This window comes from Antechinus flavipes, chromosome 3 (assembly GCF_016432865.1).
Source record: "Antechinus flavipes isolate AdamAnt ecotype Samford, QLD, Australia chromosome 3, AdamAnt_v2, whole genome shotgun sequence".
In the NCBI taxonomy this organism is placed as follows: Eukaryota; Metazoa; Chordata; class Mammalia; order Dasyuromorphia; family Dasyuridae; genus Antechinus; species Antechinus flavipes.
In genome coordinates this window covers 123,807,043-123,951,221 of record NC_067400.1, presented here as the reverse complement: position 1 = coordinate 123,951,221, position 144,179 = coordinate 123,807,043, and the positions used below count along the sequence as shown (strand labels likewise).

The following is a 144,179-nucleotide window of genomic DNA, read 5'->3' as shown; positions in this document are numbered from 1 at the left end:
TTTATCCTGCAGTATTTGGGGTATATCAAGTGTTCAAGGGGGAGGAATAGCCCTGGTATGATCTTACCAAGTCCTTTTCAGGGATAGTCATCCATCTTTGGTATCTACCTTCATTCACCTCACCTGTGGCTCCAAGAAGCTGTAGCTTATGCAGCTACCACAGAAAACAGCTTCAGCAGATGGGTTGCACCAAGTTGAGGGGAACCCACAGGCCTCAAACACATTGGTGAGTTAGTTGTATTAACCCCTATCTACCCCAAGCATGTGAAGGCTTTTCCCCAGGGAATGAGCAGATGAGAACAATTTGTTCCAACAGCCATAAAGACTGTGGAATGCTTAGAGCTCGGAAAGCATTGGACGATACAAAGGTCATCCACTGCCATCTCCAATCATCCTGATTTTATTTTTTGCCAGTGAACTTTAATATCTCTGAAAGAAAGAATGCGATTTATGGCTTTGTGAAACTCTGCCTCACTTAAAATCAATCAAGAATTCATCTGTGATTTCATTGGTTCTTTTCAGAAATGAAGAATGAACAACAACAATTATGTGTCAGGTATTATGGGATACAAATAAAATGAATGAAACAATCCCTAAAGAGTGGATACAAACTACAAAGGCAAATCCACAACACACATATGCATAGATACACACACATACATGTATATAATGACAAAACACACACGTGTTTATAGTCATACACATATATACATTGTACACATATTTATATGGAACATATGGGCCAACTCAATATATATATGGAACATACAGGCCAAGTTAATTCACAATTCCAGAACTAAAGGGCCTTAATTAATTTCTCTCCTCATTGAGTCCTCTGTGGCCAAACAATCTCTCTTGAGTCTATGTACTGAGTCCTCTTCTCTGCTGCCAGAATTCATATTTCTTAAAGATGTTTACTTATTGAGGTAGAGGTCTCTCTTTATCTATGAAGTATGTGCCTTTATTTTATCCACAGGGACTCAAACTCTTGAAATGACTTTTCAACTGCTTGATAGATGTGCCTTTTTGGGCAAACAAATCTAGCTATTGGAGGGAAATACTTTCCATCTTCCTTTCTTCTGCCTACAAGGACTCTGATCCTTGACTGTTGTTCACTCTTGAGGGGCTAGATGCCTTGAATTTATATGATTGTATATCCAAATGGTTAGATTGTTGATATATCCATTTATCTATACCTAGATACATGAATATATGGACACATGGACATATGGAGATATAGATAGATATAGATGTCTATCTAACTATTTATACATAGATATCTATATACATATCTATAAACCTCCAAAAAGGTATTATTGATTCAGGTATTCACTAGATGTGTCTTTTGTTTAAGATCCAAAGCCTAGGATTATAAGCAAAACTTGATTAACAGACTATTTCATACATTGTTCTGAAATAGTAAAACTCCTTTATATCAGAAAGACAACATAAAACAAAAAGAGACTAAACACAGAATAATAATCATTCTATTTGTGTTATGTTGTAATTACAAATGCTTTCAGATACATTTTAGACAAATTTCATTGTTAAGGGACAGGTCAATTCCCCAAGAGCCTCCACAGCTGTGGATCATAATATCTGAAGGGTTTGTAAGGTAGCCTTTGCTGGCACAGGTTTTGCGGACTGGGAATGAGATAAATTGGAGGCAGAGGGAAGAGGAGAGAGGTCAGACAATGCAATGGTCTCTCCATCAGAGAGATCAGAGACCAGTAACTGCCTCTCAGTCTCCTTGTATCATCCTCTCACAAGAGGAGATTCATTCTGGGTTGGGTCTCCAGCAGCCACTGTCAGGTGGCTCCCGTGTATTCCAACACTTCACAATTACTTTAAGAGGAAAGTAATGACAACATTATCATAGTATTGCTATATTCCAAACGAAGACCTTGGAACTTGGATAGGTCACCCAGGTAATAGCTAAAAATCCTAGGACTGAAACTCAGGCTTTCTGATTCCACCAAGTTAGTTTGTTCATTTGCTCATTTGTTCTTCTTTCTCTCTCTGTCCCTCTCCTTCTGTCTTTCTGTCTCTCTCTGTGTCTTTCTCTGTCTGTCTCTCTTTTTCTTCTCCCTTTCCCCATTCCTCTCTCTTTATTCCTTCTTCCTCTCTTTCTCCCTTCCCTCTCTTTTTTTCTCTTTCTCTCCCTCCCTCCTTCCCTCTGTCCCCTCTCTCTTCCCCTCTCTTCCTGTCCTTCTGTCTTCTGCTCTTTCTCCCTTTCTCTGAGAACACAGAGTGAACAAGTAAATGTCCTGTCAACACAAACTGTAGCCTACAATAGTGGTGCCAATATTTACCACTGTGCTAATGTTTAATACCAATTATCTTTGGAAAGGCTTTGTGTCAGAAGGGCTGGATGGCCAGTCTTGAAACAAAGAAAATGAGTTCAAGTCCTACCCCTCTCTAACACATATGGTCTATGTGACCATCGTAACTCTAAGTGCTCTGTGTAACCCTTTAAATCTATAAACTATAAAGAAAATGAATACCTGCATTGGTAGAAAGAGTTTTTTCACCCCGAAGTTGTTCTTATGCTAATGAAATTACAGAGCCAGTCTCGATCTTTATCTGAATTTCTAGGATACTGAGAAGAAAAAATGATTTGACCTTTGACTATCAAAGCAATTATAGCAAGTAGTCCCCTGATGAATTTAAAGAGCTAATGTAATTAGAGGCTGCATGGTGTAGCAGGGGCCCTCAAACTTTTAAAATAGGGGCCCAGTTCTCTGTCCCTCAGACTGTTGGAGGGCCGGACTATAGTAAAAACAAAAACTTTGTTTTGTGGGCCTTTAAATAAAGAAACTTCATAGCCCTGGGTGAGGGGGATAAACGTCCTCAGCTGCTGCATCTGGCCTGCCTTAGTTTGAGGACCCCTGCAATAGATAGAGAGCTATCCCCAGTGTCTGGAAGGCCAGGGTTCTAGTCTCATCTTGATATATACTGTCTCCATGATTGTGGATAAGTCACTTAATTTCTCAGTGCTCCAGGCAACCTCCTAAAATAAGCCTTTATGTGGCAGATGCTGATTGTTATTCATATGAACTCTATCACAATAAGGGCTTCTTATTTTAAAGAGATCATATTGTACTTTTCTAACTCTTAAGTTACAACTAGGAAGGGCCTTAGCCATTTCAGGGAGAGGCTATCTCATTAGGGACTTGACTATTTAGGCTCTCTAGCTCCTTTTAAGGCAGTCTGTCTTTCATGAAACTGAATTCACTTTATTTGGAAGGTGCTTAATAAATATTTGTGGAACTGACATTTTATTCTTTGAAGTTGCTTGAGTTATCATCATAGCTGTTGAAGATCCAGCAATAAAAATTCTAGCCACCACAGTCCTTGATGCTATCCAGTGATTCAATATCAGAAACTGATATGATTTTATCAATGGGAATATTAAAGAAAGCATTATCATCTGCTTTGCTGCCATACCCTAAGGACAGTGGAACCTTTTCATAAGAAGGGAAGGCAATACCTTTTATATGTGGCACCCCCTTCCCCTCAGAATATGGACTCTTTGAGAGTAGGGGAATTGCCTTGCTTTTCCATCCGTATCCCCAACTCTTAGCACACCCCAGTTCTATGTGTTTTGAGAATAGTTAGCCTTTAATAATTGCTTCATTCATTGATTCATTCATTTAACTATTCATTCACAGAGTGACTATTTTATCCATTGACATCATTAGTTCATTCAATAAATATTTCAAAGTGTGATGAGTATGAGGTCTGGGGGAGGGGGACAGTTGGAGAGATTTCCTTAAAGCAAAAAAAAGAAATATTCTGTAATATCTTTTTTCCTAAAAGTAAAGGATTTAGTTCAATTCAGAGCTTCTTTTCTCCGGTACTGAATTGTTTTATGGTTCTGACAGCCAAAGGCAAGAGCCAGTAGACAATCTTTCAGTAACGGCTGCCAAGACTTCATTTATTCACTCTCATTTGTGGTATCAAGAGCCAACAATCTTTATTCCTTTCCAGAGATTGGGCGGATAGGGAACTTCCACATCAGCCTGGAGCCAGGTCATTTGGAAAGCAATTCCATTATGGATATGCTAATGTTTATCTTGAGAGGACAAAAATATCCTGTAAAATAGAATGTGACTTCTTGGCCATGAAATAGACTAATGGTGTCAGATCTGGCTAAAATCATGAAGTAGGCACAACTTGTATGTCTGTCTCCTTGCCTTACTCTTTCTAACTCTAACTCTAACTGAGGGCTATTTTCTTGTTCCCTGCTTAGGTCTCATATGTCTTCAAGTTCCCTGGACCCCTACTGGAATTTCTCAAAGAGAAGCTTATACTATGCTAAGGGCTGATTATTTAAAGAGTCATTACCCTAAAAGAGTTGAAGTTTCTGGCATCAGTGAACAGACAAAAGAGGAGTCTCTCCCAGAATTAATTTTGGCCTCCATAAAGAGTTTGCAAGAGAAAACATGGAAAAGTGCAAAAAAAAAATGCTGCACCTGGCGTAAGGAATAAATGGAGTCATATTTCTGTCTCTGATGCTTGGTAGGTACGTGTCCAAAGATAATCCATTCCTTGCCTCCACAGTCCTTGTTGCTGTCTAGTGATTCAATATCAGAAATTGACATGATTTTATCAATGGGAATGATTTTTTTAAATTAAAGCTTCTTATTTTCAAAACACATACATAGATAATTTTCAGCATTCACCCTTGCATAACCTTGTATTCCAAATTTTTTCTCCCTCTCTTCCTCTCCCTTCCCTAGATGGCAAGTAATCCAATATATGTTAGTTATATATATATAAACAAATCTTATTCATATTTCCACAATTATCTTGCTGCACAAGAAAAATCAGATCAAAAAGGGAAAAAATGAGAAAGAAAACAAAATGCAAGTAAACAACAACAAAAAGAGTGAAAATATTATATTGGAATCCATACTAAGTCCCCACAGTTCTCTCTCTGGGTGCAGCTAGTTCTCCATCACAAGACCATTGGAACTGGCCTGAATCAGCTTACTTGAAAAGAGCCACATCCATCAGAATTGATCATCACATAATCTTGTTGCTGTATACAATGTTCTCTTAGTTTTACTCATTTCACTTAGCATCAATGCATGTAAATCGCTCCAGGCCTCTCTAAAATCATCCTGCTGATCATTTCTTATAGAACAATAATATTCCATTACATTCATATACCATAACTTATTCAGCCATTCTCCAACTGATGGGTAGCCATTCAGTTCCCAGTTCCTTGCTACTACAAAAGGGCAGCTTTTATAAGCATTTTTGTACATGTGGGTCCTTTTCCCTTTTTTTATGATCTCTTTGGGGCACAGACCCAACAGAGACTGGATCAAAGAGTTTGTTCAGTTTGATAGCTCTTTGGGCATAGTAATGGGAATGATATTAAAGAAGATGCATCACCATCCTTTGCTGTCACAAACTTGGCTTGAATCAGTTTGCTTATCTATAGAATGGTGATAATAACTGCAATTTTACTAGGTTATTTTAAGTCTCAAATGAGATAAAGTAAATAAAGTATTACCTAAATATCTGCCACATAAAGCTCATTTCTGGTTTTGAAGAACTTGTGGATTCAGGATTGAAAGAAGGAATGTAGAATTTGTGAAATATAAGAACAATTAGGGAATCTAGCCCCCTCAGAGCAGATGCTCAAGAAAAGAGCAAAAAAAACAACTTGGTTTCTCTTTACCCTTTTTTTCATTAACCTTCAAGGCAAAGCTGCTAATGTCTCCTTTTAGGAAATTTAAACAGAATAGAAGTCTTGGATATCTTGTGTTTCTACTGTTCTCTGTGCCATTTATCGCACACTCAGAATCAGTTTGTTTGCATTCTTGTCTTTGACAAGTTTCTTCCAGGGAGTAAATAGGAGTAACCCATAGAGTCAATTTTAAGGGATCCACGAAAAAAAGGAAGAGAGATGCTTAAATAAATGGCCCAGGAGAGGATTCAACTTTTTACTAAAAATGGGGAAATGATAGCACCCTATTTCACAGACCTGTTGTGAGGGTGAAAAGAGATTTGTGAAATCAGGCCATAGTGACTGGAACATAGTAGTTGCTTAATAAATGCTTGTTTCTTCTCCTATCCTTTTAAAAATATGAAATTAAATAATTCATCAGCATTTATTAAACATCTACTATGATGTTATATTAGTTGTTGTAGATGGTTTTTTCCAAAGGTTTTTAATCCAATTCATTTCACAAGAAGGCCACATAGTTATATTAATACAGTACTCCTTACTGAGGGGATTATTTGATTAGTAGTTACAAATTCTTTGGTTTATTTTTAATGTTGGAGACATGATGCTAAAGTATTTTATTCTCCCTTCTCCAATGCAAAAACAAAAATTAAGTACAACAATGAATTGACTTTATATAGGGGGAAACTGTGTATTTATACATATAAGTATATAAAAAGTAAATCCAAGGTAATTTATAGGTGTTGAAAGGATTAGGGGCAGGGTGCCAGCACCTAAGGGTAGAAGGAAAGGTTTCTTGCTGCAGGAAACATTTGAATTGAACTTTGAAGGAAATTAGGAATTCTCAGAAGTGAAGATGAAGAGAAAATATATTCCAGGTATGGCAAACAGCTTATCCAAAGAAATTGAGAAGGGAGATAGAATATATTGTGTGAAGAGCACTGAAAAGGCCAGTTTGTCTGGACTATAAGAAGTGAAGCAGCTAGGTCACTTAGTTCATAGTCTTGGATCCAGAGTTAGAAGACCTGATTTTTAAATCCTGCCTCAGACCCACTAGCTGTAAGATTTTGGGAGAATCATTTAAGCCCTTTGTGTGTCAATTTCTTCACATTTAAAAAGGGTATAATAAAAGCATCTAATTCTCAGGGTTGTTGTAGAGATCAAATAACATAAACTTCATAAACCTTAAAGTCCTACATAAATGCTAGTTATTATTATTAATGTTATTGTCATTGCTATTGCTGGAATAAAGATTGGAGCCAAGTTATAAAATACATTTAAAGCCAAATAGAAGGAATCTTTTGTCAGTCAGAACTAAGTTTTAATGCTATCATTTTGGCAACCTAGGAAAAGAACATTTTGTAGTATTTTCTTAAATTGTTTTACTTGCATTGGAGAAAGGACAATAAAGTGCATTGGCATAGTGCCGCTGACATTAAAAGCAAACCAAAGAATTTTCAACTACTAGTCAAATAATCCCTTCACTAAGGAGTGCAATATTAATATAAGTATGTGGCCTCCTAGTGAAATGAATAGATTAAAGATTGTTATTAGTTTTTAAAATTCTTATAAAAAGAAGCCCCTTATAAAGGAAACTCGCTTGTGGTTTTGAAGTATATTTTAACTGATAAGATCACAGTAAATAAATTAGCTGAAGTGTAATAATTGGGTTCCATGTGTTATGATTGATACATTTCATTGAAAACAGCACCCTGAGGTTTTTGCAAATTAAAGATGAAATCTAAATAAATCCTTAAATAACCTATGTGGAAATACTTTATTGTAGTTAATAATCTAATAAAACTATGCCTATCTCTAGAATCTTTACAACAGAATCTACCTATTGTTGCTGCCATGCAAAAGCCATCATACTTATCTTATGTAAAAATAATAGCATTCCTAACTATTAATAGCAAATAGAGAGACATTTATGGTCATTCATAAATCATTTATAAATGACCCTTATGAATAAAGTGTTACTATGATTTCTATTAGCATAAGTTTGACAATCATATCCTGCATAAAAAGGGCTTATTCTTCTCTTTTGAATGTAGATATAAAAATTTATCATTTACCTTGGTAAATTAGGCTCATAAAGTTTCAGTAGGTCTTTATGTAGCTATTCAACCCTACATTGAGAATAAACCTACTATAAACTTAAATGCTATATATATATAAAATAGAATATGGATAGTCATGAGAAACCTAACTTACTCCAACTTGTAGAAGAAAGATGACTTATGGACAATTCATGGGCCCTTATATTTGGTTTAGAAATGATCAGTTTTGTAGGAAAAAAAGCATAGGGAGCTTATAGAATCCTGTGGCATCCTGTGTTTCTTTGTATTGTACCTTTCTGAATGAGTATGTACTCATGGGATTTCCTGAGCATTATTTCTGTGACTTTTCCTTCTGACAAATAACACTGCTTAAATTAAAACTAGTTTCTGAGAATCTTGTGATTTGAGACTAGAGGAACAAAATCCTGAGGGGAAAGAAGGAAGGGATATTCCTTCAGTGATGGGTATTAAAAGAGGCCTTTTCTTTGGGTTGTCAGATAAATATTAGAAAGAGTAAGCATTCTTTTGACTCTTACAATAAAGGTCAAATTGGGTTGCTAAGGGCATTATGGGAATTTCTTTCCAGGGATAATTAGTGACCCAGATGAATTGCCTTGAGAAAGAGTATATACCTGGATTCAAGTCCCATCCTGACACTGGTTGCATGACTTGGAGCAAGTCATTTTATATCTCAGTAGAGTTTAGACCAGTGGTATCAAATTCAGGTAGAAACAGGGGTCATTAACCTATCTGTAAGCATCCCCAAAGGCTGCATATTGACTTAGTTTTAAAACATAATATTATTTATGCTTTGTTGTACTTTTATTTATTTTGCTAAATGTTTATAAATAGTATTTTAACATGGGTTGAGCTGTCCTTGGGAATATTTCTTTTCCAACATGTTTGATACCTCTATTCTAGGTATCTCTCTAAGACTAACAACTGGAGTCAGGTTTCACCATAAAATAGAAGAGAGAATTTCATCCCTTGGGAGTTATCTTTACCATTGAAATTACAGGCCTAATGTTTATCATAGAATGCTTTTAAGTATGTACAAGACAAAATGACCTCTAGACATTTCATCAACTTCCACAATTATATGATAATTCCAAACTACTTTGACAAATTGAATTCAACAAACATTTATTAAGTATCATTTATATGCTTGAACTCACTATGGTAGGGGTTAGGAATATGGACAAAACAAAATCCTTTCAGGGCAAGGATAGATAGTAATTCAATTGATCAAAATTCCTCAGGGAATGTCAATCCAAGAGGACTCTGGAAGCTCATAGAAGTAAAATTGTCAAGATGGAAAGGAAAATGAGTTTTCTAAAAAGAAAGATGTAGATGAACTGGAAAAGCATCAGTCAGTTTGGATTTTGAAAAGTTATATGGAAAATGGAAGCAATAACTGGTAATAGAAGATGTCTGAAAAACAAAAGATGAATTTTCTAACTCCAAGCCATATGGTTGTCTAGAGAATGGACTTAGAATTCACTCATTTTCAAATGAACTTTGAAAGGCAGTCAAAAGAAAAAAACAATTTTAATTAGGGCATTCAGATGATTTTTGTTACCTTGTTGGATTTATGTGGTGGTTAATAGTTTTAGTTATGCATTAACATAGTTTTAATCTGTCCCATCCAGCCACTGTATTTTAGCAAATTGGAGGAGAAAAGAACTGGAGAATTAAGATCCAGAAAGTGGCTGGGAAATAATCTTTATTTTGTCTGTTGATAAAATAATGATGGAGGAGACTAATAGAGTACTATCAAATGATATCACCATGGGATATTGGGACTTCTACAGCATTAGTTGCTCTGGCCACACAAGTACCTGATTACTTGGGTCTAATCAATGTGTGTGTTCTCTATGACTGTTTCTAGTTATCTATGTTTTCTGACTCTGTGCCCATCTCCTCCTAGTTGTATAGTAACCAGTGGGAGAGTATATCCCCTATGTACATGAGAGAGATATTTTCTTATACTTTTCTTTTTTCTGAGATTTGATAAAAACATCTTCTGTTTTGAATTAATGTGTCCTTTGCCTGGTAAAAATAAACATGCTGGTGGAAATCCATGACCTATTAAGTGCCTTGAAATGGGAATCAATTTTCTAAGGACTGAATATCTCAGAGGATGCTCCAGCTCTAAAACTTATTTCCATTATTTGGTAAAAGGGATGAGGATATTGTATGTAGAGTTTACTTAGATTTTAGCAATCCACTGATATAACCTTACATATATTCCTTTGGAAAAGATGAAGAAATGTAGGCTAAATGATAGCCCATTAAGATAAATTCAGAATGACTTAGCTTACTGAGTAATCGTTAATGGTTTGATATTAACTTGGAAGAAGGTCTTTAAAAGAGATACCTAAGGAATCTGTGTTAGGTCCAATTTTATTTAACATTTTTAGCAGTGATAGATAAAAGTATAAATATAATGCTTAATAATTTGCAAATGATTTGGAACTATGCCCAAAGGGCTATCAAACTGTGCATATCCTTTGATCCTGCAGTGTCTCTACTGGATCTGTATTCCAAAGAGATTATAAAAAAAGGGAAGAGGCCCCACATGTGCAAAAATTTCTGTAGTAACCCTTTTTGTAGTATCAAGGACCTAGAAACTGGGTGGATGCCTATCCAATGGGAAATGGCTGAATAAGTTATGGTATATAAATGTTATGGAATATTATTGTCCTATAAGAAAAAATCAGCAGGATGATTTCAGAGAGACCTGGAAAGACTTACATGAATGATATGATTTTAATATGGCAGTCAAGAAAATGTGGTCTTAGACTGCTTTATGAGAAACAGAGCTTCCATGAATAAAAATAAAATAGTCCTTCTGTGTTCTGCTCTGGACAGACTTTATGTAAAGAATTACCTTCAGTTTGGGGAGGTAACTGGATTGGTAAAAGTCTTTGGGCTTGGGTCATATGGGGATTGGCTAAAGAAAGTGGGAAAGAGAAGACTTAATGAGAACTAGAACAGCTGTGTTCAAGTATTTAGGCATTTGATAATTGGAGGAGAGATTACCTTCTGTTTGGTTCCAGAAGGAAGTAAAGGAAATGGGTAGAAGATGCAAAGAGAAAAAAAAAAAGCTTGATATAAAACAAAAATTCTAAGTATTAGAGCAATAAAAATTCCAAACAGAGTTCTTCTAGAGGCAATACTTCCCAATTAATCAGAGATCATTAAGCAAAGACTGGATGAACTCTTTATAAAGGAAATTCTCCTTTTTTTTTTTTTTTTTTTTGCTGCTAACTCTTCCAGATTCTGAAAATAATAGTCTTTGATTTCAAGAAGCTTATAGTGGAGGGTAATTGGAGATAATAACAATAACAGGTACCCTAGAGGTTCAACCCACATCAGAATTGTGATCTGATAGAAATTAATATTGCTCAAAAGCAACTTGTATATCCTTGCAAATCTCCACACAAGTGATCTCTCCTTTTCTTTCTCTTCATTCTCCACTTTCTTCTCAAGTGAGTTGTCTTATGTAAAGTCTTACCCTTCTACACATTCCAGTATATTTTAGGTGAAACAATTGAAAATATTAGCATTACTTTCACTAATACACCCTTCTAAATAAAAGACCAGGGATCACCAAACTGGATCTTTAAGTTCAATGCTGCTGTCATTTGGCATTGCCCCTTCATCATCATTTTGTTAAACAAATCCTTAAGTAACTCACATGGGAATGCAAAATAGGTATTGACAACATAATATACCTATTAAGGCTGCCATGTGACAGCCATAAAACTTTCCTTATGTAATATATTCTGGAGGATATCAAGAAAAGGCTAAGCCATTTAAGGATATGTTGGAGGGAAAATTCTTTTTCTGATGTCAACTGAAGATATCTTTGTGGCCAAATCTCTCTTCTCTTCCCTAAATATTTGAAATGCTTCTCTCCATAAAAAAATTTGAGGAACATTGCAGTAGAGTAAAACCTCAAAAAACTGGAAGGGACTTTAAACATTATTTAACTTTTTCCTTTATTTTATAAACTAGAATATTGAAATGAAAGGAGATGAGGTCAATTGCCCAAATTCACACAACTAGTTGAGGGCAAAATCAAAATTAAAAATCAAATTTTTTGTTCTACAACCCATTTTTTCAATTATACCTCAAGACAAAGTATGTGTTGTTTTATGATAGTTATCACTATGACCTTAATCTCCACAAGAAATATGGTGGACCTGGGAAAAGAGGCATCCCTTTCATGTGTCATTCATTTTTCTTTTTTTCTTTTTACAGGAGAAAATTAGCAAATTAATAAATATCATTGCTTTAGATTAATTTATATTATGCCAATTTGCTATTAAACAAATGTTTTAGCATCAATTCAGAATTTAATTAATGAAAGAAAAGATCTTGTGCTCTATGAATCACTACAAAAACCCCAAAGTTTTGTCTGTCACTACTTGCCTCTTTGGTGCCACATGTCAACATGATTCACTCCTTAGTTTTCCAAGACTGTGCCACCCAAAATCATTGTAATGTATTTTGTGAACAGGAATAAATCACATGGTGACCTACTTCTATGAAAGTAATTGGAGCATATCAGTACTGTAGCTATTTGCATTAAGAAAGCTATGTGCTCAAATTTATAAAAATAAACTCTTACTTTACAAATACTTTATCATTGAATTTTCTTTAATTCTTTGAAAGACCATCCTTAATCCTAAAATTAATTCTAAGTTGATTTTAGTTATTTAATGAGAGTAATTTTTTTCTATGGAATTTATTGATGAATAAAATGAAATCATGAACAAAGAATCACTAAATTCTCTTTCATAAAATATGATAGTAATATGCTTTTTTAATGTCTTCAAAAAAACTTTAAAAAGTGATGAATTGTGCAGCCAAAATACTCTTTTGTAAAGAAACATGGATCTGAATATAATTTTTTAAGGTTAACTGTGTTTATATGCATGAGTGATTATTGCATAAGGAGATTAATAATAAATCACAGGGATTTATAAATAAGTTATCTATGGGAAACTAAGCTAGGGCTTCTAATTTCCTCTTTTACTTTGCACACATTGGTTTATAATCAAACTAGTTATAAGCTATTTAGCAATTAAATCCAGATATTGCCCTGATTTTAGGTATCTCCTTTGGAAGTAAATATAACTAGAGTCCCAGGGTAGACATTTATAGCTCTGTGTAGTTTTTCTGATGAAAACTGTAGTAGCTTGAATAAACTCTATAGAACTTTTTGTTTGCTCAAAATTAACTTAATAGCTTCTGTTTGTTGTTGAAGATAAAAGACATTAAGACCCCTTGAATCATTATTCTGAAGGTGATCATTTTTCAAGATAATATAATCAAATGACTCCAAGATTTTACTGATCTGTCATTCAACAATCATTTATTAATGTACCATGTGTCACAACTATGCTAGACAGAAGGAGCACAAGTACAAAAGGGAGTGAGTCCTTGCCTTCAAAGAGCTTACATTCTGCTGTCTGTTAGTCTTCTTCTGAATAGTGAGACTGTCTTTGCTCTTACAGATGAGACTCTCTCCATATTTTAAAAATACTGTGCAATTTTTATTTTCTTCAAATCCAGCCTCAGACATTTGCTAGCTATGTAGCCCTAAGTCATGTCACCCTGTTTGCCTCAATTTTCTTATCTATAAAATGAACTTTACCACTTTGGTATCTTTGCCAAGAAAACTCCAAATGGAGTCACAAAGAGTCAGACAAGATTGAAAGGACTGAACAACAATAACAACAAAATCTTGTCTATGTTCTTCCATAAATGTGCCATCCTTAAACAAGTTTTCAAAAATCATCAGGATTGAAAATATGTTCATTTACTTTATGTAATTTCATTGGAGCTGCCTATGCAACAATTCTTTTCTACAACTTCCAGAATCTTTAAGATAATCCACACTGCCTATGATGAACTCTCTTGAAGCAAATTCACTTGAAAATATGTTTAAAAATGAAGAGAAAACATTTTAATTTTAAGGATAATTCTTTAATTCGTATCATCTGACTTTTTTATATCAAAAACATAGAATAAATATTTTTATATGCATTATATGAATGATATAAAATTAGTGATTTCTGTGATATGCTATATTATTCAAGTGGATATAATCCAGAATAGTGTAGTTACACTTGATATTTTCTTGCCTGGGATGGGTGACAGGATGGGAAGAAAGAAAAAATGGACTAGATAGATTCTCATGGTTTCTGCCAGCTCTATGATAATTGACTTCACCTCTAACCTATAAATTAAAAAGTGACAGTGATTTATTCCCCAAACTGACTTCCAGGAATTTCCTACCCCCTTTTTTCTATTGTACTTTGGGAAATCTTAGATAAAATATGGAATAATAATGAGGAATTAAACTATATTGATTATTGTAAAATAAAATTCTATCTTTAAAAAATGCATAGGGTTAGACTTAGTATAAAAAGAAGTTACAATATTGTGTAGAAGAAATAAGCCTGTTTTTGAATGTAGCTATCCACAGCACAGCTGGTATGCTGTAAGATGAAAAGTCAGAAGTGTGAACTATTAGCAGGCATTATGGACCCAAAGTATGGATCTAGATTCTTAACATAAAACCAGTGTTGATACATCTGCTGATAGTAGTGATGGACTGTGGTGTCATATTATTCCCCTACTGTTCTTCCTCCTACACTTCTGGGGATATCAACAGCAGTAATCATCAAGCAGGGCTCAATTGATTATCCTCAAAATTTGCTCCTGCTATTGACTGTAATGGAAAAAAAAATTGTGCTTCTGAATTATTCAGAATGAAAATATACACAGAAGAAATCGATAAGGCACATCTGATATTAAAGACAAATTAAAGCAGGCAGTAGAAGGGGGCTTGAGGCAGCTGCTTCATACAAAGAAAAAAGCATTTTGGAGATAAAGGAAGAATGTTTTCTTTTTTTCAAGTGGATGTTCTATTATAGCTGTCAAAGCTTTTCAAAATTAACATCTTTATTAATGGAGACAATAGGGCTTCCTGTCTAAATGATTCCTTATAAATGGTGGAATTTTTGCTTTAGATTCCCACACAGCAATTTCTCTCTTGTCTCTCCACAGTCTTTTAAAATTAACTGCAACATATTATACCAGAAGAATTAAATTATAGAAAAATGCTCAAGTCAGAAATATAACATTCACAAATATGAAGAATTAGGTGCTAAAGTCCCTGAAGATTTTGATTGGAATAAGGAGTTAAATTAGTTAAATTAGTGAACAGAGGGAAAATGTTTCTTACGACTAAAACAGTGAAAAGAAATTCTTCCTAATTTGAATAATTGATATAAAAAAAATCAGAGACTATGGAAATGTGTGTGTGTGTGTGTGTGTGTATGTGTGTGTGTGTGTGTTCATGTATACCCATTTGCAGGGCTGGGAGGAAGAATTACTTTTACTATAGTTTAGATTTGGAATGGTTTAATCCGAAATTCTGGAGAAAGACAAATCCACACAGCCTCATAATTCTGCCTCATCATCTACACAAAATGAAGTGTCATGTTGCACAGTTCATTCGGTGGGTTGACTCTGTAGGCAGTCAATTGGAGTCCTCAAACTTTCCTTTTCTCAGTAGCAGGCCGAATTATCTGGATAATTGCCTCAGTACTTCATTTCCCCTCTCTGGTGAGATTTTAGCTTTTCACTTTTCTCTGTGCTCTGCAGGATGAGATTTCGGCCACTAACCCAGAAAACTATAGAGAAGCAGATTCTCCCTCCTTTGGGGTCAGGAGCCAGTGTGAAGAACAAGAGATTTTATTAGGTGGGAGGGAGCAATCTCCCACTCTTGGTTGAAGTGTCACTCAATTAGGAGTCTTTCCCTATACTGCTGAGTAGAGAGAGAAAAATCTCCAGGGACGTTATTCTATTCCAACTCTCTACTTCAGAGGTGAAAAGTCAGCTCAGTAGTTGGAGAGGCATGCTCTTCCATGGAAATTAGGAGGCACACTGAACATCAGAGGGAAGCACTTGCCCTTCTGGAGAGAGGACTTTTTTCCCCCCTTTCCTTTGTAGACATTCATTTTGGGTTTCCCACCTATGAATGAAATTACTGCTTTAAAAAAAAATCAAGAGAAATAAATGACCTCCTGTACTCTTCTCCATTCCTCATTCTCCCTTTCCTGCTTCCCCTAAAAAACAAGGGTAGATAATATCATTTATTGGTTATGTGCTCATTCAAAGTGTAGACATCCACTGTTTTAGAAATCCTTGTTTACTTCAAGACTTAATTCAATTGACACATTTTAGCAGAAATTTTTCCCAATTCCCCTGTTGTTAGTGTCTCCTGAAACAATTGGTATTTCTTTTGAAATATAGTTTGTAATTACTTATTGTGTACACATGGTCTCTGGAGTCAGAAGACCTGGGTTCAACTATCGCTTCTGATGTTTCCTCAGTTTCCTCATCTGTAAAGTGAAGGAATTGGACTAGATAGCCTCTGAACTCCCATGTAACTATAAATCTATGTCCTGAATCCCAGAATATTCAGTATGGTCTTTGAGGCAGGGACTGTTTTTGATTTTATGTCCTCAGCACCTGGTCAGTTCCTGACACATGGTGGGACAAAAGCTTGTTAAAGTGAATTAGACATAAAATAGAATTGATGAGGCAAAAATATAATTTTGAATTTTTGGCTTTGTAATCCCTGAAAGACATTCCAAAATTGAAAACATTTGTCCTAAACTATATGGTAGTATATATTATAAGCAATAGTGTTTTATATTAAGGCCAGAGGCACATTTCCCAATAATGCCTTAAGAATTCCCTGCTCTGTGGATTTTCCTGGGTTTCTCCCTATCTCCTAGTTTCTACTCTGGCTGTGGGAAAGGAGAAGCAGATCCATTAGCAAGCTCACAAATCCACTTTCCCTCTTTATTCCTCTATTTTTTTTGGCAAACTTTAAATGTAGGAAGGCTCTGAGTTCCCCAGAGTCTTGCAATGGTCTGCCTGTCTGGCAGTTGGCTAGGACAAGTCTCCAGAGCAAAGGAGGAACTTTAAGCTTTGGTGGCCAGCCAGGTAAATTCTTTGGGCTTTGACTACTTCTTATAAGATATAAACCACCAAATAAGCTTTCACTGAGAACGACAGCAGGGTGACAAGAGAGAATATTAATCTGCCACAGCAGCTGTTTGCTCTTATAAAACAGATCAGTCTTTATAATAATGGGAAATCCAAGAGGCAGGTTTGTTGATTGAGTTGAAAGTCAATGGGAATCAAGGAATCATCCATGTTGAATTATTAAGTATTTCTAAATTAAGCCTTTTGGAGGAAGAGAAAACTTCATAGAATCTTGCAGTATTTTTTGATTCCTTTGCTGTCATGTTATAAGAAGTTAGTATTAGACATCTGCAAATACATCAATCAGAAAATAAATAACAGGTGTGGTAAATAGACATAAATCAAAATACATCGTTGGCTACTATATTTGTAGGGAGTTCTGGAATACTTTCAATGGATAATGGGGTGAGGCAGAAGAAGGAGAGGTAAGAGTATGTACATAGAACTATCAGAATTTGAAAGAGAATGGAAAATAAAAATTGATGTTGGGAAGACAAGCAAAAGAATATGCTCAGCACTTTGGTCATCCTGATTTGGGTTGTCAGTTTGAGAAATAGAAAAAAAAAATTGGGTGAGGGTGAGCTGCATTTATTTTAAAAATCATTTTCTATCATCAAAACAATACAATCCTCTCTGCTCTGAATTGAATGGGCCTTTTTTCCCCCTTATTACTTTAATGTTACCAGTTAGCTTTTGCTTCCAGTCTCTGGGAGAATAATCGAAAAAACATGGTGCAATCAGAGAACTTAAGATGAAATCCTCTTTCTGTGGCTTACTTTCTATGTGATCTTGGAAAAGTCACTTATCATGCCTAGGTTTTAGCTTCCTCATCTTTGTGATGAGGGATTTGAATTAAGAAGAAGTACATCCCAACTCTAATTTTATCAGCTGGTGTGCTAGTAAAAGTAAAAATGTAAATACAAATTCCTTTTCCTAGTACTTTCATGTGCCTAGAATGTTTGTGGTATTATTTCAAAATTAGTACTCAGAGAATGACTCAGTACATTTCAATCTTGAGCCTTGCTTGTGACCATTCAAATACAAAGAGAGTAAATTTGTGTACAAAAAAAGATTATTTTCAAGGTTAAAGTAATGTTGTGACTTTCCAATAACTTTATGAAAGCTTTGTGGGAAAGTTTGTATTATCCTTTTCTCCTGTTTGTCCTCTGCTTGAAGGGCATAGGACAACCTCAAGAAGCACCTTTGTGACTTCTAATGCTTGTGGCTTTAATATTCCAGGCTGGAGTCACAGAGCTCTTCTACAGATGCTAAGCATTCAATCCTGAAGGCTCCACTTCATCATCAGGTAATTAGTATTTTCATTAACTTGCTTATTGTCAAGGAAAATGAGCCTTGATCATCTAATTTTTCCTCAATGAGTTGAATATTGTAATATATCTATAATTAATGTGCTTTATGCCACAAACGTGTAATGGAGTGGAAATCTGAGGCTGCTCCCAGCAGTCACTGTCAGTAAATGTTTGATGAATAAACAGAGACTTTCTAATGGGAAATGGTGGCGACTTTTATAAGCAGACACAATAAAGACTTTATTAACATACTTAAGAAGCATTCTGGGAAATAGAATTGAATGCATTATTACTGTAGGCTCCTTTTGTGAAAAGTAAATTTTACTGTCCCCATAACAAATGTTTGCTTGTTTGATGTAAGTTGTAGTATCAGTCCTTTATGGAGCATTCTACAATTTAATATAATGAAGTTTGAATTAGCTATATATCCTCTATGGAGTTGGAATGTTAAAAAATCACATCAAAAACTCAATGAGTTAATTATTTGCACACCTGACTCACAAGGAAAAAAAGTGGTGAAGCCATCTGAGGATTTGAGGAAGTTGAAGTTCAACTTGAGAGTATTTACTTTGAATGATGGACATCAGAAATATCTTTTGTGTCTGTGGTTTCTATTTAACAGTTAAAAAAATGAATATAGAAAAGAGGTAGGTTAAATCTGACAGGATATTTCTAAAAGCTATACTAGTTCCTGAATCTATGGCAATGGGAGATTTTATCACAAATAAATAAAAACAACAAATAAAAAAAATAAAAAAAATTAGGTACAAATATCTCTGTACTCATGGCACCTTGTAATTTTAGTTGATCTTATTGTATTATTACTTAGAAGGTGCATAAAATTGTATACCTAATCTGTGACCCCACTTATGTGGGTATTTCTTTTAATGGTGAAATCCATGCGTGTTCATCCTGGCTATTCTTGATTATATCTGCATATCAGTTTGCCAAATGGGCTTATGGGAAGTTGTTTTTCACTTTTTTGACCTCATTAGGACACCGATGAAGCATGCCTTCTGGTTTTCTCTTTTCTCTTGTTCTTGTCTCTTTTTCACTCAAACAATCTTTGACTTTGACTTTTTTTTTGTCTTTTAGTTTGTATCTCTCCTTGATCATTCTCTGTAATATATTGTATCCTACTCTCTCATTCCTCCTGTCAGTTGCCCTCTAAGGGGTGATTCTTCTCAATTCTTCAACAACTGGAGGGTTTCATATCTTTTGGTCACACAGTTACAAAGAATCACATAGATGTTTAATAAGTGTCTATTGACTTGAATAGATGTAATAGGTAGATGAAGAAATCAGCTATCTCATCTTCAAACAGGAAATCAGGAATAGGAATATTATTTTATTTTATTTAAATACTTTGAATTACTACCTAAAGTTGAAGCAATTGAGACTTCGAGTTTAAATGGATAAATATTTGCATATACCTAGCTATTGGTATACAATTCTTAGGGAATTAAAACACAGATCTTTCTCATGATGTTCTTTCTATTATATAAAGTGTATATAAAATTCTAAAGCTATAAATTTTTATATAAAATTATCAGAAATCATGTACATAATATCAAGGAAATGGTAACCTACATAAGGTTTTGTCATATATATTGAGGCATAAATGTCATATCCATCAATTGAACTTGTGTATGACTATGAAAACTTCAGGAAAGACGATGTACCAAAGGTTAAAAAAAATGGGCTAAGAGGAATATTATGATAGAGGGGTTGGGAAGACATAAGAAGGAAACAAGGTTTAGTCTGGTTGAAAGGAGGGGTAGGTTTGAAGAATGAAAGAAAGCTGTGCCCTGAAGAATATTAACAAAATTTAAAAGAGAGAAATTTGATGTTGTTATTTAGTTACAAGGAAATATTCATTGTTCCTAATTGTGGGGGGAAATAAAGATTCTGTTTGGCTGAATTGCATGATAAAGAACTGCATGAAAAGGAAATTTGAATAATATTCAGAGGCTGGAAAGAAGTTGGGAGTTTTGAAGAGCTTTAAAAGTTAAACAGGTAAGTTTGTATTTTATCCTGAGGGAATATGAAGTCACTGAAATTAATTTAGTAGGGAAGTCACAAGGTCAGATCTATCCTTAAGGAAAATTACTATGATAGGAGTGTGTAGGATGGATTGGAAGCATGTGAAATTTGATTCAGAGAGACCTATCAGGAGAATGTGGCAATAATCTAAGTGAGAGTTCTGAGAGCTTAAAGCAAGTTATCTCCAGGTAAATACAGAGAAAGGGGTCAGATGTGAAAGAAGTTGTGAAAGCAGTAGAGACAAAATTTAGAAATCTTTCTGTCATTCATTCATACCCTTTGTAACTTTGAGCAACTTAGTTATCTCTGAAATCCTCAAATTCCTTATCTAAGAAATGAGAGATTTAGACTAGATGGCCTGTAAACTCTAAAGCTGTGATCCTATGGTATATAAATTGCTGAGTCAGACACATATTTATCTTCATAAAATATAAGGTTTAAGAATAAGAGATTCAGGTTTTTCACACTTTTCCACTAAAGCCATTTAAATTTGAGTATTACTTTTCATGAATGACATAATGTAGTATAGAAAGATAAGGATGAATCAACTATAAATGGGAAATCATAGATATATTAATCTCACTTTCAATGATTTTATAAAATACCCAGTCCTCTATGGTTCTAATTGCAAATTTACTTCATAAGATTCCTGTATTTTCTCTCTCCAACACACACATACATACACACACACACACACACACACACACACACACACACACCCCCTCACACACATACTCCTTTCCACAGAAATTGATTTCTGTTATAGTTTCAGGATAGAGTAAGGTTTTGACTTTTTCCAGGGGAAAGGTGCTATAAATTCTAAGTGAGATATGGTAGATGGTTATCACTGCATTTAGGAGTATAGCTAATAGAAATTTCAGACATATAAAAAATGCAAGGAAAGATCTTCCATTGATAACTATAGATGCAAGGTTTTTTTTTTTTTTTTTTTTTTTTTTTTTTTTGTTTGTTTGTTTGTTTGTTTGTTTTGTTTTGTTTTTAGTTTTTAGTTTGTATTGCGAATCCAAATTCGAGAAAATCACTTCTCTGGAGAGGGAGTATTTGAAAATGAGTCATCAGGTACATAGGTAACGCTGATTTTGGGACCAGCAAAGATGTTTTAACATTAATTGGTACTGCATCTGTTACTGTTTTTGATAACTCCAAGGGCAAGCTGGAGAATAGGATAGCATTTCAGCAAGATTCATAGCCACCACTGGGCAAAGGAGGTTCCTGTTACATAGAATGGTATGAAACAAGGGAACATTTTGAGAATTACAGAATTGAGTTAAATAAGAAATACATTCCCTAAGTCAAGGGGATTCCATATTTTTATATTGGAGAACAGATCAAAAAGAGAATGGGAATATTGACAACCTTATTTCCACTAAAACAAAACAGAAGGAATGAAACAAATTAGGTCAGGATCTTTAACTCAGGGGTCAGAATCCCCTAAGAAATGTAGTTGATCATTGCATTGATCAGAGTTTGGTAGTTTTTCCAAGTTTATTTTTCTTTACAATATTCTTCTTACTAGATAAATTATTTTCCTACTTCTTATTTCACTCTAAATTCATTTATATCTCTTCCCAGGTTTTACAAAATCAACCTTTTTATATCTTTTTGTCATTTTTTCCTGGACAATAATATTTCATTATATTCCTATAACATAAATTGTTCAGTCATTGCCCGTGTAATGAACTCCACTTAGTTTCCAGTTATTTATCATAACAAAAAAGAAGTTATAAATATTATTATACATATAAGTCTTCACTCTTTTTTTCTTGCTCTCTGGAATATCACAGTTGACCTTCTTTTATAGATTCAACAGTTTAACCAATTCATTACCAGTCACTGACTTAAAATCATAAACTCAATGAAGTTTAAAAGACTGAACAAGCATAAAGCATCAGGAGATGGCTGTCCCTATCAAATAGATTTTAATCTGTGGAAGATTGTCAATAGTCATATCCACACCTTTTATAGGGGGTGTGTGTAAAAGTTCAATAAAAAGGTTAATATCCTTTAAATTCATTAATTGCTAAAGGAGCCATGGCAAACACATAATGATTGATAATGATAATGATGATGATATGATTGTTATTTCATTCTTATTTTCTAAAACTGATGAAACTAAGATAAAAAAATCTTGGGACAGACACCATCCTGCTATTAACCTTTTATGTTTAATTGTTTAATGTCCTGTGGCCTTTAGTACAGTTGGATAAAAAGATAGATTTTTTTTTGGTGGTGGTAGGGAACAATTGAATGAAAATTTTAGTTACAGGTTTACCTTCCCAGGACTAACTAAAAGCATTTCCTGGATAACTTCAGTAATAGACAGGATAATGGGAGTGTGACATATTTCTTATTATTTCCTTAAGGTTTTAATTTCTTCTGCTAGACCAACTGAATCATAAATTTAAAACTGGGAAGAACTGTATAAGGTCATAGAATTCACTCCCTTATTTTACAGTTGAGGAAATTGACTTCCTCAGAATCACATAGCTATTAAATATTATGGGCAAGATTCAAACTCAAGTATTTCTGGCTCAATCATCTGTACCACTTAATTGCCTACTATGTCTCTCAATTTTGAAGGTTTTTTTTATTTCACATAGTTTGGAGGTTGAGTATTTCATAAGATAACTTCTACAAAAATTCTATTCTTAATTTTTTGGGAGGAGAGGGAGTCATTGTTATATCAGACTATGGACATCATCTGAGATAATGTTCTGATAATGATTAAATAAATTCTTCTTAAGCTTGTGATGACAAACTTGATAGAATTTAGATTTTACAAAAAGTGAAACTGGAGGGGCAGGTAGGTGGTGCAGTTAATGGAGTACCAGCCCTGAAGTCAGGAGGACCTGCATTCAAATCTGATCTCAGACACTTAACACTTCCTAGCTATGTGACCCTGGGCAAAACCCTCATAGTCTCAGCAAAACAAAAACAAAAACAAAAAACTGAAATTCTGAAAATTAGGAATGCTGTTAAAAAGTCAAAATACTTTCTAAAATATTGGAGAGAGAAAAATCCATAAGTTTGTAGATCATTCATTAGTATATCAATCTTAAAATTCTGACTTTGAACAAGATTCATTTTTATGTCCTTGACTATAAAATACAAATACTCTAGTCAGGAATTTTAAATCCTCTATAATCTGACACTTAGTAATCCTTCCAGTTCCTCATAGATTAGAAACCTCTTGAAGGCTCAGATTGGTTTAATACTGTCTTTGTAACCTTTTCACTCAGCATAATGCCCACCTCATAATAGTCTCTGCTTTATTGAACTGAGCTCAATGACATCTCAAACAGCAGCATTATCAAAAGCACTAATTGCTAAGGAACTTAGCCATAGCTTTTGCTTGTTGTAATAAGAAAAAGGCTCAAAATGTGCTATATAGGAATTGGATCATTGGTTCATTCTAAGAAAATACAATTTCTGATTAATTAAGTACATTCTCCACTAAAATTTTACTCTCAAATTTCATTTCAGTGTAAGAGAATGTCAGGGTTTTGAAAGCCATGACTATGGAGTGCAAAACTTGGCTGGTCTTACCACCAAACTAGAAACATTGAGCAATAGGCAGCCATATACATCTATGGACCAAGAACTGGACTGGCTAAGTTTGGAGAGTCTCAACATCCAGTTCACCAGAGTAAAGAGATTTTTGGCCTTTTAGAATGGTTGGATGAGTTCACAACTCCACCAATAATGCATTAATATTCCAATTTTCCTACAACCTCTCCCACATTTATCATTTTTCTTTCCTGTCATGTTAGCCAATCATAATCTGACAAATGGGAGATCATATCTCAGAACTGTTTTAATTTGCATCTCTCTAATCAATAGTGATTGAGCATTTTTTCCATATGAGTATAAATAGTTTTAATTTCTTCATCTGGAAACTGCCTGTTCATATCCTTTATAATTTGTCATTTGGAAAATGACTTGTACTATTATGAATTTATCTCACTTCTCCATATATTTGATAAATGAATTCAGAAATGCTTGCTGTAAAAATTTCCCCCATATTTCTGCATTCCTTCTAATATTGATGCATTGCTTTTATTTGTGCAAAACTTTTTAATTTAATGTAATCAAAACTATTTTTTTTGTATCTTATAATGTTCTATATCTCTTGTTTGGTCATAAATTCTCCCCTTCTCCATGCTTCTGACAAACGAATGGTTCCTAGCTTTCCTAATTTGCTTTATATCTGAATAATGTACCCATTTTGACCCTATCTGAGTATACTGTGTGAGATGCTGGTCTATGTCTAGTAAAGGGGTGATATTTAGGGCCATCTACTGATTGCCTCATGTCCTCCCCCACTTAATCCATATGAATACGCCTAGCAACAATAATAAGATATAAGCGGAGACCCAGAGTCTGGGGCTCTTTATCAGGGTATGTATCATACAATATATAAGAACTGATACCACTTATCCTTGCCCATAGAACTGAAGAACTGGGGAGTCAAATGCTCTAGATCTATGGAGGTCTTCTTGTAGATCTTAATTGTGTGATTTGTAATTCATGAATGCTTATATTCCTTCTAAGGACCTCACTTAAAATCTTCTCATAATAGCTTTGTATCATTGTATCATCAGTAGTCTCCCATTCTACCATTTCCAAACAAACATTGCTTTTGGAAAAAAAAAAAAAAGAAAGGAAAAAAACCCAACATCAGATGCAAACCTTGTCTTAGACTGTTAGTAGTACTGTTTAGTCTTAATAGTCCCCCACATCTGCTCTTTGAAGGAAAGAAGTATGTTTTAACACTTTATCGGTTTTTCCATTATTCAGAGTCCGAAGTTCCTTTTGGTAATTTTTTCATTGACATTATAGTTGTATATATTATTGTCTTGTCACTCCCAAATTTTACTCAGCAACATATATTGAATATAAAGTCTGGAAATGAAAAACACATTTCTAAGAATGTAGTCTGCTTAACAATATAAATGACTCAAAAATCTGTTAATAAATATAGTATAAACAAAAAAAGGATTAGATTAAAATTAGGGGAAATGATTTTCTGACATTCCTCCCCCCAATTATCATTCCTGGTAAATAGCAATAGAATTTGATTTTTACTGACTGAATTTTTGCATGTTAACGTTTCAAGTTTCAAGAAGTGACATAACACTAACATTGGATTGATTTCCTTAAGGAGTCAGTGCTGAATAGACTCAGGTTCAGACAAAAAATGCTCCCAACTTCTTTTTTTCCTCCCAAACAATAGTCCCAGAATGTGATTCTTTATTTTGCTGGATGAAGACAGAGAGGATGGCAAAGTGGGCAAAATAATGCATGTAAAGGCATCTGTGTCCTGAGGCACACTGACACTTCCCTAATGGACTACAGTACACATAAAAATAATTAATCATGTGGAGAAGGCATTGCCAAGGTTAGAACTGAGGTCTCTGGTTTTTAATGGAAATGTTCTGTACTTGAACTAAAAGAACAAGTTCCCTAGCTTAAGCAGTGGGGCATCTGTCATACTTAACTCAGAATAGTTCAGGAGTTCAGTAAAATATCAGATAGAGTTCAGCACTTTTATTTCTCAGGGTATTAAAACTATATATAATAAGGAAGAAGTGCATGTGATGAACTACTCTGCATCATGGATAGAACATCAAAGAGCCTGAAACTTAGAATTTCCGGAAATGTAAAAAAAAAATTATTCTATTAGATATGTTTCTTTTTGTATTATATAGATATGTATATATCAATCTATCAATCTACCTATACATACATATATATGTGAATATATATATATGAGTTAAACTAGAACATAAAAATATAGGGGATGGCAAATTTTAATAAATTTCATTTCCTATTTTAAGAAAAACTGCATTCATAAACTCCTCATTTGTTTCAGCTTCTGGGAGTGGATATACAAATAGTCAAAGTTAAAATCTTCACTGAAGACTGGGAATGAGACATACCAGGACCCCATTCTCTAAGGCTGTATAGGAAGAGAAATATTTTCTTGAGTTAGAGTGGGGAAGCTGGTACTCAGGTGGGCCTAAAGTCTCACAATTGAAGCTAGCAGGTGATATTTATTGGAAGAGAGATATCATATACTTCAGGGTCCTAATTGGATATCACTAAAATGAATGCTTTTTGTTGGTCCATTGAAAATGATGAATGATTCTTCCATCTTGCTAATAAATTATTCCTGGGGAGTAGTTTGTATATTTGTAAAAATCTGTGTACTTAAAGTATACAATTTGATGACTGAAATTGCTAAAATCAGGGAAACTCAGAGGAGAAGAGCTTGAGGCTTAGAGAGAGAGAGCTGGTAAATGATTATTATAAAATATATAATACCCACCTCTCCTTGGCAAGGAAGATGGAAATTGTTCTCCAAAAAGAGAGGGGAAAGCTCTTCCTGTGGATGCTCTATCATTTGTACTGCCTTGCTTGAAAATACCAAAAAGGTTGGAGTGAGCTGAAATGCAAGTGGGATGCACGAGGTCAAGCTTGCTACTTCATCTGATTGATCAGCCGAACTACTTTTTCAAAGCAGTTGCCCTGAACTTCATGGAGGGAGATTGGTTGATAATTTTATAGATAACCTATTGGTGATTACCTCTCTGTCTCTCTGTCTCTGTCTCTTTGTCTCTCTCTGTCTCTGTCTCTGTTGTCTGTCTCCTATCTCTGTCTCTGTCTTTCTTTCTCTGTCTGCCTGTCTCTCCCTCCCTCTCTCTCCATTCTTATGAGCATACTTCGTTAAACAGTGGGGATACAAAGCAAAAGCAGAAAGGATATCTGACTCCAAGATCCTTATATTCTAACAGGAAGATATAACATGTACACAAATGGGTATATATGAGACAAATACATAGAAGACATAAGATAATATTGGAGGGGAAGATGCTACTAAGTGTTGAGACTGGGAAAGACTCCCTCCAGGAGGTAATATTTGAGCTGAATATTGAAGTAGTCCAGAGACTCCAAAAACTACAAGCAGGAAGAAAAAACATGCTAGAACCAATGAAGAAATAGGTGATTTTAAATAGATATAGAGACATATTAACTGATGTATTAATTGAATAAGCCTCTCAGAGATGAGAGATTAAAAGGAAGGACTAAATTTCTTCTTGAATTTTTTAAGATATGAAAGTCATATGGAGATTTTTTGCACTTCTAAATTTAGAATATAAGTAAGTAAATACTGAAGAAAAAATGATAATTTCCAAGAAGTTTATGAAAAGAATTTAGGCATTTAAAAAAATCTTTCTGTGGGTTTTTGTAATAGGAAATCTCTATCTCATCTATATTTATAGCTATGTATCTTTATCTATCAATAAATACCTATGTCTATATCTATATATTCTTTCATAATTCTAGTTTGAGGAAGATAACTGTAAAACTTGTGCCATTAAAACTTAACAAAGCAAAAGTTTGTTAGGGTCAAAACTAGTTGCAAAGGAAAATTTTCATAACTTATTAAGGGCATAAAGCTTCAATAGTTCAGTTGTATATGATGAGGTCTGTCAGACAATAAAATTACTTCATAGCATTATGCCTTTGTCCCCTAAACATTCCCTTGTATAAGACTCGATAAAAGTCTAGGAAAAGCCTAGGAAAAGTCTATAATTGGGTTGAGCAACAATGAAATCTTTTAATGAGGAAAATGAGGAAAACCACTTCTGAACCAGGATTGTCTAAGAGGAAAAATTAAATCACTCCTAATCTTCTACTTAAAGGTGAACTCAAAGGTGAGACTGAAGAAATCTAAAAGAAGAGCCTTCTGCCATGTCTCAACTGAGGGTCATTTGTATTTGGAGGGATATTTTTATTTTATTTTATCTTTTTTTATAGTTGCAAAAGATTTTATTTCAAATATCAAAGTTTCACTAAACACCATAAGAATTAGGTTATCATAATTTTTCTTGTGTGTTCAATTAACAATGAGTGAATTTAAGTACATTTTGTTATTCCTTCATTTATAAATTAAGAATAATCACATTCTGGAATTCTGTATCAATGAATCAGTGGCAGTTAACTTAAAACCGCAGAAAAATACTGGCTATAGTTAGCCTCCAATTTGTATTACCTATTCTTCCTTAAAGTAAGATTGAAATCTTCAGCTCTAAGATCTATTGTTACTGTTTGCTCAAAGATGTAATTTCAAAACATTTTTATTAACATGCAATTTCATTAAATAATCTCAAATGAAATTCACTCTTTATTATAAGCAAACTTGTAAGTCTTAGAGAAATACTTTTAACATTACAATTGAAAATTGTGTTGACAGTTGACTAGATCAAAAGCCAGAAGTGTAAAACCTGCAGCTACCCATTAAATAAAACAAACCAAGCAAAACAAAAGCAAGAAAATTAGAGGGAAACAATCCCTAGAAAGTCAGCAGATCTACTATCCAGCAGAGATACTTCCTGTGAAAAGCCTGATAGGCTTAGTGATGTGTTTGACCCAGTGCAGTAGCAGTTGAACCTGATTAAGATCTCAGCTCTGTAGCTTCATATTAACTTGATATAGTTTAATAGTAAATTGACTTTTTCACAGGAAGTGGTGTGACCTATGCCTAGCTGAGCAGAGGAGTGACTCATTTCTCACTAAAGCCTTCCCCCTCCAAAGAACTTCACGAAGACCCACCAAAAGAAAAAGCATCAAACTTTTGTAGTTCTGGTGTTGTGAACTGCATTAGCCACATCTATTAAGTATACCTATGTCTTAATACCATTGCACTTTAAGCTTATACTTACCTTTCTTTCCACTGATTTTATATGTATTTGTGGGAGAGCATATTTCATTTTTTTTTTGGAAAATGCTTTATAACTCTTTTTCTTGTTATTCCCTTTGAATAAATGTCTTTGCTAAGAACAGAATCTATTGGCTGATTGTTAATGTGAAGCATACTAGTGGGGGCATGTGAGCTATAGATGAGGGAAATAGTCACCACTGGAATGCTGAGAATAGTTGTTGCTGATCCTCTAGAGATCCAATCTGTGAGTGCCAGAGCAGACTGGGGGAATGACTTTAGAAGGGGTTCATGTATAAAATGGGGATAATAAAAAGAACATCCACTTCATAATACTTTTGTAGAGATTAAATGAGCTAACACATATAAAACTCTTTGTAAACCTTAAAATATTTTATAAATACTATTATTAATATTTGCTACATTTTTTGTACATATATAGATAGATATAGATAGATGAATATACATACATACAGTGTAGAATAGTGAAAAAAACACTGACTCTGGATTAGTTTCCAATTCTATCTCTGAAACGTGCTACTTTTGTGACTCTGGACAAATCATTAACTTTCCAGATTCCAATTTCCTCATTTGTAAAATAAAGCCTTTGAATTAGATGACATCAGGTCCTTTCTAATTTCTAATATGATCTGTGATATCTCTCTCTCTCTCTCTCTCTCTCTCTCTCTCTCTCTCTCTCTCACATTTCCTCCCTCCTTCCCTCTCATATACATATGTTATAAATACTAGCATATATGTATTTGTTTATGTATATATTTACATGTAAAATTCCCACCCAACTTGAAGATGAGGATATGATACCATCATTGATACCCATTATCTGCAAAAAAAGGTGGAAGCAAAGGCCCCTCTGCAAAAACCCATCCATAATCAACAGCATGACATAGACAATATTTGTAAATTTAAAACTATAACTGACCAAAAAGGGAGACTTTGGAAAGATGGAAAGAGATGAACTGGAAATTAATTAAAGGGATGCCCATAAATTGAAGAAAGATTCCATAAATGGAATATTATTATGCTGGAACCAATGAAGAAATAGGTGATTTTAAAGAGATATAGAGATATATTAACTGATGTAAAATGATATAAGCAGAGTCAGAAGAATAATTTATTCAAAAATAAATATTTATACAAAAATAAATAAATTATACAAAAAAATACCAAACTCAACAATTTTCAAGACTTTTTAAAATGACGAATGAATTGAGAACCAAGAAAATCAGTTATGTATAGAATAACAACCTTGTAAAGATAAATAGCTTTAAAAGCTAGAATAAGGGTACCACCAAAAATGTTGGGATTCCAGCACTCTCCCCATATGGGACACCAAATGTTGAAGGTGTGGAGTTGAGCCCTTAAAATATATTGAGATTTTGGGGCAGTGTTGTGAGGAGTCTCAGGAGAACTTGTAGACAGATCATCTCCAAATCCAGAGGCAAGAATTTTGTTATGCTGTTGGCAGTGGGCTAAATTCCAAGAGAGAATTTAACCATTAATAAGGGAGAAGATGCCATGAAGCATGCAAGATTCCTAATGAACTAGCCATTGTGACACTTAGTAAGTGGACTAGATCCTAAAACGAATTAGGAGGGGATTATACCATTGATTGACTGGTTTGCTAAATTCCCAAAAAGAAATTAGTCATTGTGATGCTTAGTAAATCTGCTAACTCTTAAAGGAAGTTCTTTTTTATAAGAGAAAATAATCTAGTGGATTGACATCTATAATTTGGCTTTTTGATTTGATGCTATAAATATGGGGTCATGATAATTTTGTCAATTCAATGATTTCAACAAGGGTCTACTGTAATAAAGGCCCATGTAAACATAACAAAAGGCCCACTTAAAAACAAAACAATCCTATCAATGCCCCTCCTTGCTTGCAGTTGGGAGAAGCTTGACTTCCAGACTTCCAGATTGTTTACAGTAATTCAGGTCATCTCCTGTTATTCAGATGACCAAAGATGAAACATATATATCAACCTCTTTATAGAGACATGATAAAATAAGGTGCAGAATGAGACATATATATTTTTGTATATAACCACTGAAGGAATTTATTTTTCTTACTTATGCATATTTGTTACAAGGAATTTATTATTCTTCTCTCTCTCTCTCTCTCTCTCTTTTTTTTTTTTCCAATAGGGTGGGAAATAGGAAGGAGAGGAAAATAGATTTGTACTTGTTTTTTAAATTAAAAAAAAAAAAAACAGAAATAGGAGATGCTACAGATATTGAATGTTGCATACACTTTCAGATCAGGTCACAACATTTATTTTAATCTAATTGTTTAATTTTAAATATTTTACATTTTAAATGATATTTACATAGTACCTACTATGTGCCAGGTTATAAGCCAAATGCTTTACAATCATTTTCTTATCTATTCCTCACACCACAGTAGGTAGGTATAGATTAAGAAACTGAGGCAAACAGAAGTTAAATTATTTAACTAGGGTTATAGATCTAGTAAGTAAGTATCTAAGGTCCAGTTTGAATTCAGGTCTTCCTGACACCAGATCAAGAGTGCAATGCCACCTTACTGTCCCTTTATTTTATTATGAGACCTCATACTGGGTAGACATGATCTGTAAGTGTTTATAATGTAAAAACAAAACACATCAATATAACAAAGAAAAAGAAAGATATAAACTCTAAGGTTCAATAAGTACCCTTATTGATTTGGTTCTCTAGTTACATATGAGAATTGATTCCTTCTTTTGAGGAGATGATGTACTCTTGCCACAAAGCTAAAGAAATTAGAAGGGGAGATTTTGGGAAAACCCTAGGAAGATTTTATAGATCAATTTTATGAGAGGGGGGAGAGAGAATTAAATTCATCAGCCTCTTTACTCTCCAAACCAGAGACCATGCATGAGAGGAGATAAGCCAGTCAGGAAGGCAGATAGTTATACCTGAAGAGTTTATGTTTTCTTCCCTACATCACTTTCTACCTTCCTCTGATAAGTGGAATAAAATTAAATTTCCTTTGTCACTGGAGAGGGAATGTCATTTGATTGTTTCTTTGTTCCTCTCATCAATTTAGTGACTTTGTAGACCATAATTCCTTTCCTGGACTCTATTTAATATCTATATGTTTCCACATTAGACTATAAACTTCTTAAAATTTTAAAATTAAGATTAAGATTTTTGTGTTCATATTCTCAGAATTTGGTTAATTGGCACATTCATTTATTTTGAAAACCTGTAAGTTCCCATATTAGCAGTGTGACTCTGGGTAGATCACTTAATCTCTCCTTGCCTTTATCCACTGAAGAAAGAAATGACAAATCATTTCAGAATCTTTGCCAGGAAAACATCACAGACAATATTGATGTGCTATGGCCCACAGGGTCACAAGAATTGGATACAATCAAATAACTGAATAACACAATTTCATTTATTACTATACTACAAATTAAGAATATAGTGAAAAGTATAGCACCAAATATTTATTAAAAAAAAAAGAAACCTCTATGAATTTATCCTATCTTTGTTTCAGATTCAGCTCTGGTAAGCATGGTGGTTGATTTCTATTTAAGTTTCCTTATTTGTAAGACAGAAATTTTATTTAAACACAATTAAAAATATGCCTTTGCCTAGAGGCTTTATAGAGCATATTTGAAGAGATACAAGAAGAATCTGCATGATAATTACAGTATTGTTATGATTGTTATTTCTAATAGAATACCATCTTAGTTCTTGACCCATGCTTTCTTCTGATAGTTCATAAAGGAGTAAATAAAGAATCAAAGCAGAAATATATGACAGAAAGACCAATTTCATCAGTTTCTGTCTCCCAAGACAGCTATGATGTATGCTAACTTTGAATTCACTAGTGTCTAGTTTGCTCTATGCAAGATAGGTACAGATAGAGATCTAACATTATGGAGTATTTGACTGTGCAGCAAATTTTTAATATAAGCAACTTGCTGTCTATTTTCTTTGTTCTTCTAAATTCTTAAATCTTTCCATATCTTGTCCCTGCAATGCATATTTTGATTAGGTTTTAAGTTTGTTTTCTTTCACATTTTTATGGGATCTGTAATGAATTTTTAATTACTATACCCTTCTTTCATCTGTATTCTATTAATTAAACTTATATAGGATTCTCTTTTCCCTTGTGTTTCCTAAACATTATTTTAGCCTGTACACATTTTCCTTTACAGCAATTCATTGGTCTTCAGCTGATCCCTCCCCTTGACTCTCTTGCCAGTCTTTCCTTTCCTGGGCCCCCACAGTAAAACACTTGGAAGCCCATTTGCTCATTTCTGTGACCTGGAGAGCCATAGCAGGGCACTGAACCACAGTGACAGGACAAATTCCCAGGGACTTGTTCTAACACAGCTTTATTTCTTGTAATCCCTTAGCATACTGTCAATTTACCGAGAGTATTCTTTGCCTTCCTTGGACACATAATTACTTCCCCTCGTGTGGCCAAGCTTCCTGTAGGACAATATGAGTTTTGCGTGCTCTGAGGCTTGGTGATTAAGAATGCCTGCCAGCAGACTCCTTCCATGATGCTATTATGTTGGACTAAAGGTTTAGCAGTCCAATCTTCCGTGTTGAAATACTAGGTTCAAATTCCAACTTGTTTATTTATTCCAGTGTATGCTGGAAAAAATGTTTGCATGGCTGTGGATTTTAGCAAGAAAGGGCCAAGGAATGAGAGATGCTACAGTTCTGTTAAATAAAAAGAAAAGAAAAGAAAAGAAAAGAAAAGAAAAGAAAAGAAAAGAAAAGAAAAGAAAAGAAAAGAAAAGAAAAGAAAAGAAAAGAAAAGAAAAGAAAAGAAAAGAAACATTCTAGCGCTTATACCTCAGAGGAAAATTTGTGTTATTACTTGATCATAGAAATGGGAGCTAGGGAATATTGTACTGCTCTGTTTCCGAAAGGAAATTCTAGTCCCCCTGTGATCTGGGAGAAATCTTTTAAATTCTTCCTTTATTTTCTTCACTTGGAAATGGTGATGATGTGGTTTTATCTAATTCCCCAGGGTTCTGAGAGAATATCCTTTGCATTTCTAAAGATTAAAGGACTTTGAATTGGGGACAGTGATAAGATAATGACTCAGCGACACCTTTTATTTTTTGGACTGGTTCTGTGATTTCCTTGAGGAGACTCCCTTTGCTAAGTCAAATCTTGCAGCTCTTCTGCAACTTATGTACTAGAAAGTTGACTTCTACTAAAGCACACTGTTTCTCTGAACACAATTAACATATATATAGTATTTCTGGACTTTCCCTCCCTTCCTCCCTCTGGGTCCAGTATCTTTGTCTTGGAAATCTCATGGATTAATTACATGGATGTTCTAGTTCATCAAATCATGAAGAATCCAATACAGCTCAACAACAACAACATACAATTATTCCTTCCACATTTTTGATTGTGTTAATATAATGGGAAACTTTGAAGACAAGTTCAAAGAGTCATAAATATAGATCTAAGAAGGGACGTCAAAGGCTTTTCAGGCTAACTATGCTAAATTTAAAGAGAATAAACTGACATCTAAATGCCTTTCCAAAGTCATGAGGTAGTGTTAAGAAATAGAAGTTTATATGATATATGTGTTTAAAAGGAACAGCAAGTTGTAGTGCAGTCATCTCTTTTTACTATACTATGTGATAGAAATGCTTGTTTTACCTATTAAAAAAAAACAAACAAACCCAAATAGGATTAGAATTCAGATTTGTTCTAGTCTTGCCTCCCTAGGAAGGCAAAAGAAGGAAGGAGGGTACTTGGATTTGTTGGCCAAAGTGTTCTCTGTGAAGTAGGAGACTAAATACTAGGTGAGGGTGGGGCTAAGCAAGGATGCAGTTAGGGACATAAGAAGGGGGAAAAGTACTTGGAGAGTGTGAGGACTAGTATAAAAGAGTTGTTGAGTTAGCAATTAAGTCCTAGACAAGGTAATGAACCATGATTTTGTAATGGGTGAAATTTTTTAAAAATTATTTTAATTTTAATTTTTTTTAGTTTTATGATCTTTTTCAAGCTAACTGCAGGAACAGGTAAATTAGACAGGGATGAAGGATTCACTGATTGGAAGTGGTGGAATATCAGAAATATAAATGATTTTAGGCATTAGTATGTTGGCAAATATTTAACAATCAGATCCTTAAAACAAAAGTAAACACAATACACTATTAAGTTTAATATTCTTTATTTGCTTTTTCTGCAACTCTTTTATTTAGACAATCGGCAAAACAAAAACCCTAGTTTGTAGGATTTATCCATTAAGGAGGTATAAATGTCATTGAAAATTAACAATTATCATCTAAATATATCTATACACAAAAAAGGCTCATTGAATCTTTTATGGATGCTTCAACATACTCCTGATCTAGGTTAGAAGTTCATGAAATATTAAAGTGTCTTGTGATCTAGTTTCTCAGACGTCCTGAAAAAAAAATGCAAAAGACCAGAGAGGTCATGAGGGTAAAGAAAAATTTTAGTGTTGTACTTATACAAAAGCTCAGTGGATCATTAGCTATATTCCAATTATAAGTTGGTAGAAATGATCATAATGAGGCATGTTTGTGGTCACAGATAGGAAGTATTTTTGAAGGCCACATTAGACCAAGGAAAAATCATCATCCCAGCAGTCCAGTCCTGCTAGCCCAGAAGAGGCAGTCCCAATCAAGAAGAAAAGAACAGTGGAAAGAACATCAAGAATCTCATTTCCATTCCCAGTTCTGCTATTTACTATTTGTGTAATTATATAAAGTCAATTAATCTCTTTGAGTCTCAAATTGGCCAACAAACTGACATCTAGGAAGGTAAATGCCTTTCAAAGTCATGAGGTAGTGTTAAGAAATAGAAGTTTATAGATAAATGTATTACATGTTTAAAAGGAACAGCAAATTGTATATAATTGCTGTTTCATGTGCAATCATCTCTTTTTGGACTCAGTGTCTCCAATGTTTTTTTTGGTTCCAAAATGATGATCCTATAAAATTAGGTGTTCCCAGAATTGAGCTTTCTGCTCATACTTTAGTATGTTAAGAGATTTACCTAAAACAAATATGGTGACATGTAGGACATTTACACACTGAGTCAATTTTTTTTTTCTTTTGTCACCGATTCTTCTTTTTCACTCAGCTTCACTAGGATAAAAAGTGTCCAAGAGGCAACTCCAGCTATTCTAAATCACTTGTTGCAATGATGATTGGCTAGTCACCAAGAAGTCCTTATCTTGAAGTGAATATCCCTTTGCTGTTTTCATATGAGATAGAGGGGGTGTCTTCAAATACAAGACCCTCAGGCTGATCAAGATACCTTTCCTTGATTGTTTTGGATAGCTGGATGGATACATAAACAAATATACCTACAAAAGTCTTTACTAATGGACAGGATTTGATCTGAGAAAGAGAAACAATGTATATATGAGGCATCTATCATTATAAATAAGGTTTCTATATCTGGTTATGGGTACAGGTCCAGGGAGACTGTTTAATTTATTCTTCTAAGACAACTTTTTAAAAGTATCTTTTAGTATAAGTTTCAGAAAAAAAGATGAGGAGAAGTGACATGTGTCTGATTTATTGTGGAAGAGATTTGGGATAAGAGCTAAGGACAACTTATTTCTAGGAAATACAAGCCTAAGCATAAAAAATGATACTTGGAATATGTAATTTGTAACTGTCAATAGGAATATAAGATTTGATTCTTTTTGAGCCTATCTTTGATAGGCTGAAATGAATGAGAAAGTGGGGGAAGCAAGATAATGTATTATGCCCAGAAGTATGTCCAAGTTCATTATGTCTAACTCTATGGATTTTTGGAAGTAGTGAGATGATAAGATCTAAGATATCATTGTGGGGTTGAACTAAGTGCCTAAGAAAAGAAAGTTGTGGGAGTTGAAAACTTGTATAGTCAACATATTAGTGGAGCCACCTACATAAATAGTAAAATCCATATGACTAGTTAATTAAAAGGGAGACTATGAACCAGATGTTGTTATTACTTCAAAAAATCTGTGGATTCAGCTATGTGGCTGTTCTCTCTATGTGGCTACTCTCTTCTTAAGTCTTTGTAAACCATCTTTATGATTTGTCATGGCCAAAAAGGAATATCATTTGGTGAACCTACTTTCTAGTGATGTTTCCCTAAATTTATGTAGGGAGAATGTTCAGACAACATTCATAAATTCTGTTATCAGATGGTCCTTTAAGACATTTCAGCATGACAGAACTCATGCTTTGTGAAGAAGGTTAAAGTTCATGCATGAAGTACCATCCTTGGAGTGATCCTTTAGCAGAGAAGACTTTTCACATGCTTTGGTCAAATTAAATAAACTTCTCAGTATCAGAAAAAATTCATATGAATAGAAGTTCATTAGGAGGAGAGAGAAGAAGGGAGAAAGGAAAATCTGTAAAGAATGATAAAATATAGTGTAAATAGGAACTACCCCTTGAATAATGTCAGCAATCATAAAATATAACTTTGTTAAAATAATTTCATATCACAATACAAAATATGCTTATTATAAAAAGGCATTACATTTATATTAATTCAAATACAAATATTATGTAGATTTAATCACCACTGATTTTTTTTTGTCTTCATAAGTTTTGTGGATATTCTTTTACTAAAAGCATTACTATGGATTACTCTCAGGTTTTAGACAGGAGAAATTTGGAGGAACAAAGTATATCCTACATTCAAATCAATATCATAATGTTTATCTTATTTTCATAAGGAAAAAATCTTCTGCTTGATCATCTACATTTATACAATCATCACTATATTGTCTTCTACCAGAGAGAACTATTTGATTTTAGAATATGACAGAAAAATCTATTTCTGGCAGGAATAGAATTCTACTTACATTTATATTTGTTCATAGATTTTATGATGGATAGCTCTGTAACTAGGATAACAGTAATAGAGATAATATAAGGAGAAGTCAGCCCCCTTTCCAACCTCAGTTTCTGTAAAAAATAAATTCATAGAGAAATCATAATACAAATATAATCATTTAATATATATACTTTTAAACTGTTCTTATATTTAGTTGTACATCAGTTGGCTTTGGCACCTGACTTGGGATCTTAGTATCTAAAATTTGGATAGGGCCTCAGGGACCAACTAGTCATACAAGTATCTCCTATACCATCCCTGACAAAAGGGCCCCGTTGGATTTTTTCTGGAGAGGCTTACTCATTCCCTCATGAGACAATCTGTTCTGTTGGACAGCTTTAATCTTTTCTTATGTTGTCAATATCAAGAATAAGCTTCTTTGTAGCTTCCATTCATTGATACCCATGATGTTAAAACAACACAGAAAAAGCCTATTGTCTCTTCCATGTGACAGAGAAACCTCCAAGTATTTAAAGACAACTACCATGTTATCTGAAGCAACTACCATATTCTATTCTTCACTATGTTGAACACCCTCAATTTCTTAGAGATTTCTTCATATTTTTTCTTAACGTGTCTGGCAATCTTTATGAGAGTTTATGCAATTAAAAAATTAGCATCTCAAATTGAATACAATTCTCTGGATTTGTTATTATTTGCAAAGATTAAATGGGGCCATCATTTTCCATTATTGGAATACATAGTTATACTTCAGTAAATATGTGATATTATTGATTTGGATACTCCCTTCAAAGGTCCAGATAGTAGTCTGGTGTTCATTATGCTTTGCATCCTGCATAAATCTTGTAGAATCCTTGTGTAGCATTTAGGCCATCTCATATACTATTCCTTGTTCCCAATTCAACGGGCTCTTTCCCTAGTGGTACAAATCCTAAATAACGTCTTTCAGGTTATCACACGTTAATCATAGATTAAAATATGCCGTAGTTTGCTTAAACTTCCATTTCCTTACAGGTCACTTTCAAAATTGATTCTTTTGATGTTCTGGTTTTTATCCTATTCGTAGTCATGAACATCATGGAAAGAATATTGGTGTTCAAAAGTCAGGCTTTTGCATCAGGGAGCAGTTTGGAATCATTAAAAGGACTACAATTTCCCAGATGGTGATTCAACCCATTTTTCTCCTCCTCACTTCTGGGCATAAGTCATTTTACATTTGAAGCAACTACCCAAAACACATATATTAATAATCTGCTTGTTGATTTGATACTCATGCTTGATGATCACTGATATGATGTCATTTGATAATTTTTTTTCTTTTTTCTTCTTTCTCTGATGATTACTAGATTCCTTTCTTTTGAATCCCTTTGATTCTCACTGAGGAAGGCTTAAATTATGGTAGAGCTATGTGATACATAAATAAGATCATCTGAATAAGACAAGGACATCTAGGGAACCTCAACAATTTAGGAAAGTATGTTTGAACTTGGCATAAGAAATCCTCTATGACAATGGTGAACATCTTTAGTGAATATTTTTGTTTTATGTCTAGCTGTTAATATTCAAAGATTCTCTGTGACTATTTTTATCAAGGAATTTTATTTATCTCAATATATTCATTAAAGTCACTGTTGAAAAACCTACATGACTTTAGGTGATAAAATAGATAAGAGTTTGAACTTGGAGTCAGGAAGACCTGAGTTTGAATCTAATTTCAAATCTCTACTAGCAGTGGGATCCTCTTCAAGTTATTTAACCTCTCTCAACTTCAGTTATCTATAAAATTGGAATAATAATATCTCTCAGGGTTTTGGTGAGGATAAACTGAAACAATAGAAAGTGCTATATAAATGCTAAATATCATGAAAAATATTAGCATTATTTTTCATTTGTATGTGCATCTGGACATTTCTTTTAGAATATGGTTATTTATTTTATTAAATGTTCACTATAAATTTCTAAACATTAATTTAAAAAAATTGAGTTCGAAATCCTCTTCTACTTTATTCCATCCTTGAGAAAGCAAGCAATTTCATATTGTTTATACATGTGAAGTCATGTAAAACATATATTCATATTAGCCATCTTGTCAAAGAAAAAGCAAACAAAAAATAAAACAAAAACTATAGAGTTAAAAAAAACCATACTTTCACCTGCATTTAGAGTTCATCAGTTCTTTTTGGAAGTGGGTAGCATTTTTTTTTAAATCTTTGGTCCTTTGAAATTCTCTTGGATCATTGTATTGATCAGAGTGGGTTAAACTTTTACAGTTGGTCATCTATATAATATTGCTATTACTGCAGTTTTTGAGTTCTACTTACTTCATTTTTGCATGAGTCCATATAAGTATTTCCAGCTTTTTTCTGAGAGCATTCTGGTCATCATTTTCTTATAGCAAAATGGTATTCCATTACAACCATATACTACAATTTGTTTTATTGTTTCTCAATTGATGGGCATCCCCTAGATTTTCAATTCTTTGTCACCGCAGAAAGAGCTGCTACAATTTATTTATTTATACAAATAAATCCCTTTCCCCCATCCCCATCTTTTTTTGATCTCTTTGGGATATAGAACTAGTAGTGGTATTGCTGGGTCAAAGGGTATATACATAGTTTTATAATCTGTTGGGCATACCCCAGTATGGCTGAACTAATTTGCAATTCTAGCATTTATCATCTTACTTTTCTGTCATGAAAGTCAATCTGATAAGTGTGAAGTAATACCTCAGCACTGTTTTAATTTTCATTTTTCTAGTCAGTTGAGTTAGGACATTTTTATGTGACCATTGATAGTTTTGATGTGATCCTTCTGAAAAATGCCTATTCATATTCTTTATTTACCAAATGGAGAATAACTCTTATTTAAAAAAAATAAATTTGGTACAGTTTCTTATATATTTGAGAGATGAGGCCTTTATCAGAGAAATTTGCTATATGCCTCTCCCCTCATCATTTCTTCTTCTCTCTAATTTGTTGCATTAATTTTGCTTATGCAAAAGTTTTTTAATTTCTTTTAATCACTATCATCCAACTTCCTAGTATTCTCTCTATCTCTTTTTTGGTGTACCTTTCAATAAATAATTTCAAAAAAACAAACTTTATTGCCTTTATAAAACCAAGCAAAATGTATCACTGTAAAGCTGACTTTACTTAAAAGAAATCTACCAAACCTTTTATAAACCCAAGACTTCTTCTATCATGATCATTCTTTAAGTTATTCCTCTTGAAATTTGTTGATGAAAATCATCAACCTAAATGAACTTTAAAATTTTATCCTTTTTTTTTTTTTCAGATGTAGAATATCCTATAATTTCTTGATGGAAAGACTTCTTGGGAGGTAACCAGAGAAAATCTGTGCACTTCATCATCTATTAAAACTTTTATACAGATATTCAAAGAGTAATAAAACCTCAGAGTTGAAAGGAATCTCAGAGTATCCAATCAAACCCATTTCTTTTTTTACTTAATATTATTTTATTTTTCCAATTACATGTAAAGATAGTTTGCAATATTTATTTTTATAATATTTTCATTTCCAAATTTTTTCTCCCTCCCTTCATCCCTTAGCTCCTCTTTTCTCAAGATAACAAGTAATCTGATATAGATTATATATGTACAATCATTTTAAACATATTCCTATATTAATCATCGTGACAGAAAAATCAGGACAAAAAGGGAAAATCATGAGAAAGAAAAGTCAAAGGAACCAAAAAAAAAAAGGTGAAAATAATATGCTTCAATACACATTCAGCCCCCATAGTTCTCTCTGGTAAATGAATGGCATTTTCCAGTTCAAGTCTTTTTGATCACTTCATTTCTAAGAAGAGCTAAGACTATTATAGTTTATCATCACATAATCTTGTTGTTACTTGGTATTACATTAATAGAATGTTCTGCTGATTCTTTTCACTTCTTAGCAGTAGTTTATGTAAGTTTTTTCAGGCTTTTCTGAAATCAGCCTGCTTATCATTTCTTATAGAATAATAATATTCTATTACATTCAAAAACCATAACTTATTCAGCCATTCCTAAATTGATGAGCCTACACTCAATTTCCAATTCCTTGCTGCTACAAAAAAAGAACTGCTACAAATATTTTTGCATGTTTATTCTTTTCTCTCTTTTATGCTCTTTCCAAACCATTTCTGAAGAAGAAATGTTCTTACAATGCATACAACAAATGGTCACCCACTATCTGACAATCTATAGTGAAGGAGTGCCTTTTGAGGCATCTCATTCTGTTTTTGGATAGTTCTAATTTTAGGTTGTAAAATAAAGTTTATTAGCTGTTCTCTCCTTTCTAACAAATGGAATGGATGGGAATCATTCTTTATAAATCAGCTCTCATATGATTGAGAAAAAAATAAGGACAGTTTTAATTATTAGTAAATTTTTTATCATACCAAATTGAATTTAAATTTTGCTTTATTGACTCACAGCTTTTTTTTTTTTTTGGCAGAAATGATCAACAAACCATAAACACAATGCTTCTTGTATTCTTTATATTTCTCAATTATTTGAACGAATATTTAAAATGCTGTCTGGATAAAAAAAAATTGCTTTTTTCTAATGCATTTAGTAATAATATCCTCAATACTTGCATAATTTACTTTTAATTGATTTTTAAAATGGAAATGAGTTCTTCCAATCTTTTAAAAACATTTATTGTTTTCCTTCTGATTTTTCATTTTTAGTATTCTGATAAATTATTCAACCAATAAGCATTTATTAAGCACCTACAATGTATCAGACACAGTTCCAACTACTAAATATATGAAGAAAAAAAAAACGAAAGCATCTTTCTTTGACTTGAAAGAGGTTATATTCACAAGGGAGAGAAAACATGTATGCAAAAAGATACATAAAATAAATGTGTAAAAATAAATATCAGGTAGTTTTGGGGAGGAGCAGTGGTAGTTGGGGAAATCAGAAAAAAGAAAATTGATATAGATGGTAGTTTTTAATTGATTTTTGAAGGAAAATGAGTTTTTAAAAAATCTTATCTAATATTTTTCCCAGCTACATTTAAAACAATTTTCTTACATTTTTAAAACTTTTGAAAACAAATAAAATTTTGAGTTCCAGAATCTCTTCTTTATCCCCATTTTCAGCCCCTTTTAAGAAACCACATGTTAAGTTATGCAAAATGTTTCCATGAAAGTCATGTTGTAAAAGAAAACATAGATTTCCCACCCTTATTTTTTAAAAAATCCTCAAGAAAAAGAAGAGAGACAAAGAAAGAGACAGAGAGACAGAGAAGCTGAGAGAGACAGAGACAAACAGAGACAGAGACAGAGAGACTGAGAGAAAGAGAATGATTCAACCTGTTTTCAGATCAATCTGTTTCTTCTTTGGGTCTGGATGGAATTTTTCATCATAAATCCTTCAGATTAATTATAGATCATTGTACTGCTGAGGATAGCAAAGTCATTTACAGCTGGTCATCCCAGAACATTGGAATTACTTTGTATACAGTACATTTCACTTTGCTTGAATTCATAGAGGAACATTCAGGTATTTTTTTCCCCAAAAGTATTCTATTCATCATTTTCATAGAACAACACTATTCCATGACAAGTACATACACAGTGTACTCAGCTATTCCCAAACTGATGGACATCTCCTCAATTTTCTATTCTTTGAAGAGAGCTGTTACAAACATTTTTGTACAAATAAGTCCTCTTCCTTTTTTTAAAAAAAAATTTCTTTTGGAGATTCATGCCTAATAGTGATATTATTATATCAAAGGATATGCATGAATTTATAGCCCTTTGGGCTAGATTATATCTTTTGAGTGTTTATCAGTTGGGGCATGGCTCTTATTTATTACTTATTTTTAATAAAATTGATTCAAAAACTGAGAGTTTTAAGAATGAGAAGTAAATAGGAATTTGGGGCATATTCAAAAGCAAGAAGACAGGAAATTCAGTGCTGTGTATGAGGAGTAACATGGCTGCTTTGGCTGGATAGAAGAGGGAATGAAATAGGGTAATGTGTATTAAGACTGGAAAGGTAATTTAATGACAAACAGAAGAATTTACAATTGATCAAATGTAAAGATCATAAGGAGTCATTGTTATTTATTGAATGATATAGTTAGCCAATACTTTTAGATAATTCTTTTGATGCTTTTGTGAAAAATGTATTGATGTGAGAAGAGAACCTTGAAACAAGGAGAATGATTATGAAATTATTATCAAAGTCCATATACTTGATGAGGAAGCTAGGAGACTTAACCTTTTTTCTATCAAATCAGATGAATCCTTTAAATTTCTCATTATAATGTATTTAAATGCATAAAATAGGATACTTGAGATTTTAATGGACACCAATTATGTTGACACATAGTTATCAAACTATAAAACATCATGATATGATTTTTTTGTTTCTTAACACATTAAATAATAAGATAATATATTTAAAATATTGGCCAGTTAAAATTAAATTTGACTTTTAAAAATAGGCTTATCAATATAAGGGCTGTTGTTAAGCTTTGGGATTGTCTTTGAGAAGACAATACACATATCTTGTTGGACATCCAAACTTAATTTTTTCTTTTGATGGTTACAAGTGCTGAAAATTCCTATTCACAAAAATATGTTGTTGTAAATGGTTTTTAAAGTTTCTATAGCTCACCACTTTACAAAGCATGAATTAGTTTTATGGGCAGAAAGATAGAGCTTATATACAATTTAGTAGTGAGTCTAATAACTATTGTATTTGGATATAGTCATAAGTGTAAATGAAATTTAGAGATATGTACAACCACTTTAGAGTTATTTGGAAAGGTTGCTATTAGTGACAAAGTTAAAAGTCTTGCCAATACTACCATGGTGTATTATCTCCATTCATAATGGAAAAATATCCTTAATTTCAGTTAAGAGATTAGTATTTTTCCCCATCCAAATTCACATAGCCCACTAAAATCTATCCATTAATTGACTTCAGGTTAAGAATCTATTAATCTTTCGGTTAATCCCTGGATGTTTGTAGGGGAGGGGGGGGATTGATAAGGGGTACCCCAGGCTATTGCTTTGAGAAACTTTTACAATTGGATCTTTTTTTTTTCTTTCCCTTCTATCTTTTATTCCCTCTTCTGGTTGCCTGTTTTCCTTTTGATGTTTTGAACAATTGTAACCAGTGCTCCATCTCTGGTCTCCCTTCTCCAAAACTTTGTCATCTAAATCCATACACCTTCTTAGCTGACCTCATTCTTCTCAAGATTCAGGGTTGATTCAAGAGCTTTAAGTTGTCTGGGGGAAGAAACTTAACAGAATAGAATTGATGAGTAGGTTTTCATATTTTTTTCCTGTAAGTAATTGTGATGGGTTCTTTCAGCATACTTCCTGTTCTTGTTGAGTTTTCTGTATTGTGAGAGTTTTTCACTTATTTATTTCACTTACTCATTTCCCCAGATATCTTATTGGGATGATAAAATAGGTATATGAGTCAGTAAGTGTGATCTTGATGCATCTTCTTTGGGCAAAACTATTTGTGATCCTTTCTATTCTTTGTAATCTTTCTCTCTTTAAATATTTTGAAAGTTGATTATTGAGGGTCTTTTCAATTGTATTGCCTCCAGGAAAGATTATTTCTATCTGCATTTGGCAAAGCTCAACTGTTTTTTCCTGATTTCCATCTTCTTAAGTGCCATCTGTATTTCTTGATATTGAGGTGATAGAGTTCAAATATAGTGATTGTTGTTTGGAATAGGTCACTGTAGAAATGCTCATAGATTGTTAAAATTTACTTCTATTTGTTGTCCTCTTTTTAGTTCCATCTATAAATGGTTTTGGTATTCATCAGCTTAATTTGGTTTTACAGACTCAATTTCCTTTTCCCTGTTTTTTGCTGTTTTGTGAGATGCTACTTGTGATCTTCCACTTTTTTCCCTTAATGAATCATTTATTTCCTAGAGGAATAAACAAAATAGAGTATATACAAGTAGATATGATGTTTTGATGGATTCTTCATTATGGAGTTTCAAATGTTTCCTTGAAGAAAGTCACAAAGCTCCAAATTAGCTAATTCACCATTTCTTTATCTCTTGATAAGGAGTCATCAATCACCATCATCACAATCCATTTTTTCCTCTGGAATGCTCTTCTTTTGGTAATGCTCCTTAGAATCAGATATGGTTTGTTGCTGTTTATGAAGGATTGGATTCCATTTTCATGGGCATATCCTTAGAAGCTTGTTGGATAGCTGCAGTGTTAGAGTTTTTCCTCTTTTCTCTGTTACATACTACTCCCTAACCCTTTGACATTGACTTTGATCCCTTTCTGCACTGTTAGAATATTTTTCTTGTTAAAGTATTCCTTGGACTATTTCTTCTTTGCTGGCTAAGAATCTTTCATCCTCTCAGGTATGCTGGAGGATAGAGGAATACCAAAGGCCTTTCATCTAATCCTCTAGTAAGAAGGTAGACTTACATTTACAACATACATATTTGGTAAATTCCTCTTACCTGAAAATATACATTAAACAAGTCCTCTGGGTCAGTGGAATAAATCCCTCAATGTCCATATTTCTTGGGTCTCCTGGTAATTGCAGTTCATAGTGAGTCACCTTAGACACTGTTTTTATAAACTAGTAGGCAAACTGCTTGTTTCGTCTGATCTCCCACAATTCTCTTGGGTCAGTGCTGTCCCTGAGAAGTGCTGCTATCAATCTTATTTGGTTTTTTCCTTCAAAACATGGAAATGCCTCATGAATTTTGAGTCATTTTTACATAGAAACTATAAAAAATGTTTTCTAGATAGTTCCAGTTTTAGACTATGTAATGCTGGAATACAAATTAGATATCTGATATCTTTCTATCGGCTATATTGACCTAAGTCTCTGAAAATATGACTCAGAATTAGACAGAGCATTGGCAAAATTGAAGATAATGAGAGTTTTAAGTTATCTTCCTCTCTTAACTTTCAGACTATTTTCAGAGTAATAATAATAGCTAGCTAGCATTTACATAGAACATTAAGGATTATTAAATGATTTATCCATTGTTTTCTTATTTGATCTTTGCCACACTTTGAAGTTGGTACTGTTATTTTCCCTCTTCTCCACTTTTTTTTTAATAAAGAGATTTTCTATTTTGCCCATCTGAAAGTACAGTGATTTTTCAACGATTCAATTCCATTGCAAATCAGGAGCCTAGTGGGCCCCTTTATCTCAGATGTGTACCACAGTGATGCTGGGCTTAATGAAGATACCCAATTGGCTTTATCCCTACTCTAGCTCAAAATTCCGAAGTACAACCAATTCATCAGCCATAGTCTCTTTCAGGGGAATAGATTTTAGGTGTAGCCCATCACACCTACTTAGCTTTTGCAGATGGGGAAACTGAGGCTGAGAAAAATTAAATAACTTGTCCAGGGTCACATAGCTTGTAACTATCTGAGGCAGAATTCAAATTCAGATTTTTCTGATTTCAAGTCCATAATTGACCTACTGTATCATTTACCTGTCTTTTTTTGAGAGGGCCACAATAAACCTTTGCCCACCAGGAATTCCTTGAGTGTGGGCCTTCAATGTATTTGGCTTGCCTTTGTAGCTCTATGATCTGAGGAAGAATTTTTTAACCATTTTTTTGTATCATTGACCCTTTTGGAAGTCTGATTAAATCTATAGCATAATGTTATATTAAATACTTAGGACTGCAAAAGAAACACATTTATATAGAAACACAGCTCTCAGAATATTAAAAACAAATAAGTTCATGGACCCCAGTATCAGATATTCATCCCTAGACATTTCAGCTTTCAAAACTTCCCTGGCTGGTATGACTGGATACCTCTAACCCAACAAATCATACTAAAATACTAGTGACTGCAGTTGCCAATTCCTGTAGATTTTGCCTTCACAATATTCTCTTACATCCAACCTTTCCTGTGTATTATCATCCTAGCACTATGTTTTATTTACCACTTGCCTGGACTATTATTATTACCACGACTAGATCACAAATTCACATTTCTGTGATGATGGTCTCTGATAGGTGAGCATTTGCATTATCTTCACCTGGTTTCAGGTTCCCTACATCAAGTATCTACTCACTTTACTTTTTTTTCTCACTTCTCCCATCCCCCGCAATTCAAGGTCTGAGAACAGTAATCAAACCCAATCTACATTTCTTGCAATAGACATATGAGTCTTTTCTTTTACAATTATAACAATCAATTCCCTATCCCAAACATAGGATCTTTTCATTGGGGTTACTAAACTCTTCTCTGACTTTCAGAGTGATACATACTGGTTGCAATAGACTTTCTGAGCTATCCACCTGAGTTACAGAGGTTTTCTCCCTTCATAATGTTTAAAGAAAGACAAAGAAAACACACTCTCTACCTGATTGAATTTCTTCTGTCATAGCCGGTTCCCTATAAATATTGTTTTCCCATTTAGAGTGTAAGCTTCCTGAAGGCAAAAACTTACATGTTTATAGCTATATCTCTAGTGCCTGCAGATGAAAAGATTAAAATGATTTTTTTATTCCTTCATTCTTTTATTCCTGTGTTAATTTCAGACATCTATATAAGACTTTCAAGACCATTCATAATCTGATCCCATTTTGCTTTTACAGACTGATTCCATATCACTCACTAGCCTCTACACATTAAATGTGGGTTTAAATCTCAACTTGGTCACTTACTAGCTATGTCAACAGAGCCAAGTCATTACAAACTCTCTGTGCCTTAGCTTCTTCATCTCTAAAATGGGGATAATAATACCTTTATTAACTACTTTACAATTTATTTATGTGTATGTGTGTAAAGCTAACATGAGAATATATTGTATGATGCTTTCAAGTGATATATATGTATATATATATATATATATATATATAAATCTTTATTATTGCTACTACTATTATTATTACACCTCCCAGACATATTTGTATTTTAACACAGAACTTTAAAAAGCACTTTAATCCAAGGGAAAGACCTTCTATTTATATTTGAAGCTGTAGAGATTTATTGGGGCTCTGGACTATTTTAATGTTGAGGTTATAGATTCATAGTGATTTTTTTGACATATACTTTTATCTTTTTATTGGGGCTACTAAACTTTTCTCTGACTTTCAGAGTGGTACATATTGGTTGCAATAGACTTTCTGAGTTATCCACTTGAGTTACAGAGGTTTTCTCCCTTCATAATGTTTAAAGAGAGACAAAGAGAACACACTCTCTATCTGATTGGCTTTGATTTTCAGATGTTTAACAAATGTCACAAGCTTGAGTGCACATCTCAAATGTATATTTATGTAGTTGAGCACAGCAAAAAAGTGTCTTTAGGGTTCTAACATAAACAAGCTGCCAGTCCTACATGGGCTATCCTGGGGGCTTATGGTAAGTGGAGGGAAAGGGCTTCCTACCTTTTATAAATGTGGGGGGAAAATCACTAATAAAAATCACTAGATTGTTTTAAAAATAAGTACATCTCTAAAGATCAGCTCAGAAACTAGAAATCCCAAACTAGTAAACCTTTGGAATGCTTATGTGGCACATATTTCTCTGAAAATACTCTCAATTTTAACCATTTGCTTTGTGTAGACATAATTATACAAACACATTTGCTTTATTCCTCATATACTCTGTCACTTGAGTACTTGCCTCTTTATTAGCTATCCCCCATGGATAGAATGCTCTCCATTCTCATGCCTTTATATTTTACTGGCTTCCATCAAGATTCAATTCAAATCTTCTCTTCAGGAAGAAGTCTCACTTTCCCCCATGATTGCTATAGACTTCTTTTCAAAATGACTACTTTTTATATTGGATATATATATCCAATGTTCATACTTGTTTGCATGATATCTCCTTCATCAAATAAAGCAAAACAAAACAAAACAAAAAAAACCCCAAATTCCTTGAAAGGCAGGAACTATTTTTGCCCATTATTGCATCCTTAACACTTATCACATTCTTAGCACATGGTAAACTAAATAAATGCTTGTTGATTAATTGGATTATAACAAAATAAATGGACAGTTTGGAGTAAATTTTGAAGAAGATTTTATAAACAGAGGCTGTCTATTTATGAATAGAAGAGGAAATATAACAACAGGTGCTAAGTTGTTTATTGTAAGTATGCCACACAAAACTATATGATAAAAGCATTAAAATTGTAAATATGTCTTTTTGGGAGAGCTAAGGAGAAAGTATGTTATCAGGTTTTTGAATCATAGAATTTTAGAAAAAGAAGCTTAGAGAATGTAGAGTCCTTCTCATTCTATAGATGAGGGAAAAATAATTTAAAGAGAGGTAAAGTGTTTTAATTCATTACACATCAAAGTTGATCACAATGATAGAAATAGATTTTAGAACTCTGGTGTTTTAGTATAATGCCTTTCCTGTTATCTCACAAATAAAATACTTGGGTTTTTTTGATCCTTCAGCTTTTAGGCATTAAAATAGTTATTGCCCAAATAGTACTATCTTCTCTTATTAGATCATGATGAAGAATGATAAAGCAACTCAGTTTTTATGATGAAGTAGTGCCTAAAATGAAACTTAGGGTCATCAAGGTAGGAAAAGTTGGCTAGGATATAAAGAAAATTCATCTATTCCAGGCTGCTCATAGAACAAATATTTGTAAGATTCCTATTATGGTCAAAGGCACTAAAAGACGTGTAAAGATGCCTAAGTCATGGTCCCTGCATTCAGTGAGTTGGCAATATAATAGGGAAGAAAGGCTATTTTCAAATAATAACAATAAGAGGTGTAATATGGCAAGTACTGCAAAAAAAGGTACAGGATGCTATGGGGATTCAGAGAGGAGAAAAATAAGATTAATTTGATAATTTGGCTAGGAGAAAGACTGGAGATGGGAAAAACAGCTAGGAGATAATAAAACTTTAGAATAAGAAACACAAGCTTTGAAGTAAGGTGATGATGATAAAGTGAAAAGAAGAGGGAAAAATCCAAAGAAATGTTAGAGAGCCAGTTAATAATACTTAGGACCTTATTGCTTCAGGAAAGAAATATGGTAGAAAGAGTCAAATATTTAATCAGCAGATTGTGAGCAGCAAAGAATAAAACAGTATATACAAGTAGGAAGCATCATATGCAGATAGCTAATACTTTAAGTTAGTGCCACCATATCAAAATCACTTTGTATAGAATCCATATTTACATATTGGTAAGTGAAAATCTAAGTTTAGGTGTTTACAAATGGGAAATTAATCAATGAGAAAGGACATGCTTATAATTTCTAGTATATACATTAACATTTGGAAACATTCTATATTTCCAAATTTAAGTTTCTTGAGGTCAAAATTGTTTTGCTTTTATATAACATTTTTATCCCCATATCCTAGAATAACATCCAGTCAGAGCCAGCATTTGACAAAGTTGTTTGACCTATTAGATGTGATACTTGAATTTTGTTGTTGTTGTTGGTCTGGTCTGTAATTTCTTATAGGGAGCATGTGTGCAAGGAAATTCCTTCTAACCCATATAGATTGTCAATTAAACTTCAACTGATGATCTGTGAAAGTTGCCTGGGGTCCTGAGAGACTTAGTTGACTTGTCAAGGGTCATACAACTAATATGTGTCAAAGATGACATTGAAAATAAGTCATCTAGACTTTGAGGTGTACTACCCAACCACAACACTAGAAATGATCCACAAGACAAAGACAGATAATTTAAAATATGTACATACATAAAGATATAGCAACATGGACTTTAAATGATAAAAGTCAACTTCAGATTTCCATTGTTATGGTTAATAGACTTTCTAGAATATAAAAACAAATAAATAAAAATATATAAATGAGCATAAACATGAATATCAGAATAACAGATATGTTTTGAAAATTTTAATATATTTTTCTTGTATACAGCTATAGATATAGATATATATTCTCCCTTTCCCCCCGCCTTATTTCTACTTATCTTGCTATAGAACTCTTATTTTCTTTTTTTACAGATTTCTCTGGTGTTTGCTCTTTCTTAACATTGTGTTAATGAAGTTGTTTTCATGGCTTCAGATTTTTTTCTTTTCTCCCCCTTTTTTTTTTTTTTTTTGCATTTTGAGTTCTTACTTAAATAAATCTATTCTCTGTTCTCCCTGATATTCACTTATATAAATTCCTAAGGACTACAATGGGATATATATTTTTTTCTTTAATACTCAGATATGCCTCTTTTTGTCCTTTCACACAACTAGCAGACACTACTTAGTTCAGATCTTCATCCTCTTTCATATGGAATATAACTATATTACATCTAAGATCAAATATAAAATCCTTGTTGGACATGTTTAGCTCTTTTACAAGCAGACCCCCTCTTATGTCTTCACTCCTCCTAGACAGGACTCCCTTTACATTCTACTCTGTAGTGCTTGCTGAGTCTTTCTCTGTACCTCCCTCCTCCCACATCCCACTCCAGAAATCCTTAGTATCCTTTGATGGTTAGCTCAAGTGCTATCTTCTATATGGTTTTTTTTTTTTTTTTTTTTTTTTTTTTTTTTTGGTGTGTGTTGTTATTCCCTTAGCTACTAGTGATTTCCTTTCCAAGACTGTCTTTCAATAAAATTTTAATAAAACTCAAGTACCTACTATAATCCAAGGTGATATGAGGTAATGCTTTATGAAATTTAAGCACATATATGGAAATTTAAACACATTAATATGTACTGATGGACATCAAAATTGAGAATTTAAATAAAAAAAAGATGATTGATAATAGAAATTCAAGTGAGTCTATTATTGATTCGCTTGCTAATTATTCTTCCCTGGTGATGAGCGTTAGTTTTTAGTTATACTTCAAGGATGATATCTATATGTTATATAAATATAGAAAACAGTATAAAGAAATAATTAAAATGATTTGTGGTGAGTTCACCATTCTTCTCTCTTCTCTTCCACACATACAAACCAAAAACTGTGATTTTCAGATAAGTTTTAGGGAGTTGCCTGAAATATTTTGGAAATTAAGTGATTTTTTCCTAGGGTAAACACAGAGAGTCAATAACAATGATGGTATTTAGATCCAAGTAACTTTGACTCCAAACCCATCATTCTATACATAGCAATGTATAAAAAAATATTAAAATAACTAAGTTTCTCTGGACATCTTTAAAATTAAGGCACATTTTTATTTGTATAACACAGGATGTTTCCAAATGCTATGTAATATCCTAGAAGTTATAAGCATGTCCTTTCTCATCAATTAATTTCCCATTTTTAAGCACCTAAATGTACAACTTTACTAAGCAGTGGAGACACAATAATAATAATAGTTCTTTTTCTCAAGGAGCTTAAAATCTGAGATAAATTCTAAAAGGCAGATTGTGGTAAGGGTCAAAGAGAGATCCAGACAGTATTACAAGAAATTAAAGGAGGGGAGATCTCTTTATGGGTCTTTAAGGATGAAGACTTTATATATATCTTAGCTATTCTTTTTCTATGAGTCATAACCAAAGGGATATGGCAGCCAAAGTATTAGCTTGTGAGATTCATGTGATGGCATGATCTCTGTGGGCAAGGTACAGCTTTTACATTTGGAGATATTAAAAAAGTATAAACCTGACAGAGGGGATACCATTGAGGTAAGTAGGAACATAGAACCCCAAGAGCAAAAATATGTGAATAGACATATAAGAGAGAGATAGTATCGCTTGGTAAAGAAAAGGCTAGTTTTGAAATCAAGAAAATCTGGATTTAAATCCTGTCATCAATACATAATAATAAGTATTGATTATTTACTAGGCAGTGAAGATATAAAAACAGAAATGAAACACCTCGAGGTGCTTATAATCTATTGGAAGAAATCACTTATTAACAGATAAGTATATTGAAAATATAACCAAGCAAATGCAAATTAGTTTTTAGATAGTGGTAGTAGGAGAGAGCCCTAACAGCAACATCTTTGTGTGACTCTAGATAAGTCACTTAATCTCTCAATTCATGGAATAATTATCTAATAGCATAGTGTTGGGGGAGTTGCCATTTGTGGACAATACTAGGAGTTACTGATTCGGTTGAAGGATCCAGGTCTTCATTTGCACCCAGCCTGCTAATAAAATTATGCATAGGATCTGTTTGGTGGTTCATAAGGGCAAATGCATGAAATTTGAAGGAGATAGGTTGAGATGGGAGATGAATTGCAGATTCAAGTAAACTATAACATATGAATGTGAAAGAAGTAAACAGAAAATAGGAAAGGCAGAATAGAATCTGTTTGTGGAGAACATTAAATGCCAACTAGTCTTTATTATTTCTTGTCTAAAAAATTGACATCATGACTTCCTAAGTTTGTAAATAAGATGAAATATACTACTTTACATCCCAATACCCCTTCTTCACATACCCCTCTTTTTCTTTTTCTTTTCCAGGATTTCAAGCTTTATTATTCTTTGTTGTTTGGTTTTTAGGTCCCAGCACTGTTTTTTTATTTTTTTTTCCCTTTTCTATTTCCCCCTAAACCAAATGTTTCACAAAATATAGTTTATTGTAAAGATAATCTTCTTATATTATTGCCACTTCTAGTCAAGAATGAACTTAAAGTGCTCAAAATTATCATTTGGAATGGAAAGATTTATTTTATTCTTATGTTGTGCTAATGTGGCTCTTTTGTGGTGATACCATTTGGTTTATTGACACCTTTTTTTTCCCCCTCTGTTTCACTGAGCAGACTGTGTTTATCATTGTCTTATAAATTATCCTTCCACATGCCATTTGCTATTACTAATTGTCTTCTAACTTTCTCACCATTGGAGTAATGAGTGGCAATTTTGTATTTACCTCCACATCAATATTATGGTTTCTTATCATTATTATACTACATCTATTATTCTCTTATACTCGATTTGAGTCATGTGTTTATAATGTCTCTTACACGAAGGAAGCTGTGCTATTTGTATTCATGATTATTCCATCTTTTCAAAGGCATGTAAAACAAGAATATTAAATGGATTTTTTGTGTGTTATGGTTTAGGTTAGGAGACAGAATCAAAATTGCTAAATATTTTCAATAAAATTTTAAATTGTGCAATTGTACAAACACAGACACTTTTTATTTGCCCTTGTCAGGATTTCTAGTTGAATTAAGTGTGATAGAGTCTGTTAGGTAGTGCAGTGGTTAGAGTACTACACCTGGAGTCAGGAAGACCTAAGTTAAAATTCAATCTACACTGTAAGATCTTTTCCAAGTCACTTAACTTCTGGCTACCTCAGTTTCCTCAACTATATAATGGGAACAATAGGAGTTATCCCACAGAGTTGTTATGAAGAATAAATGATATAATAATTGAAAAGTGCTTAGCACTTAGTAGGCACTAGTTAAATGCTTTTTTTTTTCTTTTTATTTCCTCTTTTTCTCTTTGAAAAAGCTCTATGAGATTTCCAAAGGTTTAGTAGAATTGGAAATTCTGTTTCACAATCTCTTTCTATTTCTGTTTCTATGTCTGTTTTCTCTCTTTCTCTGTTCACTCTCTCTCTGTCTCTGTTCTTTCTGTCTCCATTATCTCCCTGACTCTCTGCCTCTGTTTCTGTCTCTGTCTCTCTCTTTGTCTCTCTTTCTTTTTCTGTTTCTCCTTGTCTCTGTCTCTCCCTGTCTCTGTTTCTCTGTTTTTGTCTGTCTGTCTCTCTTTCTCTGTTGTCAAGGTAAGACATCTAAGCACTTGGTATCTGTGTTTGTTAACTAGTGGCACTTTCACATGCTTAGGGGTTATGGAGAAATATGTAAAGAAGAAGGAGGTTGGTATTCTCCTATGGCAAAAAATTATAGAAAGTCTTATAAAGTGATGATGTGTAGGTTGATTGTGAATAAATGAATAAAATTCTACCTGCATCTAGAAAAGAGCAGGCATTCAGAAGGTTTTGAGGTAGTAATTTTATTAATAGGGATAGCAACTAGGCAAATGATTTCAGTGATGTAGATGATTCTCTATGAGGAAACTTCCTCTAGAAAAGCAGGTAAATACTTTTTTCTGTAATCTATGAATTCTCAGTCTGGGAGACATATTAGATTTCAGAGGGTCCATGAACTTTGTTAAGATAAGAACTTATGTGTCTATATCTATTTAATTGATTCCTTTTGTAAATATATATATATTTTATTTAAAAAATAATAATTCTGAGAAGGGATACATAGGTTGTACTAAATTGCCCAAAGGGTCCATTACATAAAAAATTAAAAATTCTTGGCACTTGAAGACTAGTTTAGAGTAGAAGATCTCAATTTTTGTCCTCAGTATCTACATATTATTAAAAATTATTGAGACTGCCCAAAGAGTTTTGCTTACATATTTATTGATATTTACCATATTAGAAATAAAAACTAATTGTGAATTTATAGATCATCTGAAAGGGTTTCAGAAACTCCCAGGATTCTCTGGACCATACTTTGAGAACTATCAGCCTCAAATATTGAGAATTTAAATGATTTGTCTAGGGTTACATAGGCTAAATGTTTCAAATGCAAGACATAAAGTCTGGTCTTTTTGGCTTTGAGATCAGCACTCTATCTACTATGCCATGCTGCGTCTTGTTTTCATTATTACTACTACTAATATTATTGCCTTGAATTTAAATAGCAATATTAATCACAAAACAATAATGTCTTATATTTGTGTGTAGTCTTTGATGCTTTTTCAGGGGGCTTTAACATATAAGATCTTTTTATTGTCACAAAAACCCTTTAAGATAGACAGGACAAATGCTTATCATCTCCATGTTAAACAGAGAGATAGAAAGATCATGTGACTATCCATGGCTGTACAGGTAGAAAAAGAGATGAAAATGACTTCATTTCTCCCAGTGCACTTTTACCTACAACACTAATTTAATAACAGGACAGAGAGTGTCATAACACTCAACACAGCAGGCCAGAAGAATAATGAAGATCTCTCGGTGCCATCTCTCAAACTTCTTAAAGAGCACAAGGTATTGGAAATCTCAGAGTAAAAAATTCTTAAAGGAAGATATTCTGTTTTCTCAAGTCTCTCACAAAAATGATGACTAAATTATTTCTTTTTATCTATACTGTTCAATGCTTACAAACTAGGACTCAAGTGGAGTAGGAATGGAATATCTATCTATATTCATGTATACATAATAGAATTCAAGTTATTATTTTTCAATACTTTAGTGGAGCTGAGTCACTCCAATGGGAAATATTGCAACCTTAATTAAACCTTTTATATCCTTATTCATGTCTTCCCTTAAATTCTCCAAAAAAAGAGATCTTTTTTGAAGGATCTCCTAGAGATCTTTTACATTCACTTTTTGGATACCAGTATAACATTTTGGCTATTTAGCTACTATCCTTTACTCTCTTTACACGATCACTCTATCTCCTTTTCTTATCATTTATTTCCTAGAATACTGTTTTTATAGACTTCTATCACTTAAAGTATTGCAGTCAATTTATGGCCATCATATATTACTCAATTGCTCACCAAGTTAGCCACAGTTTTTATTCCTCAGAGATCATGACATCCCATGACTGTAATCCTATAATAAATCCCATAATAGAAGATTGGTGTTAACAAAGTTAGGCTTTTTCTTTCAGCAAATAGTTTTGGTTTGTTGGAAGTACTATAAAATCTTCTAAATTCACTCTAATCTGTTCTTTTCCTTCTGTTTCATTTTGTGCCCAGTTACTCTCTCTCTCTCTCTCTCTCTCTCCATATATATATATGTATATATATATATATATACATATATATGTATATATGTATATATGTATATATGCATGTATGTATGTGTGTGTATGTGTTTGTGTGTAATTTTTCCTGTGTGACTTTCTAGGCTGAATCCTTGATAACCATCATTAAGGAGTCTGTTGTATTCTCCAAAAATCCTACCTCAATACTTTATCATGTAATGGAAATGATTTTGAATTTTAATTTAACTTTTATAAATTTAATTATTATTGTAATTTCTAGAAGCCATTGAAAAACTGGGGCCTGACAGAAGTCCTCAGAGGTGAGAGAAAAACTGGAATGTTTTTGAAGCCCCTTAAGGCAACTAAATATGTAACTATTTGGATTTGATGAGTGGAGTGAGGGAAGAGTTAAAGATTACTCCTCTGTTATAACTCTAGGTGAGTATGAGGCTATCATGAAAGAGTTCAAGAGAAATTTTTCATAACCTTATATTATCAACTTTCTTTCAGAAAGATGTTTTTTAATAATATAATCTTCATTAAACATGGTGTTGGCCAAGATAAAAAATGAAGTCGACTCATTAACTCCAAATTTTAAAAATTAACTCCTTATGGTCTCTAGAATCAAGTTCTCTCAAAATTTTCTAATTTTCTTATACCTTATTCTTCAACAAATACTCTTCAATTCAGTGACTAGTTTCCTGACTGTTTAATAAACAAAGCATTCCATCTGCTGACTCCAGGCACTTTTTCTGGCTGCCTCCCATGCCTGGAATGTTCTCTTTCCTCCACTCAGAATAGTGACTTCCCTGGCTTCTTTTAAATGCCAACTCAAAACCCATCTTTTATTGGAAGCTTCCCCAAATCTTCTTAATTCTAGTGCTTTTTCTCTTAATTATTTTCTATTTATCTTATTTACAGTTTACTTTGTATATATTTATTTGCATGTTCTCTCCCTAATTAGATTATAAGCCTATGAGGATAGAGGCAATCTTTTGCCTCTTTTTGTATCCCTAGAATTTAGCATAGTCCCTGGAAAATAGGAGGTACTTAATAAATGTTTATTAATTGAGGACTGGTGTCAGAATCAGGAAGGTCTGAGTTTAAGATCTAACTCTGAAATCTCTAGGCTACCCAAAGCTGGCAAAATCACTTAACCTTTCTTTTTAAAAATTTATTTTATTTTTAATTTATGGAGTAAAACAAGCATTTCTGTAACAACACAATAAAAAGGTGATTGTACACAAAACCGCAAATCTATGTACAACTTGCTATTCCTTTCCAAGATACAACAAAATTATAATTGTAAAATTCTTCTTACCCTCTTTTTTTATCTTCTCTTCCTCCTCCTCCAAATGGCCTATTAGACATAAATAAATTTATGCTTAATTTTTCCATGTCCCTGGCAATTCCAAACATAAAAGTTGCAAAATAGTGACATATTTGAATTGGTAGAAGTAGTATTTTCATTGAGAATTCCTTATATTAGTCATATCACTGAGCAGATCTAAAAAGTCTGTTCATGTGTGATGATATAATATCTTTCAGATAGAAATTTCCTACTAATCTATGGAGTAGTGATGGGCAAATATTGATCCATTGATACTGTCTTTATAGGATTCTCCTTATAATCAAGCATGAGTTTGTAAACTGCATGGTTGAGATTAGGGGTATAATCCTTAGAATGAGAGAGGACTCTCTTCTTTGAGAATCAGACTGATCTATTTTAGGTTCAAACCTATGATGTCAACATCATTAGTATCCTGCTCTATCGAATTATAGATTATATTTGTATAATCTACAATTTGGAAAATAATATTTCTGTGACTCATTGCTCTGTTTTGAAATGATCATAAATATTAGAGAACTATCATATATTTTTAAAATCTAATTTGGGGACACTAACAGAGATGTTATAGTGGTACATGAGAAATATGTATAAAACTAAGTTGAAGAAACCAGGCTTGAGAAGAATCACATCAAAAGTAAGAGAAAAATGTTTAAAGAAAAAGTTGAAGCTGATTGAACTTAAGTCAAATTTTATTGGTAAAACAAACTAATCTGATAACATGGGCTCTGAGTGGTAAAATTTCATTCTAACATATTTATAACACAGAATTGTGAATCTGACTTCTAAGCCCTCAAGAAAAGAATTCTGAACAGTCTTACTTTCTCTTGCCTGTTGTGAAATTTTAAAAAAAGATCCTTGCTATATCTCTTGCATTGCATCCTTTATAATAAAAATGTGAGTTGGGCAGCATTGTGTGTTTTTTTTTTTTTTTTGGTAAGATTCTACAGATGTTTAACTTTAAAATATATTACATATATGCTTTTTTTTTTTAAAGTGTGGTATATTAGATAGAGGCCTGATTTTGGCATCTTGGAATACATGGATTCAAGTTCTACTTCTGATACTTATGGCTCTCTATGCATGTCTTTAGCTTTTCTAAATGTAAGTCCTTTTTTTTTTTTTCCCTAGAACCCTTCGCAAAACTGAGGCACAATAGAAATCATCAGAATCTTGGACAAGGAATTCACCTTTCAGTGAGTGTCCCATGATGTGACTATAAGCTTTTGTGCTCATTATGATTTCTCATACTGCCACCCTCCTGCTAGCTTCAGACACTCTCATGTTTCCACTTCAAGATTTGTCAATAAAATTGGAGACAATAGTTCAGTGAAAGCCCAAACTAATGTTGAAGAGAGTTGAAGAGGGGAGGGTACACTGGATAATTCCAGGAACTGTTTGCATCAGCAGTACTCTGTCACCACTATTTCCTTAATCTACTATATCCTTTTCTAGTATTATTCTCAAAGTCCTTCCTTTCTTATTAGCACTTCATAATTCTTTTGCATTGGTGAAGTGAAAAGAATAAGATGCAAGAATTAGAATATCTGGATTATTCTAGTTTTATTTCCCCACTTAACCAGCTGGATCCACTGAGGCAAGTCAGTTAATTCTACTCTTTCAGTTTTTGTGTCTGTAGAAAAGGATATTTTTAGCTCTTTAGCTCTGTTCTGTTTCTGAGAATTGTTATGAAGATCAGGTGAAATAATGGGCATGAAATTGTTCTGAGAGATATAAAAGCAGTATGCATTTGCAAGATATAAATATTATATATTACTTCTATAATTGTATAACCAACATTATGAATTACACTTACCCCCTGTAATGTGTGCTCATGTAAATACAAACTGTGCATATTTTAAGGAAATAACATAGAAAAATTGAATATGACACAGATGTAAAGATCTTAAACCACAGATTCCACTGGATTGTAGAAATTGTTTTCTATAATTATATATGTATTATAATTTTCTGTGATTAAACCCTATGTTTACAGAATGAACACTGAAGCTAGAATTCTAAGGAAGCATCTATTGACTAAGAAAGAGCTGACAGAGAATCTTGGAAGTCGATGGTTGGGGGAGGACACAAAAAATGCTTTCAGATCCTTTATAGAAGGACCCCCATCAATTGCTGTAAGATGAATATGACTATTATCCAGAAAACCACATCAATCGTAGGAGCAAGGGATGAAAATCCTTTCAGTCATTTCCAAGTGTGGTATTACTACTTAAAAGACAAAAAGGAAATTTATCCTACGCTAAATATTGGTTCTATCGATATAGTTCTCAAGCCTGTCATGTTGATATCTGCTTTTAAAGTCTTGACAGGTTGGAAAAAGAAACAAGCCTTGAGACTGAAAAACATAAAAAAAAAGGAAAGACTCTGTAAAACATCCATATGCCTCAATTTTGTTGGATGTGGAATAAAAATCAGAAGATGATGGTAGTGTTTCTATAATTCATTCTCCTCTCTCTCTCTATTCCCATCTCCTGATCTCACTACAGATTTTGTAAACTTATACAAAGGATATACTTGCACATTAAACTTAGGTCTGCTTCAAAGTGGATTACAAACAATCCTGCTAAAACCCTGTGCTCAGTGAATGATAAAGCATATGACTTTTCACATTATTATTTGTGCTAAAAGCTATTATGTAAATATACTGGCTTATGCGAGCTTAAATAGTGTGAGTCAAGAATGCAAAGAGAGGGAATACATACATATTGACTGGAGCAATGCTCCAGGAGCCTTGGTTTTAATAGAAAATTGCATATCCTCACTCAAAGGGCAGAAAAGAAACCATATGTCTATTTTAGTGGCTATGTCCTGAAATGATGCACTTATTCCTTTTATTATATTTTCAAATAAATACATATGGGACCAGTCAGATGTCAACAGTGGCACCGAAAAGAGTATGAATTAGTCACACCGGCACACAGGGCTCTGGAACAATGAACGGTGCTCTGGAAGACCCTTGAATACAAGCCTATTTGCCTCTTAATCCAAATGAATAATTAATGATAATTATCATGCTGCAGTTATTATCTGTGATAATAATATATCCGTAAGGTGAATAAATTCAATCTGCTACTATGCAGAAATGGCAACTCATAATATTCTTAAGAAATACAGATATAATTATCAGTATTAACGGTCAAGGAGAAAAAGAGATTTTTACATAAGGAATTACAGCAAAAGTCCAAAGTAATGAATTCTCTGGCATGATGTTTATTCTGTAGCTGTCATGGCTGTGGTACCAGTCTGCATTCCGTTTGCTACTTATGTGGGTAGAATCCATTTAAGTAAAAGCTCTACCATGCACTTGTGCACTGTAATCTGCCCATAATATCTACATCATTGCTCCCCTGGAAAAGGTTCTAGTTTGCTTTGAGATCCTATAAACGAGCTTATGTAGACTTGTCAACAGGGATGGGATGATTAGTCTACCATACTGATAATTTACTCAACTATTAAGTAAGGAAAGATACCCCCTTCACACACACACATACACACACACACACACACACACACACACACACACACAGCAGTCAAAACAAATATAGCGTGAAAAAGGCTGGGTGTTTGTCAGGGGACATTGGAGGTTCATGGCATTTGTGGGTTTTCTCCCTCCCCCATCCCTCTCTTAATGCACTAATGGCTTTAGAAATAGCTAAGTGGAATTGAATATTATATGGCATTTGCCCTAATTTTTCTTACCAGTTTTCTCATCATCTCTGGAAGAAAGGCAGTTGCTTTCCATTATTTGTGTTCTGTTTTTAATTTCCTCTTTTTGTTTTCATTGAGGTTGTGTCTAGCAAGTGAAACAAAATGGAGAAACAATGAGATAATTCCCTGATCCAGTAATCATTTTACAAATAGTTGTACTTATTGAGCACCTAATACGTGCAACATATACTAGTCATTCAGAGGAATGTGATTCCTTCACTTAGGGGAAAGCGAGCAAACAAACAATAATCCTTGCCTTGAAAAAACCAGAAATACTTCAGAAGTCTGTACCTATGATTATTGTAGAGTAGCTTTTAATCTTTCCTGCTCTGTGTTTATGTTGTGTCTACATTGTCTATAGGCAAATAGCTACAGAAAAGTTATGTGAATACCTTAAAATCTCACACTTTGACAAAGTATGCTGTATTCATCCAAAGTTCTGAATTCTCTAGTAAGCTTGCCTTTTAAGCCTCATGAACCTCCTTCCCCAAAATAAGTTATCCAGTATTTGGCAGATGAGGTTATGCAAAGAGACCTTTGACTTGATTTAATTTGAAAGTGGCTATTTCAAAATAAAAAAGAGAGAAAAGAAAAAAAGGAAAAATGATTTAGTCTTAGATGATACTGAATAGCTGGTTTTCAAATCCATTTTTGAAAAAGCAACATTTATGAAGGAAATAACTTTGTAAATGATAATCAATTAACTAAGGAATTCAAAGAGAAGCTTCTAAGGTTTCAACTTAAAACTCCTCAATTTTTCATATAAATATTAAATGGATGGAGGCACCCTCATTTCTAATGAATTCATCAAAATGTGATGGTGAGTCTTAAGAAATACTCTTTGAAAATAAAAAGATGCCATTTAAAGTACGATGATATAGCTATTTGCAAGATTTCTTAAAATATTCATTCTTTAAAAATGCTCCTTGCTTTTGTAAAGTCTTCTGGGACTTTGTCTACCTTCTTTTCTTCTTCTTTATAGCTCTACATATCAAGTGTATTAGATGGTTTCCAACTTCCAGGAGGCATGCTTTGGAATTTATCAGATGGAATTTATCAACATTTCATAAAAATTTAGACATTAGCAATCTTGTTTTGTTATTATATTTGAAAGGGGAAAATTTACCTTCTTTCAGAGATATTTTGATGAAATACATGAGCTCTATTTCCTCCTCCACTAACAGAATAGTTCTCTCTTGGCATTTTGGGGTACAGTGGAAGAGTAGATGATAAGGGACCACTGCCTCACTCTTCTTCAGATCCTTCCCCCTTAATGACAATGAGAAAAATACATTTTAAAAAATCTAAAAGAAAGACATTTCCTAAAGCACATTTTCTCCCTTGTTTTTACATTTCTATTTTAGATCTTTATATTTTTTTAACCCATGAAGTAATTCATCTTTGATTTATTGAGACTTGACACAATGTGAGAAGCAGTTAAATAGATAGTTTTAATTGTAGCTATTTGAATCAACCTCTATAAAGACAGCCATTGTCCTCTCTTGTCTAAGTCAGGTGCTTACATTTTTTTCTGATCCAAATGAAGGTACAGAATTTTATTCTATTTTATTCTTTTACAGTGTTGTGGTAATGCTTCCACATCTCTAGCCTCTGGTTTTGAAAAGTCGGTTGTACAAAGATAGAATTACCCACATGATTCATAGGGCAACTTTTCTCCCTCAATTATTAGAAAATTGAGAATATATCATAGAATCATAAGGCTGGAAAGATGAAGATCATTTAGATTGATCTTTATATAGGAAGAATGAGTCTTAAACTGTCACAGAAAGATGAACAACTATCCTATTCCAAGGAGCCTCCAGTAGCTCATTTAAGTATTTAATAATACTCACTGACAGATAATTCTTATATTTAAACCAAATTCCTCAGGCTGATATTTTCTCTTCTCTTTTCAGTAGAGCTGGCAAACAGTTGGCCATAATTTTCTAAGAATCCACTTCTTATATACTTGAGGAACATAATTTAATCTCCTTTTAGTTTTTCCTGGCTTTTTGTTTCTCTGTTTAAATTCTCCATTTCTTTTTTTCTCTTTTAGGTTCTAGCACAAAACAGAAGACTGTATTGGTTTAGATACAGGATGTATTGCCTTACAAATCTTTCTTGTACAAGGTCTGAGAGTAGTCTATAATTGTAAGCCTATTAAGAGATTAACAATAAAAATGATTGGAAGAAAAAGAGCAATGATGATAGAAATGAAGGAAGAGATTTTGATTGAATTGGAAAATTTGTCTAAAAAATCTTTCACAATAACTATTTCAACATGGTGATTTCATCCAGTAGAACATTGTGTCATAGATGTTAGAAGGCTGATCTTGGAGTCAAGGAGACCAACATTCACTAATTGGTGCTAGCAGTGTGACCCTGAGTCAATTGTTTCATCTCTATAAATTAAAAATCCATTCCCTAAGACTATAAGTTAGAGACATAAGTTGCAGTCTATGTAGTTGAACTGAAAGAATTTCCATACTAGAAAAAATAATGTCTTTGACCAATCAACTAATCAACAGGAATTCATTAAATATCCAATTAATTTTCTATGTGCTTCTCCTATTCAAGGGTATCTATTTTAAAGGTGTCACTCATATTGAAGTGGTCTATATTTGAACCAATATTTGGATAGGTTTGAGAAGGGTGGGACAAATACTTCAAAATTTCTCCATTCTTTCCTATGTTTGTGAATTCTGGTTTTTTGATTTGACTTTTCAAATCTATCTTATATACTCAAGCATTTGAATCTTTTTCTACTCTCTTATTTAGCTATTTCTAGTCTTGAGTTTTGCTCTTTCAAATATACTTTTTCTAGGCTCTATCCACTTTACTACAATTAACTCAATTCTTAGTTGCATTCTTGGTTATACTAGCATGGCTTTGGTTTACTTTTTCGATAGTTACACAATCTTCCATTTCACTGTGCATGGTGTAGACATCTCTATTATTATTCAAGAACATTGTACAGGAACTTTTCAGTCTGGGAAGAGTTCCAGAAACCACCAAGAGGCTACACAAGGGATGAGACTCAACCAGAAACAAAGATAGCAGCATTACATCAGAAGTCAATAGAAATTTTAGAAGGATAAGTAAAAGCTAAATTCTGTTTTTAAAATAGTGTTTTTCCCCCTTCTTGACATAAAACAGTTTGAAAATCTGAGTGCTTGTGGCAGAAAGATTTGATTGATTCTGTCTAACTTGATGGAAACTTGTCACTTCTAAAATTTCTTGTCTGTACTTTCCAGTGGTTGCCACTCTAATTTTGATATCTGTAGTTCTCAACAGTTAAAAGAATTCATTTTCAATCACAGATATGTGAGGGGAAATTTTCTTTCCCCATTCAAGTAGAAGCTACAGTAAACACTTATAAAAATAGGATTATAATCTAGAACTGGCAGGGACCTCAGAGTTCACTTAATCCAATTTCTTCATTTTGCCAATAAAGAATTTAGGACAAGCAAAGGTAAGTAGCCTGCCCAATCATCAGAGGTGGGACTGGAACCCGAGAGCCTAACCTCAGAGCCAGTGTCCTTTCTACAATGTTGACAGGTCTTTTTATTTTTATTCATATAAGTTATTTGAATGTCATTGATAGGTAAACATGTAAATTATCTCATATACAAGATGTGTGTGTGTGTGTGTGTGTATGTTTTGTATATAATGTCTATCTGTTGTCTAGAAATTTAGAAAAATCTTCTGCATATGTTTAAATCATTTCCTTAATCTTAGTTATGTTTCATTAACCTGTAAGGTGGTTTGTTCAAATCTACATAATAAATATACTAGATATCATATCTAAAGAGGATGTCATTATCTCACTATTAGCACAACACATGCTTTAAAGTTAGGGATTTATCTTGAGTTACTTATATTCTCTCTTTCTCTTCAAATAGCTGATAAAGATTGAGAATACAGTTTGGTATAGAATAAAACAACATAGACACAGAATATTGGAGAGTCGAATATTCTTTATGGTAAAATATATCTTTTTTTACATTGATTAAAAGGAATTATTATAGTACCTTTCTAGTCTCATGGTTTCATACTTTTTAAATGATGATTACTTGATTGATTTATCTACATCCATATAATATACATATATACATACATACATAGATATGTTCATGCATATGCATACATATACATACACACATCTATCTTCCATCTTAATACTTCTGGACCTTTCTAGGTGACAAAAAATAATTTAATAAGGGAAGTGACCATTCTGCTTTACTTTGTTTTGGAGAGATTACATTTGGATCATTGTGTCCACTTCTGAGTATTCCATTTTAGAAGGGTTTGATCAGCTAAAATACTCAATGCTCAGAAGAAAGCAACCATAATGATGAATATCCTTGAGATGATTCCATATGAGAGATTGTTTAAAGGACATGGGAATGTTTAGCTTGGAGAACATAAGATTTAGGAGTCTTGATGGAAAATGGATTAATTTTATGGTCCTAGAACCAAAAGGTACATTTTAATATGATTTGGGGGGTAAATATGAGGGACAAATTCCACTTTTCTAACATTTACAAATGTCCAAAAGTGATTTTTGGATATCCTGAAGGCTACCTCAGGCCATATAATATTTTCCATTGATGAGATCTTCAAAATAGATTAAATGTCTGCTTCTTGAAGGTGGTGTTGTAGAGGGATTTATTCTTTGTGGTGAATTAAATTAGATAATTTGTTTCTAAATTTATGATCCTATGATAAAGTGATTTCACCTAAAGTGTTAATAGTTTTTTTTTTTTAAATTTTACATCCTAGATAACATATTTGCATCAATAATTAACCTAAAGTAATGAGTAATGTGAACCAAAATCAGGCCAGTTGGGGAGATTTTTAAAGTCACAGAACATTTTTTTGTGTGGCATTTTTCAAATAACCATTAGAAAACTTTATTTTCTTAATGAACAAAGCTAGACTTGTTCTTAATTTCTATTATTCCCTCAATTTGGTTTTTGCTTTTGCTTTTGTTTTTGTTGTATTAAACCCGACATTAAAGGAGTCCATTTTCCCTCTTCCCTAGGTCATTGGAATTAACTGGTAGTTGCTACTAGTTAAAATTGTTTAAGAGTTAAAAGATGTTTCTTTAGACAATATATTTCCAAGTTCCATAGGTTTTCAAGATGAGTGTTTGATGACCACTTGTTAGCAGTACTATAGATAGAATCCTCTATTAATTATAGATAGATATTCTCTAAAGTCTCTTCACATTCTGAGATCCTATGATTTTATCAATATATTCAGATATTTGTCAAATACAGATGTCTGGAGTTCCAATTTTTCTCCCTTCCTCTTTTCTTTCCCTCCTCCCCCAAAAGAGCAAACAATCTTTTAAAATATATTTCCATATTAACCATGTTATGAAAGAAAAACTGGAACAAAAGTGAAAAACCATGAAAAAGAAAAAGCAATGAAAAGTGAAAATAGTATGCTTCAATCCTCATTCAATCTCCATAATTTTTTTCCCTGGATGTAGATGGCATTTTCCCCTCCAAGTCTTTTCACAGTATTGCTAAGAAGAACTGAATCTGGGGGAGGATTTTGGAAAGATGGCAGAATGGGTTGATAAATTTCAAGCTTTCCCGATTTCCCTCAGAAATAGAACAAAATGGTGCCTCAGGGCAAACACAGACTGGTGAAAAATCAAAAGACTTTGGGCAGAACAGGGGTCCTCCTGTTACAACCTGAAAAGACTGAAGAAAGACCTTGAGTTGAGGATTAATCTGTCTGAAGTGCAAACACCTCTGGGCTAGCTCTGCAGAAACTTCAAGTGGGGACCCCTCAGTGGAGCTGGGTGTGAATGGTACCTCAGAAAGAACCACAGAGACTTTCACCTCCTGGACTGCTTATTGGGTTGGGCTATGAGTAAGGGAGGACTGAGTGAACCAAGGCTGATTTGGAACAGCTGTGCTGGGAGATGCAGTCCTGAACAAGGAGGAACTTTAGTTAAAAATATATATATTTTATTTGAAAGAGTAACATGAAATGGCTTCCTGCCAAGAGAAAATTTATAGAAGAATTCAAAAAAGAATTTTTAAAAAATCAAATGAGAGACGATGAAGAAAAACTTTTTAAAAATTCAAGAAAAACAAGATTATGAAAAAAAGTTAACCAACTAGAAAAGGAGGTACAGAGTCTCAGAGATGAAAATAATTTTTGAAAATTAGAATTTGGCAAGAGGAAATCAGTGAAACTATGATAGATCAAGAAATAACAAAATAGATTATAAAGAATGAGAAAATACAACAGAATGTGAAACATAAGAAAAATGACAGATCTGGGAAACAGATGAAGAAGAGAAAATATAAGAATAATTAGACTGCAAGAAAGTTGTTACCAAAAAGAAAATCTTGACACAATAATGCAGGAAATAATATAAGAAAATTGTCCTGGAATGAAAGAACATGAGGGGAAAGTAGAAATACAAAAAAAATCCACTGATCACCACCTTAAAGAGATCTTTTGTGAAAAACATACAGGAATATCATTGCCAAATTTCGAAAGCTCCAGGTGAAAGAGAACATTTTGCAAGAAACAAGAAAAAAAACCAATTCACATACACTGGAGCTACAATTAGGACTATATAATATTTATCAAGAGTTATAATAAAAGACCACAGGTCCTGGAATCATATTTACCAATAATTAAAAGAACTAGGCCTGCAGCCAAAAATATCATATTTAGCAAAATTACCTCTAATTTTGAATGATAAAAAATGGACATTTAATGAACTTTCAGATTTTCAGGAATTTTTATCAACCAAACCCAAACTTAACAGCAAATTTAACATATAAGAATCAATATCAAAAAGTAATTTTAAGGAATTCAACATGGGCAAACTGTTAAACATAGACAGATTGTTTATGTTTTTTTTCCTACATGGGAAATGTATATATATTTAAGATTCATATCAACAATAGGATAGCTCAAAAGAAAAACTGATAGAATTAAGGTAAAAATAAATTACACAAATAAGATGCAGAGGAAGAATAGACACAAAGTGGGGAAGGACGGCTCATAATTCTGAAAACTACTGACATCAAGAATAGATTTTTATGAGGCAATGCTATAGATATACCACAAAGGGTATAGAACCTTCCAAAATTTATAAAGAAATAACGAGGTAGGAATAGTTGGAGGGGGAAGTAAAGGATGAAGGAAGAAGATAAGAGAAGGATCTTTGGGAAGGAGAAGGTTAAGTAATAGCAAGACAAATTATGTAGCACAATTTAATTAAAGAGTCAGTAGGGAGAAGAAAGATGTGTATGTGTGTGTGCGTGTGTGTGTGTGTGTGCACGTGTATGTGTGTATGTGTGTGTGTGTGTATATATCTACATATGTTTTCTTAACTGTATATCTTTTCCTTAACTACTTGGGGGTAAAGGTAGGATGAAAGGGAAAAAAAAGAATAAAATAAAATAAATAAGGTAGGCATCAGAGAACCAATGAACAAATTATAAGAAAGTAAAGAAAAAAAAATGGACACTCATGAATATAATTTTGCATGTGTGTATGTGTACTTTCTTGATCTGGTAATTCATTGTTATATATTTTGATCCTCCCTGATGTTCTGCTGAGCACGTGACAATGTTCTCTTTTGTTTTGTTTTCCTTTATTTTGTTTCGTATTTCCTTTTTTTTTGTTATTGTTTTGTCAAATAAAATAAAATTTAAAAAAGAAGAGCTAAATCCATCATAGTTGATCATCACATGATTTTGCTATTACTGTGTGCTCACTTCACTCATCATCGATTCATATAAGTAAATTAAAAATGATAATTATAACTTATCTCTTCTTTTTGCCTCTTTCTCAGATACCATATCACACCACACCTTTAGGCTTAATGAGAACAAAGTCATAATGTTGGAGTGAAGCTCAAACTTTCCCAATTTCTCTCAGAGACCACATGAACCCAAGCTTCTGAACAGAGTCTGATGGAAAGAAACCATTCTCCAGCTCAATATAGACTGGAAGGACTTCAAGAAAGAGCAGTCTCATTGGAATGAAAGGAGTATTAAACTCAGTTCAAATAGTGTCTAGGAAAGCCAATGAGAGGGTTTTAATCACAGTAGATCAGCAATTGAGACCTTCAGGTCCTGGCTCAGTAGTGAGGCAGACCAGTGGGGCAGCCTCCAGTCCCAGCTCAGAAGGTAAATTCTTGGAAACCAGACTTTTTTGGAGAGAACAGATAAGGCTACCTCTTCTGTGAGCAAGACGCCACCTACACAAGGGGCCCTAAGCTTTCTAGCTTGGGATAGTGCCCTCTTTATGCCAGGAGCAGAACTTAACCATAAAAAGCACAAAAAGGGAGGAAAAGAAAAGGAAAGAAAATGAGTAAGAAACAGAAAAGAACTTTAATCATAGAGAACTACTATGGTGACAAAGACCAAAACACCAACTCAAAGGAGGACAAAGTATTCACAGGGGAAAATCTCAAAGTATAATATGAATTAGTCTCAAGCCCAAAAAGGCTTCTTAGAAGTGCTCATAAAAGATTTTAAAAGGCAAATAAGAGAGGTAGAAGAAAAAATGAGAAAAGAAACAAGAAGCATTCAAGAGAGAGTCAACAACTTGAAAAATGAAGGGAAAAAATTGACTGAAGAAAACAATTTCTTTAAAAATACAATTGGCCAAATGAAAAAGAAAACACTGAAGAAAACAATATCTTGAAAAGCAGCATTAATCAAATGGAAAAAGAGATGCAAAAGCTAAGTAAAGAGAATCATGGGGCAGCTAGGTGATGCAGTGGATAGAGCTCCAGCCCTGAAGTCAGGAGAACCTGAGTTCAAATCTGGTCTCAGATACTTACACTTCCTAACTGTGTGATCTTGGGCAAGTCACTTAACCCCAAGTGCCTCAGTGAAAAAAAAAAGAAAAAAAGAAAAGAACAACTACACCCTTAAGAATGATTACTATAGTTCAACTATTCTTTGTGTCCATATATCTGTCTCTGTGTCTCTTTTAAGTCTCTGTTATCTCTGCCTTTCTTGATATTTCTTTCTTTATCATCCTCCTTGCCCTTCCATCCCCTCCCACACCATACCATATCAAAAACATAGATGTAATTTGAACATTTACCATAAAAGGTACTCTGTAAATAAAAAGTATTATATTATTTCTAAGGAATCTTAATTTTCTGAATGAAAGATCATCTATCAGTATCTGGGTAGCTTATACATTAGCCATGTATGAACTAATATCATAGCATTCTACACTTTGGAGCTTTTAAGTAACATGCTTACAAATTCTTCATTTATTTATATGTTTGTGATGATGATCAGAGGCTCATTAAACAACATTATTTATTTTGCTATATCAAGAATTATTGGATAATTTTTAAATTGATGGGAAGTTCTTCACTACAAGATGGTATTTTGTTCATCCAGATAAAATACTTTTTCATAATCAGCAAACACTAAATATGATGAGTTGGAAATTCACCTCAAACCAAAAAATGAAACTATCAATACCACACAGCAGAAAATAACTGTACAGTTTTCTTGTCCTTTTCTCTATCAGTTTTCCCAAGAAATCCACTTCATGTTGAGTATAGACAGTTCTCTCAGAACAGCAGCATGCAAAGAGGTACTCACTTTTAAACTTACAAAACCACATGACCACATTTCAGTTTCTTACATTAGTCCAGACAGTTGAAAATGAACTATAATGGTATAGTGTCATAAATATGATGATGTTATACCATTAGTGTTTTAAGCACATGCTCTTAGATATTACTCAAATGAATCTGTGATCCTATCAATCTGGAAATTCCCATTAATGATAGATCACAATCCATCCATCTTATCTACTCTATGAGATTCTTGTCCATAACTTTCCACAATTTTATCACAAGGGGTCTAACTTGGAGGCTGGAGGCCTTTTAAAAATTGTTCCTAGCATTATAAAGTTATTATAGCATTCTGGCTCTCCATTTCTCATCTCTTATTCCTGCCACATGACCACATACAATTATTTGTTTATGTTTTATTTCTTTGAGATTATTTTGTGATTTTTATGTTGAAGTCTTTTTGAAAACCCATGCATTTTCCCTTTATCCTCCTTATGATATCCACATTTAATCCTTTGGAGACTGTTGCATTCAGTCTCTGTTTTTTGCCATGAAATAGCAATATTAAATAGAAGATGCTATTGTGCATATACATAGACTTTTCCTGAGGAATTAGGGTGTTTACTTTCCTCTGCAAATCTAAAGTTCTAAACCTGAAAATCTTTCATAAGTTGATTCTAATAGGTCCACTATTTTCTTTACACTATCAGAACATCAAAAGCAAATTGAAATTTTCTTCACTGATAGGTCTCTTTCAAAATGTATTGATATCTCTATTGGTTTTTCATGGCATTAAATATTTCTTTGAATATAGGCAAGACCAATGTATGTAAGTGAAAAAAATAACATAATTTGGTGATATATGCAGTTAGACATGTTAAAGATCATATAATACTGCAAGAAGAATTGGTATCCTATACACAGAAGTCATATCAATAAGAACTAAACATAATAATAGTTAGAAATTTGGAAATATTTTATCATGACCTAGATATTCATAATAAAAGTTTGTATATTGATGAATGGATTTTTTAAAGTTAACCTTAATAAGGCCCAAGATTTTTTGTAGTCAAAATACTCATATGCTTTTGGTGAATGAAGTTCAGTTTGGACATTACCTTCAAGTAATCTCTTCTGAAATACCCTGACAATTTTGATATTGTGAAATTATGACAAAATTTTGTGACAAGTTTCTTGGCTTATTTTTTTGTGGAATCTCTGAAACAGGTATCTTTATAGAGTTTTGACAGAAAGATTATGATCTAAAAACAATGGAATCCTTTACCCTCCATTTGGGAGCTTTCTATTAACATGCAGACTTGAATTCAAATTATAACAGAGAGATTTCTAGAAAAACTTTCAGTCTATTTGGTCCCTTTAGAAACAAGGTCCTGCTATTTGCCATGTCTGACTCAGATAATTATTTTCCCTTTTCTTCCTTAATTCCTGTTTTTATTTTATATCCCATCATCCTTTAGTTTTGTTTATTAATACCTTCTTTTCATCCTTCTTTCCATAATTTTTCTTCCTTATAGCTCATTCCTTAAAAGACCTTTTTACTTACCTGTCTTAACTAAAAATTTCCCTCTAAGACTTTCTCATTTTTCTTTTTCTATTGTTCCCATTTATTTCTCTTTCTTTCCATGTTCTCACAGTTATATAGGCCCTGAACTACCCTGCCATCTCATCACCCACTAATTAGCATGTCTCCATGGTAACAGACAGTTGTAGAAAGGGAATCATTCTCAGTAGCAGCTACTGCTGAGTAACCTCTAGGCCTAGTGAGGAGGGGCTCTGACCTGATTAAGAAGGAGTTTCTCTTCATGGTGGGAGAGGAGTGCATCTCAGAAATGTCTCCTATCCAAGGGGAATGAATAAGCTAGTGTGGCTGAAGAGAGACAGTGTTTAAAGTCAAGTACATAAATCAAATTGGAAGTAAGCCCCAAAAGGTAGTGAAATTGTTCAATTCCCACTTCATAAAGATAAGTAACATTCTGAGTTAGCAAATCTATCTGTCATCAAATCCTGGAGACTACCTTGCTTTCTCCAGTAGGACTGCCATTTTAAAATTGGAATACCATAACTTTCTTCAACTCCTGCTTTCAAAGAGAATGACAAGAAATTAAAATGTGTCAGGTGAGGGATGCCTTAGAGATGATGGACCTAGTCCAATCCCCTTCTTTTATAGTTTTGTGGGGCTGTTTTCATGGTGAACACTGAATATGTTTTGGAAGCAGCATTGCCTGAGAATTACCTTTACCTGGGTTAAAAAATTACCTATGATATATGCTGACCATGTGACCTTCTACAAATCATATAAATATTTTAGGTATACATTGCAGATCAAGTACTGATTGTGTTTATAGAGGGAGTTTTTAATTTTTATTTTTTTTATCTAAGACTAACATGTATGGTGAAATCATAAGTCTGGATAATTTTCCCTCCTATATGTAAACTAAACTCTACTCTTTGAAGTTACTTAGAAAATAGAATCATTATATATCATCATAGTTCTGAAGGGGCAATAATAACAGTGTCTCCCTAGGCAGTACACATAGGACATAGAATTTAAGTTTCCAAACTACCTTAAATAAGATCCTGAATATGAAAGACATCAGGAAAGACAAGCAAGAAAGAAGTCATCATATTTTCTTTGGCTTCTCCAAAGAATTTGAAACAATCCAAGTGAAAGATCCTGAAGATCCTCTCTTTTTTCACCTTATCCTGACTTTGAATCGACACTTAGAAAATTCAACTTTTTTCTTCAAAAGACAAGGAGAAGAACTGTTTTAACACCTAGGAAAGGCTGATCTGCAGACAAATTATTAAATTCAATTTATTCCATACTTTGGCTAGAATAATTTACACTGTGAGCCTTCTCAGATGTGTCGCGGATAGGGAGCTGTCTGGCTACATGAATTCATTGAGTTTTACACATTTTTTAGGTAAATCAGAACTGCAAAGGCTGACTAGAACACTCAAAGGTAGTATGTGAATTTGTGACATTCCCTGGGGAGCTTGAGGTCCAGAAACCAATGAAGAGATCAAAATGAAACAAATGCAGTATTTTTATGTGAAACAGAGTGATCACAATCTGAAATTCTTAATGTTATTTAAAAGACAACTCAACCAATTTCAATTATTCCACAGTCCAAATCTTCCAAAAGTAAGCAATTCTTCCTTAGATGAATGAAAAATCAATACAGAGCCAAGCAGGAGGCTGCTCAAACTTGTTCCAGTGGAAACCAGTAACCAAAACCAGGATAGAGAGTTCCAGGGAAGCACAGCCAACTGTAGCCCATTCCTAATGATACAAGAACCAGTAGGAAAGAGAGAAAAGTACAGGAAGATTTTTTTAAGATCATGACAAAATTTTGAATTTTTTGAGTGTCAATCCAAAGTTAGGAGAGGATGCAAGAAGAGAAGGTGCCTCAGGATCTTTCATTTAGGTGATTGTAAATTCTTTGGGGGCAGAGAGCAACAACAGCAAAAAATAATATATGACTTAGTTTTTGGTTGTCTTCCTGATATATTCCATCTTGAGAGTTTCCTTTCCCATATTTTGGAGTCTTGAATATTGTTCATGACTGTGCTGAGGATATTGTGGATATAGCCCTTATCTTATGTGTATTACCCAATGAGACATTTTTACTGTTGTCCCTTCATTACTGTGATGGCTGGCTTAGGATTTCTACTACTATTACATTGTGCTCTTTTTTTATGCTTAAATACAGAATTATTCTTAGAATTTCATTTACAAATAAGGAAAGAGCTATTTATATTCTAAAACCATATTAGTCTCACAGATATAGGCCTTCCTTCCTTCAGATTTGAAGAAAGATAACCCTTCAGACTGCAACTATATTAATGTATATTCAACTTAGAATATTTGACATTGCATGTCTCTTCAGTTAGTATATAAGCTTTATCTGGAGTTTATTTTTATTTCATATTTTATTCTATTGTTTTAAATAAATACAAATTTAGCAATATTGCAGATTTTGATAGTATCTGGGAATATGTTTCTAAAACTTAAAAACTTTTCTAATGAATGATTAATTTCTATAACATTTAGCAGGAAGTTAGGAGGGTACTTTTGCATTTACATTTTTTATAATTCCTTATAATTGATTTTTTTTTTTGGTAATAACTTTTAAATCACTGGTGCCAAATTTTGACGAGTTAAATTTTTCATTTTTCACAATACAAAAGATTTGCTATTAAAAACAAAGAAGTTAGAAATAATAGTATAACAAAAGTAAAGGTGGAACTCACACATTTTATTATCACATTTATTTTACATAGAAAAAAACTTAGTTTTTTTTTATAATCTGTTTATTCAGTAAACATAATTAAGTACCTACTGCATGAAAGGTATTATGGTAATTAATGGTAACTTAAGGATCAAAAATGATACAATCCTTTGACCTCAAGAAACTTAACATTTTATTGTCCCTCTAGAAATACATACTGGAAATAAACTATTTAAAAAATAAAGAGAAATGCAAATTAAAATAACCTTGAGTTTCTATCTCATACGTATTAGGTTGGCAAAGTTGGCAAAACAGGAAAATGACAAATGAACTATGGGAAAATACATATGATAACAGACTGTTGATAGACCTAGACATTTTGGAAAAGTCATTTGGGATTATCAAAAGTCTCTGAAGCTATTAAACTGTTCATTCCATTTGGTGCAATAATGATATTGCTAGGTCTATATCCTCAAAGAAATCAGAAAAAGGGAAAAAGGACAATAATATTTATAGTATACTTTTTTTTTTTTTTTTGCAGTGGCAAAGAATTGGAACTTGAAGGGATGTTCAATGGATAAAGTGACTAAATAAGTAATGGTTTATCAATAGCACTATTGTGCTATAAGAAATGATGAAGGGCATAATTTCAGAGAAATCTGGGAAGATTTGTATGTTCTGATGTAGAATAAAGTGAGCAAAACAAGAGAATAATGTTAATGATACTAATAACATTGTAAAGATAAAATGCTTTGAAAGATGTAGGGACTGTCATCAATGCCAATGACTCATGATTCCAGTGGAATCATGGTAAAATATACAATTCACTTAACTGATTGAATAAGGGGTTCAGAGTTCAAATTGATATTTTTTTTTGGTAGCAGAGGTAGGATATAATCAATACTAAGATTTGGTTGCTTAAGTATACATGTTTATAAAAGGAATTTTGTTTTCTTTACCTTATCAACTGGGGGAAAGGATGTTATGGTGTGGGAAAGAAGGCAGACTTTTAATGATTGGAAAAATTAATAAAAAATAAAATAAAATAAATTAAAACAATTGGGATAAGTATGAAGTTTACAAGCATAAACTATAAGCATTAGGACTTTTAAGTTTAGAAAAAGAAAAGGTTGAAATGAAGATAAACTTTCCCTCCATATTACCAATATTAATCTTTGTGACTTTATCAGTGCTTTCTTCTCATCCATATTTAAGCATCATAGGAGACTAAGCACTAATTGTGGGGTCAGAGAATCCTACTTCTAAAGCATATTATTTATGTGACGTTATGCAAAATGTCCTGTGGCCTCAGTTTACTCAAATGTAAAATGAAAGAATTGGATTAGAGGTCCTCTGAGACATCCAATCCTTCTCAGAGAAGTCCTCTGAGATGGCTAACTTTAGATCTGTGATCCTTATTCCAACAGAATCTCTTATAATGCCTTTTTCTCTCATTTTTTTTTTCTTTTGAAAGTCTTTTTTTTTTTTGTTCTGCTCTAATTCTAATTTGTGAGTCAGTATGAGATGGGGAATCAGTTGTGGCTGCAGAATCCCAGAGAGCCCTAGAAGTTTCCAAAATATCATCTCAATGTTGAATATGAGGGAGTTCACTACACTGAGATTCTATAGTGCCCCAATTTTCTTTCTAAAATATTTTATTTCTCCTCAATTATATATAAAAATAAAATTTTTATCATTTAAAAAAGTTTTGAGTTCCTATCTTACAAAAATAAATGTTAAAAACTATCTTTAAATGTAATTGGAAAAATATAATACCATTGAAATTTTAAAAAATAATATAAGTATAAGTTTTGATTCCAAATTCTATCCCTACTCTCCCCTCTCCCTGACAAGGTAAGCAATCTGATATAGTGTATACATGTGCAATCATGTAAAAGTATTTCCATATTAATCATTTTGTAGAAGAAAACTTAAAGAAATAAAGGAAGGAAGGAAATAAGGAAGGAAGAGAAAAAGAATGAGAGAAGGAAGGAAAGAAGATAAAAGGAAAGAAAAAGAAAAAACTGGAAAAAAAAGTGGGTTATTAATAGACACTATCAGTTCTCTGGTGGTGAATAGCATTTAACGTCAGGAATCCTTTGGGATTGTCTTGGATCATTTTATTGCTGAGAGTAGCTAAGTCATTCACAGTTGTAAAAAAGACAATGTTTTTGTGGTTCTGCTCATATCACTCTATCAGTTTATGTAAATCTTTACAGGTTGTTTCTGAAAACATCTCGTTCATCATTTCTTATAGCCCAAAAATATTCCATCATAATCATAACAACTTGTTCAGCCATTTCCCAAATGATGGGATGCCCCCTTATCTTAATTCACACATCCACCAACTTCTTACCTGAATAATTGAAATAAACCCCTAACTGGTTTCTCTGCCCCAAGTCTTTATCCATTACAATTCATCTTCCTTAAATATCAAAGATTTTTTTTTAAGTGGATACCTTTTTGTCTTTTAAAACTCTTTATGACCTGAACTCTCTTTATCTTTCCAGACTTTTTTACACATTCTTTACATTGGCCTGCATGTTTTTCACAAAGGAGGCCCCACTTTCCATCTCTTGTCTCCTTGCCTTTGAATTATTTCTTTCTTATGTCATCTCCCCCATGTGTCTCCTACTCTAGGATGAAATTGTATTTATTTTTTATGTATTGTGCAAGTATTTACTTATTACATATTGCATTCCTGCTTTGAATATAAAGCTCCTTAATAACTTGGGACTGCTTTTCCTTTTGGTTTTATCTCTAGTGCTTATTACACATAATAAACACCTAATGAATTCTTTTTAATTATTGCTTGATAAGGATTTATAGGGGCTCTTAAACTTTTTTGTGTGTAAAGATGATGAAGCCAAAGGAACCCTTTAGAGAATAATATTTTAAATAAAATACATAGTACAACAAAGGAAATATTTATATTGAAATTCAGAGGGGCAGCTAGGTGGTGCAGTGGTTAGAGTACCAACCCTGAAGTCAGAAGGTTCTCAATTCAAATTTGGTCTCACACTTCCTAGCTGTGTGACCCTGAGCAAGTCACTGAACCCCAATTGTCTCAGCAAAAAAGAAAATAAAAGAAATTCAGTAATCACATTATTAAAAAAAAAAATCCAGTAAACCAAGTTCATCAACTCAGTGTTAAGAGCTCCTGAACTCCTGATATATAGCTTCTCTCACTAATAGGAATTAGAAGTAGAAGAATTTAGAGACTACTCATCACAATACCTCACTTTGCAGGTGAAGAAATTGATCTTTATAGAGGTCAAATGATTTGCTGAAGGTCATATAACTAGCATTTCACCTTTCATAACTAGCATATGTGGGGAAGAGGAAACAGAGCTGAGAAAAGGATACCCATAAAGTAGGGCTCATACAATACTAATGCCAAGAATGTGATGAAGAATAAGTTGTAGTTTTCAAAACGGGACAGCCTTTCCAATATCTCCAAACCATCTTATAAAGAAATACTTTGGACAACCTCTCTTTTATTCCCCTTGAGAAAACTGGTGGGAACAAAATTATTCCTATCTGTATTCTATGAGAATAGTACCACATGTGGATGGATACATCTGAGAATAATTAAACATAGAAATTATTTCCAATTAATAAGACTACTTTTTGTTTCCTTGTTCATTAAATTTGTAGAATCATGTGATATGAAAGTATAAATCTTTTCTGTAAATTTGAATTCTAATTAGATATCCAAAATGATACTTGATATAATTTTATAAAGGATATTTTGATATCTTTTCACAAAATCTTTGATGGAAGAATTATTAAGAATCTGAATTATATAAGTAGAAAACAGAGCAAAACAAAAAAAAATTCTTATTTTAAGATAAAAACAAAATTATAATTTTAATGGAGTATTGGGAGAGTTAAAATTGAAGAAGTCATTGGAGTGTTGGGGTAGCTCTAGCAGGTGTAAGTTTAGTTCCTTTCTAAAAGGCATCTAAATCATGAAGGTTCCACTGAGTCTGGAAGATTTTAAGACTTCCTAGAGAAGGAAGAGAACTGTATTAATTGTTTACTATAGTAAATTCTTTATGTGTTTCCTGCTTTGTTCATGAACTTCTTTGAGTCTATATTAAAGCCTGTCCTGTACCTGACAAATGCACCAGTTACCTTGAATGCTTATACTGCATCTCAATACCCCATTCAGGTGGGGTGGCTGTTACCCATATTTTATATACATGGTATAGGTTGATATTACTGAAAGGGTAGAGGATTTTCCCCTGACATTTGACCTGGACCAACCATGTAAATTCAGAATTTAGAGACATAGGGTTTGTAAGTGAATAAAAAATATCTTTTGCCTCATTATAAAGTCAATATTTTCAACATTTACCTTAAAAAGTAAATGAGAATTTGTCAGACTTTAAGATTTTTGTTGAAGCTAAAGTATGAGATGAACCAATTAGTTTCAGGAATATTTCTTTCTTATGATACTAATTTAGAATCAGGGTAGGTAATTGTGGTTCTCATTATTGACTTTCTCTGCCTCAATATTCCCTTGGACTTGTTGGTGCTCTGCCTATATTTGAAGGTCATCTTGTCCTTCCAAAAAACCTTGCTTTGATTAAAGGACCTGCTTGATGTGCTGTTCCTAGGGCAATGGTGGAATTTAAGTGCTGTTAAAATGTTAGCACACTATTGCCTTGAGGATATAATTGACTATTTGAGTATCAAAGTATAATGGCTAAGTATTTGAATGTAGCTCTGCTGTTAATTTGTTGTGTGACCTTGGAAAGTTATGAAATCTCATTTGCCTCATTGGTAAATTTGGAGTCATTCTTGCTATATTCAACATGGAAAGGACTTTGTGTTATACATATATCAGGCCTTAAAACAGGAATTCTTACTCTTTTTATTTTGTTTTGTTTTGTTTCAAGGACTCCCTTGGCAATCAGGCAAAACCTATGGACCCCATCTCAGAATGATGCTTTAAAATATATGCAGCAAAATACCATTACATGGAAATAGTTAAGATTGTTATGCCACAGTTTCCTTTAATTATCCTGCCTCAGTTTCCCTCAATTGTTCTGCCTCAGTCCCCCTGGTTGCAATCCCCCTTCCTGACCATTAGAACTGATATAAATTAAAGCAGAGGTAACTGGCCCTGACTACTAGCATTCCATAAAGCTTAAACTCCAGATGTTTAATCTCTGGGGGGGGGGGGGGGGGGGGGGGAAGGGGGAGAACATTTCCTATTTCAGACTGAGTGGCTCCTAGCCTCCCAACTTATCCAGAATTTATGGTCCTTACCCCCATTTATGGCCCATTCCTGAAAATTCTCACTCACCAATTCCCCACCCCCACTCCCCTTGTCTCTCCTGATTGCTGAGATCCTATAAAAATCTCTGGAATTCTTGCTGAATGCTTTGAGATGCAAGTCCCATTCAGTCTGCTGGGGTTAACATGGATCCTGTTTTGGCCCCAGATAATCTCTTCCTCTCAAATAAAATATTAAAAACTCTATAAGCTCTATCTTGCCTCAGTTTCTCTGGCATTACAAGATATTTTGTAAAATCCCACATTCAAGGGCCATGAGTTAAGGACCTAAAAGTAGGTATGCCTAAGTGATGTGATTTGAGAGATAGTATAAAAGGCTTCCTGCTACCACTTGAGCTTAACACCACTTGAAATTTATTTATTTATTTTGGGGGGTTTAGAAGATATTTTCAGGGTCATGTGTCATGGCAGCATGTTATGGTAAGTCACTGAATTGGAGTCAGGAGGATTTGAGTTCAAATCCAATCCAATAAAAATTTATTAAGCACCTATATAATTAATAAAGGACAATCCCTGCCCTCAAGGAGCTTATAGTCTAAAGGGAGAAATAATGTATAAAAGGAAGGAGAAAAGAAGTTGGGGGAGGACACAGGACACCAGGGGGTATCCAGTAAAGAAGTATCTTGTTCTATAGCATTAAAACTAGGCAGAACAGCAGATGAAAAATTGAATGATGTGAAAGTCCTCTTAAAGAAAAACAGATCCTCCAGTTCTTAGAAGGGTGAGGAAGCTGAAGGAAATTGTGTCAATCAAGGGTTGAGCTAGCAGCATGGCAGTGATTTTAGAAGTGATAAGCTTTTTCTGGGGGGAAGGGGAGTTGAAACTAAGTAGGGTAAGAAATGCAAAGTGCCTTCAGCACTTATTTGCTGTGTGACTCTAAGAAAGTCATTTAATCTTTAATGTCTTAATTTCCACACCTGTAAAAGGGGATTCATTTGAACTTGATGGCCTTCTAACTCAAAATCTATATTTTCTAAGATTTGTCCCATTTAATTTTCAGCTAAAAGTAGGGATGATAGGTGACAACTAAGGGCACAATCTCTGAGAAAAGTATTAAATGAGGAGAGATAGAGGAGGTAGCAAAAAGGAGGTACAGATGGAAAGGCTTCATGCTAAATTAACAGTTCATATTTATGTAGTACTTTATAATTTACAAAATACTTACAACCTAATCTTTAATCTCCACAACAGCCCTGTGAGAGAAATCTTAGTTAAATAGTTTCCTCAGGATCACATAGCAAGTACATGTCAGCCCCAAATTTTCTGCTTCCAAGTTCAGTGCTTTTTCCATAAAACAATGCTGATTCCCGATGACAAACTTCACCTCCTTTACATTTTCACTCAGCTTATACATGGTAGTAACATCACTAGATGGTAATGGAAGAAGTTAAGTATAAAAAACTGTGTAAGTTATTTAAATTGAATTATTGACAGACTGAAGGAAGAAAAAGACAATAAATCATAGTTATGGGGACTGGGTTGCTTTTATCTAGATGTCTAGTTTATTAAGACCATTCGTGGGGGGGTGGGGCAAGCTGATAGAGCAAAATTCTTCAACCTCTTTTCCTGCAGGGTGTAAACTATGCAACCTATGTTTTATAGTGCCTTCGAGGGCTCTGTTAATTTTCTTTAATTATTATCCCTTATTTAATTAACAAAAGGTTCCTGTGACTTCTGGGTGAATTCTTAGAACCATTTCAACCTCTCAAGTCTTATTGGGATTGATCTTTTTTTTTAAGTTTGAAAAGTAGGATATTTCATGGTATTGGAAAATATTATCCTTTTGACCTTCCTGATAACCTTCAACATTTGTCCTTGGTTGTCCCTGGTAGAACTATAGGGACTGTTCCTCAAAAAGTTCCTGTAGCTCCCTGCACCAGTTGTTGGAAGGGCTGCCTTAATTATTTCTAGGCATAATCTTCCTATAAGTTCCTAAACAGATCTGTTTAGGTTTGGAATCACAAGGGATATATCAGAAAACTCACTGGTGGAATAGCCCTTCTATATACTCGAATGCTATGGAATGTAATTTTGTTAAATAAGCTCTAGGAAACCAGGAGACCCAGGTATAAAAATATTAATTTTGCTAAATCTTGAATGGGAATAAAGAAGAGACATGGGTGTAAAGGAATAAGGACTCAATTCAAAGAAAAGAAATGAAGGAGAACTTCAACTCTTACTAAGTGGATGAACTTGGGTAAGTCACTTAAATGCTTAATCTCATTTAACTATCTGTTGAATAACAAATATAACATTTGTACTACTTGTAAATTGTGAATAAACTGCTTTGTAAATCTGAAAGCACTATGTAAATGAACGATAGTCATTAGAAACACACTTATCATGGTTGTATAGATTTTCTGATAGATATGACATTAGACAGAGAATGAAACATACAAACTATAGATTAATGAACTTGAGTTTGATTTCTAGAAAAATGTTTTATTAAAGAGATTATTAGAAAACATCTAGAAAAGAAAGTAGTGATCTCCTAGAATCAGCATGGCTTCATATAGAACAATTATAGATACCATATTTTAGTAAGATCATTGCTAAACTGGCAAGACAAGGAAAGGCAACCCAAGTGATAAAGGCCCTTGAAATGATGCCATAAGAGGATCTGGGAACTAAAGGAAAATTGGGAAATAGCTGAGTAAATTATGATATATTGATATATATTGATATATTGTTGTGCTGTAAGAAATAATGAAAGAAACAGTTTCAGGAAAAACTTGTGAAAAATCGCACAAAAGTGTTGCAGAGCCAGGAGAGCAATTTATGACACTAACAGCATTGTAAAGATAAACCACTTTGAAAGTGTTTAAGACCTCTCTGATCAATGCGATTTTGCATGTTATTGCATTAATTCCAGAGGACGTATGATGAAACATTCTACCTACATCCTGAAAGAAGATGACGAATTCAAGGTTCTGAATGTGACATTTTTTGGATGTGGCTAATGTAGGAATTTATATTACTTGACTTTGCATATTTGTTAGAATGGTTTATCTTCTCTTTATTCCCTTCCTTCCTCCTTTCCTCCCTTGATTTTTCTTCTTTCCTCTTTCCTTTCTCCCTTCCTTCCTTCCTTCTTTTCCTTCCCTCCTCACTTCCTCCTTTCCTTCCTCCTTCCCTCCCTCTCTCCTTTCCTTCCTCTCTCCTTCCCTTCCTCCATCTCTCTCTCCCTCCTTCCCTCTCTTTCTCCCTTCATCTCTCCCTCCCTTCCTGCCTCTCTCCTTCCCTTCCTTCCTTCTTCTCTCCCTCCCTCTCTTCCTCTGTCCCTCTTTCCCTCCCTCCCTCCCTGCCTCTCTTCCTCCCTTACTTCTTTCCTCTCTCCCTCTCTTCCTCCCTCCCTCCCTCCATCTCTTCTTTCCTTCCTTCCTTCCTTCCTTCCTTCCTTCCTTCCTTCCTTCCTTCCTTCCTTCCTTCCTTCCTTCCTTCCTTCTTTCCTTCCTTTATTAATGAGGGTAGGAGGGGAAAAGCAAGTAGATTTTTTTTTAATTAAAATTATTTTAAAACAAGAGATAATCCAGGGAATTGCATGAAATATGTATCCAAGTTTAAATTTTTCTCTTTGACCTCAGGAAGCAAAACTAGAAGCAATGAATAGTTATTGCAAAGATGCTAATCTAAACTTGAGATAAGGAAAACCTCAGGAAACTCAAAATAAAATGGGAGATTTGGGGTTTTCCCTCACTGGGGGATTTAAAACAACAGCTAGATAACCATATGTCAGAAACATTGTAGAGCTGATTCTTGTTCAGGTACAGATAGGGCTACATGTTTTTCAATTCTGAGATTATGAGAAGTTATAATTTTTCTGACTTCATTTTCTCATCTATAAAAAGATACAGTAATACTTCACAGTTATTGTGAGGAAAATATTTTGTAAAGTTGAAAATACTATTCATATGTGATTTATTATTATAGTTATGTACACTGAGCTATATTATAATGATGGAAAATTATACTGTATAAATTTGAAATTTTTTTAGTATTTAAGGAGATCTCAGAGTCACAGAATTGGAGAGTTTAAAGAGACCTCAGAGGCCATTTAGTTCAACCCATTACTGAAAAAAAAAAGATCCTCACTATAACTTATCATATCTAGGAATCATTCGGTCTTTGTTTAAAGACCTAAAATAAACTAGAACCCACTATCACTGAGGCAATTAACTTAACTCTCTGGCATGGTTTTAATTGTTAAGAGATATTTGCATAATTTAAGCCACACTTTTGTTGTTGTTGTTGTTGTTGTTGTTGTTGTTGTTGTTATCTACTGTTCCTGGTTCTGCCTCCTCTGGAAATAAACAGAACTGTTTTCTGCGTTAGCAGATTGGTCCTGTAGTCAGAAAGATTTTAATTCTAATCCATTCTTAGATAATTAACTAGTTGAATAATGTTGGGAAAAGTCACTTCATCTTTGCCTTCCTCCATTTCTTCATCTGTAAAATGGGAATAATAGCAGCTACCTCCCAGGGTTGTTGTGAGGGTAAATGAGGTAATATTCGTAAAGCTCTTGTCACAACGTCTGAAACCTAATTGGTGATGAATGCTTATTTCCTTCCTTCCCTAGGCTAAGTATCCTAAAATCTTTAACTAATCCTTTTATGTAATGAATTTGAGGCCTTTCACCAACTGGATTATCCTCTGAATACTTTCCAGACTAGCCATTTCATTCAGGAAATACAGCACTCATACTGGAACACAAAATGACCTAACCAAGGTGGAGATCGGTGAACTTCCTTCTTTACTTATCTATTATTTTCTTTCATTGGAGTGGGACTTCCTTCATCAATACAGATGACAACCCTCTACCCCTGAACAGATTGTTTTTATGAGTTGCTCTGGCCAATAATATTTTTCACCTGTTTGCCAACATAGATCAATGCAGAGTGGGCTTCTAGTCCATACTCAAAGTGTTTGGGGTTTGGTAGAACCCTGTGTACTACTGGAACAATCCTTGAAAATATACAGTTATTTCTACTTTACAATGAAATGTCAGAGTGGGAGCTTAGGTCAGTGGTGTGTTTTAACAACCAGTTTTCCAGAGGGGGAAATATATAGGCACAACACACTTTAACATTTCATCTACATTTTTAACATTTTCTACATGATGTCCCAGGATGCACTGGGGGACCTTGCCTTTTCTCAGGTCTCAGCTTATCTCACCAGTATCATTTATTTCCTGGGGAACTGAAAGGCTAAATGTTCTGCCCAAGGTTACTGATTTAGTGGATATCTGAGGTGAGAATTGACTTCAAGGCCAGGTCTTTGTTCACTATGCCTGCTTATTGAGCAGGTTATTAAAAGAAACTGGAAAGCTTAGGGAATAATTCCTGAACTTTGAAAGTTAACAACGTGCTCTTTTGTTATCCCCACCTGGAGCAACATACTGGACTTGTAAGATTCCCAAGGATGTCTCCACATGGCAATTCTTTTGTCTATACATGAGAACCAAATTCTAGACATCAGGCTCCTTGGGAGAAAGGTGTTTCTAATAACTCAGCAGTTTGCTTCTTGATTCTCTTAAGTCCATTGTGTTAGGCCTAGTAGTTAAAAAAGGTAATTTGACAAGCATAGCAGGACATTGGAAAAAGTTTAGATCAGGAAGTTATAGACTTCAATTATTTGGGATGTCATGAAGCAAAAATTTATTCTCTCTAACTTTAGAGGTCAGTAACTCTGAAGGAGTTTTAAAGGCTGCAGATTTTACATCAATATTAAGAACCATCAAAACTGCCTCAGAGGTTGCCTGATGAAGTATTAACTTTCATCCCAGAGAATGTTCAAGCAGAAGCTGGATGACCATTTGTCATAATAATGTTGTTGTTGTTTAGTAATTTCAGTCATGGCCAATTCTTAGTGACCCTATTTGGGGTTTTCTTATCAAACATATTGGAGTATTTTGCTATTTCCTTCTCCAACTCATTTTATAGATGAGGAAACTAAAGCAAATAGAGTTAAGTGACTTAGCTAGATCACACAGCTGTAAGCAAGCACCTGATGCCAGGTGAATCATCCTGACTCCAGGTCTATGCTCTATCCATTATCCTACCTAGCTGACATTTATATAGTGCTTTAAGATTTGCAAAGCTCTTCATAATTATTATCTCATATTGGTCTCATAAATCTCTTCACCTACTTTGGAGTAAAGTGATACTATTTCTCCTCCCCTTCCCCCTTCTCCCCCCCCCCCAATTTTACAGAGGAGAAAATTGGATTAAATGACTTGCCAGGGCCTCATATCTCACAACTGTCTGAGGTGACATTTGAACTCAGATCTTCCTGACTAAGGGTCTAATACTTTATTCACTGTACAACTTAGATGCAGGGATTTTTAAAAGAGAATTCCTACATTAAGGAGGAATTGGAATTATATCACCTGAAATATGGTGAAACTTCTAATTTGAAACTATGATTTTATGTCTTCCAAGGGTGTTTAGTATTGTGGACTGTCTAATGGACAGAATTAGGGAACACCAGGGTTCAAATCTCACTTCAGAAAATAACTTCAGAAAAGTTGTGGGACTTTGGACAAGACATTTCTTATCCCTGTGTTTCATGTATAAAATGAAGGCCTTGTTGGACTCAATGACCTTCCAAATCCCTTATAGGTTTGAATTGATTATTTTCTTATCCTCTCATCCTTCTGTATACAATGTGGGATATTAAATCTGTTGACTGATTTTGACTAAGGTTAAGACCTATTGAAAGAGATTGTAATCACTGCTAATGACAACTCATTTCATTTTTAGGATCATAGGTTTATGATCCTAAAAGCATGGATCTGAGAGTGAGAAAACCTAAGTTGTAGACTTCAATTATTTGTACTTGTTTGTGGTTAAAGGTAGAAGGGATTTTAGTCATTCTAACCCCATCATTTGAAAGATGTGAAAATCGAGGCTCACAAACCAAACTTATGTGATCAAAGTCACATGAGTAACAAAGTCAGAATTTTAATTCATATTTTCAATAGTAGCAGTAGCAGTAACAGTAGCAGCAGCAGCAATAGCAGCAGTAGTAATAAAAACAGTATTTATGTAGTGGTTTACTGTGTATGAAGTACCGTGCTAAATGTTTTACAATTATCATCTCATTTTGACCCTTAAAACAACCTTGGGAGGTGCTATCATTATCCACATTTTACAAATGGGGAAACTGAGGCAAATAGAGATTAAGTGATTTGTTGAGGCCACATAAGTCATATGTAACAGAATCAGGATTTTATTTTATTTCGTTTCCTTTTCTGCATGTGATTTAGTGGCCTTTGATCCTCAGATTTGTTTTTATATATATATATTTTTTTATATTTTTTAAATTAAAGCTTTTCATTTCCTCTCCTGTTAATCTGGAAAATCTCTATTTTTGTAAGTATTCCTCCTTTCATTTAGGTTATCAAATTTGCTGACATATAATTGAACAAAATAACTACTAATTATTGCTCTAATTTCCTCTTCATTGGTGGAAAGTTCTTGCTTTTCATTTTTGAGACTAACAATTTGATTTTCCTCTTTCTAATCAAATTAACTAAAGGTTTACCTATTTTTTTTTAATAAAACCAACTTATTTTTATTTATTAATTCAATAGTTTTTATATTTTCAATTTTATTAATCTCCCCTTTTATTTTTAGAATTTCAAATTTGGTATTTAATTGGGGGTTTTTAACTTGTTTTCCCCCCCTAGCTTTTTAATTATAAGCCCAATTCACTGATCTTTTTCTCTATTTTATGCAAATAAGCATCTAGAGATATAAAATTTCCCCTTATTACTGCTTTGGCTGCATACCACAAATTTTGGTATATTGTTTCATTATTGTTATTCTGTTGGATGAAATTATTAATTGTATCTATGATTTGCTGTTTCACCTATTTATTCTTTAGGATGAGATTATTTAGTTTCCTGTTACTTTTTGGTCTATTTTCCACTTGCCTTTTATTGAATGTAATTTTTATTGCATTGTGATCTGAAAAAAATGCATTTATTATTTCTGCCTTTTTGCATTTGATTTTGAGGTCTTTTTGTCTTAATATATGGTCAATTTTTGCATAGGTTCCATGAACTGCCAAGAAGAAAGTGTACTCCTTTCTGTCTCCATTCAATTTTCTTCAAAGATCTATCATACCTAACTTTTCTAGTGTTCTATTTATCTTAACTTCTATCTTATTTATTTTGTGATTTGATTTGTCTAGCTCTGAGAAAGCAAGATTGAGATCCCCACTATTATAGTTTTGCTGTCTATTTCTTCTTGCAACTTTCTTAACTTCTCCTCTAGGAATTTGAATGCTGTACCATTTGGTGCACATATGTTTAATATTGATGTTACTTCATTATCTATGATATCCTTTAGCAAGATATAGTGTCCTTCCTTGTCTCTTTTAATTAGATCAGTTTTTGCTTTTGCTTGATCTGAGATCAGGATCACTACTACTGCTTTTTTTTTTTTTTTAAATTTCACCTGAAGCATAATAGATTCGACTCCAGCCTTTTACCTTTACTCTGTATGTCTCTGCTTTAAATGTATTCCTTGTAAACAACATATTATAGGATTCTGGCTTTTAATCCAGTCTATCTGCTTCTGTTTTATGGGAAAGTTCATCCCATTCACATTTACATTTAAAATGACTAATTCTCTCAAGGGAATTAATGAAAAAAAATCAAATGAAGGTGGCCTAGCTGTACCTGATCTAAAACTATATTATAAAGCAGCAGTAACCAAAACTATTTGGTATTGGCTAAGAAATAGATTAGTTGATCAGTGGAATAGGTTAAGTTCACAAGACAAAATAGTCAACTATAACAATCTGGTGTTTGACAAACCCAAAGATCCTAACTTTTGGGATAAGAATTCATTATTTGACAAAAACTGCTGGGAAAACTGGAAATTAGTATGGCAGAAATTAGGCATGGACCCACACTTAACACTGTATACCAAGATAAGATCAAAATAGGTCCATGATTTAGGCATAAAGAATGAGATTATAAATAAATTAGAGGAACATAGGATAGTTTACCTCTCAGACTTGTGGAGGAAGAGGAAATTTGCGACCAAAGATGAATTAGAGATCATTATTGATCACAAAATAGAAAATTTTGATTATATCAAATTAAAAAGTCTTTGTACAAACAAAACTAATTCAAACAAGATTAGAAGGGAGGCAGCAAACTGGGAAAACATTTTCACAGTTAAAGGTTCTGATAAAGGCCTCATTTCTAAAATATATAGAGAATTGACTCTAATTTATAAGAAATTGAGCCATTCTCCAATTGGCAAATGGTCAAATGATGGAATTGAAACTATTTCTACTCATATGAAAGAGTGTTCCAAATCACTATTGATCAGAGATGCAAATTAAGACAACTCTGAGATACCACTACAACCTGTCAGATTGGCTAACATGACAGGAAAAAATAATGATGAATATTGGAGGGGATGCGGGAAAACTGGGACACTGATGCATTGTTGGTGGAATTGTGAATACATCCAGCCATTCTGGAGAGCAATCTGGAATTATGCCCCAAAAGTTATCAAACTGTGCATACCCTTTGATCCAGCAGTGCTACTACTAGGCTTATACCCCAAAGAGATACTAAAGAAGGGAAAGGGACCTGTATGCGCCAACATGTTTGTGGTGGCACTGTTTGTAGTGGCTAGAAACTGGAAAATGAATGGATGCCCATCAATTGGAGAATGGCTGGGTAAAATGTGGTATATGAATGTTATGGAATATTATTGTTCTGTAAGAAATGACCAGCAGGATGAATGCAGAGAGGCTTGGAAAGACTTACATGAACTGACGCTAAGTGAAATGAGCAGAACCAGGAGATTATTATATACTGTAATGGACTGAGGCTTGAGATGGTGCACTGAGGTCCCAAGCACATGAGGCTAAATAGTAATTGGACCATACTCTATTAATATATAAGCTTGGAGAAAGAATGGCCCCCGACCACTCTTTGTGCAAGTCCTGATGTGTTGTATAGGAAATGACAATTTTGGTGGGTGGAGTCAGGGGAGTGGAAAAGGAAGGGGAGGAAAGACTGCTTTTGCCATTGCTACGACCTTTCAGCTCAGATCCCCCCTCTATTAGCTGGCTTCCTGTCGCAGCTGCCCATATTGCTATCGCAATCTTTCTTGCCTATATTTGCTATCGCACTCCTTATTCACCTCTTCACTTCAATAAAGATTGAAGATTTTCCCCTTAACCTGAATTCCTGACTCCCGCTGATTTTAAATACGCAGTCATTACAATATACTTCAACAATGATACTATATGGGGATGTATTCTGATGGAAGTGGATTTCTTTGACAAAGAGAAGATCTAACTTCATTTCAATTGATCAATGATGAACAGAAGCAGCTACACCCAAAGAAAGAACACTGGGAAATGAACGTAAACTGCATATTTGTTTTTCTTCCCAGGTTATTTTTATCTCTGAATCCAATTCTTCCTGTGCAACAAGAGAACTGTTCGGTTCTGCATACATATATTGTATCTAGGATATACTGTGACATATTTAACATGTATAGAACTGCTTGCCATCTGGGGGAGGGGGTGGAAGGAGGGAGGGAAAAAGTTGTAACAAAAGTGAGTGCAAGGGATAATGTTGTAAAGAATTTTTTTTCAAAATAAAAAAAAAATAAAATGACTAATTCTATATTTCCCACCATCTTTCTCCAAATCCTTTTTCTCTTCCATGTTCCTCTTTCCCTCCTCCCCAGTATTTTACTTATAAGCATCACTTGTCTCAAGCAGGCCTTCCCCTTTAGAGCCCCTCTTCCTTTCTTATACCTTTCCTCTATTATTTCTGTTTTACCATCTATTAGCCTACCCCTTCCCTTTTTCCCTTTTCCCTCCCACTTTCCCATAAGGTAAGAGAAGTTTCTCTCTGTGAAACCAAATTTATCTAATATTCTCTCTTTGAACCAAATCTGATGAGAGTAAGATTCACATAATATTCATCCCCCTTCTACTTTTCCAGCCAAAGTTGTTCTGGCCCCTGAACACTTGGGTGTGTATACATTTTCTTGCAAATAACTGGTGCACTGATGAGGCTTCTTTAGGGTCTCATAATCATGCTGCCAAATAATAGAGTCTAACAAAGCAAACTCACCAACTTGGCATTGAAAATACAGAGAATAATAATCAACTTTAGCCACATGTGGTTTGCCATGTCCTGTTAATATTCTAATCATCACCAGGGTATATAACATTGCCTCAGTTTTGATTCAGTGTAAAGAAAATCAGATTTGGAATAAGAAGCATTGGGCTTCTATCCAGGCTCCTACTGCCTGTATGTGATCTTAGGCAGGTCAAACAATGCCACTGAGTCTCAATCAGTGTACCTATAAAATCAGAAATTTGGACCAGGTGATCTCTAAGCTCTCTTCTAGCCCTGAATTCTATTATTTTGTGATCTTTCATATGGAGTTGGGGGAACAGAGAAGTGCAGAGGGCATCTGGAGATGCAAAGGAAAAAAGGACACAAAACCAATATCAAGTTATGTTGATTTTACTGGGTTCAGTACTGGCATCTATACAAATCACAGAGGCAATGTGAATGAAAGTAAACCCTCCCCCCCCCCCCAAGACAAGGGTTCTTAACCCTTTTTGGTATTATGGAACCCTTAAAAGTCTGGTAAAGTTTATGAATTTATGAGAATGTTTTTAAATATATAAATTAGGCATAGGATCTCAAAGAAAACTAATCATAATTAAATATAGGTATCAAAGTATTTTAAAATATTCTTAAACCTCGGATTAGGAGTCTCTAAGTAGTTGAAATATCATTGGATTTGAAGTTGGAAGACTTGAGTTAAAATCATGATTCTGGGGGGTGGAGCCATGATGGCAGAGAGGACACACTTTTTTCCTGACCTCTTTCCATAACCATCAGACTAATTAGCAAATCTAGTCTCTGAATTCTGGACTGGCAGAACCCATAAATACTGGGAGTGTAACAAATTACCAGCAAAAGATAATTTCAAAGACCTCCAGAAAAGGTGTTTCATTCAGTATGAAGGGAGATGCACCAAGCACAAGCAGGCTGAGCACAGATGCCACTGCAGCCAATGCACAGTCCTGGGGCAGTGCAGGGTCCATGCATGCTGGAGAATCTACAGGGAGGAATCTACTGTCCCAAGCACATGAGGCTAAATAGTAATTGGACCATACTCTATTAATATATAAGCTTGGAGAAAGAATGGCCCCCGACCACTCTTTGTGCAAGTCCTGATGTGTTGTATAGGAAATGACAATTTTGGTGGGTGGAGTCAGGGGAGTGGAAAAGGAAGGGGAGGAAAGACTGCTTTTGCCATTGCTACGACCTTTCAGCTCAGATCCCCCCTCTATTAGCTGGCTTCCTGTCGCAGCTGCCCATATTGCTATCGCAATCTTTCTTGCCTATGATATTTCAACTACTTAGAGACTCCTAATCCGAGGTTTAAGAATATTTTAAAATACTTTGATACCTATATTTAATTATGATTAGTTTTCTTTGAGATCCTATGCCTAATTTATATATTTAAAATATTCATAATATTCATCCATTCATTCCCTCAATTATAATAGGTTTTCTTTCTCTTTGTGAGATGTAATTTCCCTCATTTTACCTCCACTTTCCCCTTTTTCCAGCACAATTTCCTTTCCACCTTTAGATTCTTTTTTATATTATAACAGTAAAACCAAATTATACATGCAATCTCTATGTACATCCATAACAGAGATACAGGTCTCAAGAATTCTTTTCTTTTTTATCTTTTTATGCTTCTCTTGAGCTCTATATTTGGAAATCAAAAATTTTTTTTTTTTGTTCAGCTCTGGTCTTTTTATCAGAAATAAATGGAATTCACCTGTTTTGTTGAATGTCCATCTTCTTCCTTGAAAAAAAAAATCACTTTACTAGGGTAGTTTATTTTTGGCTGCATTGTAAGTTTCTTTGTCATTCAGAATATCAAATTCCAGGCCCTTCAATTCTTTAAGGTGGAAGCTGCTAGTCCTAGGTAATCTTTATCGTGGCTCCTCAGTATTTGAATTGTTTCTTTCTGGCTGCTTGTCATATTTTTATCTTGGTCTGATCATTCTGAAATTTAGCCATGATGTTCTTGGAGTTTTAATTTTGTGGTCTCTTTCAGGAGGTGTTCAGTGGATTCTTTTAATGGTTATTTTACCTTTTTTGTTGGTTTTACTTGACTGATTTTTGGTGTCTCATTGAGTCATTCATTTCCATTTGTTCAGTTCTGATTTTTAGTGAATTATTTTCTTCATTTATTTTTTTAAGTTTTATTTTTTTTTGTATTTGCCCATTGAATTTTTAAATGAGTTGTTTTGTTCAATGGATTTTTTTTTTTACATTTCACAAATTCTGTTTTTTAAGGAATTATTTGCTTTTTCCATTTCACAAATTCTGTTTTTCAGAGTTGTTTTTTTTTTCCATTTTGTCAAATCTATTTTTTAAGGAGTCATATGCTTTTTCCATTTCACTAAGTCTATTTTGTAATGAATTTTCTTCAGATAATTTCTGTGTTTCCTTTTCCAAACCCTCTTGCAAAGTTCTCATTTCCTTTCCCATATTTCTTCTAGCTCTCTTTTAATTCCTTTTAAATTTCTTCTAAGAGAGCATTGTGTGATGGGGACTAATTTATGTTACCCTTTGGGGCTTAATCTGGAGACAATCTGCTTTTAGTATCTTCAGGATTTGAAATCTGTTTTTCACCATAAAAACTATATATGGTCAGAGTTTTTTTTTTTGCATTTGTATTCATTTTTTTTTTTTTTTAAAGTTGAGATTTGCTTTTAGAGCAAGGGAGATTGTTGAATCTTCCTTTACAAGTGGCACCAGCTGTGATGACTGACTTCCAGTGCTGGCTGGGCACAGTCAGGTCTTGTGAAATTCTGGCATTTGGGGGTTCACTATTTGCATTTTGTGTTTTTATTGGATGTTTTATAACTTCTCTGCTGATCTACTGGCTTGCAACCAGAGCAGAGTAGATTCCTCCCTGTAGATTCTCCAGCATGCATGGACCCTGCACTGCCCCAGGACTGTGCATTGGCTGCAGTGGCATCTGTGCTCAGCCTGCTTGTGCTTGGTGCATCTCCCTTCATACTGAATGAAACACCTTTTCTGGAGGTCTTTGAAATTATCTTTTGCTGGTAATTTGTTACACTCCCAGTATTTATGGGTTCTGCCAGTCCAGAATTCAGAGACTAGATTTGCTAATTAGTCTGATGGTTATGGAAAGAGGTCAGGAAAAAAGTGTGTCCTCTCTGCCATCATGGCTCCACCCCCCAGAATCATGATTTTAACTCAAGTCTTCCAACTTCAAATCCAATGATATTTCAACTACTTAGAGACTCCTAATCCGAGGTTTAAGAATATTTTAAAATACTTTGATACCTATATTTAATTATGATTAGTTTTCTTTGAGATCCTATGCCTAATTTATATATTTAAAAACATTCTCATAAATTCATAAACTTTACCAGACTTTTAAGGGTTCCATAATACCAAAAAGGGTTAAGAACCCTTGTCTTGGGGGGGGGGGGGTTTACTTTCATTCACATTGCCTCTGTGATTTGTATAGATGCCAGTACTGAACCCAGTAAAATCAACATAACTTGATATTGGTTTTGTGTCCTTTTTTCCTTTGCATCTCCAGATGCCCTCTGCACTTCTCTGTTCCCCCAACTCCATATGAAAGATCACAAAATAATAGAATTCAGGGCTAGAAGAGAGCTTAGAGATCACCTGGTCCAAATTTCTGATTTTATAGGTACACTGATTGAGACTCAGTGGCATTGTTTGACCTGCCTAAGATCACATACAGGCAGTAGGAGCCTGGATAGAAGCCCAATGCTTCTTATTCCAAATCTGATTTTCTTTACACTGAATCAAAACTGAGGCAATGTTATATACCCTGGTGATGATTAGAATATTAACAGGACATGGCAAACCACATGTGGCTAAAGTTGATTATTATTCTCTGTATTTTCAATGCCAAGTTGGTGAGTTTGCTTTGTTAGACTCTATTATTTGGCAGCATGATTATGAGACCCTAAAGAAGCCTCATCAGTGCACCAGTTATTTGCAAGAAAATGTATACACACCCAAGTGTTCAGGGGCCAGAACAACTTTGGCTGGAAAAGTAGAACTAGTTGAATAAATTATTAATTTTAATCTTGTTCTAAAGGTCCTTTAGTTATTCTTCTATTCATACGAAACTTAAAAAGCTCAATGTCTCTTTTGAGTGAATGTATAGGTCCCATTGATTTCAGTAGGAATCAAGATTCTAGGGCAAAATCTAGCCTGAAGAGCTTTAATTTTCTCTTTGTTTATAGTGGGAGACAATAAAAATGGCTTGTTTGCTTAGACTGTATCAATACTAAGTGTTCTTTCTAGCTGGGTCAAGTGTAGCATTATGACTGAAGTTCAGAGCAAGACTTTCCACATCTCACTAGTGAAGCCCAGGAAGCTCTCATATAAATTGAGTGAGGATAGCTTCAGGCATCAGTGATAACAAGCAAAATAGAGCAGAGAGGAAGGATTTCACTGAGGTGAAAAGGGTAGCCAATAGACAGTACACAAGAGAAAAGTTCTTGTTTATATCTACATCTCTGCCATTAAAATAATTATTAATTCAGGAAAGTGGTATGGCTAATAGTTCGACAGATTTTGTAATATTTCCGAATGCTAATTATAGAAATACTGAACCTGCAAGGCCAATTCAAAGAGTACTTATATACTACATGAAACATGTCTGTGAATTATCTAGTGCAGTGGAAAAAGACATTTGTTTGGATTTAAGAGGAACTGAGTTCCAAACTTGACCCAGCTAATTATTATCTGTGTGATATTGGCAATGTTACCTAAAATCTCTTGGCTTTAGTTTCAACCAATCAACAAGTGTTTATTGAATTTTTAATGTGCTATACACTGTTGCTAAGTGCTTGGGATAAAAAGACAAAAATGAAATAGTCTCTGCTCTCAAGAAGATTACATTCTATCAGGGCAGACGATGTATACATTTATGAGTAGAAACAAAATGAATAAAAGGTAATTTTGAAGAGAAAGGCAAAAGTACTTGGCAAATAAAGAAAGATGCTGAAAAATAGAAATAGTAAGTGCATCCTTTTTAGATCATGATGCAATAAAAATATATATGTAATAAAGGGCTATGGATAGACCACAATTTAATTGGAAACTAAAAAGTCTAATCCTACGGCATGAGTGGGTCAAGCATCTGCTTTGTATCTGCTTTGAATGTGACTGTATAAAATATAATATGGTATCCCTATATTTTGTTTTTCTGGACTCTGACATGACAGATGTGACTGGGCAAATCCTTTTGAACTTTCAATGTTCTTTACTAGTAGTATCAAATTCAAATCATTAAGCCATTGAGAAGGATCCCTGCCCCATATGCTGATTTAGAAAATTACAAATTAGCATTGTCCATTTTTATATTTATTTTGTCAAATACGTCCTAATTTCATTTAAATTTGTTTTTGCACCTCTGTTCTAGTTTGTTGTTGTTTAGTTCTGTTCAACTCTTTGTGACTCTATTTGGGATTTTCTTGACAAAAGTACTGAGGGAGACAGGGAGGAAAAGGGCAGATTTCTTCTAGAGTGTGTGTTCTAGGCAACTCCCTAATATTATGAATTGCAGGGAAGGTGCTAATCTGAAGGAATTTCTTTACTGGGACTTCCCAGTTCGAGTCCCTGCCCCTATATTGTGGATATTGTTCCCTCTTCAGAATATAAGATATCTAAGAACAGTAACAATTTCATCAATTTCATTATTCGTCTTTGTATTCCCAGTGTTCAGTTTGATGTCTAGTACATCTTAAGTATTTAATAAATGTTTGGTGATTGATTAAGAGATATAAATGGTAGCACCTGAGATGAGGGGTTTTTTTTTTTCCCTTTTGTTTCTGTTTTTGTTTTTGTGGTTGTCTTGAACAAGTTGCTTAAACTTTGGACAGTATTAAGCTATCAGAAGTATGAAACGCCTCCTGGAAGTCCCTGAGTATCCCTGATTGGTATTAAAATGTAATTGGGAAATATTGAACAGAATATATATAAATAGAATATGAGATAATGCTTTTTTGTGATTTTCTAAATTAATAATATAAAGTCTGAAGGGAACGATTTCTATCTGGGTTTGATATCACATTTTAATCTAGTTCAGGCCTCATTGACTTTTGCTGGCTGTTTGTAGGCTTCTGGGCCTTCAGTTGACACCTCTGGTCTTGCTGATCTCTGAGATCCCTTACAATTCTAGTTCTCCATCCCTGATCCCTGAATGAAGATTTTGTGATAGCATAGAGAAGTCACAAGGGTTTAGTTTTTGTTTTTAAGATAGCTAACAACACAATATCACCTTGAATTCATGTAATATTTTTCTTCTAAATATAATGAACTCATTTTCCAACTATGTTTCATGAATCTTTCCTATTATTTTTGTCATCTTCTCCCAGTATGAAGCATAGGACAATAAACATATGTTTTTTGAAATGAATAGAACTCTAAGAAATTAATGCATTTCAATTATTCTCAAATTACAATTCTTTTTGCACAGATAATAGAAATTCATTGGGCTTTTGTGGAAAATTCTCAAGAAAATATCAATCAAACTAAATTTTCCTGAGCTATATCCTGGCCCTCATTTTTTAAGATTGGGAAGACATAGATACCAATCTTACCTCTAGTATCTCAGATTCCTCATCTATAAATCAAGAGGATTAAGCTCTAAGATTTCTCATGTTTCTTCCATCTTTAAATCCTCTAATTTAATCTCTTCCTCTTCTAACATGATTGGCTTCTTGCCAAAGTATCACCTCTGTTTCAAAATGTGCTCTAATTTTTTTTTTTTTTTAAGACTCGTTTCCTCTTCTATTGTAATCACTCTAAATACTCTAGTGGTATTTTAACATCAAAATCTAGAAGCCAGTATAAGGACAGCAAGACTATAAAACATGGAGTGAATTTTCTCCAATTATTAAGCATTGAGGCAGTGGGACAGAGCAGCTAGTGAGTGATGGGCCTGGCTACCAATACAAAGGTGGAGTTGAAAGTACCTTATTCAGGTTTATTGATGACAAAAGAATGAAAACAAGTTTTAATTGACTAATCCTCAAAGGTTTAGTCCTTAGGCTAAATGCTTGAGTTTGCATAAGAATCTTGTTTGCAAAGGTTGAGGAAACTAGGTCACACTTCAGAGATTATTTACAAATTATTAAGTGAATTGAAAAGGGATTTATTTCAGAAACTGGAGTAAGTGTGGCCTAGAGGAACCAGTGTGTAGGACAGTCAGAGAGGGAGATATTGAGGAAGATTTTTGGTTCTACAAGCATCTTGTGCCAAACCCCTTTATTTTATAAGTAAGGAAACAGAGACTTGGAGAAATCAACTAATTTATCAAGTTTACGTGAATAATAAACCAAGATTTGAATCTCGTGACTCCAAATTTAGTATTCATTCCCCTGTACTGCACTGCCTCTCATAACTCCATTGAGGTATGAATGTAATTCTATGTCAATGCAACTACAATCATTTTGATTTTATTAGTGTTTTTCTGTGACATACTTTTGTCTAGACACTTTCCTTGGAGTCAGAATGACACATCAGATAGAGAACTATCCTGTAAGCCAAGAAGAATTGGATTCAAGTCATTGCTACCTCCCTCTTCTCCACATACACACACACACACACACACACACACACACACACACACACACACACGGCAAACTATGTCATTGTGGTTGGCTTTTTGTTATCGTTTGGTTGTCTGTTTTGAAACAATTGGGATTAAAGGATTTGTCCAGGGTCACACAGCCAGTTAAGTATTTGAGGTCAAATTTGAATTCAGGTCCTCTGACACTAATAGTGGTGCTTTATATATTTACCACCTAGCTGATCTGGTCATGCCATTCTGGGAAAAAAATCATTTAAACTCTCAGTACTCTGGGCAACTCTCTTTAGATCATAAGTGCAGTCTTACATTTATAGAGGGAATTTACTCTTCCAGGTAGTTCACTATACCAATAAAATCACAGGTTCAATTTTAAGCTTTTTAAGGGAAGGGATTGTGTTCTTTGTTTCTTTTTCCCTTCCTTCCTTCCTTCCTTCCTTCCTTCCTTCCTTCCTTCCTTCCTTCCTTCCTTCCTTCCTTCCTTCCTTCCTTCCTTCCTTCCTTCCCTCTCTTTCTTTCCCTTCTCTTTGTTTGATATTCACTGATGATTCATTAAAAACTACTAAATGACTGAAAGGGCTTATGGAGAACCTTGAAAATGGGTCCCTCCTTTTTGATTGCGCAAACACAACTAAGACTAAAAAGAGGATCTGGAAGATTATCCCAAAAAGTACCTTTAACGGATCTCACTTCTTCCCTATGCTCTCAAATAGATTAAGAGAGAAAAAGATAGAAAAAATCCTCAAGGTTGATTGAGGGATAAAAAGCCACAGAACAAATTTGCCTTATTCAAGTTTTATGAATTGCCAAATAGCAGATTTAAGTAGATTTGCCAGAGCTTAGAGAAACTCATCTGCCAAGCAAGATACCTTTCAAGAAAATAGTTCTTTACATTTTCTCAGGTCAAGAATCTAGTTTTTAGTGTGAGTTAGAACTGCTATTAGAAAATATTGGATAGTAAAGAAAAAATCATGTGTCATATATGAAGAAATGTTGGAAAGGATTGCATCAGGGAGAGATCTAATCTCATGAAAAACAACTTATATTTGATGAGTTCAGCAAAAGTATCAGCAAGAAAATGAACTGACACCCAAGATTTCCACCCCTTCATAGCCTTCAGAACTGATCCTGATGTCCAGGGCTTGCCTTAGGCGATATTGTAAAGTAGATGAAGCTTGTTTTCAGTATCCTCCCATTTGCCTCTTCAGTGTCCTACTTAGATTGGCAGGTGAGGCACATGGTACCTTCCTGCTATTCTTTGACTCAAAGCACCCAAGCTAACCTGCTTTGTCTAAGCAGTTTCTCATATCTTTCCCCCAACTCTTAAAGCTTCCTGTCTTGTGCCTCATTTTCTCCCTCAGAAAGTAGTGTGAAAAAAAAAAAAGAAAGAAAGGTTTAGGATGAGAGGCCATTCACTCATTCTTTCTGTGCCTCAGTTTCCTTAACCTCTAAAGGGATATTATTGGACTAGCTTGAAGATCCCTTCAAGCTCTAAATCTATGATCCTAAGACTAGCTATTTGTTTTGTAGAGGAATAACCTTCAAGATTTATACACTAATCTGTCTTCCAGTATTATATGTTGCTTCAATAGAATATAAGTTCCCTGAAGGCAAGGGATGCTTCCTTTTGGTTTGTATATACCTGGCAGCTAGCATAGTGCCTGACACCAAATAGATGCTTAATAGCAGATGCTTAATACTTTTATCTTGAATCAAATTGAAATTTGTTCATTTCTTACTGACATCAACTAAAACTGATTGATCCCTAACCAGCTTTAACTGTTTATAATTCTTTGACAATGGAAAAGAATAGAAAGAAAACCGGTGATTTCATTGGTTAAGGGAAATCTCAGGTGAGGAAAATCCCCTTCCACTGTAGATTGCATCTTCCCTACAATTTAGAATTTTAGAGGATTGCCTAGGTAGAGCACAGATTCTTTAATGACTTGCTTGGGGTCACACAAACAAGATGTGTCAGATATAAGACTTCAATAGAAGTCTTTTGTCTTTGAATAAACTTCTCTATCCATGATACCAGGACACCTAAATTGACTGATTTATAATGTGAATATTTCTAGCTTTAGGGCAGACAGGTAGTTAGGGTCCTTGTAGTATCCCTCAGATCACATTAGAATGGTGGTCACTTATGCACTCCTCTACTTTTCATAGATTATTGAAATGAGGTCCATGTATCTTTGAAATGTACCATGACTATTCTTGCCATATTCATTGGCTTCACCTTCCTAGAATTTCTCCCTTTAATTGTATACATAACTCCCTTTATATTTTTTTTTTCCCTTAAAGCATCATTTTCCTCTTGGAATAAATCAGGCTGCATTCCTTTCATCTAACAAAAAAAATTTCTAGAAAAACACATTCGGCAATTTATTTTGCCTACCACAGCATTCCCTACCATGGTCTTGTGTCATGTTACCTTCAGCACTCAATTGAAAATCCCGCAAAGGAAGGAATACAGGGCACTCTTCCATATCCTTTTCTTTAGGCTTTCACCTGTCTCCTGCCCCACCCCCTTCATTCCCCCAAACAGACCCATACATTGAACTAATAGTTTTGGACAGAACAGATATTTTTCCAATTGTGTGCTCATCAACAAAAGGAGTATGATCACTGTTAAAGGAGAAAGTATTTGATAATTATGGGCTAGGCAATATGTATAGGAAAAGATAAAAGGAAAGCCTTCTAGCATTGTATGAAACTTAGAATTAGAAGGATTATCTTTCTTCCTTTCCTAGGAATCTATTCATCTATCTATCTATCTATCTCTCTATCTATCTATCTATCTATCCATCCACCTACCTATCTATCCACCTACCTATCAATCTATCCATTCTTCTATTTTATTTGTCCTTCATTTCAAAGAAAGCCAGTGACATCAGAGAGAGGAAGAGTTGCACAAAGTTGTTAGCCTCTATCTCTCTTCCAGAGACACTGAAGCCTATCAGCAAAACAAAAGTCAGGATGATGGTGATGGCCCAGAATGCAGCAGATAAGTTTGGTTCCTTTGACGTCTAATCAAGCTCTGAGTGCTCCACAGTGCCTGCTTTAGCAATCTTCATGACTATTAGAGCAAATTATTCTCAGCCACCCATTCCACCTGTTGGGGGGTGGGGGGTAGGGTGATGATAGTGAGAGAATATCTTCATATACTTGAGGTAGATATTCCCCTAACTCTCCTATGGGTTTGAGGCTTGTCAGTTATTTCTTCAATTGATTTAGCCTGTCTGACTATATGAGCTTGCCTGGTGTGGTCATTGCATAGGCTACAGCTTTTTGGAGCCACAGGTGAGAATTAGATAAAAGTAAACACCAAAAGCTCTCAAAAGGGCACTTGGCAAGCCTTCACACCAGAGAGATGCTAGTCCTCTCTTAACACTCCATACTCCCTCTCTCCCTCTTTTCCTCTCTCCTTCTCTCCCTCCCTCCCTCCCTTTCTCTCTTTCTCTCTCTCCCTCCCTATCCCTCTTTCCCTCTTCTTCCTCCTCCCCCTCTCTGTCTCTGTCTCTCTCTGTTTCTCTCTGTCTCTCTCTCTCTCTGTGTGTGTGTGTGTGTGTGTGTCTCTCTCTCTCTCTCTCTCTCTCTCTCTCTGTGTGTGTGTGTGTGTGTGTGTGTGTGTGTGTGTGTGTAAGGGAGGGCTGAGCAAAGTCACTGGCCTCACTTTCCCTTCTAGATCTGGCTGAGTCCAGTGACCAGATACAGATCAGAATTACTGGGGTTGGTCCTGCATGCAGTGGGAGACCTCAGCCTATTAAAGTAAGGCTTTCAACAGATCTTAATTAGACTGAGGCCACACTCATTCAGTGATTAAGGCTAGGTAGCAATTTAGGCAAAGAATCTCCTCTTTCATTTAGTTTAAAACAAAACAAAAACAAATAAACAAATAAATAAAAAAAATGAAAGGTCTTCACTGTTTCTGGCCAAATCAGAAATGACTTCTATTTACATTCAATCTGAATCAATCAGAAGCCAAACAATGATCCAATGAAGCTTGGTCTAGGACAGATTGATTTTGATTTCAAGCATAGTTCTTAGAAAGAAATCTAGCAAGTAAACCTCAAGATATCATGGGAAGGTTCAGAGGTCCTAGATTTAAATGAAGGACTAAAAAAAATTCCATAATCCAAACCTTTTCAATGGTTTTCAAGTTTTTTGAAAAGAAGATTTTTCTGAGCCATATTATAAAGATATGAGAAATAATGATAAAATCATCTAATGCCCTTGGATGAATAGAAATTGAAGCTTATATAAATGAGAAGTAGATGGAAGGGTGCAGGTTTAAATGAGGATTCTCTTTTTAGTAACATAGGTTCCCTCATTTTTAAGAGAAGGATGAAAAGTGTTAATCACATTATTGAGCCTATTTAAGTTTTTTCATCCAGTACTCCATGATAAATCCATAAATGTATTTTCCCAGAGATTGCAAACACGAAGCTGCTATACTAAGGGAAATATATGAAAGTAAAGAGGAGATAAAAAAAATATAGATATTTTACTACAGAGATTTGGCTATGTTCTCTTTGAACTGTTATTTCAGCCACATGGATGGAATTAACAAGATGGTTATTTGTTTTCTGGACCAAAGATTAAGAATGATATTGAGAAGATTAACAAGTCAATCAAGACAACTGGTGATGTCTACTGTGAATGTGTATATTGGAAAAAATTATATGAGGAAAAAAGGCAAGTATATATATCTGAAAGGGCTATTTGATAGCTAGAAAATAACACTAAGAAAAAATATTATTTTATTATATAGTGCTAGCATTATATATGTGTATGTATAATATGTATGCATGTTTTTGTATGGTAGGATGGTTGGATAGGGAGGTTAATAAAAACATTTAAGAAGGTAAATGTAAAAGAAAAAATAAGACTTCAAATAAAGAGCTTAATAGGCTGAATATTGGGTAAATCTAACATAATGGAATGCAAAATGAATAATTGTATTGTCTCACACTTTGGTTAAAAAACAAAACAAAGTATCACAAGCCCAACATGGAATAAATATGAGTATGTGACAGTTTATATGGAAAAGAAAACAACACCTGGCCATTCTGGTAGAATTAAGGTTCAATAGTGAATGAAATGGTTGTTGTCTAAAAGCTAGAGAGATGATAAATATGATCAGATCATATCTAAAGTATTGCATTCAATATCACATTTTGGGAAGAACATTGATAAATTGGAGGCATCCTGAGGAGGAGGATAAAAAATATTAAAGTCATGCCATATGAGCATTTATTAAAGGAACTGGAGGTATTTAGCCTGAAGATGAGAAGGTTTAGGAGGTGGCTTATAATAGTTGTCATTAAGTACTAAGCATGTTGGATAGAATGTTGGACCTGGAATCAGGAAGACCTGAATTCAAATCATACTTCAGACACTTCCTTCCTATGTGATTCTTGGCAAGTCACTTAAATTTTCTCATCTTCAATTTTATAGGGTTTTTGTGAGGATCACATGCAATAATATATGTAAATTATTTTTCAAATTTTAGAGCTCTATATAAACATTAGCTGTTATTATTATTATTGTTTGTTAACATAAAGACTATAAGGATTATTGCCTAGAAGAAGGATTAAGTTTAGTACTAACTAAATTGATTTTTTAGATGTTCCTCAGAGGTAATACTCCATTTTTTTTCTTGCTTTATATAATCTGCTCCTCTCTTTTTCCTCCTTAACTGTCCTTCCCCAACATCCCATTCTGCAAATGTACTACCTCCTTGAAATTCCTTATTTCTTTTCAAGTTGAGCTTAAGTACCAGCTTTTATATGAGATTTTTTCTGACCCTTCTCTCCCCATTAGCATCCAGGGCCTCTCCCAATACCACCCTTTTATTTATTTTGCATATCCTTATATTAGTACACATTGTCTCCCATACTAGATTAACAAATCTCACTGAACCAGAGTTATAATATCTGCCATTTCCCTTTGGCACTGACTGGTGTCAAATCTTTCAGGTATATGTTGCTTTCTGTTTTTAATTCTGGGTTGAGAGGGAAAACCAGAGTGACAAGATAGATTTTAAAGCTTTTTTTGGCCGACAGAGTCCTAGTAAGTGAATAGCTGTCTGGACTTGTCTAGACATCCCAAAGAAGGCCAGCTTCATGAATTTTATAGTTTTCTTACTTAAAAGGAACTTCTAGATAAATTACAGTGTAACACTGTCTTGGCATACTTTTAAGTATTGTTGCTGTTGTTATTTGTCCTTCTTTCTTGAAGAGGATAATGACATTAGGGAGATGATGCCATGACATACAAGTGGATAGGATTTAAGTGAGGGAGGGCTGTGCAAGGTCACCTCCCTCACTTTCTCCTCCAAAGCCCTGTGGGTCCAATGTAAGATTATAGATCAAAATGACTAGTGATGGCCCTGGAAATAGTGGAAGATTTTGGCCTTTTTAAGACAAGGTCTTTAAGAGGTCTCAGTTTGAGACTGTAGTTGTGAGTTTAAAGAACTTTTAAATGCTTTGTTGGGTAAAGAGTAAAAGAGAGGTGCTTTTTTAAAGCTGGGAGCAATTGTCAGAAAAAATGGGTTTCGTGTGGTATAGATATTTCTAAATGGACTAATAGCACCAATGGCCTGAAGTTTTAAGTTGTGTTACTCTTAGCACAAAGGCTTTCCTCATTTGTTTCCCCACTCTATGTCTATAAAGGTACTCCCAATCTCTCTTATAAATACTGAGTAAATTGATAGGAAAATAAGACTTAGGTTATATGTGGATTGTAATATATTTATTATTATTGATTTTGTTTTAACAAATAAGTACCTGAGATATTATTTCTTTTGCCTTGTTGCTAAGTAAATGATTATGTTTAAGTTCTAAAGGTTTTTTTTTAGCATTGTGATTTGGATATGGAAACATTCCAGTGGGTTCTTTAAAACTAAAATAATGAGAAGAAGCAGTATTTTTCCCAATAACAGGGTTACCTCTATGACACTGAGAGAGTACAGTTATATGGTGGTGGTTCTTCTCTTGGGAACCCAGACATGTTGATGTAAGGGCAGGTTGGAATGAGTGAGTCATTCTAGAGAATGAATTCAGATGCTTTATTTGAAAAATGTGAAGAGATACATTATGGATAGCCACCACCATTCTAACATTGCACATATATACTCTATATAGGCTTTATTGTATACCCAAATGGCACAGGGATTCGTTAATATAGGGACTATATAGATATGTCTGTTCCAAAACACTCCTCACTGATTAGCCCTATTAATTCAGACCATTAACCCTATTCTGACTTGACTTTTTTTTAACTTCCTTATCTTAAACTTATACTTAAAAAGTTCAGCTATACATTATTCTCACCTCTAAAATCTTTTGCCCTTTTTTTTGTCATCATTGTTCATTACTCTCCCTTCCCCCATACACTTTTAGCTTTCTTTTTTCCTATCCACATTCTGCTCAGTGACTCTGGAAGAAGTCAAATCATCATGTTGACTAGGACCTCTGCAAATTCATTCTTTCTGAAATCAGTTGGACCCTCATTTTTGCCTAAGTGACTTGCTGATCCACTTTCTCCAATAGTTGTTTAAAATTTTCTCCATTCCCTAAGCGTTCATACACTTTTCTATTTCAGAAGTACCTTCATCTTTTATTAAGAAAATAGAGATTATTTATCATCAGCTCATACTTTATTTTGTTCTTTATCTCAAAACTATCTTTTATTCCCTTCTTTTTCACTAGTTGCTGAAAGAAGGGTGCTCATCAATGAAGCTGACTTCATTTTTCTAACTGATCCCGTCCCTTCTTATCACTCATATAGCAGCTTGCTCCCTTAAAAAAATTCTCACCCGCCTATCTTCAAAATTTCCCAATTTTTAACTGTTTTCCTTCTTACAAATATGCTTATGTCTCCTCCACCTAAAATAATTTAAAAAATGATTTCATTATATTTTATCCCAATTTCCTCTCCCTAACTTCCCTAACTCTACCAATCACAATATTCATTTTATTAGTCACCAAGAATTACATTTTGGTGGTCACTCAAAATTTACAACCTCAGAATCAACCTTCATTCCACTCTTCCTGACCATTTATGGCCAATAAGTTACAAATTCTTACTAAGTCTATCTCTCCAACATCTTTTACCTTTATATCTTCTCAACACTAACATTATTACACTAGGTTAGGCTCTTGCTGGGCTATTGCAAAAATGCCACCAACTTTCTTTTTGTCATTTTGAACTGAATGTCCTTATAAACATCTCAAACTCAACATGTTCAAAAAATGTAACTTATCCCTTCCCCCAGTAAATGCTCTCTTCTTTCCAACTTTCTAATTTCTTTTGGGGTACCATCAACCTTCTAGTCATTCAGTTTTGTAGCTTTAGTCATCTATTCTCATTCTCCCTTAGTCCATATATCCAATCAATTGCCAAATGTTTTCATTTCCATTCACACAGCATCATTTCTGTATATATATATATATATTTCTCTCCAATCACTTTAATTCAAGTCCGTAAGACTTCTTGTCTTGACTATTACAATAGTTTTCCTGATTCAAGGCTCCTATCCATCCTTCTTGCTAATATGATTTTCCTGTGCACAGGGCTGTGTGCTTCCTTGTTACCTTTAGGATCAAATGAAATTTTCTTTGTTTAGCATTTAAAATTCTTTACTACTTGATCCTTTCTTATCTTTCTATTCTTCTTATACTTTACTTACACATTCTATGATCTAGCCAAGAGAACCCACTTAATGTTACTTACACATAGCAATGTATCTTATGTCTTCATGCTGATTCTCTCTCATAATTAGAATGCCCTTCCTCCTTTTATCTACCTGTCTTTTTCAAGACTCAGGTTTTTCAAAAGTGATCTCCTATCAGAGGTTTTATCCAAGTATCCTAACTACCAGTGGCTGGAACCTTTCCTTATAAGATTACTTTACATCTGATCTGCATCTGTTTAAATGGAATTATTTACATATTGTTTCCCCACTGGAATGTAAGCTCTTTAAGGGCAAGGACTAATTTTGTCTTTCTTTGGAATCCTAGCATTTAGCATAGTGCCCAGCACATAGAGAATACTTAATAAATGCTTTTTGGTTATTAATTAAATAGCTTCCTAACTGCCTCCAATCTTAACCCTTTCTTATCTCTCTTCTATATGGCTGTCAAATAGATATACCAAAAGTTCATATCTGACCATATCACTGTACTACTCAAGAAACTTCTTCAATTGTTTCCTGATGATTCTAAGCAACAGGCAAAGTCATTTGCATCAAATCTAAGACCTTTCTCAACTGAATTCCAAACTGCCTTTCCAAATGGATATCATATTCGTCCCCCTCATATAGTCTATGTTCCAACCCACTTGCTCTTAAAAATAATTTTATTATGCTTTTTTAAAGCTTCCAGTAAGTTTCTTCTCTACTGCCACCTTTTACAGATCTTCCCTCTCTAAAAGTTCAAAAATCAATTATTTTTTGCTAAATGTCCTACCTGGGATGGTGATAAATATAAGAGTTGTGTAGTTAACTCCTTGATGAAGTAGTGGTCTATAGGAAGAGACTCTTGATGCTTTATAAATTTGGGCTTGATTTATTTTTATTTTATTATGTCTTTTATTGTATAAATGAATTTGTTCTATATTTGATGCTTTGTGAATTTGAAAAGTTGTAAGGGGAGCTGGTGCTATAATAGAAGAAGTATCAGACATCGAAATCCTGAGATTGTTAGGGGTTCAGGACCTAAAAAAATGAGACGTTCCTAAACTGTACTTAGACCTATAATGTTGGGAGAAAATGCTTCAAGTAAAGATTATTTATATATGATCAAATTCAATGGAATCATATCCTTTGAAAAGGATGGCCTATAATACACACACACACACACACACACACACACACACACACACACACAGATATGTTGACTCAAGCATCTTTCAAATACCAGTGTGAAAACAACAGTTTTTGTTAACAGCCTACCAAGAATATTAAAAGAAAATTACTTGGGATTCTATGATATCATAGGAAGCTTATTATATACTATAGCAATCAGCTATCTAATAAAATCTCAGAAAGGAAAATCATAATCAAAACCACTATAGTGAAACAGAGATACCAGAAGTATTAGGATTAAATGATTAAAAGGAGGCTTCTATTTTAATTAGAAAGATGGTCAAGTAGTTAGTTAAAAAAGAAGGAAATTAAGGGAGAAAAATAAATACTGATTTTTAAATTACCAAAAAATATTTTGGCTAAGGAGAAAAATATTCATTCCTAGAAGATGAAAATTGAAAAGGAAAAGTGGGAGAAAAAAATGGCTCATTAAAGATGTTTAGAATTAGGGAAAATGTTAAGAAAATGTCATTTTTTTTTCATTTGACCCCTACATATTACAAAGCTGAAAGAAGATAGCAAACAACATGTGAAAAATTATATCCTCATTATTTGTCAATGCACTGGTATGCATAAATGAAACCTATTTTTGTTCCTTCAACTGTACTCAGATTGGGTAATCTTTATGCACTGAAAGCACATGCTTCTTCATGCATTGGTGCATGCTGATAGGGTTGTCTTCTTTCTAAATTATCATCTGTTTGCCTGTGCAATTTCCATGAGCAAATATGGGTATTTGCACACGCAAATGGATGTTCCTGCAAATAATATAGGCTCTGTATAAAGGGAACATAACAAAGATTTGGCTATGTATAGTTAAACACCCTGTAACAGCGAGACAGATTTTTGGAGAAATCCTCACTTAGGAAGCAAAGTTAACGAGATCCCATAAAGACTTATAGTTCAATTAGCAAAATAGCCACTTAAAAAGGAAATATTAGCTAGCATTTTTAGGATTTGGAGTAGTTAGAGAATGCTTCCATAGTATGATTGCACCAGAGAGTTGGAAAAGCTAACTGATAGCTCTAAAGTATTTACTAATATGTTTTGGATTTGAAGTTCATACTATGTCTTTCAATTTGCCTTTTAAATCATCTTTTTATTGGCATATAATTACAAAATATGGGAGTAGGAGACTAATCATCCAGGAGTTACATTGCTACACAATAGCCAAAAAAGCAAAAGATTATGAAAATTAGCAAAGACTAGTAATTACACAAAGCTAGGCTTCCTCTCAGAGGACATGTATTATTTAAATACTTCAAAGGATCTATCTACAGTTTTTCTAGCATGATATTCAAAGCCAAATGTCTCACAGCTACTTTCCCTTTCTCACATATATACATGTACCTCACACATATATATGTACATGTACCTATATATACATGGGCCATAGATGTTCAGAAACCCTTTGTGGAGATATTATCTTAGGCTTCTCAGAATATTAGTTACTTGTCTTTGAATATTTTCTAAACTTCTCCTGTCATCAATTCTTTGTACTTTACCATATTGTAGATTTTGCTTTTATTACACACTGAGTTAAACTTATTATTATTATTATTTTGGTTTTTAATTTGAGTTCCTATAATTCAATTCACACTCAATTTCTTTTAAAATGTAAATGAGAAAATTAACCAATTTAGGATCATGAATTTAGGTTTGGAAGGTTCCTCAGAGATCCTGGAGTCTAATTCTCACATTTTATAGATGAGAAAACTGAAACCTATTGAGATTAATCACTGGCCCAAGGTCATATATCAGGTAAGCAAAAGAAATGAGGATTGAATCCATGTCTATTGATGCCAAATCCAATCCTCTTTCCATTTTATCACATCATCTCTTCCATTTTCATGCAATAGATAGACCAGTCACATATCTGACAAGTATGTAAAAAGCCAGATTGAGCCAAGATGATAACATATAGCCAGTTAGCATAGTGAAGAATTAAATCAGTAAACTGTTTAGTCAGTATACAGTGATATTTCCCCAAATTTTCTAGTGTGAGGACTTCTCTAAAATTTCATAGACTTCCATTCTAATGTTATTTTTATTATTGAGAAAATAAATGACAAAAAGCTAATATGAAGTCAATAAAAGTGGAAGAATTTTAATTTTTAAATCATGGCAGCAGCCACATTTATTAGAAAAACTATATCTTTATATCTATATGCATGTTTGCATATTTATACATACACAATCCATTATATATATGTGTGTTTGTATGTGCATGTGTGCGCAGTGAATGACGTTCAGAGAAGGTTTGCTTGTGTATGTCTAGATTCCTGGGATCTTGAAATAAATTTATTGACTCAAGTTTGAAACCTCTGATTGACAATGTATTCAATACCTAGTTTAATTCTTCCCCCCACCCTCAATCTCTTAGGGTTGAGTACTCAACTTGGACAAAATAGTATAAATCACAGTGATAGACACAGACTAATTAAAAAAATATTTTCAGCAAAAACACCATCAATGTATTAGGAGATGAGATGAAGTTCTTTCCATGTAGTTATCTGCATTCCATCAATGTAATTTTCATATATTTTATTCAAACGGGATTTAATAATTAGTTCATTAATAAGAAGAACTATGCAATGTTTCCAGTATTTCTGTGAATTAAAAATCTTTTTTCTGGAAATAAAATATTAGGAAAGGGAGGATTATAGTACATTATAGAAATGTGGTCTTCAGAAAACACATAAGTAAACTAGACATTTTGTTACTCTACATAGTTCTTTTCTTCTCCCTTACCTCTTTCCCCTTTTCTTTCTTTTTCTTTCTCCTCTTTCTCTTTTCTTTTCCTTTTAATTGACTCTTCTTCAGACCCATTCTGGTGCCAGCTCAAACCAGCTCCAGAGTCAATTACTAAATTTTCACTTTGAGCATTTATACATTGAAAATAGGCACTCACTACAAAACAGAACTTGATTATTTTTTTTATTGTCAAAACTTACAGAAGTGTTGTTAATAGTGAAAATTAAATTAAAAAAATATAACACTTTTTTGGGGACGGGCCAAAAGGGAAAGTATGTTGCTAAATATTTATCAGCACATCCCTGATCTTATTTTTCATTTCTAATCAGCATCAAGGTAAAGGATAATCAACATTTGTATTAGTCAGGGCTCTGTGGGGATGGATGAGTGAGGAGAAAACAGATGCATCCTAAACCCAGCTCCTCCCTTCCCCTAGCTCAAGCAGTTTTTCTATCCATAAAATGAAGGCATTTCAAGTGGCCTCAAAGGTCACGCTCAGGAGCAGTTAATAATCATTAGTTTGTAGATCATTTTAAAATCATTATTGTTCCAATCATGTTGATTGTCAGTTATGCTGACAGAATGAGCTAGAGGAATAAATGGAATCATTAGCAATGTAATAGATTGAATAAGGGCAGCCAGGTGGCTTGGTGGATAGAGTACCAGCTCTGGAGCCAGAAAGATTCATCTTCCTGAGTTCAAATCCATCCTCAATCACTTACAAGCTATGTGACTTGGGCAAATTACAATCTTGTTTGCCTCAGTTTCCTTATCTGCAAAACAAACTGAAGAAGGAAATGACAAACCACTTTAGCAATATTTGAAAAATCCAAATAATGTCATGAAGAGTCAGATATGACTGAATTGGCTGAACAACAACAATAAAGCACTATTGATATTATGAGACTGACTTAAGTACTACTTTAAAATTATCTCTGTGTATATTTATGTGTACTTTGGAGAGGAGAAGGAATTAGTGATAACTTATACTTCTCAAGAAAGGGTCATGGAAGACAATAAATGTAGGGTAAATGGGTTGTTTATGTGTTTATATACTAAGTCTATGTGATTCTCAAAAATATATACTTTGGAAAATGTACAATTTGACACAATAAGTGAGTTCTCATTACTCTTTTGTTTCTATATATGTTCAAAAGTTTTCTTATAAATGAAAACCCTGTGAAAAATGGCTAAAATCCAAGATTTCTTAGTTCTGTACTACCACATACTCTTAGATTTCAGTCCAGCTTTCAAGCCATCTCCTTTGTACATGTTTTTTAAAACCAGTCTAACATATTTAAATTTGAAGGGATCTTGACAATCCCTTGACAACTGGCTAGTCTGGATCATTCATTTTATAGTTGAACCAAAATAAGCATAATTGTTAATGAGGCATTTTCTCTTATTAAAGGTCAACCTTCTCCAGGAAGTTTGTTCTGATTCCATTGGCTTTAACAGATAAATCTCTTTAAATATCTTGTGACATTCTCCTTGATTTCTTTTATGGACTGACCATTTTCCTTTTTAAAAATTTTGGTTATTTATGCTTATTTCTACTCTGACATTATTTCATCTTTTCCCCTTTGAAGTAAACTTAGAATATGATCAAGTCTAATTCTTTTATTCCATATCTAGCAGGAATGAAAGGATAAATCTTTTTGACCAAATAGGTGAATTAACTACAACCTCTCTGACCTTTACCTCATGTAGGTAGATCCATTTCTTCCCAGTCTTTCTCAGGTGGGTCACAACTTTCCCTTAATCAAAATTCTCACTCTGTTGCTCAAAGGAAATGAAGTTCTTTTAAATCTTTCCAGGGAGAAGACAGTGATGGAAAGGGAAATTCCTTTAGATTTTGCATCACACCAAACCAACTCTTGCTCACTTAATATATCTCCTCTCATTAGAAAAATCCTGGCTCATTCTATATCCAGAATGGTTTGTGTTTATTAATTTTTTGTCTGCTTTGAAAGAGTTGTTATAATATGTATCAATAAAATCTCTTTGGTTTAGCCTGAGCCCACAGCTGGTAGTCCTAATGATTAGACACAATCTATTTCTCTCTTTCCCTTTGTATCCCTGGTCAACCATAATCTCTCTCTCATCTGTATTTAATCCCTCAGAGACATATAAATATATACATTTAGATACATTGAACTGTATGTTAGAGAAACTGATTTCTTTGGGAAAAACGTGGTAAATTCAGAAATGAAGAAACCTAATAAAATAAAAACATTGAGGACAAGATAAAATGATAAAAGGCACGAAGAAAGGAAAATTACTAATTTTATTCTTAGAAAAAAGAGACAACTGTTGCCATTCTGTATTTCTGTGTAACTTCTATGTAACAGTTCAGCAATAGTCTTTTCTTGGCATTTTTTCTCTCAGTCATTATAGTAGCAGCAGCTGCAACAATGGTACTGAGTGGTGTCCCAGTGTGGCTAGTCTCTTGAACCCTCACCTTTTCTACCTGTTGGGACACAATTGAAATCACTTGGATATAGAAATTGTGGCACTATGGTTGAAACCAACTGTGGCATGAAGAGATAGCAACTATCTGCCTCCTTATGTTAATACAGTTTCTATCCCTGTCCTGTTTTGGCAACACCATTTTCCTTTGATGATGATGAAATGGATCTGCATATTTCTCGTGTCTCCTGAGAATGCAATTCTTCTGTTCCCAGATAATTGGAAGGAAGCTATATATTTGACAGTCTAATGGTTCTAAGAAATGTGAAGAGAAAGGCATTGGAGTAATTTCTGTTTTCCAGCAAATAGTAATTCAAAAGACTTTCTATATAGAGGTATGATAGGGAAATTTGCCAACAAAAGTCTTATTGTAAGAATGTGATTGGATTTGCCCCTCCTAGTGAACTACATAGAATATGTGTAGATACTCTTGCCTATTTCAATCTAATGTAAAGAATGAGTAAGCCTACTTTTAGCCAAGAATGATGAAGGAGCTAGTGCAAAGTGATGATAAAAAGCCTTCTATTTTGTGTCAAAAGCAAAAACAAAAAACAAAAAAAAACAAAAAACCAAAAACTTAGTGACTCAGTAGATGCCAAGCTAGAATACAGTATACGTGTAAAAATTTGAGTATCTGATGTCTGTCTTTCTTTCCTAGAACTTTTTGTAAAAGAGGAACTACTGTGATTTGTGTAGGTATGAAAAACTGACTTTTTTCCCCCACATGGCTTCCATGCATTTCTAAACATGATTCCTTTATCTCTCCTTTCTGTTTTTCCTTTCCTTATTTTAGGTGAATTATACTCTGAGATGGCAGCACCAAGATGACCAGATCTGTGAAAGCTAATGAAGAAGGAAATACCTGTAGATAGAAGTGGAAAGGACTAGGAAAACAGTATCAACTTGTTACAGAGAGAATATCTGTTTTAGACAGAGAGTCTAAAAAACACCTCAAATTCCAGAAGATAATCCCAAATAAAAGAATCTTGTGGCTATCCCACAAAAAGATAAAATTATTTCCAGGGTCAGGAATTGGGAATGTACATTTTTATCCTTTGGCCACATTTTCTACACCTTATTCTCATTGCACTTGAAGTTCTCTCCAAGAACCTCGTGTATTTAAGAAAAGACCATGCCCCCAAGTTGGAAGGTAATGTTTTGTAATTAATATTCTTTCTAGGTGTTCTCAATAAATATTGTTTTCTAGTCACTGATTAAAAATTGAGGGTTAAATAGGAAAACATCTATTTGTACAAAAATATTTATACTAGTTTTTTTGTTGTGCCTAAGAATTAAAAATTGAAGAGATGCTCATTAATTGGGGAATGACTAAACAAGCTATGGTACACGATTGTAATAGGACATTGTTATGCCATAAGAAATGACAAGCAGGATGATTTCAGAAAAACCTGGACTTACATGAACTGATGCAAACTAAATTGAACAGAACCAGGAGATCATACACAGTAACAACAATATTATCCAATAAAGAACTGTGAATTACAGCCATTCTCCGAAATACAATGATCCAAATAAATATCAAAAGACTGATGATGAAGTATAGTATTTGCTTCTAGAGAAAGAACTGATATTGATTGAACATAGATGGAAGCATGCTATTTTCATTTTCTTTCTTTAATTCTTTTTATTGTATCTGAGTCTTTCTGTACAAAATAGCTAAAATGGAAATATTTTACATGATTGCACATATATAATCTATATCTGATTGCTTACCATCTCAGGGAGGGGGGAAGTAAGAATAGAATTTGCAACTCAAAACTTAAAACCAAATGTTAAAATTGTTTTAACATGGAACTAGGGAAAATTATATATATATATATATATATATATATATATATGTATATATATATATATATATATATATGCATATGCATATATATAACTTTCCTCAAATGTGTATATATGTATATAATTTCCCCCAATTCCATATGTATATATGGAGGACACATGAGATAAGGTGTTGTTAGTGGCAGTATTAGATGCCTCAGTAGTCAGCCACCCTCTGAGTACACAGCCTTCCAGTTCAAGTACAAGTGCAGTGAGTGAGCCCAAAGGGAATAAGAAAACTAATGCCCAGAGTTGTAAACAATTTGATTAAGGTTCACAAATAGTCACAAAGTGGCAAAGCTGGAACTCGAACCTAGTTCCTCTGACACCAAATTATTTTTTTTTTTAAGTTTCTGGGAGATGGAGATTAAATTGCATTCCTTCTTTGAATACTCAATGCAAGCCCCATTGAGCACAATAGGCACTTACTAAATGTTTGTTAAATTTAACCACTATGTTGCTCTTAATGTTGGAGTAGGAAGAATCAAGAGTTCTATTATAATCCCAGTTCTCGCTATCTGCAAGACCTTGAACAATTATCACTTTTAGCCCTCAATTTCCTGGATAAGAGCTTCTTAACCTGAAGTCCATGATATTATTTAAAAATATATATTTTTTGATAAGTACATTTCAATATAATTGAGTTTCTTTTAATCCTATGCTTTAAATTTATGTATTTTTTTATGTATCTAAAATCATTATTCTGGAAAAACGGCTATAGTTTTCACATGATCCAATATTAAAAAAAAAAAAAAAAAAAGAAAACATTTAAGAACCCTCTAGATTAGATGATCTCTAGGGCCCCTTTCAGCAATAACAATCTATGGGCATATGAGTCTGTAATTGAATCTCCAGGAGAGTTGCTTCATTGCTATTAATAAAAGTGTACTCTACCATTCAGCAAATTCAATTTTATACAACTGGATGTGACATAACATTGATTCCTTCCTTCCATGTTTCTCATGATCAAAGAGTACCAGAGTGTAATGCAATGGACAATCTATCAGAACTCAGGACACAAGTACTAGAGTCCCAATTAGGTTAAAGACCTTGGATATGTAACAAAAACTCTTTGACTTTCAATTTTCTCATCTGTAAAATGTATGAAAACAAAATAATAAACATGGTACCATGTGTCCTGGGCTTTAATCAGAGTTCTTTCCACCATGTTTCTCTGTATAACTCTAGGCACTTTCCTTTTCTTTTTTTCTTTCTTTCTTTCTTTTTTTTTTTTTTTTCTGAGTTTCAGGTTTCTTATCTGTAAAATGAGTTTGATTTGATTTAAATTATTTCTAAGGCACTTTCTACTTTGAAGGAAGCATAATATAACAAGAAGCAATGTATTATAGGAAAAAGAATGCCAGATCTTTAGTGACAAGACCTGGGTTTGAATCCCAAATTCTGCAGTGACTAGCTATGTATCATTGAACAAGATATTTGCTCAATTTCACTTGCAAAGTTGAGTTAATAATATTTGTACTATTTACTTTTCTCTCAAGGTTAAGTGAAATTAGTGCTTTTCAAAGTACCTAAGAAATGTGAAATTGATATGAGCTTATGTTTAGATATTCTAGTTCTAAATGTCTATAATTTGGGTGATGTTCTATTACCTTGGTATTTTTCACCTTTGTTTTGTAAAAGAGAGACAGGAAAAATAATTTAAGGCTTGAGTATTTTCATTCATAAGTTTGCCAATTAAACCTAAGTATGGGCAAGTAAGCCTTTTTGATGAGAAGGAGGGCACTGGAACTGTATTCAGTTAGGCTACTCATTTTGTCCATGTCCAAAAGCTATGCTATTACCCGAAACAATTAAGGAATAGGATGGAAAAAGTTGGTTATCAGTTGCCACAGTTGATAAGAGTTCTGGACTTGTCATAAAGACCTGAATTCAAATCTCACTCAGACAATTAGTAGTAGCTGTGTAACCATGAGCACATGGATTAACTTCTGTTAGTTTCCTAATATGTAAAATCCAGATGATAATAACAGTACCTAGCTTATATGATTGTTAAGAGAATCAAGTAAAATAATATATATGAAATACCTTTCAAACTTCAAAGTACTATATTATCTAGCTGTTATTACTATCCAATTTTATATACCAGCAACATTTGGAAACAAATGATGTTGTAGTACAGTTCAGATTTCTTTAGGTTTGGTTGCTAATTTATCTAATATTTGTTCTATCTATATTTTACCTATTTCCAAAACACACTTATAATGATCTTGTGAGATCTGTAAGGAACTCATACTACTAGAAGGCATATATTATATGTAAGATTAGGATGCATAAATTAAATGAAATATTTATGTATTTTCCTGGGAATACTAGTGACCTACACAGTTCACAAGAATATTGGAAAATATTTTGGAGATAGTAAAGACAAAAGATAATTTTGGGAAAAAACATATAGTCATATATACTTATGTATCCATACATTAGGAAATAAAGAATAAATGATCCCCAAACATTTATACTCATTTGTCATATGCCAAGCACTTTGCTAAATGCTAGAGATATGAATAAAAACACGTGTGATAGTCTCTCAACACATTTTTTCATATATCATGTGTTTGTACACATATGCACACATATGTGGATATAAAAAGGTGTTGAATAAATATGCATGTATAATACATATATCATAATATATGATATAAGACCTATTAACCACAAAAAAATCCCTAGTATTTTTATAGTATTTTAAGCTATAAAAAGTACTTTCTCTGTTTTAGTAGGAATCATTTTCCTCCTACTACAAGATAAGCAGTTCATTGATTAAGTCCATCAGTAGACATTTCTTGTTTGGACTTTTAATAGGATGAAGAGAACAGACTTTATTGCCCCTGGGAAATTGTGCAGTAGTGTCAGTAATCTCACGCTGTTTTATGTTACGAAAACCTATCTTTTGAATACCTGTGTTTTTTCAGTAATGACATGGCTATGAATTATAAAATATTACAATTTTGAGATACTCAAAATCATAGGTTCTCCAAAGAACAATCAATAAAATGATTCATGGAGAGGCAGCTAGGTAGTATAACTAGACTAGGAATCAGGAAGACCTGGGTTCAAATACTGTATCAGATACTTATGAGCTATATGTTAGCTCTTCTAACCTTAATTTCCTTATGTGTAAAATGAAAATGATAAGAACATCTACCTTACAGGGTTATGAGGCTCAAAGGAGATTGCATATGTAAAGTTTTTTTAAAAAGTAATTCTTAAAGTGCTTTATAAATGCTAGCTATTATTAATTGGGGTTAAATAAGCTACATCTACTTAACTACCAGCAAAAAATCTCTTGTCACAATTCATCCATCCCAAGAAAATGCATCGATGTCTATGTATATATACTTAGTTGTATATATATGTATAAACATATATATATATGCATACATTATAAAATTAAAATATTCTGATATAGATAATAGGGAAAGCTTTATACTCATTTTTACAAGAGCTTTCCAAGTTCTTGTATCTCTATTGCCCTATCAACAGTAGTGTTAGATACCCTTTATAGAAACAAAGTCACAGTGTTTTCAGAATTCCTTTTCAACATATGGTGACTGAGGAGCTAGGCTGGAAACATGACCCACATAAAGCATGACTTACTGAGTCTGTTCTCTGCACGGAACCATGCACACGCTTAGTTGGGAAGGTTATATGTTTATTTAATGACCTTTTCGGTGCAATGGTTTGGGGCTCTGCCTCACAAATGGCCTTTGGAACATTTTCACTTTTGCCTTTTACATTGTAACTGCAGATGTGATTATGCTTTGGCAAAAAGAAACATAGATATTCTTGCATCTGAAGTTCTCATTTTACCCTAACAGAGCCTCAGTGCTTTGTCCTTCAATCCTCCTTTCAAAAACTATATTTTGTACTTTTTTCTTAATTACCTTTTTGTTTGAGATAAAGTTGAGTTGTCAAATTTGTTACATTATTCTTTTAAGTCTATGTCCTAATTTTCTAGGGCAACCTGAAATAAAACCAAAATACATAAAAGCAAAATTGCCCCTCTCCCCATTTTTTTGACTGGATAAATACTTCCTCTTAAGAGAAAATTTGTACAGTAAATGACTAGGAGCCCTATTAATCACTTAGCTAATTAAATAGGAATTATATTAAATGGTTTATGTTTCAAAAGGAAATTAATGATTATTTATTGCTTATTAAAAAGTGGCAATGAATTATTTGCTTCTTATCCATGTTGACTTGAAATCTCTCAGATGCTGGTGCCTTGTGGAGAATGTGACTCTGTTTCTATTTTGCTCTTACTTACATTAAAAAGAAAAGCTGTTCCATATGGTCAAAAGTAAACCCAGCCCCAAATAAATAAGTGAAATAAAACACAATATAACTGACAGCAAAACCACGGTCCTACTGACACTATGATTTCATTCTCTATGAAATCATGTCCATTTCAGTGGGTTCTTGTTGCAATAAATGTGGCTTAGCAAAACTTTTATTCAATAAGGAAAGCTTCATAAATATAGAGTTGGTGCATTTTACTTGATCTGCCACATAAGTGCATTTTGTTGAAACATATCTTAAAATAGCTTATGAAGACATCCCCATATATTCAGAATTACTGTACTTGCAGAAAAAAAGCAGCAGTAGTCTCCTGTGATTCCTTTAATCATGAGCATTAAAGAAAAGTCCTTCTGAGCATCAGAGGCTGCTGACTAAAGTTAACATTTTCTTGCTTTGCTAACAGTGCTGCTAGCTATGTTTTTCCACCCACATGATGCTGATGCAAAGTGACATTCGCACCTGTTTGTCACCATCTTATGGTAATTAGCAGAGTGCCCTAAGTAGTAACGGGGCCATCACATCTAAACACAAGCCATTAACATATTGCAGCAGTCATCAGTGGGAAAGCTTTTGGAGCTGGTAGATTTGCACACTCTAGCATACCTTGGCTCAGTTCACAGGACTCTCTCCATATTGGGGTCACTGGGGATGGGAGAAGGAAATGTGGGATGTAACCAGTCAGGAGTGAAAGAATACATTTTACTGCAGGTTTACTTTCATGTATTATGCATGGCCTTCAAGGTCACTGCATGATCATTTATAAGATTTTAATGAGATATCAAAGTGGAAAGAATGGAATGTAATTAATGTGATCTTATTGAAAAGATAGATACAGGTAGAAGAACAGGCCAACAGTACCACAGCAGGCTACCCAAACCAAGAATGGGGGAGAAAACCAGGTATTTTGCAAGTATCACATATTGGAATGTTTGCCATGTTGCAAGACATCATTCATTCTAATATGGATTCTTGCTACCAGAGGCCCTTGAACTCTGTACAGCAGCACAGCAATTCCTAAAATTAAAGAACACAATATAAGATTCTGTAGGAGAGCAATGATAGGGTACTTGAGTTAGAGTGTGCAATTCTTCTCTAAACCCAGAGGAGGTAGATGACCTCTTACAGGGCTTCAAGAGGAAGAATTTCTATTTAAGCATGGGGATCATCTATGAATCTTTGGAAAAGGTCAAAAGGTTGGCTATCTTATACTTGTGAGCACTTCATTCCCCAGAAGGCATTTTGTTCAACATACAGTAAGGCCTCTTTGAAGTCAGTTTAGTTTTCTGCCTCTTTTCAACCAATAAAAGTTGCTTTGCTGTAGTGCACTCAGAGCAGGACATAATATAGTTAAACCTTGATTAACAAAACAAAGTCAGCTCCCTGGGATTCTCTAGCACATATGATTATTTGGCTGCTCTACAATTTTAAGAGAGAAAGGGGCAGATAAAAACAAAGTAACTTAGTATCAGAGACTTGATTGAAAGCAAAGCAAAATGAAAGAATAATATTTGGACATATTCTGAAAGATTGATACACATTCCACTTTGTTCCTCATCTTAACATGAATTGTTAGCATCATAATATCATAGATTTAGAGCTGAAAGGGACAAACAGATGAGTACATTCAGTTTGAACCCTTCATTTTACAGATAAGAAAACAGAGTAACAGAAAGGTTTTTCTCCAGAGTTATGCAAGAAACAAATGGAAGGGCTAGGATTTGAATTCAAGGTTTTTTGCTTCTGTATCCATTTCTTTTTCTACAGTACCACATTAGCTCATGTTGCTGATGCAGGTTTCAATGACACATTGTAATTTGGAAAGTATAGTATTTTATCACCAAAGATTAAATAATGCTCTGTATAGTCTTTCTTAAGCATCAGGAAGGTATATACATTGTAGAAGGATTTTTAATCTGAAGAACTAAAACAAATAGAGTTATAAGATTGATTAGGAAGCTAGGACAGTAAGTCACACAATTCCTTCTAAAATCTAAAAGAAATTTTGCCTTCATTATTCTACATAAGCTATTTAGTTTTGCAAATGAACACTTCCTTGGGTAAGAAAAAATATGTGCAAGGTGAGCAGTAAAAAGGTTGATTTCATTTGTAGTATGACGTGGTACCTGGCTCATGGTACCTGCTTAATAAATGCTATTTTCCCCTGCCTATTAGCTAAGAAAAAATATCAATGTATTATATTTATACAACATAAAAAACCCCAACAAACTGAATTTGTCTATCTCAGTGAAGAAAAAAAACACGTCAGATGGGTTAATTGATCCTGATCAGACAAAACATTTAGTTGGGTAATTGATTAAATATTTCACCTTTTCTTTTTTCAAAGATCACTTATGGAGTTATATTAATATAATATTAATTAATTAATGCTTTTAATTTGTCTACAAGGTCCCCATAAAGAGTAAAACATTTTAGATTTATTTTACATGAAAGACATGGTATAAATACAACATCTCCTTAATGTTCCAAGATGGATATTCTATCACATAGCATTTTTGAATATACATTTATTATATAAAACTTTTGAAATATTATCTCTTTCTCCACTAGTATTCTTAAAAAGAGAAGCCAGGAAAGAAGTTGTATTTATGTGATTCCAAAATACTCAGTAGAAAAATTTTAAAAAAGTAAATCATTTGTTTGGATATTTTTCTATACAATAATATTCATGGTGTTTAAAGTTTAAATAGTGCCTTAAGATGTGTAAGGCAGGTCCAACTGGTTATCTTGTGATCTTCACAATAACTTTATGCTTCAAGTATTATTATTATTCATATTTTACATATGAAGTAATGAGGCTCAAATAGATAATTAACTTGATTGTAGTCACACAGCTAGGAAGTATCAGAGGCAGGATTTTGGTGCAAAATCTAATATTCTTTTTCTTTTCTTTCTTTCTTTTTTAAATCACCACATCTTAGCTTATTAGGACACAGACTTGAAAAGATACAGAATATAATTAGTGTCCCTGTAGTATAGTCAGAAGAACATGGTTTCTGATCTCAGAGGACTTGGGTTCAAATTTAGACCTCCTACTTACTATTCATTTGACTGGAGGGAAGTTATTCTACTTTCATCTATAACTTGGGGTTATTTAAAGGTTCAACTGAGCTAATGAAGAGCTTCTTTACAAACCTTAAAGCACTAGATTAATATGAACAATGATTAATTATGGACATTTTGTTATTTATATTTTTAATTAATTAACTGCCATCTAATTCTGGGCCACCTTGAATAGATGTTTAGACTAGATTTGACCCATGAAAATCATGGTGAAACACTCTTGAAGACTGAATGAACCATAGGCAAAGTTTAGGCAGCTCATTTTGTATTGAGAGTCAGAAGACAGGAATTCAAGTTCTGATTCTATTATCTGTGTCCTGTATGACATTTGACACACATAAAAGGAAGCTATGGAATTATATCTAAAACCTACAATTGTGAAACAAATCTGGAAATAAAAGTTCAGCTCTTTTTATTCTCAACTAAATATTTGGGTCAGCAGGATAAAATATCTCCATTAGAAAAGTTAGATTTCTTTTTTAAAAAAATTCTCATTTTAGCTTTCTAGATCCATCAAAATAGCTAATAATCATTTTGTTCCTAACAGTCTGAAATCACAAACACAGTCTTTTTCTGATTGATATTTTTCCATAGCTGAAACTGGATCAAATTTGGCATTTTAGGGGAAAAAGCAAATATTCATTTTTGGTCTAATCAACAAATCCTAGACAAGTGAGATAAAATAATTTAAAATTCATGAAGAAATCATCCTTCCATTTGTAAAAGGTTAAGTTCCCCTAAGCTATGAAAGAAAAACACCTTCTGAAGACCTGGGGAAGCAGTAAACATTAGTGGCAAGTGACGGGAATTGATCCTTCTTTTCTGTGCCTGTCATGTCTCTAAATTTTATTTCCACTATTTCTAGAATGCTATGAAAAGAGAGAGTTGAAGCAGGACTATGGCCTGAGGGCTGTGGTACCTGGGTCTCTGACTTTTCTTCAATTAGGAGGCCTCCCTGCCTGATTGTGAGATGTGCATCTAACTGGGGACTTGGATGGTTGCAAAGTATTGATTAGCCATAATGTGAAGTTAAATCTGAATAAAAAAGCATCGCGATCAAAAGACCTTCATTGGACATAGCATGCCCTGTAAGTCAAGGGTCTAGAAATTCTGATGAGCTCTGTTTCCTTTCTGTTGGAGAGAGATTTCCTAGGTTTACTTATAAAGGCTCTCTTGATAATGAAAGTCCAGTGGACCTTCTGTCAAAAAAGCTGATGTTTTGGGTTTGACAGGTGCTTGTTAGTTTTTCATCCCAGATCACTCGACATGCAGAGGAAACTAGAAAAGAAGATTGCTAATAATATGGTGTTTCATGAAGACTGACTTGTCACTTTCACTGGGAAACCAACTCTTGCACTCTTTTACACTAAAGGAAAACAAACTCTGGCTGGCCATGAAACTTCTATTTCCCAAATATTGGTCCTATGGCAATCTAATATGGCTCTCATGCAGCTCCAATTAGAGGCACCATTTTATTTAGAGCATGTACAAAAGCAGGCATAGCTGATTAAATAAATAACACATAAGCACAAGGCATTAATTTAAGCAAGTTTTCATCTTCAAAATTTTGTTACTGTACAATTTCCCTAGTATAATAATTTTAGAGATATACAAATCACTGTGTAACCTTGGATAAATCATCTAACTTTTTTTTTTTAACTTCAGTTCCCATATTTGTAAAAGTGATGAAGCTGGATTACATAATTTTTAATATCCCTTGTAACTCCAAAATATTATTATTGGAATCATATTACCTATGATTCAGTTAACATTTTGTAATTTTATGTGTTGTACTATTTCTGAAGTTTTTCAAATGTTATCTCATTCATCATTCACAAAGATTCTTTGAAATACAGAGAATTGTTTTTTCCTGCTTGATATGAAGAAATTAAGTGACTTTCTCAAGGTCATACAATCAATGGCAGTCATAATTTGAATTTTCTTATTTCTGGTTCAGTTTCCCATCTACTAGAATAAAACTAAATTATTATTTCATAACAGATGATGGATTTTTAAAGTCAATATTTAATATTTTTCATGTGCCATTTTGCAGTCTACCTTTTAGCAATTGCTGGATTTAGCTCTAATCTCTTTGAGGGCAGAGACCACTTTTTTTTCCCTAGTAGAACTCTTAAGCACTCTTTCTTCATTTGATCTCTGGGTACTTAATAAATACTTGTTAATATAATGAACAACCAGATTCGTTGTTTCTAAAATGAATTTCCTTTACTCCCAGATTTCTTTGAGAAGTCATTAGGAGTATAAAAACAGATGAAAAGATTACTGTTAGAACTGAGATAAGCCTTTCTTTAAAAAACAAATAACCACTCACCATGTCCACTCCCAGCATTATGCTGCCCTCTCCCCCTCCCTTCCCTCCTCCCCTCCCCCCCCCCCCCCCGCCCTATTCCCAGACTTAATTTGGACTTCATAACATTAATTCTGAAATCCCCAAATCCTGCTATTCTCATTTATGATGCTTTGATCCGAGGGCAATCATAGTGGGACTTCAAAGAATACTGGTTTTGATTTTTACTGTTAGCAATGGCATTTTCCCAGGCCTTAGATTCCTTTCTTTTCTGATGTGCATATTATAATTTCTTCCTTCCTTCCTTCCTTTTTTTTTTCTCTCTTTTTTTCTTTTTTCTTTTTATTTCTTTCTCTTTGCCTATCTCTCTTTTTCTTTCTTTTTTTCTTTCTTTCTTTCTTTCTTTCTTTCTTTTTTCCCCTCTTTCTCTCTCTCTCTCTTTCTTCTTCTTTCTTCCTCTCTCTCTCTCTCTCTCTCTCTCTCTCTCTCTCTCTCTCTCTCTCTCTCTCTCTCTCTCTCTTTCTCTCTTTCTTCTGGAAATCCATGCAGTTAGAAAGTAAAGTTATTATCCCTCCCCTTTCTCTCTCTCCCCCCTCCCCCCCCCCCCCCCATACACTCTAACCAGTCTCACTCTGCTTTAACTCTCACTTAATTAGGCAGGGTGTCTAAGGATACTGAGCCCTGGTCAGAAACCCCTCATGATTAAGTAAATTATCCCTGGTGGCCTGGATGTTGCAATCATATTGCTATTCTAGACACTGATTATATAAATTGTCTCTGAAAAGTGCTTATGCTCATTTAAGGCTTCTGAATATTCTCATCCAGGGTACATAGGGTAAACTAGAGTAGCCGTTGAAGGCAGTTTCACCATTTTAGATGTCTAAGCTGTCAGTCCCTCACTGTTTCCCACTCAGTGAAAGTCAGCTTTATAGCAGCATAAAATTTCAGGGCCAGGACTGAAGTAGTTGCTTCTTACTTTTGCCTAAAACATTCCTCTCTTCTGACATGTTCCCAATTTCACCAATTATCCACTGGAAATGCATGTCATCCTTCAAAAAATGAATTAATCACCCCCCAAATGCCTGGCTGAGGATGACAGAAGAGATAAAAGGAAGGTATTGTATAGTCAAACAATGTTACTTAATTGTGCTTTTTTTATTCCAGTTCTGGAAAAGCAACTAGCATATGGCTGCTATGTAGAGAGAGGAGTCCACATTATACACCCTGTGCTTCAGAGAATAATGTTTAACTCTGTCAGCTGAAAACTACCATATGGTAATATTTCACATTGGGCCACTCACACTTAAGAGAAAGACACAGACAAAGATCCTTCGGTTTTGTGCACATATTGATTGAAACCCCCTATTTGTCTCCCTTATCCTCATTCACACTGTCAGTTTCAAACCATCCATCACCCTATGATATTTTCTAAAAGCTGTAGTCTTCCTGGACATTAACCCAGTGATAATGGATGAAATGTCAGCAGAGATGTCAATAACAGTATCATATCCATTCATTCCCGCATCAGTGGATGCTACTGAACCCATAAACCCTTTGGAAGAAGCAGGTATTTAGGCATGAGTGAAGATTACTGGATTACTTACTTCCTTTGCTATCATTTCTGTTAGCTGGAGAGCTGGCTAGTCATTGCTTTGTAGTGTATAATTATAGCCAAGGGCCAGTCTTACTCAATGGTGAAATCCTACAGGGTAGAATTTCAGGGATCCTGCCAAGACCCTCCTGTCTTCACAAAATAGCTTTTGTACTTGTTCTCTAAATCCCATATTGAGGGATTCAATCTTTTGGCTTAAGGGTATTTGCCCCTATTATGTTAAGAATGCTTCTGGGAAGGCCTTTGTAGTTATTATTCAGTGGTTTCAGTCATGTCCAACTTTTTGTGACTCCTTTTGGGTTTTTTTTTGGCAAAGATACTAGAATAGTTTGCCATTTCCATCTTTAGCTCATTTCACAGATGAGGAACTGAAGCAAACAGGGTTAAGTGACTTGCTCAAGATCACATATCTGAGGCCAGATTTGAATTCAGGGAGATAAATCTTCCTTGCTTCTGGCCAGGTACTTTTCAATTGTGCCCCTGAGAAGGGCTTATCGACACTTAAACTTTAATGTAGGAAGCAGTGTAGTACAAGGGGAAAAGAATATTCTTTACAGTTAAAGGAGCTGAGTTCAGATTCTGTTTCTGATGCTTACTATCTGTGTGACCTTGGGTATGACTAGTAAGTGTCTGATGTTGAATTTGAACTCATGAAGATGAGTCTTCCTTATTCCAAAATCAGCGCCACTTAGCTACCCCATACCATATATAAGTGAATGCATTTGGTCCTTTCCTGAGACAAGTTTTGATAGGCAGGAGAGAAGTGGGAAGAAGAAGGTCAAGCAGAAGCTGAGCTGGGGGAAGGGAGAGGACTAGAAGGGGTATAGAAAACTGAGGTTAGAGAATAGGAAGACAAACTGTATTTCATTTGTGTCCCACCCTTGATTTTAGCTTTGGAATTGAAGACTAGAAGTGAGCTGGTACTGAAACTTTGATGTAAACAGGTAGTTGGACTATGGCTTTAATTTTTTATCAAATTCCATGAGGGATGTTTCTTTTAGGTTTGTTTTTCAAGGTCTTATGGTTCCTTCTAGGTTCAATTCATGATCTGTTTCCTTCATGAAGCTTTCCTTCTCTCAACTACCCCATTTCTCAGTAACCACTTCCTTTCCCCAAATTCTTGAAGCACTTATCAACAAACCATTGGAGAAAATCGTCATTGTAGGCTCTCTCGTCCGGACACTAGGATAAAAATATTTGACACCAAATGATTTAGGGGTTATTATATTTATTAATTCAATTCAACAAACATTTATCAAGTGACTATTATGCATCCTATGCTAAGTAGATCTGACTAAAGTCTCATCATCTATCCAAAATGCCTCCCATATAAGAGTATCCCTGGGCCAAGGAATCATAATATTTTAGGACTAGAAGTGAATTTATGTATTAAATACAAAGATACTTCACTAGCAGAGTCAGTTCAGGATGCATGTAGAAAAGGACCTTAGGCTGCCTTTTTAGAATACCTTCTAGAATACTTTTGGTTCTAATTTTACCCACCTTGAGGTTACTAAGGTTTTGAGCTGCTCAGTTAGAAGAACAACTTCAGTGAATATAACTTACTCTTCTGATTGTTTATGTCTTCAATGTTGGTCTACTTTGATGCCAGCAATGTGCCTGTATCACAAAAACAAGTTTTCAACCTTCCATATTTATCATCCTTTTGGGTTCTAAGGTTCCACTTTAGTTTATTGATCGTGAACTTACTTTTACCATCTATAGAACATTAATCTGACCTGATCTATACAAACTCCAGCTAATTTGCCTTCTTTGATAAGAAATCTCTTTGCTTCTGGTTATTTACCAATTCCTTTATGTGCCTTTGCCCAAGTTTTAGCTCAGAATCCTGAGAATTTATATGTGTACTACTTGAGCAAACATTTTTACTCCAAGTAAACAACCTTGACAATTGTGTAGCAGGCATATTTCCAGTCTTATTTCAGCAAAATCATGCATTTTTTTTTTTTTTTGCCCAGAAAAGTTACAGAAAACACCCCATGTGCATAAGAAATGGAACCCAAATTTGTTACATAGCAGTGTTCATATTGGGACAGCTTGGTGGCACAGTATTTAGGCAGTAGACCTGGAGTCAGGAAGATCTGAGTTCAAAACCTGAACTCAGTTTCCTCATCTGTTAAATGAGCTGAAGAAAGAAATGGCAAATCACTCCAGGATCTTTACAAGAAAACCGCAAATGAGGTCACAAAGAATCAGCTACAATAGAAATGAATGAATAACAATGACAAAAGTGAAAGTGCTCCTATTATCATTTGATATAAATTTCCCCTCTGAATGAATAAAATTAAATGAGTGAGTGAATGAGAAGTATTTATTAAGGGCTTATTATATACTACATGGCTTACTTACTATTCTAAGTATTGGAGATACATATGTAAAGGAAAGATAATCTAAGTCCTCAAAAAAGTTTATATTCTAAGAAAGGGAAACAATATGTATGGAAAATGGTGAAGAGTATTTTGATCAAGGAAGTCACAGGGATGGTTAGTGGAATTATTGAGTTGTAAATTGATATTACCTTTCAGAAACAATTTCCAGAATCAATACTGTTCCTGGAATAAGAGGTGGAAAGCTGGGGGGAAGTAAGCTCAGAATGGCTCAGGTCAACCATAGACCTTGGATAAACTAGATATAGAGGACTATGGAATATTCAGCCAATTAAGATGTCCCCATTGTGAGAGTTTAGTTCCTCTCGGCCATAGTATTTAGACATTTAATTTTGAATGTTCTACACCTGCTGCAGCAGGTTAGTCTAACAGGGAGATGGCCAGGGTGAAGCATACTAGTGGGGTGGGGTACAGCTGATGACAGAATATTAAACTAAACTATATGAATTTTCTGGAGTGGTTTGGCCTGAATTGCAACTTTCACATAAAAAGATTTTTCATAACTTTTGTGAAATGACAAAAGCCATGATCAAAGGCAACTGTGTAATTTGAAAAAACTTTAATGTTTATTTTTTTCTGATGAAAGAAACATAAGATAAAGTCATCTTCTAAAATAGATTTTCAGCATTCTGAAGGCAGGAATCTTGTCTTATAACTCTTTGAGTCTCTAATACCTATCACAGGACCATAGACATTTAATAAATGTTTGATGAAGTTGGTGATAATAAAGAGTGGAATTCAATAATATGGTAACTCATCTTGGACCACATCCAAAGGGGCTTAGTAACTAAAGTACCCAAAGGAGCTCATTATAAAGCAGTCTCATTTCTATCCTTTGGAGTCATGCTATGAGATTCCTTTAGAATTAAAAGATAGTGTATATATATATATATATATATATATATACACACACACACACACACATATATATATATTCATGTGTGTGTGTGTGTGTGCATGTGTGTGTGTGTGTGTAACTTTTACAAATATCCTGCTTCACAATTGCTCAATGCAGGAAATAGTATTTCTGTTTTATAGATGAGGAAAAAGGAATCAGTGAAGTAATTTGATCCTTATTAAAAAAACAAACAAACTAGTGAATAACAGCTAGGTGGTACAATGCATAACATGTTAGATTGGGAGTTAGTGAGGTCATTTACTAGCTGTGTTATCCTAGACAAGTAAATCACTTTTAACTTATCCTCACCTCAGTTTCCTCACCTGTAAAATAACTAGAAACATCCATGATTGAAAGAGGTTTGTCTCAGTTTCCTCATCTGTAAAATAAGGAGTTGAACTAGATGGTCTCTGAAGTCCCTTCTAGATCTATGATCTTATGATTCATGAATTATTTCTCAAATGACTATCTATGCGTAGTCAGGTCAATGACTTACTGAAACAAAAAAAATTATTGATTTCAAATCAAAAAGTAAAAATGATAAACTGTATGATTAAAAACAACTCCAACCTACCAGCCTTGAAGTCAGGAGGACCTAAGTTCAAATCTGGTCTCAGGCACTTAACACTTCCTAGCTGTGTGATCCTGGGCTTAACACTTAACCCCAAATGCCTCAGCGAAAACAAAAACAAAAACAAAACGATTCCAACCTAACATGTTCTTGCCAAAAAAAAAAAAAATTGGAAACGTATAAAAATAAAAAATTGACATAGATTATCATCATTTTCTTTTAAAAATTAATTCTTAAGAAGACTAAAAGAATCAAGAAATTACCTCAGCTAGCAAACACTCGATTTCAACAGCTAGAATCATATTGGTGCCAAATACAATACTGGTTTAGGATAGTATCACATTTAGAAAATCTTATGGAAAATAATAGTCTCATAAATATTGCTTCATAAATCCACATGAGGCAGTGGAATGGAAAAGGAAGTTCAGAGAAAGCTTTTCAGGAAATCTAACTAGATCACTTTGAGACCATTTAATGAATCTGGAGAGAACAGACAAAAGTAAGATCTCTTAAAAACTATAAAACCTCCTAAGTGGGAATCAGAATCAATCAAAGGAATTTGTTTAATTATCTACAAAGGGAAAAGTAGATGAAGAGTGTCTGATATGTGTAGTTGAATGAGTAACTCATTGAATTTTTCTATTGGAACATATATCTTAGACAAAGAAGAAAAGAAGTGGGATTGTTTTCCTTTATGAAACTGCAAAATTCATTTAATAACATCAGACCTTACCCCTTACCTTCAAACAAAGGTACATGTTTCAAAAATGATATTCTTTTATAGATACTATATGATTGTGAGTAACCTAACATGTAATGGATATGCATCAGCATGAATAGGCCACAAAATATTACTAGCAAAGTATTGCTCAGAAGTCATGTAAAGAATATCATCAAAATCATGTATAACAAATAAAAGATGTATTATCTAGGTAGCAAAAGCAAGACATGACTGATGAATAGCTTTCTTGTTCCACTGATTTTCTTGTGATATCAATAGACAGCAAAGAAATCCTTTCCTTTATTTGGTGGGCCCCCTTTGGAAGATTAATGGAAGAACATGGACAAAAGCCATATAGATTGTTAGACATGGAGGAATTTTGATTTCCATAGAAAGAGAGAATACTCAGATCAATGAAATAACAGATCTCTCATAGAACTATAAAAAATAGAATCTGTATCTAGATGTTACTGTGTACATAGATATAATACTAATGAAAGTGATATTGATGAACATATCCAGTGTACACTAGTAGATTTTGAAAACCTTAAATATCTGAGATAACTTGTTTTTAAAAATTCTTCATTCTTGGTCAATAACTTTAACTGTAATAACATAAAACTATCAAATGATTTTATGGGGTTTGAACTTTTAATTCTTTGCAAGTCAAGCAACAAACTTAAACTGCTGCACTAATGCCTATTCCATGAGTTTTTGCATGCAAGACTTGTAAATATAAATTATAACATACATATTATTGTGATATTCTAGTCAGGATGAAGGGATTGTTACTGTTTTGGGGGAGGAGAGGAACTGAAGAGAGAGAGAAAATTTGGAACACAATGTTTTACAAAGATGAATGTTGAAAATTATCTTTGCATAATTTTGAGAAATAAAATATTATTAAAAAATCTCTGCCCTCAGAGAACTTACATTCTTATGAAAAGAAGACAACATTTAAAACGCAGATGAAAAACAATGGTGGAATGGGGAGAAGATATAAAGCATGGTAGAAAAGCCCAGAGTGTCAATATCATTGCTAATTGGAGATCAAAGCAGGACTGGCTTGGACCTTTTTGCAGAGTGGAGAGTTCCAGAAGGAATTCATCAATGGGAGAAAAGAAATTACATACAGGGTTTGGTCATATGAAAGAGGCAGAACAAGTAGAAATTACTTACTGGGACTACTGTGGTGATAGAGATCAAAGGGACAGGTAAAAGACAGAGAGGTTTCTGAATGAAAGTGACCACAATGTTGTATTTGGTTATTTGCTTTCAATCAGGCATCATATATAGAGAAGAGGTTTGTCTTATTATTACCCTAAGCCCTAATATATCTAAATCTTTTTGTAAACTAATGTAGAGGCATCAAAATGCCTCAAATGAGATTTCTTGACTTTTCTACTATCACTAGTGACTCCAATCTTTCTTTATCCATGTACAGAGAAATTTTGATAGTAGATCACTTTCTTCTCAGCTCTAATCTTATATTATCATTTGCCTGTTGGTAAGTCTCATGGGCAGCTCAGACCAGCATGTCTCAAACTGAATTCATTATATTCCACTTCCTGCTCCATATTTGATCTCCCTCTTAATTTCCCTATTTTTGTAGCAGACAATACCATCCTTCTAGCCACTAAGTTTACAATTCTTGCAGTCATTCTTGAATCTGTTCTATCACCCCTTTTATTAAATCAGTTATGAATATTGTAGAATCTATTTGTGCAACTTCTTTGGGAACTGTTTCTTTCTAGTCACTCAGATAGCTTCTAACTTAGGTCCTTATTATCTCTCTCATGGCCAGTTGTAAGAGCCTGTCATGTGATGTCTCTCCTCTAGTCTCTCCCATCTCCAAACAATCTTTCATATAGTTGATGAACTGACCGTTTGTCAACTATCAATCTGACCATGTCATTAATTTACTAAAAAAAAAAAATGTTATTGATGTTGTTCAGTCATGTCTGGCTTTTTTGTGACCCCATTTGGAGTTTTCTTGGAAAAGATACTATAGTAATTTACTACTTTTTTCTCTAGGTCATTTTTACAGATGAGGAATTGAGATAAACAGAATCAAATGACACACAGCTAGTAAGTATCTGAGACCAGATTTGAACTCAGGGAGATGATTCTTCCTGACTTTAGGTCAGGCATTCTTTCTGTTGTAGTTGTCCCACAAAAATAATAAGTAACAATTACCACCCCCACCTGTCACCCCTTTAACCTTCCCAATCTTTCACACTTTTGTGGTTTTTTCCCCCCCTATATATTTTTTGTTTTAGTCAAACTCACTTTCTAGCTTTTATGTGCATGGGATATTCCATCTCCTACTTATATTCCTTTGCACTGGTATTATACCATGTCTGCCATATAGTTCCTTATCTTCTTTCAAAGCATAGTTCAGGTGGCAGCTAGTTAGGTGATGTAACACAATGGTGGGTCTAGATACAGGAAAATAGCCTCAGATACATATTAGTTGAGTGTCCCTGAATAGGTCATCTAATCTAGTTGTATTTCACTTTCCTCATCTGTAAAAGTGGTGTAATAGACTCAACCTCTCAGGGTTGTTTTGAAGATAAAATAAGATAAATATTTTATTGTTATTATTATTCTAGTATCTCTCCTGTTTTGAATGACCTCATCCTCTTAGAATGACTTTGTACTTTCTTATATGTGAACTTATCCCATCCCACACTAGAATGTAAGCTCTTTCAGGGTAAGGGTTATTCTATGTTGGTCTTTGTCCATTTTTGGACTGCAATGCCAAGCACATGTATGCACTCAATGCATATTGAATTAAAATGAGTGCCCATGTTCTTCTATTAGATTGTAGCAAATATTCTAAGCTAAACATTTTGTGTAAAAATTTTTTATCTTCAGATAAACTCTAGGAAAGAGGAATATCACATAAAAGCACTTTGTTCTTATGCCATCCCAGATTTGTGTTTAGATTTCCTTGCATTTGATCCCATACAGAAGGATGGAAGTTTTTCCATAAGACCCGCACTATAGATTTGGCAGCTTAAGGAAAACAAATAGCCTCAATATAAGATATGCTGATGCTTTGTCACTTCTGATACTGGAAAAGCTGCTGCCTCTACATTTTCTACACTTTTCCCCCAGCATAATGTTAAGCAATAGAACAAGGGACACTCTAGTGGACTCTAATGGTCTGATAATGGACCACAATAAAAGTTATGTGTCCCCCGCTGAAGGTGAAGGCACATAATGGTTGGTGAGATCCATTATCTGACCATTAGATGGAGACAATTGTTAAAATAAATTTTAAAAATGTTATTTTCACTCATTTCCCGTATTTTAGAAAAATAATTTAAGGAATTCCCCAAAGAATGGCTGGGGGATTTACATATATGTCTATGGTTTTATGTATACACATATCCTTATAAAGACATATGTAATTCATCTCATCTTACCTAATATGATAGAGAATGAGTATGGAGACACATCATATCCCAGCCATTAATTAGCCTTTTGTGTGTAGTAGAGGAAATAAATTACATAAATCAAAGAATTAGAAAAACAAAGATAGATATGGATTCACTAGGGATCAGCTCTTTGCTTATTCTCCCAAATTCTCTCTCCCTCTGACCCCAACACTTTACACACACACACACACACACACACACACACACACACACACACACACACACACATACACAGAGCAAAACATCTGATAGCTTTATTGCATATTCTGATGATGTCTCCTTAGGAGGAAGCTTTTGAAAGTACCAAGGCCTATTCAGTTACAGAGGTGGTGCGTTATCATTTCTATGTCTTAGTAATATTTCCTTAGCAATCAATAAATACATCTTTAGCCATTTTATTTGGCCTTAAGGGACTCCTAGTATTTGAGTTGTGTCTCCCAGTGAACATAATGGTATCATGATATCAATATCCCTTTTTCATAATGATGCACTTAATTTGAAAAAAAAAGACCTGCTCTCCATTCTCTTTGGGTGATTCCAGAGCTAAAGCAGGTAACCCCCTGCTGTCTTAGCATGGGGTAGTAGTATTTCAAGTGACTAAGCTCTAGCATGTAAAGTGGGTAAGAGATTCACTGTGGTCTTAAAATTGGCTCTCTGGAGTACTTTATAATTTAAAGATCAAAAGTTATTTATGTACCTGTGTTCTTTGAGAGAGATGCATATTGAAGCTCAATGTAGTGGATATCCAAAATGTTTGGCATATTCAATACAGGATTTAAGAAACTCTGGTCCCCCTGCTCCCAAATATGTATTCTTAAAACTTTTGTAATAATTATGCCTATATGAATCTTTCTCCTGTGCTTCAATTTTCTTGGTTTCTCTCATTTGCAATATTGCTTCTAAAATACACAAAAGACTTTTCTAGTATCTTGACTTATAAATTCCCCTCACTTTGGAGGGCTGTTGGTTTTACAGTTTTTAATTGTATTTTACTTCTAGATATTTATTGATTTTTTAAATAAAAATTTTATATTTTCATAACAACTGCTAATAAATGTATTTTGATGCTCTTAAACATGATCAGAGTATAGGATGTTCTGTCCATAGAAATTGCCATATATAAAATACTTGGATTAATGCTTTTCAAAGCAATTAATAAATTACACTAAGTGTTTAAAATTATGTTTAATCTTTTTTGATAATTCAGGGATACTTCAAGATTTTACTCTGCTTCAGGGTCTTGGCTATGATTCTTATTTGTACTACATGAGCTATATGAGAGAAATGCCTATTAATTGAGATCTGTTTGCTGGAATGATGAAGAACAGAAAGCTTGTTATATCAGCTTCCCAGGACCTTGTTCCTTTGTATGAATTTACTATGAGAAAAAGTCTCTTTCATCTTACAGGAGAACCCAAAAATTTATTTTGATTTCTGATTTGTGATATCACTGTATATGTTTTTGTTCCATCACTTATCATTATATGCTGATATTACTTCAGCTTTAAAGAACAGATTTCTTTTATATTTTCATACATTAATAGGAACTGTAAGGATCCTCAGAGATGATCTAATCTAGGTCCCTTCTTTTACAGAGAAGAAACTAAGAAGTTTATATTATATAAGGAAGATCATAGATTTAGAACTAGAAGGGACCTCAGTCACCTTCTAATTCAACCTATTTAATTTACAGATGTAGAAACTGAGGTTCAGGGAGGTTAAATGATTGACACCAAATCCCATTGATAAAAATCATAGATGAAACTTAAACTTTGCTCCTTTAATTCTAGATCCTCTGTTCTTTCCACTGTCCCAAGAAATAAAGGCAGTCTTCAGCAAAACTGAATAGATAGAATTTTAAAATATGCAGTAAGTTAAAAAGTAATCATTCCCAGTGTTTCTTCTTGCATACTCTATATTCTACTGGGGCCATCTCCAATCATTCTGATCTACATCTTGCCATTGGATCCAGGTGGCTTTAGATGAGAGAGTGAGACTGGTGGCCTTGCACAATCTTCTCTCTTTTAAATCCAATCCATGTACAAGTCATGGCACAACTTTCCTGATGTCATGAACCTATTTGAGAATGAAGGACAAATAGCAATATTCCACTAGGTTCATCTTACTTTCATGTAACAGGCAGCTTAGTATAAATGGATTACTGTTAGACCTAGAATAAAGAAGACCTGGATTAAAATCCTACCTAGATCATGAATTACCTTTCTCTCTGTATCTCAGTTTACTCAATTCATTAACTAGAGACCATATCTGTAATACTTAACTCAGGGGGAAGTTGTGAGGATCAGAAAACTAGTGCTTATAAAATGCTTTGCAAACTTTATTCCTTGGATATCTATAGCCTCTTCTTTCCCTCTTCCTCCCAAAAAAGTCTTACCACTGATAACTTTGTATATCCCTCAAATAGCGACAGTAATAATGACTTACATTTATATAATATCTCCAAAAAAAAAAAAACCTCACCACTGAGTCCTTTGTGTATCCCTCAAATAGCAACAAAAATGATGACTTACATTTATATAAGGCTTTATGGTTACAAAGTGCTTTCATGTATATTGTTTTGCACAGTTCTCCCAGACCTGTGAGTCACAGAGTGCCTCATCATTGTTTGACAGATAAGAAAACCAATATTCAGAGAGGATGTGACTTTCCAAAAGATATTCTACTCACAATCTGTTTATAGCTGCTTCTTCCTTCTCCTCCTTCTCCTCCTCCTCCTCCTCTTCTTCTACCTCTTTTTAATAGGGCTAAAAAGACTCAGAATTTGCTTTTTAGGGTCATTGTTACATACTTTCTTTTAACTAGTCAAATGTTTGATATTTTAAGAGCAGTTACTTTTTCTTTTTTGATTATTGACTTCAAAGATGTAATGTATGACATCTTGTTTCATTGCTTAACTTGCACTGACATTTCCTGAGCCCTTTCCTTAATTATATCAAAGTACTCATTTTTAGACTGCTCTTCTCTCCTTCCCCCATCCTCAGAGAGTCTTGGTTGTCAAACTGGAGTTGAATGCTATATTATCTTTAAGTGGCTTTGTCATGTGGCATTCATTATGTGCCCCCCTCTCTGTGCATATTATGTTTTCTGTCTCACATACCTGAAATCAACTTGATAAAACCTCCATCTCTATCACATGCTCAGTGAACAGCAAAACAAGAGCTAGTGTCCCTAGAGAATGTGGAAGCCAAGGACGGTGTGTTCCAACTTTACAATGAAATGCAGATTTCCCATTAAAAGACAACGTTTTTTTTTTTTTTTTCATTTCAAAAGGATGAATCTGATTTTATTTAAAAAATAACCCCTAATGGATAAATATGTAGCACAGAAAAAAATCTTATGCAAGAATATTCCTTGGCTCTGGGGCTAGAGCATTTTCATTTGATTATGAATTAAATAAAATTTCATTAACTTTGAGGTCTTGACTCTCAATATTTTGTTCTATGGTAGTCAAAATGAGTGTTGGAAAGCATGTTGGGTTCAATAATACTCCCTTTCTTGCTTCAATTATTCATTTCATTTGGGTTGTCAGTTAATGATAGCCTTGTGCAGACTGATGAATTTTCAAGAATCGCTCAGGATAAGAAGATGAAGAGGGATTGTAGTCTGCACCAGGGGAGGGAGTTATCCACACTGAGGAGCACAGATCTATGAAGCAACGTAAAATTATGCAAGAAATCTTTAGCTAATTGATATCTCTTCTTAATAACAACTTAGCCTTCCCTCACTTTTTAAATCTCCGTCCTTTCTGCCACGGCTGGAACCATTGAATATGCAGAACAGACAAATACTCACATGGCATAATTTGCAAGTCCCTCTGTGTTCTAGTTTGGTCACAGCCAGTTTTCTGGTAGTTCAAGTTAGATATTGGAACAAAATGAATACATTTTTGTAGGTCATTTAACAGTTAAGGAAAAGAGACTGACTTTGCTATATTGGAAGTTTAGTCACTGAGAACACCTTGAATCGATCTTCTTCAAGAAGGGAGGACAAGCACAAAAGTAATTGCTTATTTAGTTTAGTAAGTAAATCCCTCACCCCGATGATCTGCTCATTGTAATTAATTAGCCAATCATCAGAGAGTCCCTGGGACTCAATGTAATCTGGGAATTAGGAAGTGATATCAAAAGCCTGAACCTTAGTATTAGGAATCAATCATGACTCACAGAAGGTGAAGAACCAAAATAGTTTCCTAAGTGTTCAGAATGTTCAGAGATTAAAGTGAAACAAAACATAGAATCAAGGATTTTTTCAGTAGTGTTATATATGTACAGAATATGCATGACACATGTACATTGATATATATATATAGTGATCAGTATAGGATTAGCTGGGTTAAATTTCTTTAAAAAATATTTTATCTTTCCTGATTGCATGTAAAGCAATTTTTAAACACTTGTTTTTAAAACTTTGAGTTCCAGATCTCTTGCTTCCTGCCCCTCTTCCCATTGAGAAAGCACATATGAAATTGTGCAAAGCATTTCTACAAAAATCGTGTTGTGGAAAAAAAAAAACCAGATTCCTCCCTCCCTCCCCCCCCAAAAAAAAAACCTCTCAAGAAAAATAAAGTTAAAAAGAAGCATGCTTCAATCTGTATTTAGATTTAATCAGTTTTTTCTCTAGGTACAGATAGCATTTTTCATCTTAAGTCCTTCAGAGTAGTCTTAGATCATTGTATTCCTGAGAATAACAAAATCTTTCACAGCTGATCATCCCTCAACATTGTTATTACTTTATACACAGTATTTCACTTTGCATGAGTTTATGGAGGACTTTTCAGGTTTTTCTGAGAGAATCCTGCTCATCATTTCTTATATAAGAATAGTATTCCATTATAATCACATAGCACAGTTTATTCAACCATTCCTCAATTGATGGGCATTCTCTTACTTTTCAATTCTTTACCTCAAGAAAAGAACTTCTGTAAATACTTTTTGTATATATAGGTACTTTTCTATTAAAAAAAATCTCTTTTGGGTTATTTGCTTAGTAGTGGCATTGTTAGATCAAAGAGTATGCATGATTTTTTAGCCATTTAACTAAAAGAAATAGATAATATCTTTTGATAATTTATCAATTTAACTATGACTTACTTTTTCATATAAATTTGACTCAGTTCTCTCTACATTTGAGAAATGAGGCTTTCATTAAAAAAACTTGCTTCAAAATTCTTTTCATAATTACCATAGATAACTGCATTTCCTGTCCATTTATTTTATTCTCTCTCTCCTTTCACTTTGTCTCTCTTCAAAAATGTTTTGCTTCTAAACACTCCCTCCCCTAATGTGCCTTTTCTTCTATTACCCTCTCCTACTCTCATATCCCCATTTCCCTCCTACTTTCCTGCAAGGTAAGATAGATTTCTATAGCAATATTGAGTGTGTATGTTATTTCTTCTATGAGCCAATTCTGAGGAGAGTAAGATCCACTCCTCTCCTCCCATCTCCCTCTTCCTTTCCACTGTAAAAGCTTTATCTTAGCTCTTGTGCAAATAATTTATGCCATTCCATCTCCCCCTTTTTCTTTCTCCCAGTTCATTCTTCTTTCACCCTTTATTTTGTTTTTTAGATATTATCTTGTCATAATTAATTCACAATTATGCCCTTTGTATACATATATTCCTTCTAACTGCTCAAATAATGAGAATATAGTTTAATTTATTTACATTCCTATATATGAGGATGATATTTGTATCTCATAATTTTTAAGTCCCTTGTTCCATTTTCTGATCATCCCCTTAAGTGTTTCCTGAGTCCTGTATTTGAAAGTCAGATTTTATATTCAGCTCTTGTCTTTTTTATCATAAATGCTTAAAAGTTCTCTATTTCACTGAATGTCCACTCCTCCCCCCAAAGAATTATACCCATTTTTGCTGGGTAAGTGATTATTGGTTATAATCCTAATTCCATTGCTCTGTGAAATATATCACATTCCAAACCTTCTGATCCTTTAATATAGAAGCTGTGAAATCTTATGTTAGCTTGACTGTAGCTTCACTATACTTGAATTGTTTCTTTCTGGATGCTTGAAATATTTTATCCTTAAGCTGAGAGTTCTAGAATTTAGTTGTAATATTCATAGGAGTTTTATTTTGGAATCTCTTTCAGGAGATGATCAATGGATTCTTTCAATTTCCAATTTACTCTCTGGTTTTAATACCAGGATACTTTTCCTTGATAATTTGTTGAAAGATGATATCTAGGCTCTTTTTGTTTTTATCATGGCTTTCAGTTAGACCAATAATTTTAAGATTATCTCTCCTGGATCTATTTTCCATGTCAATTATTTTTCAAGTGAGCTATTTCACATTGTTTTCTGTTTTTTCATTCTTTTGGTTTTGTTTTTATTGGTTCTTGATTGCTTTATTGCTCAATTCTAATTTTCAAGGAATTACTTTTCTCAATGAACTTTTGTACCTCCTTCCTCATTTGGTCAATTTTGCTTTCTAAGGCATTCTTCTACTCACTAACTTTTTGTATTTCCATTTGCATCACTCTCATTTCTCTTCCCATTTTTTTTTCTCTACCTCTCTTACTTGATTTTCAAAATCCCCTTTGAATTCTTCCATGGCCTGAGACCAATTCTTATTTTTCTTGGAGGCTTTGGATGTAGATTTTTTACTTTGTTATCTTGTTCTGAGTGTGTATTTTGATTTTTTTCACCCTTATAACTTTTTATGGTCATAATCTTTTTCTGTTGTATGCTCATTTTCTCTGCCTATCATTCTGCTTTTAACTCTTTGTTAAAGGAGGACTCTGTTTCCAGGATAGAGAGAGTATTGTTCCAAGCTTTGGGGGTTTTGTGCAGCTGTTTTCAGAAATCCTTCTAGGAACCTGTACTGTGAGCCAGCTGCACTGCAACCCAGAGCTGAGTATAGACAAAGCAACAGAGTTTTGCCTTACTGCTATCAAATAGATTGCTATAATCTTTTTTCTGCTCAGCTGTTTATTCCCTTATCTGTGAGACCTTTGGAAGCCACCAGTGTTATTGCCACTGCTACTGCTGCCATTGCTACTACTACCACAGCTGTTGGATTCAGTAGTTCCCAAAGTCCTCTTCTGGTTTTCTGGGGCTCACCCCACACTCTAATGTCATAAACCTCTCCTGCTGATCTTTCAAATTGTACTTGGAATCTGTAGACTTAAAGATCTGGAAACACACTGCTGACACTAATTCAGAGGCCACTAGGTCTGCTTGTTTGCTTGCAAGCCTGTGATATTACTGCACTCCAGTCCCAATCTGATACAACAGATCTTTCCTGATGACCTACATTGTCTTTCACTTGAAAATTGTTTCACTCTATCTTTTTGTGGATTCAAATACTCTAAAATTTGTTTCATTTCTCATTATTTAAATGTTTTTGGAGGGATTTGGGGGAGAGCTCAGATGAGTCTCTGCCTTTACTCTGCCATCTTGACTTTGCTTCCTGGGTTCAATTTCTTTCTTCTTCTTTTTTTTTTATTAAAACTTTTTATTTACAAAACATATGCATGGGTAATTTTTCAGCATTGACCCTTGCAAAACCTTTTGTTCCAAATTTTTCCTTTCT

The 144,179-nt window shown here is 33.9% G+C and overlaps 1 long non-coding RNA gene across 1 annotated transcript; it reads right to left on the bottom strand.

The window, feature by feature from the left end:
* Positions 1-35,160: 35,160 nt before the first annotated feature.
* On the bottom strand, positions 35,161-73,711 carry LOC127557815 (uncharacterized). The gene is made up of 6 exons (XR_007952635.1): positions 73,624-73,711; positions 63,597-63,739; positions 62,462-62,555; positions 58,715-58,753; positions 37,783-37,885; positions 35,161-35,352 (listed from the first exon to the last, which is right to left on the bottom strand). It is a non-coding gene; the product is annotated as an uncharacterized LOC127557815 (long non-coding RNA).
* Positions 73,712-144,179: the final 70,468 nt, after the last annotated feature.